Raw genomic sequence first — 144,179 nt, 5'->3', positions numbered from 1 at the left:
TATATATATATATACACACACAAAAAAATCTGTTCAAACATTTATTGTTTACTATTAATATTCTTTGGCTCTATGTCCCCACACAAATCTCATCTCGATTTGTAATCCCCACATATCAAGGGAGGGACCTTGTGGGAGGTGACTGTATCGTGGGGGGTGAATTTCCCCATGCTGTTTTTGTGATGGTGAGATAGTTCTCACAAGATCCGGTGGTTTAAAAGTGTTTGGCAGTTTCCCCCTCACTCTCTCTCTCCAGTCACCTTATGAAGAAGGTCCTTGCCTCCCCTTTACCTTCCACCATGATTGTAAGTTTCCTGAGGCCTCCCCAGCCATGTGGAACTGTCAGTCAGATAAACCTTTTTCTTCATAAATTACCCAGTCTCAGGAAGTTCTTTATAGCACTGTGAAAACACACTAATACAACCATTCACCAATACAGTTTTGCTGGCATAATTTGTACTCTCTCTGCCCCCACTCCCAGAAAAATAGTAATACTCCTTCAGTGTTCTAATAATCTTGGACAATGGGCTATATCTGTTCTCCAGCTTTGGTTTCAGCTCACCATTTACTGCTTTGGTCTCATGTCATATTGTCAAATGGACACTAGTGGCGGGGCTCTTTAATCCAATTAGAAATGCGGCTACAACATTCAGATAATTTTGGGATTGTTCAAAGAGAAGACCACACACCTACATCTACGATTATTTTTTTTCATATATTTAGTTAGAGACACAGCATTTAATGGGGCTATCATTAATAGAGTTACCATCATTGGTGTACATGCAAGAAATCTTGGTAATATTTTTTTCTCATCTCTTGTATCCTAATGCAGTGCACCTCAGTTGGTAACATTTTTTAAACTGATAGAGTCTTGTCAGTTTTTTAAAACTAAATCACTTTTAGCTATGCCAATGCCCTTTTGTCCAATGAGTCATGAAGCCACTGTGGGGATTCTTCCAGTGACCAAACATGCCTATCCCAATTACAGATTCAGGCACTGGAGGGGAAAACACAGGATAGACTTCTGGGCCCACTGGGCCCACTATGAGTTTGACCTCAGTCTCCATCTATCACCAGAGCACTTTATGTTCCCTCTCTGATGGACCACAGTGCAATTTTGGGTCCCCACAAATTAGTGTTCATTCAGAGCCAGGGCCTCGTAATCTCCAAAAGTTCTGCTCATTTTATTTTCCCCTGTGTAGTCACTCTTGTAAATGGCCACAGCCCTTTCAGGAAGGCTAGATGGAAGATTTATTGTGTGTACATATGGCAGTGGTCCATTATTGCAGAACAGGTAGTAAAGAGTAAATTTGTAGCTGAGAGGCAATAAATTGATAACTGGCACAAAGTGTGAAGAGAATATAGAGCATTTCAAATGAAGGACTTAGACCATTATAATAAAATGTGGCAAAATTTATATCAAAGACAATTTAGTCCCTAAGGAGAATAAATGTCAAATAAGAGGAATGCTTTTTTGAGGAGCAGATATTTGATGCCATATTGTAAAACATTAGAAGAATATATTCACCCCTATTCAATTGTCTTATAAGGTTAATAATATCAAGGGATGTGTCCTAGGAATATTATCCATCCTGCCAGGGTTGAAAGTATACTTGACACATAATAATTTTGTACTGAATCCACTTCTCTTTTTGATGAGTTTAGAAAGTATATATATATGTCTAATGACAAAACTATTTGAAGGCACTTGTTCTGTAGGGGAATAAAAGTTTCAGCTGTGTACATTTCTTATAAAAATAGTGTTACTGTACTATAAGCACTTTAATATCTGCTTTTCACCTCTCATTTAAACATGTCTGTTAACAACTTTCAATTACCACCATATGCCAAATATTTATCAGTTGTCCCCAAACAGATAAACCTTAGGAAATATATTGTTGTAGACAACATTAATACTTTGTTAATGATAATTCAAATATTAATTAATCTAAAGTAAGTTGGAGTCTTTTTTTATTGATGGAGTGTATTTGAGAATAAAGGAAGAATGAGAAAAAAATAGTTTCATCATTTCTATTTTCAAATATCCTGCAAATTATATATATCTATGAGGTGAATGATAAAAAGTGATTTTATACCACTATGAAGGTGAAACTATCAGAAATATTTTCATTTCTTTATTTGATTGTAACTAAGCTATTTATTAGTTATCATAAGGAAAAAGGGGAATATCTGCATTAATTGATTTGATGTATTTGTCCTTTATTTAGAAAAAAACAAATAAACTGAGAAATTGTAAATCTCTGTGACCCAGTGTTTAACCAAATCTATTGCATTTAATAAGCAGAGATAATACAAATGCTAAGCTCTGTATTTACTCAGTTTGTTGATAAATTGAACATTTTATAGATAGAATACATATAAGAACTGCTCTAGAATATTATGTAGGCAATTTCATAATATAAAAGCAAATCAGTGAGCATATGTTACAACAGAGAGAAAACGCAGAATTAAGCACATGTATAATACATGTGCGCTTAATACCTGAACTAGTGAAAACAGTGACAAATTTCCTCTATGCTAACCATTAAGTACTAAAGAATTTTTAATTAATTGATTACAGACTATACAAAAAGCCTCTGTGTATTTTGGGTTGTCTACACGCTTCATAGTCAAATTGAGTAAGATGCAACGAGTAGGTGACTCTAATTTCCAACAGAGTTTCCAAAAAAAAAAAAAAAAAGGTATTTTAAGGCCATGCTACATAGCATGCTCTTATGCATATACCACGGCCAATTGGATGTGGCTGGGTATTTTAGTTCTATTCAAATTACGCACATGCACAACCTTTGTCATATAGATAAAATAGTTCTGAAATAATGGTGTTTGACAATGAACCTTATTTAGAGAAACCACACAACCAGATAATTAACACAAAATAACAGAATTGTGGTAATTTTTCCAAACCACCTAAACTTATTTATGATGATAGAATCCAAATAAAATCGGCTTGGAAAGTAAGCGTTTAGGGAGAAATTTTTTCCTAGCTTATCTTGTTAAAATAGTCAAATTGGCATCGAATTCCTGGAGATTTGGAATATACTCTACCAAAAATGCCCCACCACCTTTGTGTACATCACCTAATGCTGACTCTTCCTATTTTTACTATTTTGCTTTTCTCTGTCACTGTTTAGAATGGAGACCACTCTTAGCAGAATCTATTAATTAACCAGGTTAGCTTTGAAGTAAAATGAGAAGCAGTGTATTCATGTGAATCTAGCATGTCACTGCACAGAAACAACTCTCTTCCGTTGATAAAAAGAAATACTCCATTTTCCTGTACAGCTTTCTCCAGGAAAGTATTTTGCTGACCAAACTTTGTTTCACGGTTTAAATGGTATTTCTATAAAATCTGTTTAGCAATGCATTATTCAAGAAGTTAAGGTCTTTACTGGCAATATAGCAGGGAGACTAATGATGTTAGGATGGTAATTAATCTTGGAAAAACTTAAGGTTTTATGTATTTTTGTTAAATCTAAAAAAGATTTTATATTCCCCCAAGCATAATTGTGCCACCCATGTTTCTGAAATAAAATCAAGATAGGTCGAGATAAAGTCAGCAAGTTTTGGGGTGGTTTTGGAAAAGGAAACATTCAAGTGGAGAAACAAGGTTCTCACTTTGGGCTGCAGTTTCAGGCTTGAGGGTGGGGTTTTGTTAGGGATCTGCCCTTTCCTGCCTAGAATTTATCTGCTTCCTCTCCCTGTCAATAGCCTGGGAAATATCATTCTGGACATAGGCCCTGGCAAAGATTTCATGAAGAAGACACAAAAAGCAGTTGCAACAAAAACAAAAATTGACAAATAGGGCCTAATTAAACTGAAAAGCTTCTGCACAGTAAAAGAAACTAGCAGAGTAAACAGATAACCTACCAAACTGGAGAATATATTTGCAACCGTGTATCCAACAAAAGTCTAATATCCAGAATCTATAAGGAACATAAATACATTTACCTGAAAAAACAATCTCATTAAAAAGTGAGCAAAAACATGAAGACACTTCTCAAAAGAAGACATAAACATGCCCAGCAAACTCATAGAAACATGCCCAGCAAACTCATAGAAAAATGCTCAACATCACTAATTATTAGAGAAAAAAAAAAATCAAAACCACAATGAGATACCATCTCACACCAGTCAGAGTGGCTATTATTAAGAAGTGTCCAGGCGTGGTGGCTCACGCCTGTAATCCCAGCACTTTGGGAGGCCAAGGTGGGCTGATCACAAGGTCGGGAGATCGAGACCATCCTAACACAGTGAAACCCCATCTCTACTAAAATAGAAAAATTAGCTGGGCGTGGTGGTGGGTGCCTGTAATCCCAGCTACTCAGGAGGCTGAGGCAGGAGAATGGCGTGAACCCGGGAGGCGGAGCTTGCAGTGAGCTGATATTGTGCCACTGCACTCCAGCCTGGGTGACACAGCCAGACTCCATCTAATAAAAAAAAAAAAAAAAAAAAAAAAAAAGTCAAAACATAACATGGTGATGAGCCTATGGAGAAAATTGAATGATTATACACAGTTGGTGGGAATGTAAAATAGTTCAGTCTCTGGGAAAACAAGTTGGAGATTTCTCAAGGAACTTAAAACAGAACTACCATTTGACCCAGCAATCCCATTACTGGGCATATACCCAGTGGAAATAAAACATTTTACCAAAGAGATACATGCCTTCATATATTCATTGCAGTACTATTGACAGTAACAAAGACATGGAATCATGGAATCAACCTAGAAGACCATCACTGGTGGACTGGAGAAAGAAAATCTGGTGCACACACACCATGAAATACTATGCAGTCATACAAAAAAGAATGAGATATGTCCTTTGCACCAACTTGGAGCTGTTGGTCATTATCTGAAGCAAACTGATGCAGGAAAAGAAAACCAAATACTGTATGTTCTCACTTATAAGTGGGAGATAAACATTGAGTACACATGGACACAAAGAAGGGAACAACAGACACTGAGCTAACAACAGATCTAATTCACGGTGTAGGGTGGGAGGAGAGTAAAGATCGAAAACCACCTGTCAGATACTACGCTTACTACCTGTGTCATAAGCATAGTGCCTGTAACCTATTGGGTACACCAAACCCCGTGACATGAAATTTACCTATATAACAAACCGGCACTTGTACCCTTGAATCTAAAATAAAATTTAAAAAATTAAAAAAGAGAAGGCTATAAAAACTAGGAAAACAATTTAGGAAATGCAAAATCTGACAGCCATTCCAGAAAGAATGAAAAAAAAAGATCAAGAAAGTAACAGGAATGTTTTCTGGATCTAACATTTATGAATCTCCAAATTGAAAATACTAATTACTTTGCACAACAAATTTAAAAAGCCTAATGTCAAAGCACATAATTATCAGATTTTTAAATGTTCCAGATAAGAAGATTCTAACAGCTCACAGAAACAAAACAAGTCATATTACAAGAACTGAAAAATCAAATAAAGTTCTCAACGAAGAAACAAATAGAGTCACTGAATCTGGAAGACAATTGTGATAGTAATTTCATTTGTTACTTAACTGGATCATGCTATGCTTAGATATCTGGTTAAATATGATTTCTCCATGTGTCTGTGAGGATCTTTCTGGAAGAGATTATCATTTGAATCACTAGTCAGAGTAAAATGAATTGCTCTCCCAAATGTGGGTAGGTCTCATCTAACCAGTTCAAGGTGTGAATAGAACAGAAAGGTGGAGGAAGATTGTATTCACTGGTTCTCTGCGTGAATGGTTGATCAGGGACATTGGTCTTGCATATTCAGTGCTCCTGGTTCTCAGGCATTCAGAGTCAGAATAGAATCTATGTCATTAGCTTTCCAGATTCCCAGGCCTTCTAACTACACCAATGGCTTCCCTGGTTCTCCAGTTTGAAGATGGCAGATTGTGCCGTCTTCAAAACGAGATGGCAGATTCTTGTTTTCCATAACCTCATGAACCAATCCCTCATATGAGCCAATATCTCATGAGTCAATACCAGACACACACACACACACACACACTCTCTCTGTTTGATTGTTTCTTTGGAGAATCCTCACTGATACAATGATGAATTGTTTTTATCATTCTGAGTAGAAATGCTTTTTTTCAAATATGACTTAAATTGCTGGCCACATTATCAATCAAATGTGATAATATAATAAATGTTGTCATGTATAATGTCATACTTACCATCCATACAGCTTCAGAAAATTCTGCAATAATATGTTCTTCCAAATATGTGTAACTAAACTAGAGAGAGAAAGAGAAGAAGGGAGATAAAAAAAAAAAAAATCCCTAGAATACTGACAAATAAAAGTTTTTGAACAGCAGAACAGCAAGTTCTAGAGAGCAAAGCATTTGAAATGGAGCAAGACATTAGAGGGCTTAAGAGATGAAATAAAATTATGTTTCTGCTTTAAAGCTTATAGGATGTTAAATCACAGAATCTTATAGATTTGGAAATGAATTAGCAAAGATAACACAAAAATAACATAAACAAAAGGAAAATATAAAGACTGACTCCAGTAAAAATAAAAGTTATTCTAGGAGGAGAATATAACTATAGAACTGTTGGAATTTGATATCATTATAATAACCAAAATACTGAGTATGAATTTAACCAGAACCGAAGAAGTAATTTTATGTGGAGGATGGATGAAGAAAAAATGTGTGTTTGAAAGTGAGATAAAAATTTTTATCTCCCATTAAAAAAATCACTTAAGTGTTTAAAAGTAACGAATAAGGATATGTAAGAATTCTTTTTGCTTTGTCAATATATAGAGATAAATTTCAACACACACACACATAAATGCACACTTCTAAGTTATTTTCTTCTCTGAAAAGGAAAGTGTTGAGGAAGAGATGAGAGAGGAACTTTACTAATTGTTACTGTTATTGATGTCGTATTGCCTTCTGTGTTTTAAAAGTAAAGAGCTCACATTTCATAATGTGACAAAAATTTAAATTAAAATTAATGAAAATTAATGAATGATTTAGTGTTTTCAAAAATACTAAAATCAATAACTTAAATACTTTTAATACTTAATCTGTGTGCTATCTGGAAATTACAGCAGTAAGTTTAACTTTTTTCACTAATTTGTGAGATACCCTCAACTCTCGATTTTTCATTAATTATCCTCAGCAAATTATTATCCCAGTTTGACATACCTTAGGTACTATCCTCCTTAAGGCCTCTTCTCTCCAATACTAGTTGGTAAATTCCCATGGAATGTAAATTGATTTTAATATTAATATTACAAAAAAATAATTAGGAAGTTGACCCTGGAGCACTATCATCAAACTTTTGCATAAAAACCCAAAATTCATGGGTGTCTTCTACTCCAAAATAAGGATTTTTAAAAAGATGTATTTTTACTCATTTCATCTCTACTGGCATTGTATTTAATGATTTATTGGGTTTTTAATGACATTATTAATATTACATGATACTCATCTCTGGTAAAGGCCCCAAAAATTTTGTATTAAAATGCTTAAAAATATTGCAGTGGAAAAAAATTAAACACAAAGAACTAATACAAGTCATAAAATATAATTTAAAAAGCAATGAGTTATTTACCTTTGAACACATCTGTAGGAAAATAATATACAGTCCCAAAATACTTTTTTTTAAGTAGTCATGAAATCACTGGTAAATATGAATAATGAGCAAAAGTTTCTACCATCAAATTCACAGAATACAAAAATTATTATTACTATTTTTTTTTTTTTTTTGAGACGGAGTCTTGCTCTGTCGCCCAGGCTGGAGTGCAGTGGTGCGATCTCCGCTCACTGCAAGCTCCGCCTCCCGGGTTCACGCCATTCTCCTGCCTCAGCCTCCCAAGTAGCTGGGACCATAGGCGCCCACCACCGCGTCTGGCTAATTTTTTGTATTTTTAGTAGAGACGGGGTTTCACCGTGTTAGCCAGGATGGTCTTGATCTCTTGACCTTGTGATCCGCCTGCCTCAGGCTCCCAAAGTGCTGGGATTACAGGCGTGAGCCACCGCGCCCAGCCAGAATACAGAAATTATTACAATCATGCTATAATGTTCATGTGAGTGGATTAGAAGCACTCACAACCATAATAAACCATGTTTTGTTCAATAAAAACATAAGTTACCAAGAAAATGACACAATGGATATTAAGTTGATCAATACATACCTGAAAAAATTATTTTCTTCCTTCTTCCTTTCCTTTCTTTGACAAACAAAAGGATTAGTATTTAATAAGCACTCAGCTTGATGTTTAGGAATACACAGATGAATGGGCATGCTTCCTACACCCACCTCACACCTTATTTTAGGAACCACTTAAGAAAATAATTGTTTTATATAAAAATTGTATAGGTGCTACAAAAGAGGACCATAATCTCTGTGAGATTAGACACTTTGTCTTGTTTCTGGATATATCTAAGTATATAAAATAGGCATTGCAAATATTTTCATAAAGTGTCAGACAGTAAATATCTTAGGCTTTCTGGCCTAAGTCTGGCCAGCAACAGTCTCTGTGGCACAGTCTCTGGTCTTACAGTGTTGCTTGCAACTGTGAATGCATCGATATACAAAAACACACTCACCCACCGTGTTGCGGCCAGTAGTTGATTGATCTTTGATCCTGAAAAATTCCCGACTCATTTTGGTGCTGAGGATAAGTATGTGAGTGACACACATATTTATTCAGTACCATACCATCCTGGCACAACTTCTTACTATCTTTTATATGCACGTATATGTGTGACATTGAATTACACATAAAGACAACTGTCAAATAAAGACAAAGTCATACTTAGATAAGAAGAGAGGTTGTTCAAAAAGAGTATTCCAATAGGCAGAATATTCTTATCTCATAAATCTGCAAGCATATGAAAATAAAAAAAGAAAAAAGGTTTATTTTGTAAGGAGAGGTAAGCAATGCTTAGCAGAAATTTTTAAGGAGAAGTTGAGTAACTAAAAGGGAGTACAATCCTGGTTCGACAGAAAATTTGTCTTCTATCATTAGCAAGAACACAAGATACGCCGACAAGGGGAGCAAGCTAAAGTTCAAGGGCCTGTGTGAAAGAGAGATGCCTGACTAATGTTTGGTCAAGGTAAAGCAGAGGGTTAGAGGTTTGGTAAGAGACAGTAAGTATTATGTTAGCACTTCTGGATTCTGGAACTCCACACTCATCTGAATTTCATAATACATTGTTAGCTACTCCCTCTCCATCTTTCCTTCCTGTCCTCCCTCCCTGCTGAGAGAGGATCTCACTCTGTCACCAAGGCTGGCGTGTAGTGGCATGATTGCAGCTCACCGCAGACTTGAACTCCTAGGCTCATGAGATCCTTCTGCTTCAGCCTCCCAAGTAGCTGGGTCTACAGGTGCATGCCACCACACCCAGCTAATTAAAAAAAAAAAATTGTAGAGACAGGGGCTTCACTATATCACCCAAGTTGGTCTTGAACTCCCAGACTTAAGCAATCCTCCTGCCTTGGCCTCCCAAAGTGCTGGGATTATAAGCATGAGCCATGGTGCCCAGCTCCATCTCTTTTCTGATTCACATTGTCTTAGTGACTCAATATCCTAGGAAATCTCTGAATCACAGAATGTATTCTTCTCTAATTTTAGATAGAGGCCAAGACACTTAAGTAAGGTCTACCTTTCCTGTTTTAAAGTAATGGTTGCATCTACTTTCATAAGAACTTATTGTGTAATTTTTCTTTCAGTAACCTGGGAATAAAGAGTGGAGTTTATTCTGCACTACAGATCATGTGTGAGCTGCTCTTTAATAAATATTTATTTGTGAATTTGAGTTTGGTCTGGAACTAGTTTTTACAGTAATATACCACTTGGTTGCTGAAATTGTAAAGGGAGGAATATATAACACATACCTGACTGTAACCATAGCAGCTGAACACAATTTACCAGAAATAAGTTATTTCATAACAGATTTAGAATTTCCTAACTTTAAACATTTTATTCTTATATAAATGTACAATTTAGCTCTAGAAAAATAAAAAAAAAAATAGTTTTAAAAGAAATCAAATTAATTCAAAGAAATAAATACACTTTTGCTTTCATCCATGATAAAAAATATATATATAGGGGATTCAATTTACTCTTTGACATTAAACAAAACAGCTAGAATATTTTTTAAAGATAGTGTTTAGATATGAAAAGTGGCCAGTGTCACAATGTTAGTGAAAGGAGAAGGGAAATAAGGCAAGCCCTACAATTATGCCAGTTTTCTGCCTAGAGCTAGTTTCCAGATAGCAGTGTGGATGAAGGAGGAATTTGAGAAGATCCAGATGTTTTTTTGAGTTTAGGAAACAGAGTTAAAAGTTCTGGAAAGTCAAGGCAGAATTCATGGAACAATTTAATGAGGGAGAGAGAGGGAGGGGAGGAGGTGGGAAGAAAAAGAGAGAGAGAGAGAGAGAGAGAGAGAGAGAGAACCAGAGAGAGAGAAAATCCAAGTGCATATACAGTCTGGAGACAGATGATTCTACTGTGGTTTTCACTGGAGTACTCACTAACACATGTATGAAAAACATTCTAATAGCAGAAAAAGCTTCTCCAGAAACATGCCTAAAATCCCTAGGGATAGGAAATTTTGTAATTCCAAACAGCCAGAGCGGGGAAAACTTCATAATACGTGAGAAACTGAGTAGAATACTCACAATGGTATTGCCTTCATATCACTTTAGCCCTAAAGTCAGTTCTGGACCTCTCTAGCAATGATAATTGAGAGCCTCAAAGGATCAAACTGTTTTTAGTAATTTAATTACATTCCACAACAAACTCCGTAATAAAAAAATAATCATTTAAAAAATAAAGAAAACATGTATAATACTTGCCACCTGGTTTGAAGCTGGAACCTAGTGAGAGGTGATTAGGTCCTGTGGGTGGAGTGAATTGATTTATGCCATTAGTGTAGGAGTAGGTTAATTATCGCAGAAGTGAGTTTTTTATAAAATGTAGCACTCAGCCCCCTTTTCCTTTGTGTTTGTGTGTTCACTTGCCCACGTGATGCTTCCCACCATGTTGTGAACATGGCAAGAAGGCCCTTACCAGATACAGGCCCTTGACCTCAGACTTCCCAGCTTCCAGAAATGTAAGTTAAATAAATTTCTGTTTACCATAAATTACCAGACTCTGGTATTATGTTATAGCAGCATAAAACAGAATGCTATTTTATAAAGAAGAAAGAAAAAAATAATTGGGGATGCAGAGTAGCAGGAAAACCAGAAATGAGACAAATGTTAGAAACAGTAGACAAGTATATTCTTATAAATAAGCTTAATTTGTTCAAAAATAGAAAAACATGTACCTGATGAAAAATAGAGGATACATATATGAGTCATATTGGGAATTAATATTGATAAAAAATATTGTCTGAGATGAAATATACCCACCAAACGAGACACTGCAGGATTAAAGTTAGGGAACATGAAGGCCTACAAATAGAAACAATTTGAAGTGAAACACAAAGAAAAAAAATACTAATCGAAATGGACAATTAGTGAGTGGTCTGAAATACCAAGTGGTCAATATAAAATGGTCTAAAATAAGTATAATTGGCATCTCCTGCAAAATAACTAATGGCTAAGACTGTTTCAAAATTTAATGAAAACCATAAAGAAACAGATGAAATAATTTTAATGAACATCAAGAGGAAGACACTTGAAGAAGACTACAGAGCTACAAATAATTAATTTTCTGAAAATCAGTGAAGAAAATGTCTTTAAAGTAACCAGAGGAAAAAATACACATTATGTACAGAGATACAGAATTAAAATAACAGCCAACTTATCATTAGAAACAATTCAAAGCAGAATGGTAGAACTATATTTCAAAAGTTCACAAAATGAAAAGTATTTGAATTATTTACTCACCAAAATTCATCCAAATACATTTAACCAATTAATTTATTGGAATATATATTTAAAATGTTTCCACTCTTCACAATTTCATCTTATAAATGAAAGATGAGCATTAAACAAAATAAATTTTTGAGTAAATAAAAAGGTATTGTATGTAAGAGTGTTAAAGACAGAAGGAGAAATATAAGTTTACATTTATCCCATTTGAAAGAGCCAGATTTTTATTTTGTTTATTGTTGCTGTTCAATATGATTAAGTTATTTTCCTCTTAATTTTCAGTCTTCTTTTGTTGTTGTTGTTGTTGTTGTTGTTGAGACAGAGTCTCGCTCTGTCACCCAGACATTCTCAGCTCACTGCAATCTCTGCCTCCCAGGTTCCAGCGATTCTCATGCCTCAGCCTCTGGAGTAGCTGAAACTACAGGTATACACCACTGCCCGGAAAATTTTAGTATTTTTAGTAGAGAAGGGTTTTCACCATGTTGGTCAGGCTGGTCTCAAACTTCTGGTCTCAAGTGATCTGCCCACCTTGGCCTCCCAAAGTGCTGGGATTACAGGCATGAGGCACTGTGCCAGGCTCAGTCCTGCATTTTTGATTGATTGTGGAAAACTTTCTGTCACTGAAATGGATTAGTTTTCTTCTAAGCAAATAACTTAGCCACTTGATATTCTACTGTATTGAGAGATTTATATGACAACATATTTCTTTGGGTAAACAACTGACTGACATAAAGAAAGTTAAGTGGAATATTGGTGTTGAGCAAGACATTTAATTTTCTCTCTATGTGTAAACATTTTAGTGTTGGCTTGGTCTGCACAGTAAACATGAAGGATAAAATAAATATATTCTTCTTTTGATTTTCAGCCAAAAATGTCAAAGAGTGACATTTCTCTTACATTTATTTGTCTGTTTAGTTCTAAGGGCTATAGTTTAAATAAAAATTGTAATATAGGTGAAAAGGCAATTCAAACATTTTGTACCTTCAGAACAAACAGTAGTACAAGCTCAGGTAAAATAATACAAGAGAAGGGATTAAATATGGAATGTATTGATTGTTATTATGTAAACATTCCCTAACTTGGTCTTTTAAAATTTACACATAAAGAATGTGTCATAAAGCAGTATTAGATTCTCATAAGAAAATATGATAATTTGGATGAGCGCTTGAGTCTGATGAAATTAAAAACCTAAAACTCTCCATGTTACATTCATTCAATAATTCTATATAATTTCTGTAGACTTGGTTTTTATTAAGATCTTGAATATGAAATGACTGAATAAATATTTTTAATTCCCATCTTTTTCAAAGATTAAGAACTCTGATTTCTTATTCAGTCAGTCAGATAGGTGAAATTGTGCTTTTAAAAAAATCGTAAAGTAGTTTATAATTGAAAGAAATCCTGATAATCACCAATGTGATTTTTTAAAACTCTTATAGTTGGCCTAAAGGGCCAAAACACTTGACCTGATTCAAAAAGTGCCGTGTAAATATACCATTCATTTCCTACCAGTCTCAATTTCTTGAATATATTATCATTAGAATACTGAAATCTCCAAATCTCTCAATGTTTCTCAATAGGGTAAAGCACCAATGTTCACAAGAAAGAGACAACATAAATAAAAAGAAAGGTAATATAGCATGAAGCTGTACACTTCAGGATATGCTTGAGTTCTCACAGAAAACAAAAAAATGCTTTGAAGTCAATTCATGTTAAATGAATAAGGCCTGTCTTTTGTGTTCTCCCATTTGATGATTTTGAGTTGCCTGAGTAGGAAACTTATGTGATCTGTGTTTGCTTTCAATTTTTTATCCAATTAGTTATACACCCTTTCAATATTATTTTTAAATATCATTCAAATTTGCTTACTTCTCTCCATTCATAACCCCTGTCCAGAGCCCCATCACCTCCCACTAGAATTCTTCAACAGTTTCTTTAGTTCATCTCCTTGCGTACAATATTGCCCACAACATCCAATTTAATACACTGTAACCTGAACGGGGGTTTATCACACTTTTTGACCTCATTAAGACTCCTTTAGATGATTAAAATTTATTAAAAATCTTCCAACATATTTGGTCAGCTATATGGATTAATATTTATGATGTTAGACACTGAAACTTTAAAAAGCATTTATTAACCAATTAAAAATAACAATAAACCCATTAGATGTTGTTGGGGATTTGAAAACAATACCCCAAAATGAAGGCCTCAGAAGTAGCCTCAGAGGCAAAAGTTTTTCTCTGACTTTTTCCTGCCCTCCTTTCTCTCAGTCCCATTCCTCACTCCTCCGTTCTCCCCACACCTGCCAGGTTAGCCATAGAAACTAGAATCCCTCTTCCCCAAGGTGGGTCATAGAAACTAGAACCTCATTTCCCCAAAGCTAGTCCTAAAAGCTAAAAATGTTACTCTAATTTTTTCTCCACCTTTCTGTGTAAAAACTGGCCTAATAGAATTATCTTACCTATCTTGTTTGACTGTGGGTCACAAGGCTTCCATTCCAGAGAGGGTCCTATCCCACACCCAAAGGAAGGAATGCAAGCTCAGATGGCCACGAGGAATCTAGACAGACAGGGCTTCCTGGGTTTCCCTACTCAGTCTATTATCATTAGATCATAATCTTTTGGCCTAATCAGATTTCTACACAGCTGTCCACACTTTGTGGAACCTAATCATTAAAAGAAACTGTCTCCTGTGATCTTTGAGTCTTCATTCTGAAGACTCCCATATATACACATTTAATAAACTTGTTTGACTTTTCTCCTATTAATATGTCTCATATTAGTAATTCTTGAACCTCCAGAGGGACAAGGGCCTTAGACCCTACAATGAAGACATTATATATTTTTAAAAAACTTACTTTCCAATTCAAAAACAGTATAAAGAATGGCAATGATTTTACATTTTTACTATCTCCTTAGTGGTTTGCTTAATAGATAATAGCTACATTCTCATATATAATTTTACATTTATGCTGTTACAATACAGTGCTTGGGTTAAAGTAAATGAAGTCCATTCATCTGTCCATAGATATGTTCTTGGTGTTTCAGTCAATATTCTTTGGAGAAAGAGAACAAAAAATATATATATTTTTATATATATATTATATATACACATGCACACACACATATGTATGTGTATATATAGGTATATCTTATACATAGATATTAAAATACATGTAATATTCCTATATTATATATAATTATACATTATACAAAATTTATATATAAAATAAGTTTATATTTATAAAATATACCTATATATACCTATATACAGATATACATGTATATATCTATATTATGAGAACCTATTTTTTATTTCACATATTATATGAATTATATTAATATAAAAATATTTATATTTTTATTGTTGAACCCCAAATATCTGAAGAACCCCAAATATCTGAGACAGTTCTCAGTCAATTTAGGAAGTTTATAGTGCCAAAGTTAAACACACATGCCCATGCCACAAACTTAGGAAGTCCTGACAACATGTGTCCAAGGTGGTCTGAGCACAACTTAGTTTTATACATTTTAGGGAGACATGTGACATCAATAAATATATGTAAAGAAAAGATGGGACAACTCAAAGTGGGGAGGGGGTCCCAGGTCATAGGTAAATAAGAGGTAAATAGTTTCATTCTTCTGTGTTTCTGATTAGCATTTCCCCATTCTTCTGTGTTTCTGATTAGCATTTCCAAGGGAGGCAATCAGAAATGCATTTATCTCAATGACCACAGGGATGACTTTGAATAGAATAGGAGGCAGGTTTGCCCTAAGCAGTTCCCAGCTTGACTCTTTCCTTTAGTTTAGTGATTTTGAGGCTCTAAGATTTATTTCCTTTTCACATTTCCCCCCTTTAGGAGAATGCATTTTACAAGAAAATGAGTCTCTGGTATCAGATTTTGCCTGATCACTCATGGTTAGGATGATTTAATCCTACATGGCTAGATCCCACATCATTAGGAAAGCTCATTTTTAGCAGGTTGTGAACTATCATGTCCTACGAAGAGAAAATGAGGACAGGGAAGGGAGAAAAACAATAAACAAAAAAATAATTACAGAAAATTGATATGGATTATATTACTCTTAACTCTATACATCCATAGGCAGGTATGAAAGTGGCTTATGTGTGTAAAAAGGTTGCTGTTACTTTCTTCTGACACTTAAGTTGTCTAACTTCAGTTTGCAGGGCTTTAAGAAAGCACAGCTTAGTTTTAAGTGACTTCAAATTAGGAAAAAATGGTGGAAAAAAGAAAAGAAAGAAGGAAAAAAATTGAAAACATTATTTTTGAGACCTGTATCCAGGAAAAATTACAATTCAGTTCAAATTGGAAAAACTAATAAGAATTGGAAATCATTAGGCAAGACTAGAATCTGACAACAGGTGTACTATAGTTTTTACAACATAATTTTTCTCTCTCCAGTTTTTCATTTTTATTAAAGACAAATTATGATAGGACCAATTTGCTTTATTATACCTGGCCAGATTTTTTTTGTATAAAGTGCAGAAAGAATAATTAGTTTCCACGTATGCTTTTTAAATTGACTTCGATGGAACATTGTTCCATAGAAGGAATGTCAGATAAGACTTTCTTAAAGCTGAACTCAGCCATGGATTTGTACCATCAAATACCTACAAGTTGAGTAAATTCCTCTCCTCCTGAGGTCCCAAGATAACCAGGGGCTCCACAGCCAATCAGAAAGTTACATTCTTTACTAACCATAGGTCAGGAAGCCTGTACAAGGAATGTGTAGACAAGATATGAAGCCAGTTTTCATAAGAGACTTTTATTGACTCTATAAGTCAAGTTTGATTCTTTAAAGGAAAGCACACCATTCCAGTAAAAGTCTTAGTAAAAAAAAACAGTTTCTCCAATGATGCCCCATTGCAAAAGAAAATTTTTTCATTGCACTTATACAGATAACTATATTGTGATAAGTTAAGAATACTCACAAAAAGTTTCCAAATTCTGGAGAAATAAGGTAGAGAGGAAAAAATATACTCCAAATTTTGTTCACAGGAGTATATTTTACTCATTTGCTACAAGCTGTGAATAGGTCAAAAGAAAAATTTTTTTGATTGTGAAAAAAAAAAACAATGTTTTAAGCAAAAAAGTCAAAAGATGACTTCAGTCCCCTGTTAGTTCAATCCATGCAGTTAACTCCTGTTTTGCATGATATTCATCAACATTCCAGCTCTCCACTGAAATTTTCTTCTGTATTCTAATGTCACAATCTCCAAAGTTATCAGAACCTTGCATTTAAGAACATCTGTTAGATTTTATAGCTAATTGTAAAACCATCTTCTAAAGAAGAACAAAACAACACAACAATTGTTTGTGGATGAGCAAAATGTTTTAGGGAAGCTCAAGTCAAAGACATACTTTACAAGAAAATTTGTTTCCTCTGTGGCACACAATAATTTAACACAGAAATTGTAATTAATACTGAAAACATACAATAAGCCATATCAGAATTATAGGAGTTTCAGATAATTTGGGAACACATACCAATAATATTTATACAAACAGATCCCAAAGAAATCCAAACACCATTTCATATTTGACAATGATTGCTGTTATGATTTAGATAGCAAATAAGCCAAATATGTTATTTTTGGACTTTAGGAAAACTAATAGCTTCAAGGATTAATTAAGTCAGAAAAAGACATAACTTATAATTTGATTTCAGAAAGTTTGTTAAATATCAAAGGTTTCAAACACTTGATATCACAAAATAGGATTAGAGGTCATTGTAAAATTTGTCATTCATTTAATCAATGTGATAACTCAAGGATTTCAACAACAAAAAGGTGACCACCTTCATTTTTTGACAGAAGAGACTTAATTTTCCTAACAATAAGCCCTAATAAAAACAGCATAAAGTCAATTAAGTTTGTTTTCCAAAATTGTATAAATATTAATGTATAAAATTTTAATCACATTTACCATAAGGTATAATTTCCATAAAACTTTTATAACTTTATTATAACGTTTATTAAGGAGTCAGTTAATGCTCCAAGAAAACCTTGCTAATCTGACAGACGGGCCCATATGCTGGTCCTGCATCTGTGTGCCTTTCACATTAATATCAAATAATTTATAGAGAAACTGACTTGTTTGATCTCTCAAAATCGACCCTTTACAATCTCAAGCACCCACCTCTTCCATGCTAGTCCCTGAGGAGTTGAATTGCTTTAATTTCTGGCCCTGTGTCTCATGAAAACAGTTTACTTTGATTGATATCTAGGACGGGGTCTGAAGATGAGGCTTTAACTGCCATCAGTGTAAGATTTATCAGGACTTTGGGTCCCTTAAGACCAGGATTCAAAGCCCTGTAACTTAATGACACAAGGACTGTAAAAGCACGTACAGGCAGGGGCACAGTGACTCACACTTGTAATACCAGTACTTTGGGAAGCTTAGGTGGGCAGATCACTTGAAGTCAGGAGTTTGAGACCTGGCCAACTTGTTGAAACCCCATAACTACTAAAAATACAAAAATTAGCCAGTCATGTTGTTGGTCAGCTGTAATTCCAGCTACTTAGGAGGCTGAGGCAGGAGAATCACTTGAACCCGAAAAGGAAGAGGTTACAGTGAGCTAAGATCAAGTCACTGCACTCCAGCCTGGGTGATGGAGAGAGACTCTGCTTTAAAATAATAATAATAATAATAATAACAACAACAACAACAAATAAAAAACACATAAAGTTACATGGATGTAGGAACCTTAATTTTAAAAATGGTTTTCATCTCAGTTTTTTCTAACCGAATCAAACTCTGTATTAATGATATAGAAATTATTTTGATAAAGTGCAAGATCAGTTTATTAGGCCAGATTATCCAACACAAGAGAAAAGACCTTTTGCAGTGTGACTGCTGTTCCTTGTGGTGAATATTATATTGCAAGGAAACATTTCTTTCAGACCTTTAAGAGACAACTTTTTGTTTTTCTAGCATCAGGTCAGAACAGTTAGAACCCGAAGGGAAAACAAACTTACAGCCACTGAAAATGGTTTATTATTTCAGGTCCTTTAAAGGAGAGAAAAAGCTGAAAACAGTGAGATGCAATAAAAGTTGAACTTTGAGTAAAAAAAATATATATATATATATTTATATATATTTTATATATATATATATATAAAACATCTGTAATTTATTAAGAGTAAAATAATACCTTAAGAAAATTCCACAGGTTCAAACCAATTATTTAGTATATAAGTGCTTTCTTTTTTAATGAAAATGCAATTTCTAGAAAGACCATTATAATTTCCCTTTAATTATAGCCATCTTGATCATATAAATTTTTTAAAAAATATCATCTTATTATAAATTTCACAGACTATTTATGACATGCTTGGACTTCCTTGTTTGTCCTGAACATCCCTCTTTGTTAAACAACCAGTCATTTTATTCTAGGACAAATTCACCATACAAGATTCTTTCTCATATAGAATTATTTCACTGTAAGCTTTCTTACCAAAACATTACCTCCTTTATTTCTGTAAATTTCTTTCTGTCTCTCTTATTTCCTGGTTCCTTTTACCTTGTTTTACATACAATCTTTAAATAAGCTTTAAATTAAACAAAAATAATTCACCTTTATTAAAAAAAAACACTTTTTTCTAGAAAGAATGTTTTCCTACAATATATTATTATTGGAAAATACCCAGATAATGAAATATCTATTACTTACTATAACTGTAGATTTTAAATTATGGCAAGTTTGCCTACAAGTATTTATCCTATTGCATTCACCTGATTATTTTATTATAATTATTTAACTAGTTTATAAAAACTGTGACAGTCATCATTTAAAGTTATGAAACTGCCATTGCAAAATTATAACTGAGACAGTGAAAAATATCTTACCTAACTGACTCCATCTTACTTCTAACCTCCAACCTGTCTTTGTTTTTTCCTGGGCATAAGTCAAACTAACTTTTGGAGGAACTTAGTTTATAGTTTAGCTTTGAAACAAATAAGATAACAGTCCTTTCCTGAAACGCACCCCTTTCCTGACTGGAGACTAGGTTGCCTAAAGCCACAAGATTAGAAGTTATGATTATTTTACTAAATAGTTTAAGATTTAGTTATTTTAATTAAGCCAGTGTCAATGTCTTATTTATTAAAAATTACACAAGCAATTATCATTCTTTGATCTTTGCTTGGGGCTGGGTTTATAGTTTTATAACCCCTATTTTGACACCGTATAGTATTTGGCAGGGGTAGGTATAAAATTGCTTGATCAATAAATGCAAGCACAAATGTATGCTGTCAATTCTTAAGACATTTCTAATATTGTTTTACCAATAATTTTAAAGCTAGATTATTATTAAAGATTATACCTAAGTCATGTAAACTTTAAAGAGCATTTGACTAGTCATTTTTTCTGATAAAGTATTTGATTTAAGCGCTTTTATTTTTCTTAAACCAATTAATTAGAGCTCTTTTACATATTTTTAGTGAAACATTGTATACATAAAACACATACACATAAACGTATTAGGCATGCTGATAGAGGTACATCTTACAGATTTATAAGACCTCCTTTTTTGTTTTAGACTTTCAAATTCTTGATAACCTGTTTTATCAGGCTTTGCACTTGTCAGCTACATAAACCTAAATTTGCATATTGAAGGAAACAACTCTTAGGTATAAAATCAGAGAGCAAAATTTACATCTTATGGTACAGAGGAAAGTCTGGTGTGCTAGAGGGAAATTAAAACCTATCTAATTGCCAGTTAAACATAAAATTATACAAATCTATTATAAGGGTCTTTTAAATACATATATATGTATACACATATAGACACACTAACACACACATTTCTTATAACTTTTACTTCAGAACTCTAGCTATGAGATATTAATACAAATTTACCAGCTTGCAAAAAACAAAAACAAAAACAAAAACAAAACAAACAAACAAAAAACTAAGCAACAAACAAAAAATGTTTGGATCCAAACAGTGGCTTTTATCTCAGTAGAAAAGTATCAGTAGATTTAAAGCAGGCAGAAAAGAAGATAGAGAAAAAGAGAACTTAGGGACTCTATAGTTTGCAGGTCTACTCTCTCTTTCTTTCTTTCTCTCTCTCTCTCTCTCAAGGAGGAACTGAGCTATGGCCTAGGGTTTTTTGTGGAGTGGCTCAAAGTGTGCTAGTTGTGGGTGGGACTCCAAAGAGTGTCACCATTGAGTCATTGCCATCCTCTAAATGTCTCAGTTGTTCTCTCCGGAGGTCTAAGCCCTTCCAGGAGGGCTCAAACTGGGACCAGCTCCTATACGCACTTACTGGACAAGAATTTTTTTTTTTTTTTTTTGACAGAGTCTTGCTTTGTCACTAGGCTGGAGTGCAGTGGTGCAATCTTGGCTCACTACAACCTCCGCCTCCCAGATTCAAGCGATTTTTCGTGCCTCACCCTCCAGAGTAGCTGGGATTACAGGCACATGCCACCACACCTGGCTAATTTTTTTGTATTTTAGTAGAGACTGGGTTTCATCATGTTGGCCAGGGTGGTCTCGATCTTCTGACCTCATGATTCACCCACCTCGGCCTCCCAAAGTGCTGGGATTACAGGCGTGAGCCACCATGCCCGACTGAAAAGCCTTTTTTAAACTAATTTTGTTAGGGGTTCCCTGTAGGGATGCTGCATGTCATGAGGGGATCAACCCCCCCAGACATCCCATAAGGCCCGTGGTCACCCAGGGGTACCTTAAGGCTGGGAGGAGCAACATGCTCTTTCTCATTGGGGCTGAGAAAACTCAGTCTCTCATTAACCTATGAAAACAACAATTCAGCTCCTCACCCAAATGTTCACAGGCAAGCCAAATTGAGATTTATTCTGTGAGAAAAGCAATGGAGAAGACTGTTTAGAATACATCTCTGAACCAGAAAAGTAGGATTCTTAAACAACAACTTCCTAGGAGATAAAACAACAGCCAAGACCATTTCCTGTACTGTCCTCAGCCACTGCTAACTTTGTAGCTCTCATCCACCCTTACACATTCCAAGATCAATACTAGTTCATCTCTGGTACCCCCAAAGCCAAAGAAGTCAGGTCATGTAATACAGGAAAATAGAGCTTTAGACCAAAGAAGAATCGTCCCATGATTCTTGAAACTTCACAAAGAAAATAGAACAACCCAAAAGGGGTGAGTGTTGTGTTGTTTCTGTTCTGAATTCCTTAAGAGGTTCAAGTCATTGGAACTCTTCTCTACATTTTTTTTTTTCCTGGTACTGAAGATGGCAAAGGGGGAAGAAGGTATAGGGTTGAAGAAAAGTAACTGAAATAACTGTTTTTTAAAGGCAGTACTTCCAAGCTTCAGCAAACCGTTTTTTTGGTTTGAGCCATCAAGATAGCTCAAGCTGGTACCAAGCACCAATAGGAGGTTTGTTAAAGGTCAAGGGGCACCTCAACTCAGAATCACTTAACAGTTACCAAAATGTGAATCCAGAATATCTGAGACAGATCTCAGTCAATTTAGGAAGTTTACTTTGCCAGAGTTAAGGACACTTGCCCATGACACAGCCTCAGTGGGTCCTGACGACATGTGCCAAAGTGATACGAACTCAGCTTGGTTTTACACATTTTAGGGAGGCATGAGACATCAATCAATATATGTAAAGCAAAGACAGGACAACTCCTCCTTTTGGGGAGGGGGCTTCCAGGTCACAGGTAGACAAGAGACAAATGGTTGTGTTCTTCTGAGTTTCTGATTTAGCCTTTCCAAAGGAAGTAATCAGATACAAATTTTCTCAGCGGGCAAAGGAATGACTTTGAATAGAATGGGAGGCAGGTTGGCCCTAAGCAGGTCCCAGCTTGACATTTCCCTTTAGCTTAATGATTTTGAGGCCCCAGGATTTATTTTTTCATTTATAATACATTATATATATATAGAATAGGTTCACATGATTATGGAGGCTAAGAAGTCCCCAAATCTGCAGTCAATGAGCTGGAGATCCTGAGATACAGGTTGGTCCAAAGCAGGAGAAGAACATGTCCCAGGATGAAGGCAGTAAATCAGAGAGAGTGAATTCTCTCTTACTTCATCTTTCGTTCTATTAAGGCTTTCCATAGATTGGATCAGGCTCACCCACATTGGGGAGGGCAGTCTGCTTTACTCAGTCTACCTATTCAGATGTTAACTTAGTCTAAAAACACCTTCACAAACACACCCAGAATAATATTTAACCAAATATCTGAACATACGTAGTACCCATTAAAAATTAAGTAAAAGAGAGCATCTAATGAGGAAAACTGAGTTAGAAGAAATAGTGATGAAAGAGTAATAAAAGTATCTTTGTAAACATTTTTATACAAGTAGAGGTAGATAATTAAGACTCCATAAATAGTACTCAAAATAACAATTCAGTGAATAATTAAACAGAATTCTAATAAATTATCAAACACTATATAAAACATGTTTCCAGTTTGAGGTAAAATGAAATGATTTACTGAATACTGCAGTGAAATTAAAAAAAAAAAAAAAAACTCTTATATAACATTCATATATACTTCAATGTTTCTTTATGTTTATGTCCGAATCATTTTCAAATGATCCACTTATGTAGTGAGATAACAGAATAAGTGCAATTTCTAAAAAGATATAACAACAAAAGCAGTAGAAACACATAAAAAGCGATAACAAAAAAGTAATAAAAAATCCAAATAAGCAATTCATAGGTTGAGGCTGACTGAAGGATTTACTCTGAGAGCTGCCAATTAATGCTGATTATCTTTAAAATTCACCATCAAGAGGACTGATCGTCATGTTTTACAACTCCATGCCTAGACAGAAAAGAGAGCTTTTCAGAACAATAGTTGAATAAAGACAGTTACCTAAGACTTATAATGGGTTGCAGTGATGTTTCTGAGAGGATTATTTATTTACTGATGGCAACAAGCAATGAAAAACAATTAAAATATTCAACAATGTCGTTGGCATGGGAACCATCTATGGTACTCTTGAATTCTATGTTATTACTTTTTAAATTAATATCTTATTTTAGAGCAGTTTTGTGTTTACATAGAATTAAGCAGATAATGCGATATTCTCTCTCTTACTGTTCCTCCTTTTGTTAACACTTTGCATATATTTACTACAATTGCTAAAACAATATTGATATATTGTTATTAACTAAAGTTCATAGTTTGTCATGTATCCACCATTATGGTATCATACAGAACAGTTTCACTGTCCTAAAAATCTCCTGTTCACTATTAATCCCTCTCTCTTGCCTAACTCCTGGCATCCATGGATCCTTTTACTGTCCCATAGTTTTACCTATTAAAAAGTGTCATATAGTTGAAGTCATGCAGTATGAGGCCTTTTAGATTGGCTTCTGTCATTAAACAATATGCATTTACGGTCCCTTCATGTCTTCATGTGGCATGTTAGCTTATTTTGTTTTATATCTGAATAGTATTTCTGGGATATGGACATACCACATCTCTGTTGCTTTAGTTTTTGACAGTTATTAGGGCTACAAACATTAGTGTGCAAGTTTTTGTGGACATAAGTTTTTAACTAATTTGAGTAAATACTAAGCAACACAGTAGTTGGATTATATGATAAGACAATATTTATGTTAGTCAAAAAGCTGCCCAACTGTCTTCCAGTGGCTGTGCCATTTTTCATTTCAACGAATAATGAATGAAAATTCTCATTGCTGTACATTCTCACCAACATTTGATGCTGTCTGGTTTTTTTTTCTTTCTTTTCTTTTCTTTTTTTTGTAATTAGCTATATGCTCGTAGCAGTATTTCATTGTTTTAATTTTCAATGCCCTACTGACATATGCTGTTGAGTATTTTTTCATTTCCATATTTGACACTGTATATCTTATTTGGAGAGGTGTCGGTTCAGATCTTTTGCCCACTTTTTAAGTGGGTTATTGACTTGAGTTTTAAATGCAACTAGTTTAAAACTCAGACACTAGTTCTTTACAGATACATATTTTACAAATATTTTCTCCCAGTTTGTGGCTTGCCTTTTATTTTTTTAATGAGTATTTGTGATGGTATAAAATGTAATGCAGTTAGTAGTGAAGATCTTTGCAATTTTTACAGTACTCTCTCAATGTTTAATGGAAGTAGTTTGTGGGGAAGTTAGCAATTTACCTAGATTAATATATGTGCACCTGTGATGTTAACTAATATAAGCAATATCTTTCTACCTTGGTAATATTCTACTCATTTTGCAACAATTTGGTGTAAGTTGCCATTCCAAGAATTGTGTAGGTGTTATAAGTTGTCTACACCTATATGCAGACCCATTTTCAGGGTGGTTCAGGTTCACTTAGGTATGTCACAGTTTCATTTCACATTTAGATCTCACTTAATCTAAATCCTATTTTCTCTTCCATTATGCAATGCTCTTCTCAGATACATATTATAAAAATATATAAACATTTCAGTTACTTTTATTTGTAAACATAACCTTGTATACCATAAATGATTTGACTAAGATACATAGGTAACCCCTATAGAATTATCACAGTAAAAAGGTTAACATTTTTATAGGAAAACAACTCAATATCAAATAAAAATAACTTGAATTAAATATATACCTTCTATGAAGTTTGATAAGGTAGCAAAAGTGTAGGAAAAATCTGTATTTTCATAGATTTGCTTGTGGGATTATTTTCTTAATTATTTGCATAAGGGAACAATATTATTAATAATGTATTTCCTAATCCATTAGTGTTTCAGGTTGCTGATAAAAAAGTGCACATTTCAGATTGATATATAATACCAATTAAATGTAAAGTTTCAGAATTACATGCTTCTGTTTAATCATGTTTCTTCATTTAATAATACTAAAATTTTTTATGTTAAGAAATATAACTTGATTGATCAGGGTTATATAAATAAGCCATTTATAATTTAATCTTATAACCTTATTTTGGAAGAAACTTCTACATATCTCTATAGCAATTCTGTCCTTCCTCTGTTATACTAGAAACAGAAAAATTCTTAGAATGTAAGTTCTAAGAGTTTCTTGGACATTCTTCCTAATTTCCCCTTTGCCTAGTTTACTCCCAGTAATATTTCAAGTGTCACCTGAAAGATATTGTTTGTCTCTCAATACATGATCAGCTACTGCTTCTATGCGTTTCAGCAGTATCAAAGGAATACGATATTTCTTTTCCTGTTTGTTTGCTTGTGTATTTCTATAGAGGGTGCAATAAAGCTACTTGTTTCCAAAAGGGGCCTAAAGGATTCTGCTGAGATGCAAGAAGAAAATATAAGAACTTGTATTTCTACCTATTTTTTAATCTTACAAAGGTCAACTTATATTGAATACACTTAGTTTGTATGCTATTAATAGTAGTGTATACATATGTGTCATATATGCTACTAGTATTTACAACATATCCACTTCTTCCTATTCTAAGCACTTGAAAAAGTCTACTAGGCTTTCACAATTAGGAAGGACCATGTGAGTACTTCTGACTAATAATATGAAACTAGAAGTGATAGGTTTCATATTAGAAATGGCAGATCTATATTGATCTCCATTTGATGATGAGCAGTTGCCTTAAAGTTTCAATATTCAATGATATATATTTTTTCATAAAAAGAACTTAACCCATGAATAAAAACAGCAAATGACATCTCCTAAAGAAACTTACAAGTACAGAATGGTCAATTGCCTTACCCTAGCTAGTTTCTTCAGATTTAATGTATTTTAGTGTACTATAACTTATATATACCTGATAAATGGATTTATAGATTATATTATCTTAATGGATAGATATTTGTGAAACTTTGTAATGAGATGGGAAATAATCATAATTACCTATTTTCTTTTTACTCTACACAGCTTTAATATTTATCTCATAGCAAATCACTTAAAAGAGTTATTGGACAACTGATTTCAATTAAAGATGTGGCACATTAGAAAGAGTATTACTACCACTGTTACAACAATGAACTCAACAAACTTCAAGTTTGTAAATTGACATGAATTCAACAGAGAATTAAGTTTACAAGGAAAACAACTAGACTCAAATTTAAGGACAGAGAGGCTAGAATGAGAGAAAAAGAATGCTCAAAGTGTTGTGTCAAGACCACTGATGGAGTATCACAAAAGTTTAGTCTAAACTTGGTCTCATAGTCTTCACAAATGCTCACTGAAGAAAATTCTCAGGATGATTCAGGGGTCTCTTAAAACTTCTGCTCCAAGACGTTGATAAAGAACCTTAGTAAGCTGACTAACAACCCTAGTACAGAATTCCCTTCCCCTCTACCAGAAGGTTCACCCCAACAGTATACAGGAGCAACAATCCTCAGGGAAGTCAGATGACTTGCTTTACAGCGGGAGGGGAGTAACAATCTGGCTGTCTGTGTAGAAAGACAGAATGGCAAGATTAAGATACATGTTACTTGGCAGAGTTCCTAGGCTTGAAAGGGAACTAACAAATATTGGGCATAAGGGAGTTCAGAATGAACCAAGAAGTGGATGATTCAGATGGCACAGCAGTGTCTTCATGTATAACAGTTGGGATCCTTCTGAGAATGCTAGAATAGGGAATTATGACATTGAGTCACTACAGCCATGAGCCTTATTCTTGTACTTTTTGTTTTTTTCTTGCTGGTAATTTTATGTAGTAGGTTGAAAAAGTGACTCTATGCTAGGATAGAATATATACAAATAACTTTGATTATGAGTTCTAGGATGTATTTTCCTTCTTGTATCTTCCTTGCTACCATGGTACTAGTAATTTATAAGGGATCTGTGCATTTTGAATGTATTTGAATAACTTCAGTATTCTTTAGTTCTACTGTTTGATTAGACCCAAAGAAGTCAAAAGGACATATATATTCCTATGTGTTTTAAAAGCCCAAAGTCAGTGAGATGAAATCCAATATCAAGAATTTGAAGCAAAGTCACTTGTGGGTAAAGAAAGCTTTGAGTGTTTTGGCTAGAGCATAAAAATTAGATTTTTCTGGCTCTCAAAAATGTGGATTGCAATTAGAGGAGACTGCTATTTTTACATTTTTTTGTATAAATAAAGGTGTATATAGAGAAATAATAATGCTGTCATATTAAAAAAAAAGAAGAAGAATGCTTGCTTATTACAACAGATGTAGCCAGACACAGGTAAAAAGAATTCAGCTAAAATCATGAATTGGTAGCAGCCAAATGTGTGCTAAGAATGGAGTATGGGAGGTTAGGGCATAGATATAGGGTGAATTAACATCATTTTACAAGCTTTTTTTTTTTTTTTTTTTTTTTATGAATCTCCCTGATACTCAATTTAAAGTATCAGGGCAAAGCATCCATCATTATGTAGGCTTGAGAATGGGAAATGGTAGCTGCTGACAGAGAGGCAGAAATCTCTACATATACCCTTTACACTATCTTTTCCATGGAACAAAGCTTCAATCTGCAGGACAAACGGCAAAAAACACAATTGTCCATCAGCCACTTTTGACAACCTATTGCCGTTATGGGAAAGAAACATTTGAAAAACAAACAACAAAACACTGTAACTCTGAGAGAGAAGCAGGAATACGTTATACAGGGCCCAGAACTATACCAGTAAGAAGCATAGGATCACTGAGTTATGTAAATTACAGTAAAGGGGAAGAAAAAAATGCTTTCAAGATGTTTATTTATGAGCACACTAATTACAACTTCAGGTAAGAAACGTATTTGTGTATTCAAGACAGCTAAATAGAAATAAATGGACAAAAAGAAAAAGACTAAATGCATGTTTCTTTATTCTTCTCATTAACTACAACTAAAAACCCTGTATATTTTATATGATATAAATTCAAGAACAATCTGAAAAGAAGAGAGAAAAGCTATAACATAATCATAAAATGGTGAATTATCGTGGAAAATATAGCAGTATTAAATTTGTATGTACCTAACAACAGAACTTCATAACACATGGAGAAAAATTTATCAATCTGAAAGAAAAAATAGACAAACTCACAAATTGAGTTAGAAATTTCAAGACACTCATCTCAGTACAAGATAGAAAATGTAGATAAAATCAGTGAGGATAAAGAATACCTGAAAAACCCTCTATAGCAAACCCCACTTAACAACAGTTGATTGTATCATTTTCAATATGTTAAATGAGTTTAATGTGTTTAGTAAAAATATTATCAATTAAGATAATATTCTGCACTCTCCTCACCCCACCAAATTTTAACACATCAACTAGAATAGAAATCATACAAAATACTTCCTCCCCCCAAAATTGAATAAACATCCTCAAATATTTGGAAATTAAGTAGCAGTTGTAAATAACCCCAAATAAAAAAAGAAATTGTTGCATATGCTCTACCAAAAATGTACAACATAATTACACCATACAGGACAAGGAAGAAAATAACTAACCTAAGTAACTGAAAAATAGTGGTTAGAAATAATACTGAGGACTACAGAAAGAAAAACTAGAAACAAATATTATATTGTAGTAAGATAATGTGCAAGATAATTTGAAACTACTTTTCTATGTATGCTAGGGTTAAAAAAATAACATCAAATAACATTGTAAATAACAAAAAGCAGATTTCTTACTCATGGAGAAACATGTTACAAATAGGAAAAGGAAGAAAGAATGAAAGTTGTGGTATTAGATTGAAATCAGAAGTATCAATATGAACCCATGAGTTTTAAAGACATAGTAGATAGATAACGATGGTAAAGAGAAAAAGAAAATGTGTATGCATTGGTTAGTGTACCTATTGATATATTTAAGTATTTAGGAGCAATGACACCCTAGCAGCAATGAGCACTACTGCTGAGATGTGATGTCTAATTACCATTCTTCAGTAAAAGAAAGCAAGGCTCCTTAAAAAACCAATAGGTTCCAGTACTGTGGACAAGAAAATTCAAAGTAAGGCTAGAGTAGCTTGTAGCAGGAAGAGTTTGAAAAAGTTTGGAGGCATCATTGGCGGGGCAATGGAGCTAACCAGAAGAGCTCCTGACAAAACTGAAACAATTTTATTCACAAAATAAATTATCATCATATTGTAAAAAGCTTATAATTATCAAGTATAAAATATCAGAGTCCATATTGACATAAATAACTAAATAAGTACACTCAGAGAGAAGGGACAGCTGGTTCTTACAGAATATTCCAATTAATAAAAGTAAACTGGAATAAAGGAAAGAGAAAATCACCCTTGGAATACCATCATAATTTTTACAGTGATGATGCACCCAATGTAGCTATCATTGGTTAAAGTGTAGCATTCATGTTAGCTTTACATTATTGTGCAAATATTTGAGAGAAAAGACAATACTTGCGGTATCAAAGTCTGTACCTCAAGATGTTTATTAATCATAAATTTTAAAATAATGGCTATTGTTCAGAAACCAGCAGACACTACCTAACAAAATGGTCAAATTAACATCAACTATTAGAAGACATTTATATTACATAATCCTTATCATATCCCTTTTGTGCTACTCTTGCCAGAAGTTGAGGTCCACAATCAAAATGTGAAATAATATCAGATAATCCAATTGAGGAACATTCTAGAATATAACTGCTGGTACTGTTTAAAAGTACCAATGCCATAAAAGACAAAGAAAGGCTGAAAATGTCAGAGAAAGGATGCTGAGGAGATGGGCAACTAAATTCAATATGAGATCCTAGACCGATCCTGGAATAGAAAAAAGATATAGTGGAAAAACTGATGAAATTTAAATAAAGTCCTCCATTAATTAATAGCTTTTACTGGTGATAATTTTTTAGTTTAATAATTGTGCTATGGTGTATAGGATGTCAACATTAAGGGAGATTAAGTTAAGGGCATTAGGGAACTCTGTGCTATTTTGGCAATTGTTTTATAAGTTTAAAATTGCTTATACATTTAAAATTGTTATTGAACCGTATGATAAATCATTCATGTGTTTTTCTGAATTGGAAAGGTATTCTCAATTGTCTACCTTTTCTGTGATGACAAATAACTGTCAGTAGTATGTTACACAAACAGTCTAAAATGTATCCTTTTAAGATAAATATAGTGTTGAAAGTGAAAAGTAATTGCTTTGGGAAAAAAGTACAGAAAAAGAAATAACTTATAAATGTCTTATTTATGTGACTTCGTTGCCAAAAATGATAGGAGGGCGCCATCTGTAACAAACTGCAATATTGGCACAGTTTTCAACTAAACTAGGAAAGGTAACTTATTAACCTTTATAAAAATTATTTTTAAAAAATTCATTGGGTTTTCTATGACATTTTGAACATTTATCTATATAATATTCTCTAGATGCTTTGACAGAAAACTAAAAAACAAACAAAGGAGGAAATGTACTGGCTAACAATGATAAATTTCTAAGTGATCAATGTGAGGAACTGATAAAGAAAAGTCATATTTACTTCTTGAAATCAACCACATACTTTTTCCATTAGAGTGTGTTTATTATCTTTTAGTAAAATTTTCTATTTTGAAAGCCATAAAAATTAAAATTTCAAATATAAGATTAAAACTCTAGAATTATTATATCACAAGATTCAATTCTATATTTTATAAGATCATGAAATATTCAATATTTGTATTTTAAAATGTTATCATAGTAATGCTTAAAAAAGAAAATATATATTAAATATGTCGAACATATAAATGTTAAGTAGTATTACTATTAATATAATCTTGTTAGTAATGTTAATATGACCACAGGCCTAAAAGTGGATGAGTATTTATATTTTAAAATTTTATCAATAGTAATGTATAAATAACAAAATGTTTATATAACAGATGAAATTTCTTTAAACTATTATTTACTTAACATTTATTTTAATTGTTCAATGTATATTTTAGGTTTTATGAGTTAAGTAGAATTACTATTACTATATTCTTATTAATGTTAATATGACTACAGACATATAAGTGGATGAGTTGTAAATATTAATAAAATATATATGGCATTAACAATTTTCAAAAATTAACATATACTGCCTTAATGGATTATAAACACCTTTAAGGCAATTATCATGGATTGTCCTCAGTTGAGCCCTGCAAAGACTAGTTCATGTTTTGGTATTTAGTAAGCTTGAAATAAAGATTTTTTATAAAAAAGTGATTAATGTTGAATGGATGAATGAAGTGATGCCATTATAATACAGATAACAAAAACATCTATTTATTTTCTCAGATGAGAACCAAAATCTAGGATTTCTGAGTTTCTTAGTGCTAAATCTCCAGGAACTCAGTTTCTCAATTATTTTATGTTTTTCCTTTTAATGTCAAGATAATTTGAGAATTGTGACTGATTAGGCATAAAAGGAAATATCGAAGAGTAGGATAATTCAAAGAAAAAAGATACAGAGATTGATTTCTGTTAATTATTCATACAGAGTGTCAAAAATATGATTAAGAATTTACAGATCGTGAAGAGAAAATAATCTATGTGCTTTCTCTTGATGCATAACAGACTATGAAGAAATTTTTCTTGATGGATCCCAGAAGACTGCTATTATGATAAAATATCCTAAAGCTGTGTTGACAGTAAAAATAGGAATGGTGTGCTATTATCTGAGTTTTAGCAAAAATTCATCAACTATGTCAAGAGCTTCCTATCAAGGTGGAGATAAAATAGTTATATTTTATAGACATATATAAATCACAATAAAAGGTTATACACAAATTGACTTTACTTTTATATCATGCTGTTTCAGAAGTCTAATTCTCATGTTTCTGATATTTGCCAATTATAGTATTTTGCATATATCTTTTTATTATTAAAATATGATTATGAATTAACTCTCCAGTTTCTCTTAAATTGTACATTTAGAAAAAAACAGGAAACCTCTGAAGGTTTCCTTATGCTATTTTCATGAGAAAGAGCATCAGTCCTGTAACCTTGCAAAATACACCCCTTTTTGTGCATTTCTATGAGTGCTCAGTCTCAAAAATATGTAGGAGAAAGAGTAAATTAACTTCAATGCAGAAAGTAAATATTCAGAAATATCTCAAAGCATTTCAAATAATTCATAGAATATTTCTAAAAGCACCATGCTCTAGGCTTGATGTAAAATTACCTGCTATTAATACTGAATCTCTGATGCAGTGGATTTCATTCTTTCTGACTAAATTAATACCTATGTGGTGAAAGAATAATGCTCTTTCACATTTCTAACTCTTTCAAATGGATTGAAGATATGCACGACATTAAGCAAATACAAACCTCTGAGTCATTTTATAAGAAAAAAATGTAATACACCATAGATATACAAGTTTGTTTTGTTACATTAATCCTATGGAAAACAATTTGTCTGAGAACATAGAGTTCACTAGCACACAATGATTTTATTTTTCTTCAGGGGTTCCAGTCAATGCTTAAGAAGAAGCAATTTACTAAGTTGTACCTTGGGGCATTGTAATTCACCACACATGAGTGAACATTTTACTTTGGAAAGGTAGTTACTCATGGCAAGATCAAATCTATCCAGTTCTATTTTGCATTGACAATAGTACCTTGTATAAGAATGGCAATTATTGTGTAAAGTCCACCTTCCTTTTGTAGAAATTCTTCAGTCCCTTAAAATTTTAGTTTGCTTTTTAGCACCTTCCTAATTGATTTTCTCTGTGTAATAGTAGCACCTTAACAATGTGACATAAAGTTAAAAAAAAGAATTACTAAGGGATTTTTGTGTATGTGTGTGTGATTTCTACCTCTTCAGTAAAGCTTTCTTTTGATTCCACAAGACTACACTGATCTTCTTTTCATACTGTGTCTCAAGGCACAAACAGTGTCTATCATTCACAGTACATTATATCAAGTACAGATATATATTATTTTTGTTATTTAAAGAGAGAGTTTTGTATATGGTATATCACTTAATCTTTTCAAGAACATTAAAAGATAAGTAGTGGTATCTTTCTCACATAAGGAAATTAAGGTTAGTAAAGATTAACATTCCCAAGATCACATTGTTTGTAAATAGCGAAGTTTGGGTTCAAAACTTTTCTGTCTATCTGAGATGAAATTCTTATGTCCATTTATCAAGTTAATTAAAACTGAACTAATGTGTCCTAATGTACTTGATATGAACCATACTAGGCATTCAAAAAATGTAATAGAAGGGAATACAACTCAATTTTGAGCTTTTTTTGTAGCTCTAGGGCTAGTCGAGTACATTGCCATAAGAGAAACGTCAATTTTATAACTGGAGACTGACAGAAATTCAAATAATAATTGAATTTGGTAAGTATCTCTAATATGCACCTCTAAATGCACAATTCCGAGTTTCTGGATCCATCAGTGATCAAGATCCACGTGGTGATCTCTCAAACATGAAGAACTTGGAAAGTGATAAAAATTCCTGTCAAATATTCTAGTTGTCTGTAACTGAAGATTTTTGTCTGGATGCTTCCTCCCATAGAATCGTTGTGTACTTATGTTCTGATATGGCATTGTAACTATAAATTACCAGACACCATTTCATTATTGATGGCACCATTGCTTTAAATTCTCTCTACAAGTAGAAGAATGAGGTAAGGCATGTTTACTACTACTAACACTGCCAAATGTTTTGAAAACTGAGTATAACATGGGGAATATAAGGGATGCATTAGTAGTAATTTCCTTTCCCACTTTTTGTTTCTTTTTTGCCGCAGTTTTAAATTTCATATGATGTGTCCTGCTTCATTTGATAAATGGCTCCCAAATCCAATCCCATTAGCTCGGCATACCTTTTATAATCTGCCTCATGATTAGTTCTCCAGCATCACAATTTGGCAATTTCCTCTCACACCTGTGTTCCAGGCACATTGAACAACTTGCTGTAGCTTGGAGTTACTGTATTTTGTCATGCCTCAGTGCCTTCACCAGTTCTACCCAGTGAGTACTTCCACTCATTTCCCTGCATAGCTAATCCTGTTCATCTCTCAAAACCCAGTTCAAACATCTACTAGAAATATTTCCCACTTGACCTAGCTGGATAAGGTAACTATATATAGACACAAATATGGAATTGGATATGAATTTTGGTACAGTTATAGATACAGATATAGACATATATTAGAATTATTTTATATAGTACTTTGTAAAATGTAGTTGGTCCAAATAAGATTTTAATATTCTAATGATGAGAACCATGTGTGTGCAAGTACTTGTTCTGACAACATTGTTGAATGTGGTCAGGTAGGAAAAGATGCTTGGAGACTTAAATAATTACGCATTTTGACATAAGACACTGTCCATTACCTTGAATCAAAGATGAATATAAAATATATGACTTCAATTTATCTTTTCACTGGCAAGGTAAGATGCAATTTGTCTTTATCAACATGATTACTTCTAATACAGCCACTAGAGACTAGTCAGTTTTATTTATTCTGAAGATATAGACACTTAGAAGACTTTTAAGGCTTTTTTGTTCTTCCAAGGGACATTGGATCAGATTTTTCTAATTAGAAATGCATTTTATGCCACTGAATCTTTTAAATCATATTATTTATGATTTCTAAAGATCATAGAACCAATGTTTGTTCTGCAGTTTATATAGACCTGCTTTGATAGAATATATTTTAAAAGTAATGCTGTTTTGTACTATTAGGAGCAAGGGGCTTTTCAAGGTAATAAGGTGCTTGACATACCAATGCCAATAAAAAGAAAGTCCTGTGGAAGATCATGTTAATTCTATATCATTTGATTGTTTAAAAAGAACTCAAATCAACCTATTAATTTGTGAGTTTTCCCATATGGTTTAAATATCAAAATATACTTACAAATGAAACTCTATCTTTTGTTAAACTTTCTGTTTTTCTTTATTGGCTTTTTAACCATAGAATTATATCCTCTTTTTTGGATCATTCTGTAAATACTGTTATATGGTTTGGCTGTGCCCCACCCAAACCTTATCTTCAATTGTAGTTCCCATAATCCCCATGTGTGGTGGGAGGAACCCAGTGGTAGGTAACTGAATCATGGAGACTGTTTCCCCCATGCTAGTCTCATGAAAGTAAGTAATGAGATATGGTGGTTTTGTAAGGGGCTTTCCCTTTCACTCGGCTTTCATTCTTCTCTCTCCTGCTGCCCTGTGAAGAAGGACAGACGTGCTTGCTTCCCTTTCCTCCATGATTGTAAGTTTCCTGAGGCCTCCCAAGTCATGCAGAACTCCGAGTTAATTAAACCTCTTTTCCTTGTAAGTTACTCAGTGGGGCAGTTCTTTATAGCAGCATGAGAATAGACTAATACATACTGCCATTTAGGCTATCTATTTGTGTGTGTGTGTAACAAATTAACTAAAATTGTAGAGGTTTAAAAAAACAATAAAATTATAATATCTTAAGATTTTGTTTTGTGAGAATTTGGGCAGTGTTCATCTTCGTGATTTTTCTGTTCCATATGGCCATTTACAGGTTGAGTATCCCTTACTTGAAATTTTTGAAAGCAGAATGGTTCAGATTTCAATTCTTTTCAGATTTTGGAACATTTTCATATGCATTATGACATATCTTAAATATCAAAATATGCTTAAAAATGAAACTCTATCTTTTCTTTAAACTTTGTTTTTCTTTATTGGCTTTTTAACCATAGAATTATATCATCTTTTTTGGATCATTCTGTAAATACTGTTATATGGTTTGGCTGTGCCCCACCCAAATCTCATTTTCAATTATAGTTCCCATAATCCCCACGTTTGGTGGGAGGAACCTAGTGGGAGGTAACTGAATCATGGGAGCTGTTTGCCCCATGCTAGTCTCATGAAAGTAAGTAATAAGCAGGATCAGAGTCTAAAAGCAAAATGTATTTATGTTCCATACATATCTTATACACATAGCTTGAAAGTAATGGTATGTCATATTTTTAATAATGTTGTGCATAAGACAAAGTTTATCTATATTGAACCATTGGAAGCAAAGTTGTCCCTATCTCAGTCACCCCTGTGAACAATCTGTGGGTATTTGGCATCACTATTATTCCTGACTTTGAGTGTATATGCTACCAATGAGCAATCATTTTTTATGCTTATTCACACATAAGTGCTTAACTGTAAAAGAAATATGACAAACTCTTAATAGATTGAAAAGATAATGCATTCAGGGTAACTATGCAGCACAATAGTATCACCAGAATACCTGTATCAGCAGGTATTAAACAACAGCAATAAAAAGCGAGGTCAGACTTTCGGTCTCTATGATGCTGCATTTTGATTAAAACGTTATATATACTGTATTTTATTTTTTAGATGAGGAGAAACATCAGAAGCAGTGAGAAACCAGGAAGTGGGTTCTCTAGGGATGAGGAGGCATTCTGCTGGATAGTTTTAAAAAATGTTTCCTCAAGTCATCTGCTTCATTAACAATGTTTTTTTGTCTTTGAAGTTTCTCTTTGATTTTATAAACTGATATGATTTATTGTTTTGTTATGAATGCATGCTGTTGCAGTCCTTCAATAAGCCCATCATATATTTTTACCACGCCATCTTTAGGCATTTTTTCTGACTTGTTAACATCATCATCATTATTGCTATTATCTCAATTGCCTTAATTTGAAACCATTTTGGCTATTTCACTATGGGTCAATGAATGAACAATTAGACCTTTATTATCATTGTTAAAAATTTCTTTAACATCCACTTCTTCCAGATTCCTGATGGACTCTGGGGTATATTTGTTGTATATGTAAGAAAGCTAGATAGTATATTTTTCTCACTTGATGTACAGAATTCTTCAAAGTCACCATCTTGTTCATCGTCATCACTCAACATAGTTGCAGGGCAGAGCAGGCCAGAGGTTGCATCATTCATGCACAACTGTGTCTTTAGTCACTGTGTTTCAACCATTGGCAATGGCATAAACAGCATATTCATTCAAAACTCCTTTTGAAAATCTTCCACACCCATGACTCTGTTACCTTCTGCTAGCATGTAATTCAAGAAAGTGTTTTCACGTTTACTATTCATTGATATCAAGATACTTTGGTCACATGGCTGAATTAATGAAGTCACATTTGGGAAAAAGTACATGGCATATACATTATTTTTTATGAGAATTTCAGCAAGATGATGAAAAGAACATTTGACAAAAAAATAATCTTGCAGCATGCAATCCAACTTTCCTGCAGTGAGCACTGGTTGTTGGTACAAAACATTTGTGAATCCAATCAGAAAGATGTCCCTGGCAATCTATGCCTTTCTGTTAGCAAAATAATGCACTGGTAGGACATTCACTCCTCACAAACAGCAAGGATGTACATTTTCACCTATGACAGCAAGTTTACACTTACTTATTTCTGCTGTATTAGCACACCCCAGCACAGCTATTCTCTCCTTGGCATTTTTAATCCCTGTAGTGATTGTTTTGCCAATTACAGTCAGTGTCTCTCTGAGACAATAATGCCAAAACAGTGATGTTTCAGCACCATTATAGACTTGTACTTGTGTCAGATTTTCATTAACTATGACCTTGGCAAACTTGTCAATAAATTTCTCTGCAGCTTCACAATCAGCAGATTCTTTATCATCATAAATCCTTTATACATTTAATGTCCTGTCTTTTATTAAATTCTGCACCTAGACTGTTGAATTTTCAGTTTTATTCAATTTTCAGTTTATCATAATAGATCCTTGCTTGTTTCACTATCAACGTAGCACTAAGTGACATCTAATGGATGTGACACCGATGGATCCATTCTTTCAATACACAGTCAAGATCTTCATTTTTAGCTTTATGCAGAGTTTTCCTACATGTTATTAACTTCAGTTTATCACTTTCAGCATAGAACTTCAACAGTTTACCCTTCTGTCTCTTCAGGTCATGTATTGCGGTCATTCCAACAACATTTCTTTGGCAAGAATTTTCACACTTACACCAGCGTCCAGTTTCTCCAACAACTTGACTTGCTGTGCTACCTATAAACAGAAACACTTCCTTTTTCTTATCATAGAAGAATTTGCAGGACTTTTTGACATTTTCAACAATATTTTAGATCACAGAGCAGAGCATAAGTAAAAAACTCAAAACAAAACAAACAGAAGCAATAATATATATAGGTCTCGGCCCCATGCACGGCATTATGGGGAACTTGTCACTGGTGTGTCTGACATGAGAAGGTGCTATTGTATTATCCTTTTTGTGGGTGTGCTTGAGAGGGAGATTCTGGGTGCACATGAAAAATATATATTGAAGCTGAAGGGGGCTAGGAGGGTCTTCTTTTCCTTGAGGACACTGAATAGACTATGTATTGTACATGTGCTTTTTGACTGCAGCACGTTACGTGAGGTAGGTATGAAATCTTCCACTTCTGGTGTCATGTTGACATTCAAAAATTTTTGGACTTTGAAGTATTTCTGATTTTGTATTTTTGGATTAGTGATGTTCAACCTGTATTTATATCATTTGATGGTCTTCAGCTAGCCAATGCTGTTGTAGAAATTTCAAGATTGTTTTACTCACATGCTTGTAATTTTAGTAGCATGGCTAGAAGGGTAATCTCAGAGGAGACTGTGGAATAAGCATTTACATGGGACCTGTCCAGCAGCAACTTCAGGGTAGTTAGAGTCCTTACATGTTATCTGGTTTCTCCCTAGAATGAGTATTCCATGAGGCCTGAGCAGAAGCTGTCAGGTTTCTTATGACCTAGGTTTGGAAGTCTCAGAAAGTTATTTACACTGCATTCTATTTGACCTAGGTTTGGAAGTCTCAGAATGTTATCTACATTGCATTCTATTTGCCAGCCAATTACTAAGCAAGGAGAGAGGAATTAGATTCAACCTCTCAGTGAAGAAATTAAACTTAACCTCTCAATGAAGGAATTAGACTCAAACTCTCAATGAAGAGAAAGACAGTATTCTGTGGCCATCTTAAATTTAACACATTCCTCTCTTCAACCACACATTATATGTTACAGCCACATTCAAAATACATGGCTTGAGTTGGGCGTGGTCATGCATGCCTGTGATTTCAGTTACTCAGGAAGCTGAGATGGGAGGATCACTTGAGACCAGGCATTCAAAGCCAGCCTGGGCAACATAGCAAGACCCCATCTCGAGACCCCTAGTCCCTCTATGAACTTGTTTGCTTATAAAATAAATAAATTAGCTATATTTTTTAAATACATAATTTCTCTCCCAGGAGTCCTTAGATTTTATTGTATTATGTCATCATCTAGATAAGGTGCAAGTACAGTTGATGATCCTAGAATTCAGTGCTCCTTGTAGTATCCTTTAAAATAAGAAGACTTTTTTTTAATTACTTTTTATTTTTTGAGATGGAGTCTCGCTCTGTTACCCACACTGGAGTGCAGTGAGGCTATTTCGGCTCACTGCAAGCTCTGCCTCCTGGGTTCACGCTATTCTCCCGCCTCAGCCTCTTGAGTAGCTGGGACTACAGGCACCCGCCACCACACCCGGCTAATTTTTTGTATTTTTAGTAGAGACAGGTTTTCACCGTGTTAGCCAGGATGGTCTCAATCTCTTGACCTCATGATCTGCCCGCCTTGGCCTCCCAAAGTGCTGGGATTACAGGCGTGAGCCACTGCGTCCAGTCAAAATATGAAGACATCTTAACCAAACAGTTGAGTTTTATGTTCTCCATAAACCCAATATTCAATGGTGCTACAGAGAATGCACTACAAAAAAAAACTGTTCATTTCCAAAAGGCAGTTTGAGTACAGATCAGTAGAAGGCATGTAGTGTTCACTGATTCATAACAATTATTAAATCTAGTCAGGCACAGTAACCAGTTTCTTGATTAGAGTTCATTTTTTTTCTCCCTAAAGATAATTGTCCATGGCACTTGTCTCCACATTCTAGGACACTGATTCTTCCTGCTAAAGCACTCTACATTTTCCATATGAAAAAGCTTGTATTTGTAGCTAAGCAACATTTTTTATCCTACTTCCATAAAAAAATGGGTGTCCCAAGCTTTTTACATTGTGTACTATCATCTCTCTCTCTCTCTCTTTTTTTTTTTTTTTTTTTTTTTAAGTCTGGCAGTACTTTGCTGATATAATCCCAAAAACTCTGTGAGCATACTATGAACCTTAGTGAGATTTACTCTATTAAGCTGAATCCAAATATTAGGTCTATGTTAGCCTTTGTATGTGTATGTGGTTTCTATGGAAGTATACCTTTAAAATTCGTAAAAGTTGTGTTCTTTCCCAAGGTATAACTACAAGCAGTCCCTTCAAGACGTTTAGTATTCTTTTTGTCTTTCTGAAAAAGATCATGAGACACTAACAAGCTGCTAGTCCTAATGTCATATAACAGAATTTATAACCTAATTTTGAGTTTCACCCTTATCGTAAAAGCATTTTGTCTTTATATTTTCTATATAGTTCTCTTCAATTCTGCTTTTAAAAAGTTTATAATTTAATCCATCTTTTACAACTCAAGTTTTATCATTCACAACTAGTAGTGTCACCCTAATACCAAAACCAGGGAAGGACATAACAAAAAAAAGACATTACAGGCCAATATCCCTGACGATCATAGATGCAATACTAGTGCACCAAATCCAACAGCATGTCAAAAAGATAATCCACCATGAACAAGTAGCATTCACACTAGGGATGCAGGGATGGTTTAATATAAGCTAGTCAATAAATCCGATACATCACATAAACAGAATTAAAAACAAAAATCACATGATCATCTCAATTGATGTAGAAAAAGCATTTGACAAAATCCAGCATTCCTTTATGATTAAAACCCTTAGCAAAATGGGCACAGAAGGAACATACCATAGAAGGGTTATAAAAGCCATCTATGACAACCCCACAGCCAACATTATACTGAACATGGAAAAAGTTGAAAGCATTCCCCCTGAGAACTGGATCAAGGCAAGGATACCCACTTTTAACACTTTTATTCAACATAGTACTGGAAGTCCTACCAAAGCGATCAGACAAGAGAAGGAAATAAAGGATACCCAAATCAGTAAAGAGGAAATCAAACTGCTGCTGTTCACCAATAATATGCTCGTATACCTAGAGAACCCTAAAGACTCACCCAGAAAGTTTCTAGAACTGATAAATTCAGTAAAGTGTCAGGATGCAAAATTAATGTACACAAATTAGTAGCACTTTAATACACCAACAGTGACCAAACTGAGAATCAAATCAAGAACCCAATCCCCTTTGCAATCGCTGCAAATACTTAGGAATATGCCTAACCAAGGAGGTGAACCACCTCTACAAGGAAAACTACAAAATGCTGCCAAAAGAAATCATAGTTGACACAAAAGAAAATACATCCCATGCTCATGGATGGGTAGAATTAATACTGTGAAAATGACCATACTGACAAAAGCAATCTACAAATTCAATGCAATTCCCATCAAAAGATCATAATTCTTCACAGAACTAGAAAAAAAAGATTCCAAAATTCATATGGAAAGAAAAATGAGGCCACATAGCCAAAGCAAGACTAAGCAAAAAGAACAAATCTGGAGGCATCACATTACCTGACTGCAAACTATATTATTATAATCACCAAAACATGATACTGTTATAAAAATAGGCACATAGGCCAATGAAACAGAATAGAGAAACCAGAAATAATCCAAATACTTACAGTCAACTGATCTTTGACAAAGGGATAAAAAATATAAAGTAGGGAAAGGACACCCTATTCAACAAATGGTGCTGGGATAATTGGCAAGTCACATGTAGAAGAATGAAACTGGATCCTCATCTCCCACCTTATATAAAAATCAAGTAAATATGGATCAAAGATTTAAATCTAAGACCTGAAACCATAACAATTCTGGCATATAACATTAGAAAAACCCTTCTAGACATTGGCTTAGGCAAAGACTTTATGACCAAGAGCCCCAAAACAAATGCAACAAAAAGAAAGATAAATGATTGGACTTAATTAAACTTGAAAACTTCTGCACAGAAAAAGAAAATCAGTAAACATACAACCCACAGGGTGAGAGAAAATCTTTGCAAACTATTCATCCAACAAAGGACTAATATCCAGAATCTACAAGGAATTGAAATCAGAAGAAAAAAACAAACAGTCCCATCAAAAAGTGGGCTAAGGACGTGAATAGACAGTTCTCAAAAGAAGATGTACAAATGGCCAACAAACATATGAAAAAGTGCTGAACATCACTAATTATCAGGGAAATGCAAATCAAAAACCACAATGCGATACCACCTTACTCCTGGAAGAATGGTCATAATCAAAACATCAAAACATAACAGATGTTGGTGTGGAGGTGGTGAAAAGGGAATGTAAACTAATATGACCACAGTGGAAAACAATGTGGAGAATCCTTAAAGAACTAAAAGTAGATCTATCATTTGATCCAGCAATCCCACTCCTAAGTATCTACCCAGAGGAAAAGAAGTAATTATATGAAAAAGACACTTGCATGCACATGGTTTTAAGCAGCACAATTCACAATTATAAAAATATGGAATCAGCCCAAATACCTATCAATTGAGTGGATAAAGAAATTGTGGTATATATATACACCATGGAATACTACTCAGCCATAAAAAGGAACAAAATAATGGCATTTACAGCAACCTGAATGGAATTGGAGACCATTATCTAAGTGAAGTAACTCAGGAATGGAAGGGTTTAATCAATCATGCCTATGTAGGGGAGTGTCCATAAACACCCAAAGAACAGGGTTCAGAGAGCTTCTGCACAGCTAAGCATGTTAGGTTTCCTGGAGAATTGTGCACCTAGGGAGGACATGGAAGCTCTGTGCCCTTTCCCGTATCTTGCTGTATAGGTCCCTTCATTTGTATTTTTTGTAATATACTTTAAGATAAACTGGTGAGTATAAGCGTTTCTCTGAGGTCTGTGAGCCACTCTAGCAAATTAATCAAACACAAAAAGGGGGTCATGAGATACTCAATTCATAGCTGGTCAGTCAGGAGCACATGTAAAATAACCTGGGGCTTGTGATTGGTGTCTGAAACGGGGGCAGTCTTGAGAACTGAGCCCTCAGCCTATGGGATCTGATGCTATCTCTTGGTAGATAATGTAGTAATAGAACTGAGTGAGAGGACACACAGCTGGCATTCTCTGCAGAAGAGTTTACTTGCTTGATGATGAGGAGAAATCCCCACACATTTAGTCCCAGAAGTCCTCTGTACCGATTGATGTTGAGTAAAAAAGAAAAAAAAAAAAAAAACAGAAAAAACACTTTTATTTTGTGTATGAGTTTCCTTCTACTCCCAGAGGTAATTCATAAGTAGTCCAAATTCTATACCTAATCATGTATATAGCTTTAAAAAGGAATGCCATTTTCAGAACTTCAATTTCCTCATCCTTAAAATGGATGGGTTACCATAGGCAATACTTGATGTCTCTTTTATATTACATTTAAATTTTAGTAAAATCATGGCAAATCAAAATAAATCTGATCTTTGGATTTTTCCCTCCATCTTTCATTCTTCATTCTTAGCTATAGCTTCACTTATATTGTTAAGCCAGTTTAACAAGCCCAAAGATTAACATGAGATAATGAAATATCTTCTCTTTCTCATTATTATTATTATTCCTAGAAATCATAAACTAATTAAATATTTTCTCATCACAGCTGAAGAAAATTACAAAAAGTAAAATAAAAGTAAAAAACTACAAAACTACAAAAAGTAAACTGCAAAGTAACTAATCCTTAATGTTAAAAATGTGGTCACACATATAAAAAGTATTTCATAGTCCATAATTGGAAAATGCTTTTGTGCTGATCTAAGTTTTACGCATATTATTCATTCAATTTATCAATTTATTTCTTCATCAAATAACTGAATGTCTCATATTATCACAATATTTAATGGGAACTTTTGAGAGGATGTATAAAGTTATTGTAGCATAAATTAAAATAGGGCAAATAACACTACATGATAAACAAAAATCTTTAATAAAATTAAAATATTTTCAAACTGATAATCAGGTCATTTTAAAATGAAGAGGATGATCTTGGATTGTCTGAGTGGCCCCCATTGAAGACATGATTTCTTAAAGTGGAAGAAAAAGGGGCAATAGGACAAGGTCAGGTATAGTTGTGATGTGAAAAAGATTCAACTCTCCATTGCTGGCTTTGAAGATGTAGAAGGTACCACAAGCCAAGGAATGTGGGTGGCCTCTAGAAGCTGAAAAATACAAGGAAATGGATTCTCCCCAGTGCTACCAGCAAGTCACACAAGCCCCAGCTGATATTTTGATCTTACTCCAGTGAGACTCTGTGTCAAACTTTGTGTTGCGTTTACAAGCAATAGATAACAAATACAGTATTTATGCATTTAAATCTACATATCTTTGGATAGAGTCAGCAAAGAGGAAAGAAAGCTACATTTTTTTCTGAGTTAACACAAGGTTTTAATAATGCTTTATTAGCACAATGTTAATACATAAGTTTGAGAAGAAATAGCAGAAAAAAAATGCAGCAAGTTAGATGTAGACCTAGATTTACTACTGACCATCATTATTGTTTTTCAGATTCTATATGGGTTTGTTTCCACTTCTATTGTTTCTTTGGTTTATAATCACATCAACTTGTCTGCTTATATGTCTAATTGGTTTTAAATATTGGAAGTCAAATGCTAAAAGTGATACAGATGACCTGAAGTTGACATTACTTTCTTCCAGAAATTATTTACTTTTGCTTTTGGCAAGCAGCTGATGTAGGGGAAATAGCAACCCTATCTCACATTAATCTAATCAATAATTTGTATGATTTAAAGCTGGGCTTTCATTTCTAAAAGGGCTGGCTTATGTTTCACTCTTCATGGATATAGATGATTCTGGACGGTTTCCCAATACTTGAGATGCTTGGTGAGTGTTTTATTGCAATTTTGATTTGTCTAGCCTTGAGGTACGGTTGCAATATCTGTTCATTTTCTTAGCCATGTCTGTGGGCATCACTTAGCATCTCTTGGGAGAAGGTATCTCAAAATGATAGATTTAGCTCACTGGATTTCCTTCTTCTACATCTTAGCCTTATATTCCTATACTATCTTCCTGCTCTTACATTTTCAATTAGTTTTTGATTTTTTAAATGTTTGTCCTGCTTTCTCAATTTTCTTTCAGCGAGATTATCTATTCAAACCATTCATCTGCATTAATATTTTATAATTATGCTAAAGGTTTAATAATAGAGGAAAATATTGCATCTCTGCTTTCTTATGTAAAATAATAAATTACTTTAAAAATTTAAATAGACATATAGAGAAAATAAAAACTTTTTTACAGTACATCCTGCCCTCACTTTTTAAAAAGATTTTTTAAAAGCCTGAATACAATGATTCCTATTTTCATCTGGATAAAAACTTCCTTCATTTTTGAAATGAACAAAGATTTCTCAAAGAATAGAAAACATCCTTTTTACTGCAGCTTTAGGTTTACGATAAAATTTTAATATGATTTAAGAAAAATGGAGATTAATTTGTACAGAGGACATAGATTCAAACATACAGCTTGAAGTATGTCCTTCAAAATAGAATGACAATGAAATTGCACTCTTTTTTAGGAAAACATCACTTTTAATTGAAAAGTAAAGCAATATATCTCAAATAAAACTCTGTGTTTAACAACATAAACTGGCCGGGCGCGGTGGCTCAAGCCTGTAATCCCAGCACTTTGGGAGGCCGAGACGGGCGGATCACGAGGTCAGGAGATCGAGACCATCCTGGCTAATATGGTGAAACCCCGTCTCTACTAAAAATACAAAAAACTAGCCGGGCGAGGTGGTGGGCGCCTGTAGTCCCAGCTACTCCGGAGGCTGAGGCAGGAGAATGGCGTAAACCCGGGAGGCGGAGCTTGCAGTGAGCTGAGATCCGGCCACTGCACTCCAGCCTGGGCGACAAAGCGAGACTCCGTCTCAAAAAAAAAAACAAAAAAAAACATAAACTGTAATTTGTTGAGAGAAATAGCTCTTTTAAGTGATACTGTGATTTTGAGATATCAGAGTATCAATACAGTTCCGCTTCTTTCATCCTAACTCAGCTCTAAGCAATATTAAAAGTAAGAACTATTTTCCATAAACTTAATTGCCATAAATTAAATCTGTTAAAGCCTCTTCTTATTCCCAATTCACTGACAAAAGGAGGGAAGATTTTAAATAATTATTTCCATAATGAGAAATTCTCAGATAAAAGCAAATAAAGTCACTATTTTCCTTACGAAAAAGCTGTATGTGAGACACACAGGAACACTGATGATATTTAATTCATCCACAAAACTTCAAAACACAAACATTCTTTCTCTCCAGCATTATAACAAGGTTACGTTGTATTTACAGGAAGGGCAAGCAGAGGCAATAACTTGGTAAAAATAAATGGCGGGAAACTTTCTAAAATAAAACAAATGAGGAGACAAAGTCAAAGGCAGATGCAAGCCTGATGAAAGTGATGGTTTATTATCTTTCTTTTTCCCACTGAAAATAGGTCTACATTTACACAGATGGCTTTTTCTTTTAGTAAGAGCTTAGTTGTCATTCACATTGCATTTGATACATTTTGGAATGAATCAAATATGATATTCCTCCATATGTCTAGCAGATCGAGCACATTTATAAACATTGACCACACCCACTTCAATCTGGTTTCACCAAGTGTAACTCCCCGGATATAAATGAATCTTCCATAAGTGCATCAGATGACAGTAATGATATACTTTAGTCATAATTTCCCCTGGAAAATAGTATGATATTCACTGTCATTGGTTCTTATGAACTAAAGGAAAAAAAGCATCAGCAACTTGAAGTATTTCATTTTATTCACTGGTATTAGTTAAGAAACAACTGTTCTATTAGTTGAAACACACGTGGATGCCAATAAATATTTGTATTTCTTATCAGCATTTGGAAAAAAGGAAAGGAAAAAAATAGATGAGTTTTTTATCTTTAGAAAGCATTTTAATCTAAAAGTATGAAAAACAATTAGAGGTCACTATTTCAAATTCATAGAGTATGCAATTGTGTGCACGCCAATCCAGGCAAGTTGTTTGAATATGCTTGAATACCTCCAAAGTCTGAGAAGTTGCTTCCTTATTTAGAGCCACTGGAGAATTACCCTTATCCATACTTATTTGATCCGTTGCAAACTTTGTTTTATGAATGTGGCAGAAACAAAAAGATGTTTACTAGAGTTCAAAAGTATGATATATCATTAATGTTCAAAAAAAGTATTATCCTTTAGGTGTCCAAAATATATGGTCCTACTGTAACATGCAAAAATATAAAATGGTTTTCAGATTTTGGGATTGCTTGATTTTTAGTTTCTGATATATTACTGAAGAAATTAAGTGTTCTTAACATTTAACATTGTGCCACTCACCAGAAATATTAGTTCAATGTTTTATTTTGTCATTTGTTTAACTCTAATCGCAACTAAAAGATCTGCTCTATAGGGGTTTTTATTTGCCTCTATTTTTTATTCATCTTTAGGTTTATTGAAAATCTTAGTCACTTGTCCCTTGAGGCTTTCATCCTCCTGGCACTGCTTCTTATAAATTCATATCAATCTAATCCATGTGCCCTCCTTTTAAATACAAATCGTTTTTTTAAATTAAAGCTGATTGAAGATTTCCCTATGCAATCACACATAATTTAATGGGCATGTACCATATTTTACCTAACTCATAAGAAGCATTTGTGTTTCTGAAGTCATAATCATTATTTGAGAGCTCTTTGAATTCTTGAACAATCCTTTATCATAGAATGGTATTCATAATTGATTTCGATAACTATGAGTAGGGCAATAACTGCCACCCACTGTCTTCTCACACTCTTCATTTTCCATTGTTCCTATTCTCATGCAGTGAAAGAGATCCTTTTAAAACCTCTTGTTTTTCTCAATTTTTAAGTTTTATTAATATGCATGAGCACACAGCATGGCAACAGTGATAAAAAGCTTGTGGGGTGGGGCGAAATGATGTCTTTGTAATACAGTTTGATCTATTCCTCCAAAATAGGCACAAAGTCCATTTACTTCCATACCATCCATTCTTGAGGAGACTGGACCTCTGATGCACAAACAAAAATATGGCATTAAACTAATGAGGTGTTACTCGGAGCAGAAACTACAAAACACATTATAATTTGTTGTTCTCTCAGACCAATTGGGACATAATATAAGCACAACTGAGAGCTAGTATAAAATAGAGGTTAAGAAAATCGATTTCAGAGTGCATTCATGAGTAATTTTTTAAGGAAAGAATGTAAGAGTTGCATACTTTCTGATTTCTAGAATGTCTAAACTGCCTTTCTTTTGCCTGAGTATTTGAATGTCTTAGCTGAATGCACAGTCCCTGGATCCCAGTTCTGTTACTTTCAAAAGTTTGAAAGCATTATAATGCCATCTTCTAGACTATAGTCGTATAGATTAGAAATCTCATAGCTGTCTCTCTCACTTGCTCTCTCTCTTTTCATTATTTCTCACTGACACTCATTTGCTGAGTATGCTTTCAGCCTAAAAGCTAAGCCATACGTTAAAGCTCACTTAGTCTGTGTCTCTCTGACTTGACTTCTGCTGCCAGAGGCACAGATACTGTAGAGAGGAGGTTTTACCCTGAGTATATGAGCACTCCTTTGACCTATGATGTTAAAAGCCTAAAATTGGATGATCTTACCCCATCTCTGATTTTTGCTGACAAGGCTCCTAAGCTGGCAGAACAGCAGTCTTGTTCTGAAGAGAGAACTCTTGATATTCACATCTAGAGAAATAGTGTTTCTCCATGCACATAGGCTTGCTTTCTGCAGATAAAGGTCTCCAAATAAACAGAGGTGTAGTCTCCCTTTCCAAGGAAGGGAATATGTCTTTCATCCTTGAAGGAGTGTTTGTTCATGTGCTTAGACCAGCTTTTCTCTCTACCCATGGCTGCCTCTTTCTTGAGGAAAGATTGTTATATCTCCTTGGTTAGAATGTGACATTTTCCACGGCTGTGTAACTCTTGACCTATCTTTTCCAAAGGTGCTATATAGGGGTCACTAATGTTTCTTCCATCTGGTTGGGTTAATTTGTCTTCTTTAAAATTCTGCTTTCTCCTATAATATGCACAGAAGTCTAAACTCATTGATAGTTCATAAGAAGAAGTCTATTTTGGATACAAAGACCAATCATCGATTTCTATTGACTACAATTGCAATGAAAATAACATTTTCATATTCATGTGTCTACATGTATTTCACATTTGGTTGGAAAATAGTATATAAATGAGAGATATGATTATCAGAGTTCGAAAGTATGACATGTTCATTAGAGTTCAAAAATATAATATTCTTTAAGTATCCAAAATATATGGTCTTACTGTAACAAGCAAAAATATAAAATAGCTTTAAGATTTCTGGTTTTCTGAATTATTTGTTTCTGATGGACAAAATGTTTTATGTAGACTTCCTAACAAATGAGACTCCAAATGGCAGAAAGGATCAAGGTGGAGCAAGACAAAACAAGGGAATTGATTCTGTCTTGTAATTATGCATAGGTACTATTCCTGTCTGAATAACATCATGCAAATTATTTATGTATAATTTACATATATTAAAATGCATCATTTTATGTATACTGTTGAACAACATTCAACAAGTGTTTTCATTTATACAGTCACTGTGAAGCAGGTTCCCTGTGCACTGGTTACCAACTTTGCTTAGCTCAATGAGAGATAATACACTCATATATGCCAATAACATGGAGTTAATTTATTAGATGCAGCAAGGACAAAAGCAGCCGTGGATCTACCATGAGCTAATTCCTCAAGAAATCTTCCCTAGGCCAACTGACTAGGGAATTGGCCTGTGGGTGCCTCACTTGGACCCCACTGGAGGGACTCTGAAAGGCAGCCTGCCCTGGGTTACTCACCTCAGGAGCAATGTGAGCCACTGGGCTAAAGCTTTGAAGGATATCCTGTTTCCATGGGAGAAAGGAACATAACTTAGAAGGGAAAGGAACAAGACTTAAGCTATTTCAGGAAGTGCCTCTCTACCTGAAGATACTGCATGCCCAGCATATTCTGCAGTTACTATTGAGAATGATAAGCAAGACACAGAAGAGAACTGTGTCAGTCCAAGGTAACTCAAAGAACTGTTTGTAACTACCGCCATAGTCTATATAAATAATAATTTGTTTCCTTGTACCCTCTTTAAAGTCAATTCTTGTGCCTGAGAAACCACTGATGTGATTTCTGACACTGTATGTTAGACCTGATTTTTCTAGAATGCTGTATTGATAGAATTATGACATATGAATCCTTTGTATTTGGCTTCCATTGACCAACACAATGTTTTTGACGTTCATCCATGATTTTGTGCATATAAGTAATTTGTTCCTTTATATTGCTGAGTAGTATTCTATGATATCGACGTACCACACTTGTTTCATCATTTTCTTTTTTCTGTTATAGACACTACTTGAAATATCAGCTCCAATTAGCATAATGAATAGAAATAGTGTATAACTCAAAAAGCAATTAGAGGATAAATTTTCCTTTGTGGTTGATTCACAATTTATATTATAAACCAAATTAACAAGTTATAGACTTGTATGTTTCCATAATTTCCAAGCATAGACATAGAGTTTATCACATGTAAGCCAGAAGGAACAAAAATGATCTCTTGTTAAAATATCCCATTCCTTATAGTGCCAAAATTGTTTTGAAATGGCCATGCCTGAAACCATAATACTGAAATAATAGAACCTTAATGAATGTAAGTTACTATTTAAAATGTAAGCTAATGAGTGGAATTAGTACTACAAATGTTTAAAGATGGATATACTGCCATGTAGTAACACCAGTCACATTTCTAAAGCATTTTATGCATATGTTTGTCTCAAATATATTTCCATCATTTAGTTCTGAGATATGTGTCATTTAGACCGCAATAATCCCAAAATAACCAATACAAGTGAGAAAAATTCTAAAACTTCCTAGTGTTTTTCCCTTATGCCTTTATTTTTTTCCTTTCAAGTGTGCCTCATCTCAGTACCATCCTTAAACACAGGCAAGAGGGAACTAAGCACAGATGCATTTAAGTGCATATTGAAATTAAAGGAGGCCTTCTCTTGACATCCTGTGGATGAATACCTTTCCATGGGTCAAGGAGTTAAAAGGTCAAGAGGAGCTTCCCACAACTGCCTTAATCATTCTTAACCATGCTTCTGATACATGGCATTCTTCTTAAAAACCCCTTACCCTGCTTCTGATTCCTGTGCTAGCCTCTTCCCTAGTACCTTCTTTCCAAAAACAGACCATACTGCTCATTTGTGCATACTGGGCCCCATTCTCAAAGAGTAGTTATTTGAAAGGGGCGGGGCATGGGCAGAGTAGATGCTTAATTTGGGTTGTTCTCATTTACATATGGGATTGCAAAAAAAGAGGGATGGCCCATGGGCTAGAGGCCAGAAGGCAGTAGCCAGTTCTCCATTTGCTGCCATGTTGTGTCATGGATATATAAGGAATAGGGAACTCAAAACTTGAGCTTAGCTTTGCAAATAAACATAAAGATAACTTGTCAAGGCATAAAATTAAGCTATATTTTACTTACAGGTTTGATGACTTCATTTAAAATTTAAGTTAATTATACCTATTATATGTGAGTTCCCATTTCTATTCTTGCCCTAGCCTTAAAAATCTCAGGGGCAAACTGAATTTATTTTTGTTTCTATTTTTAGTTGAGTATTAAAAGCTAAGTATCAAGTACCCTCTTAAGTAAGTCTGTGTTTAAATGAGCCTCTTCTAGGATATCATTCAACCAGATTCACTCCATATCAAGGAGGTGAGAGTAAAGTGACCGGTGTCTTTCCTCCTCCTCCTGCTTTCTATCAATGAGAGGAAGGAAGGGAGGGTCTAGGCTGTTTTATTTTGTTGTAGTAAAACCAGACTTCCTCCTATTCCATTAACATAACCATTATCTTTCTCTTCGTTTCAAGAAGACAATCACATCTCTCATCTAGATGAAGCTGTTCTCGTTACATAAGCTTTTTTGTTTGTTATATTTGTTTGAAAATATAGATCATCCAAAGACTAGATCATCATCCAAAGACTAGAAAAACAAACAAAAGAGTTAACCTCCTTCATTAATTTAAATGTGGATGTTAAATATGAAGTGTTTTAGAAAAGATGAAGGATTTGGGAAAATTTATAGTTTAGAAGTTAAAGTTTTACACAAAGAGCTTTATAAGGGTATAAAGTATCTAAAACCATAGATTTGCAGTAAAATTTGAAACTATGTTTGCCAAAAATACCACAAGCAATAATACAACAAAATAAGATAAATGTGTAACAAATGATTTAAATTTGTTAATATATCAATTATAAAGCACAATTAGAAGGAATAAAAATATAATCATCTTTAGAGAGTAACTGAGAAATGGGCAAGAAAAAATTATTATGTGGAAAATAAAATAGCTTAAAAAAATTCAATATATTACTTCCTACTAAACAAAAATGACAAAATGAAAAGAATAAGAACCAATTTTTTAATTTTCAATTTATGTAAGATGTTATGGTGAAAATAGTGCTCAATGTTTGAAACTGTGCAGTCAGATTTGGAAAAAAATACAGTCTCATTTCGTTTGTTAATTCATCAAAAGCAATTTAGTAACATATATTAAAAAACATTTAAAATATAAATAAGGAAATAATCTCACGTATAGAGACGTATGAATAATTTTTCTTATCTCAGCATTATTAATACAAAAATATATATAAGGACATTTATAAATTATACCACAGAAATCTGCAACCATTAAAATAATGCATTTAAAATGTATTGATGCTATTGAATAATTTTAAAAATTGCTGTGTTCAAATTGTATTGAGAATTATCACATTTTTACAAATACAAATCACCAAAAAGATAACTTTTTTTTTTTTTTTTTTTTGAGACAGAGTCTCCCTCTGTTGCCCAGGCTGGAGTGCAGTAGCACAATCTTGGCTCACTGTAACCTCCACCTCCTGGGTTTAGGTGATACTTCTCTTCTGCCTCAGCCTCTCAAGTAGCTAGGATTACAGGCACCTGCCACCATGCCCAGCTAATTTTTATACTTTTAGTGTAGACGGAGTTTCACCATGTTGGTCAGGCTGGTCTCGAACTCCTGACCTCTGGTGATCCACCCACCTTGGACTCCCAAAGTGTTGGGACTACAGCCATGAGCCACTGCATCTGGCCCAAAAAGATAACATTTATTCTCTCTGGGTGTTTATTTATTTTTTATATTTTATTCAACATATAATTTTTAAAAAATAATTTGAATTGTCATTTTAGATTCAGGAGGTACATGTGCAGGTTTGTTACCTGGGTGTATAGCATGATGCTGATATTTAGGGCATCTCATCACCCGGGTAATGGGCATAATACCCAATAGGCAGTTATTCAGCACTTCCTCCCATCCTTTTCTCCCCTCTCCAGTATTCCCCAGTGTCTGTTGTTCCCATCTTTATCTCCATCTGTTCCCAGTGCTCAGCCCACACTTACAAGTGAGGACATATGATATTTGGTTTACTGTTTCTGCCTTAATTTTCTTAGAATAAGGGCCTTCAGCTACATCCCCATGTTGCTGCAGAGAACATGATTTCATTCTTCTTTATGGAAGCACTCTCTGGCTGTTTAGATGACAGGTTAATGTTTTGTTTTCTTATGCTCCTTTATATTTTGCAAACTATTTGCATTACTTTTTAAACATGGAAAAATATCTTATTTTGAAGCACCATGAATTTAGCTTCTTGCTTTATAGAGTTTGAGGCACAGGATGAGGAACTTGATCAGTTACTTAAAGAGAATTAATTGATCAAATAGGTCCAAAACCCAGTATTCCAAACTAGGATAGGGTTCTCCCTAGGATAGCTTTTTTCTTCCAAAATCTGATGTCACAAGTCAGATTGATGTGGTATTGCCAAGTTTGATCTTTAGCTGAAGGTATCCAGGTTAGCAATCCAACCTGCACTAAGTGCTTGTTTTGAACTAAATCCAGTAGTCTTGCAGCAGATAGACGCTGAGTTTAATACAGAATTCAATTTGAAATGTTGATATATTAAATAACTTTGCAGTAAAACTTTAAATCAACATGCTGAGGAGGTACATGAAGAGTAATTGATGCAAGAAATTATGGGAGAAAGAAGGATGATTCCATGAAAAATGAGAATTTCTGACTTGTAGAGTACAAAGATCAAAATAAAATTTATAGTGAAAGTCTATGTGAAAGAGTGAGCTTGAATCATAGAGCAACCAGATAGCACAAATTGCATAATGAAAAGTAATCATTTGACATCATTGAAAGCTAAGGAAAAAAGATATTCTTTTCTAGGAAAAAAATAAATATATTCTTATTTTCTAAAGTTTATGCTTTTTCCCATTTTAGTTAGGAAAACACATCATAAAATAAAAATGAAGATTTGTATTTTTTTAATTTCACTTTTTAAAAATATTAAAGTTGAAGTTGACTCATATGTTTCAGTAATAAAAAATGTCAATTAATTTGCACCTAATTCTCCTCTTTTTCTTGTCCAGAATTCATTTAATAGATAAAATAATGAAAGTAACCTGCTAGAATACACTAGAAATAATATATGGATCTTTTAAAGCTGTGCAATTTATAACCCATTAACAGCCTCGTTACGTAGATCATTTGGTTCAGTATACCACATAGAGATGCATTGATCATACACCAGAGTCAAATAAAACCTTTTAGTGGTTTTATATTTATTTTTAGTAGTACCTACTACTCTTTGCATTTCTTCAAATCTATGAGTATTCTATTGATAAAACATCTCATTTAAAAAATTGGATAGAAGAATACCTCAAAGATAGATAAATTTTATTTATCAAATAAATTTAGTTTTATAACCATTTTTGTTTAAACACTTCAAAATCCTGTGTTTCAAATATAGGATAATATGAAGTAGTTTTTGACTCATTATTTATTCTTACATTATCTTACCAAAAATTATAGCTATCACAGGAAATATCCAAATAATTTATGGTGAATCCTATCATGAACAAACTTGCAGAGTTCTATTACTCAAGAAGAATCTTTGGTTCAATAATATTTATAACAATTTCATATTTGGTTATATAGAGATAAAATTATCCTCACGTCCCATGTTTGTATCATTCGATTTGTAGAAAAAAATGTACATTTTAAAATAAAATTTTCATATGTATCCATTCTACAAATAATTGTGATAGATTCTTATATGTTTTATTTTCATTTATTATTGTGAAATTTCATACAAAATTGAAAAATTCACATTGGATTCAAGTTATGCTATTTGAATTACTTATGAGTATCTGAAATGTTGCATTACCTTATCTGCAACTTAAATTCCTTTGCAAATATATGGTTTTAATATTTGCTAAATAAGTGGTATGATTAGACAAGTGTGTTCAAAAATCTAATACACTGATTATAAACTAATATTTTGTCTGCAAAGCTAAGTGATACTTAGCATTTTTTCTGTCTTTATATCTAAAAACATAAACACAAACATACAAACAAACAAAACCTCTTGGCAAACAGGAACCTATGATGACAAGAGAAGAACCAAAGAAGACAACATTCAGGCTTATCTTTCATGCTAAGAACCACCAGGTGCAACTCAGATTTAAGGCATGCATTATAATTTCTGTTTTATTATTAATGACTAATCATGTTGAATTAAGAATGCTTATAGAATGTTTTTGGAAACATACATAAAAGATAGGACATATGTAATAGGCATATACAAGACAAATTTTATATATACATAAAACACAAATCTAGGTGTCTCCAAAGCTGTAGCTGTCAACACTACAGAAAAATAATTTCAAATATGCCTACCAAAAAGGTGTATTATCTATTTCTCATTTTCAGTAATAATAGAAGTGGGATAACTCAATTCATGTTCACAAATAAAAATTCCTTTAAGGAAACAAACAGGAGGCCTAATATTTCCTTGATCTCATCCTCCCTTCTGATATCTATGCTAATGTCACCATGCATTCAAATTATTTTATCATTGTTTCAGTTAATCAATAAACATTTAACTTTGCAACACACTTATCCATTATGTTGTTTTTCATTACTGTTTGAATCTCTAAATTTCCATTTCCAACCAATTTCTCTTGGCTTGAAGAACTTCTGTTACTATTTTCCTTATTGCAAGTCTGATGGTTATAGACATTCTCCAGCTTTTAAAAAATAAAAATGCCATTATGCTACCTTCACATTTTTAATATGATTTTCACTAAATATAGAAATCTAGGTTTTCAATTTGTTTTGGAATTTTAAAGGTATCTGTATTAGTTTTCTCCGTAACAAGTTACCATAAATTTGGTGTCTTTAAAACAAGAAAAATGTATTGTCTCACAGTTAAGTCAGAAGTTGCACTAGGCTAAAATCAAAATGTCAACTGAGTTGCATTTCTTTCTAGAGGCTCTAGAGCAGAATTTGTTTCCTTTCCTTTTCTAGCTTCTAGGGGCTGCCTATGTTTCCTTGGTCCTTTGGTTCCCCCTTTTTACATTTTACATTTTACATTTACATTTACATTTTTAAGACCAGCAACTGCAGGTCTTGTCCTTCTCATATCCTCGCCTCTTCACATCGCGTTTCTCTGACACTGTTTCCACATTCACATCTGTCTCCCTCTGTCCTCTGCCTCTCTGTTCTACTTTAAAGGATCCTTGTGATTCAGTGAGACCTACCCAAGAACATTTCCCTAATTTGAAGACATTTGACTCGCAATCATAATTCTATTTGTATTTAATTCCCCTTTGCCATGCAATTTAATATATTCATTGTTTTTGGGGAATGAAGTTTAGACATCTTTATAGAGGCCATTGTTTCACCTACCACAGTATCATTCTACTTCTTCTACCATTTTTGTTAAAATAGGTGCCAGCATTATTTTTTTCTTTGAATGGTTTTAAAATTTTTCTCCTGGTTTTGATTCTCAGTAATTGATGTAAAGGTGTTCTTGGTATTTATTTTGCTTGGGATTTCATTGATTATTAAATCTATGAGAAAATATTTTGTGAATTTTAGAAAATTCTCAATTATTTTCTCTTCAAATATTGTTTCTGCTCCATTTTCTTTCTCCTGTTTTTCTGGAATTTAAGTTACAAGTACATTAGAGCTATTCAACACACTCATCTATTTACATGTCTTTTGTATATCTTGCAGCTTTTATCTTTTTGCTTCAGTATGAATAATTGCCTATGATGTATTTTCATTTACTACTTGTCTGTATAGCTGCATCTAATCTCTTATTAAACGTATCAATTGAGTTTTTAATTTTATGTATGCAATTTTTCACTTCCAAAGTTTACTTTTTATAATTTTCTATAAGCTGTTTTTCTTCTTGAAAGTATCAGTTTTGCTTATAATTCCATAATATATGTTAAGACCAAATTAATTACTCTAAGACCCATGTCTGAAAAGCTGTTTGATTGTCTTTCTTGTTAGTCTGTCTGGTTTGTTTCTTGCTTCTCTAAAAGCTTATAATTTTGTGTTTATTTCTGATTAAGTGCTCAATATCCAATATGATACATTGTAAAGATAAACTGAAGCTCTGCTTGATAGTGTTGTCTTCCAGAGAGCACATATGTTTGCTTCTCACAGGAATCTAGACTGACTTCTAATCCAAATTCTCCATAATCCAATCAGAGCTAGAGAAGGGTTACAGCTGAGTTTTAGTTCCTTTGAACTAAAATTTAGTCTTATTCCTAGAGGAAGACAGGAATTTGTGATCCTATTTAAAAATCTGTACTCTTTATTAATGTGTTTTTATCTCTGTTATCTGGAAGGCTTGGAATGACAATTTTTTTTAGGAAGGTAAATTAGTATTAATATTTAAACTCAATAGATCACAAATATTATTTCAACAGGTAACCAATATACAAATTGTTAATGATTAACTAACCTTATTTTTTATTCTAAGGCTTCATATCTGCTGTATATTTAAAACTTACATCACAGTTCAATTTGGACTGGCCACATCTCAAGTGATTGAAAGGCACTTTTGGCTATTGATTACATTAGAAAGCTCTGGTCAAGTGAAAAATAATTCCAGATGCTGGTCTGCTTTTCTTCCTAAAGTCTTGGTCATGTGAGTCCTCACAGAATTGTTAGCTCTACAATGCCACATTTCATAATTTGCTTATTTTTTCCAGTTGTTCTTATTGTTAGAGTTGATCCGAACTCCTTGCTGTATTATTGATAGAATCAGATTCCTTTACAGCTTAGTTGGCCATTCTAATATTTTTTTATATTCTATCATTTTTTTCTCTTTGATTTTCTTACCTTTCATTGATTTGATTACATTTTATTAATTACAGAATATTTAGTGTTTGAGGATTTTTGTTTTGTTCTGTTTTTTGAGACGGAGTCTCGCTCTGTCACCCAGGCTGGAGTGCAGTGGCGCAATCTCAGCTCACTACAAGCTCTGCCTCTCGGGTTCATGCCATTCTCCTGCCTCAGCCTCCCAAGTAGCTGGGAATACAGGCGCCCACCACCACCCCCAGCTAATTTTTTGTATTTTTAGTAGAGAAAGGGTTTCACCATGTTAGCCAGGATGGTCTTGATTTCCTGACCTTGTGATCTGCCTGCCTCGGCCTCCCAAAGTGCTGGGATTACAGGCGTGAGCCAACCTGCCTGGGCAGTGTTTGAATTTATATTACTTTTTTCCTAGAAATTTTACCATTACTTACCTATCAAAGCAAAAATTCAGTTTACGTATTCAATCAACTCCTCCCTGATATTGTATTTGTATTAAAATATGTCATAGGCCAGGTGCCATCGCACATGCCTATAATCTCAGCATTTTGGGAGGCCAAGGCAGGAGGATTGCTTGGGTCCAGGAGTTCAAGATCAACCTGGGAAACACAGATCCTGTCTCTACAAAAAGAAAAGTAGCCAGGCATGGTGGCATCAGGGGCTGAGGCAGGAGGATAACTTGAGCCTAGGATGTCAAGGCTACAGTGAGCCATGATGGCACCACTGCACTCCAGCCTAGATAACAGAACGAGACATTGTCTCAAAATTGTTTTGTACAGTTAAGTACAAAATTAGCTTTATTCACATTCTTTACTTTTTCTCCTTTTCATATCTTGTATCTTAGGCATTATACCTAGAATAACTACTCTTCCGCTTGAAGTTGATCCCTCATAATGTCCTACAATGAAAATTATCTCAGTTTTTCTGGGGTTGGTGAATTCGTGTTTGAAAATACTTTTATTTTGCTTCGTGTTTGGAAGGTAATTTTTGATAGATATGTTAGCTGATTAAATCATTCTATATGATATATCTATGTCAAATATCACAATGTGTGCAATTATGCTTTTTCACTCAAAAACAATATTAATAATACAGTTGCCTAACTCCTTTGAGAGCTAGGGAAGGAGTAAAACTGATCCCTACCATATATTTTTTTCTAAATTTCATAATACGTTAAACATTGCATATATGTTCCTGGTGAGGATTGTAAATATGAGAAGGAAAACAAATGAATTAAAAAGGAAATAAAATATATACATGCAAAGTAAGAGAGAACAAAAAAGAAAACAATACAGGGAAAAGTTCATGGGAATATGTTACTCTTAATTGCTTTTGAAACCAGGTTAGTGGGAAACACATCCTGGGGTTGCGGGCAAGATTAGAAAGTTTGTCTTCAACTTGCTAAAGATAGTTGGTATATTATTACACTTCCCAACATCTCAGTTTCACCAACATTTATAACATACTACATCCTTTTTCTACACAATAACATTGCTAGGAAGAGGAGGTGACACCTATCTTCAGAGGACGAAAGGGTTCAGCAGTTATTATGTATGCACTCTATGTCCATTGCCACGGAGATATTTTATTTGGTTCTAAATTGGTTGATAGATAATTATTTCAACTTGTTGGAAAATATAATTCCTTTTTCTTCAGCTATTATTTTTGTTATCTTCACCATCTTAATTGCTTATTCTTTGTTGGCAAACTCTCTAATAGAAATGATAACTATTAAAATATTGTGGTTGCTTTTTTTATTTGTAGTTTCACAATGATGTGATTAAGCGAGGATTTTCTTTTTAATTATATCAATTTGTTTTTAATGTGATTCTCCAAACTGGATTGAAATTCTAAAAGATTCTCAGTAATTCTTCAGGTATTTCATAACTGCATTTTATCTGCTGTTAAATTCATCTACTAGTTTTTGAATGTTTTACTGTTTATATCTGATTATACTTTTAATTTCTAGTGATTCAGTTTTATTTTTAAATGTCATCTACTTTAGCTTCTGTAAATTCAAATGATGTGAAACCATTATTATTCTAGTTTGATAATTCTAGAATTCTGTGGGTATATTCTGCTGTTTTTCATGTCCCAACTGGTTCATTCATAGTAATTCTTTCGTTAAATGATGTATTGTTTGTTTGTTTACCATAAACTTCTTATTCTCTTTGAAACGTTGTCTGCAGAAATATTTAGAAGTCTAAGACACAGTTGGGTTTGTCCCAGAAATATATATGTTTGTTTTTGTAAAATACTTGCGTATACTATGTTTATAGGTTTTTGCATTAAATTCTTAATATGGTCTTTTCAGGCCACACAGGAAATATGAATTAAAACAAGTGTCTTCTTAAGCTATATTTTTAAAAATTACATTTCTGTTTCTATTATTTATTTTATATCTTTTTCAAAAATGTCATGCATTTAATAGCACTTTAAAGCTGTCACAAGTTTTCTCGATTTTAGAAATTTAAGGACATATATTATTTATCAAACCTATCCAATAATTGAAATTTTAGCAAACCTAATATGCCAATATGTTTCTCCCTTAAGGAGGTGTGAAACCTTGTTGACTTATTTATTTTAAATTTTGGAGTATGTGCTTCCATTTAAGTGAAATTATTCTGAGATACTTTTTTTTTTTTTTTTTTTTTTTGAGACGGAGTCTCGCTCTGTCGCCCAGGCTGGAGTGCAGTGGTGCCATCTGGGCTCACTGCAAGCTCCGCCTCATGGGTTCATGACATTCTCCCACCTCAGCCTCCCAAGTAGCTGGGACTACAGGCACCTGCCACCACACCCAGCTAATTTTTTTTGTATTTTTAGTAGAGACGGGGTTTCACCATGTTAGCCAGGATGGTCTCAATCTCCTGACCTCATGATCTGCCCACCTCGACCTCCCAAAGTGCTGGGATTACAAGTGGGAGCCACCATTCCCCGGCCTCTGAGATACTCTTAAAAGGCACGTTTGGACGTTTATTGAAAAAGAGTTTAATTTTTTCTGCTATACATGGGCCACATTATCGTGTTAACTTAATCTCTGGGCTTTTAGATTATGCTGTTTTTATTTTTCATAGTAAAACAGGTAATAACAGGTGAGTATTGTAAATTCCTAAATAATATTTAGTCTATTCTTCTTGTCAAGATGGATTGTCTATATTTTTGATGATCATAGATTTTTGAAGATATCTATTTTCATATTCCTGACTTGTATGTTATAAAGTTTTGTCTATCCCAATACCCAAAGTAGACTTTAAAGACATACTCTAGACTGGGTAATTTATAAAGAAAAATGGATTTAATGGACTCACAGTTCCACATGGCTGTGGAGGCCTCACAATCATGGTGGAAGGCAAAAGGCACATCTTACATGGTGATAGACAAGCAAGAATGAGAACCAAGCGAAAGGGGAAACCCCTTATCAGACCATCAGATCTTGTATGACTTATTCACTACCACGAGAACAGTATGGGGGAAATCACCCCCATGGTTCAATTATCTCGCATTGGGTCCCTTCCACAACATGTGGGAATTATTGGAGCTACAATTCAAGATCAGATTTGGATGGGGGCATAGCCAAACCATGTCATTCTGCCCCTGGCCCCTCTCAAATTTCATGTCCTCACATTTCAAAACCAATAATACCTTCCCAATAGTCCCCCAAAATCTTAAGTCATTTCACTATTAACTGGAAACTCCACAGTCCAAAGTCTCATCTGAGACATGGCAAGTCTTTTCCACCTATGAGCCTGTAAAATCAAAAGCAAATTAATTACTTCCTAGCTACAATGGAAGTACAGGCATTGGGTAAATATAGTCATTCCAAATGGGAGAAATTGGCCAAAACAAACGGTCTACAGGCTCCATGAAAAAATCCAGCAGGGCAGTCAAATCTTAAAGCTCCAAAATCATCTCCTTTGACTCCACGTCTCACATCCAGGCCACACTGATGCAAGAGGTGAGTTCCCGTGGTCTTGCACAGCTCTGTCCCTGTAGCTTTGCAGGTTACAGCCCCACTCCTTGCTGCTTTCATGGGCTGGAGCTGAGTGTCTGAGGCTTTTCCAGCTGCACAGTGAAAGCTGTTGGTGGATCTACCATTCTGGGGTCTGGAGGAGGGCAACCCTCTTTTCACAACTCCAGTAGGCAGTGCCTCACTGCAAACTCTGTGTGGGGGCTTAAACCCCATGTTTCCCTTCTGCACTGCCCTAGTAGAGGTTTTCCATGAGGACCCCACTCCTGCAGCAAACTTCTGCCTGGATATCCAGGCATTTTTTATACATCCTCTAAAATCTAGGTGGAGGTCACCAAACATCAATTCCTGACTTCTGATCACTGGCAGGCTCAACACCACATGGAAGCTGCCAAGACTTGGGGGCTCCCACCCTCTGAAGCCACAGCCCAAGCTGTACCTTGGCCCTTTTTAGCCATGGCTAGAGTGGCTGGGACTCAGGACACCAGGTTGCTAGGCTGCACACAGTAGGACGGCCCTGAGACTGGCCAACAAAACCATTTTTCCTCCTGTTCTTTGTGCCTGTGATGGGAGGGTCTGCTGCAAAGGTCTCGAACATGCCCTGGAGATACTTTCCACATTGTCTTGGTGATTAACATTTGACTCCTCGTTACTTATGCAAATGTTTGCAGCCAACTTGAATTTCTCCTCAGAAAATGGGTTTTTCTTTTCTACCACATTGTCAGGCTGCAGATTTTCTGAACCTTTATGGTCTGTCTCCCTTTTAAAACTGAATGGCTTTTAACAGCACTGAAATCACCTCTTGAATGCTTTGCTGCTTACAAATTTCTTCTGCCAGATACTCTAAAAAATCTCTCTCAAGTTCAAAATTCCACAAATCTCTAGGGCAGGGGAAAAATGCTGCCAGTCTTTTTGTTAAAACATAACAAGAGTCATCTTTACTGTAGTTCCCAGTAAATTCCTTATCCCCATCTGGGACCACCTCAGCCTAGATTTCATTGTCCACATTTTAGTCAAAGCAATTCAACAAGCCTCTAGGAAGTTCCAAACTTTCCCACATTTTCTTGTCTTCTTCTGACCCCTCCAAACTGTTCCAACCTCTGCCTGTTACCCAGTTCCAAAGTCACTTCTACATTTTCTACTGTCTTTTCAGCAGCACCCCCCTCTACTGGTACCAATTTACTATATTAGTCCATTTTCATGCTGCTGATAAAGACATACCCTAAACTGGGTAATTCCTAAAGAAAAAGAGGTTTAATGGATGCACGGTTCCATGTGGCTGGGGAGTCCTCACAATCATGACAGAAAGCAAAGGCACATCTTACATGGAGGACAAACAAGAAAGAATGAGAGTCAAGTGAAAGAGGAAACCCTTTGTCAAACCATCAGATCTTGTGAGACTTATTCACTACCATCAGAACAGTATGGGGGAAACTGCCCTCATGGTTTAATTATCTCCCACTGGGTCCCTTCCACAACATGTGGGAATTATGGGAGCTAAAATTCAAGATGATATTTGGGCGGGGACACCAGACCTCAAAAAGATTCAAATTTAATTACACATTAAATTGCTTTGTAGAAATCACTGACAGTTTCTAAAAATGACCCATAGCTTAATATCTTGTAAATAAAATATTTTTATTCTATGTGGTGATGCAGGATTTTCTGCTCCTTAGCTCAGCTAAATACAGCATCTTATCTCATGACCAGGAAGAAGTAGGCAAACAGGCTCAATGAGGGGTGAGGAGAGCAAAATTGATTGAGTGAAAGGAAAGCTCTCAGTAAGGAGAGGGTTTCTGTACACAGTTTTCTACCTCACAAAACTGAATACCAGGCCACCACACATGCGTTGAAGAGGACTGGCTCCTCCCCTGCTTAAGGCATAAATTCCTGTTGGCTCCAATTCATTCTTCCAGTGCATATGTGGGACCTTAGTCTGAGACACCCTACATTGATTTATTTCCCCTACTGCATATGTGCTAAGGGACAGCATTTTTCACCGTGGGCATATTTAGGTAAGGCCCCTGTGCACAATGACCTGGGCAGGTTGGAGTTTCTCTGGGAACTCCCATCTGCTAGGCATTTATCTGCCTTCTGTCTCTATCAGTGGTATAATATAGTAGAAGGTTTTGAAACTTTGAGTCTTATTTATGTCACTTATCTGTAATTGGCATGTTAAGAGTATATAGATAAGCATCTAATCTATCTCACCTATGTTAGAAAGAACAAGAAAATTATTTTCTAAAAACCTATTTTAAAGATATTTTGGATAAAGGAAGAACCCTTGATGTCTATAGTACGTCAAGACAGATTCATTTTGGAAAAGAGGTCAAAAATGAACAAAGAAATAAAAAATCATTTGTATGAATTAAAGGAACAGAACACAACTGGCGATATTTTGCTTTATACGGGTTTCATGCTCTAGATGATAGTGAGAGTTTTCTAATTGCTTTCACCTCTGACTCCAACTTTTTAATGTTTATTTATTTTTTTTTGAGACAGAGTCTTACTCTGTCACACAGGCTGGAGTGCAGTGGCACCATCTGGGCTCACTGCAAGCTCCGCCTTCTGGGTTCACATCATTCTCCTGCCTCAGCCTCCCAAGTAGCTGGAAATATAGGCACCTGCCACCACACCCAACTAATTTTTTTTGTATTTTTAGTAGAGACGGGGTTTCACCGTGTTAGCCAGGGTGGTCTCCATCTCCTGACCTCGTGATCTGCCCGCCTCAGCCTCCCAAAGTCCTGGGATTACAGGCTTCAGCCACCGCACCCAGCCTTAATCTCTTAATTATGAGTTCAATCTTTCTGTTTGCAGTAGATGTATGCTTCTTATATACTAGGTGTTTCTTTTTAGTTTTGTAGGGAAAGAAGCAAAGCAGTGTATAAAAAATAAAAAAGAACTAATTCAGAAAATGATATACTTCCAAGTATCAGAGATTGCATATTATGAACTAAGAAGTAGGTTGAGTCATTCAAAACTTCCACTTTAATGCCAGAAAAGGTAAACATGCAATAAGCAGGTACAGAAAACTGGTTGTGTACCCTACTGCTATAGAAACAAATTTCAAAATGAATAATTCATGTTGAGTGTCGGATTATTCAAAAGTGTAGGGGTGGCAAGTTTTTGTGATCTGAACAAGGGATTATTGGTTGCTACTGGATCATTCTAGTCATGTGCTTTAGGATAGCAGTTTAAGTTCAGGACAAATATGATTAAATAACGAGAAACTCTTCCCTAGAAGGCAGTCTCATTGGCAAGATATTCTAGTACAGGAAGCAGCAATAGCAGTTATTATAATTCTGGCTCACAAACTTGGGATTCTTTTTGAGGTCTTAGACACACTGAGACAAGATCAAGACATGGAAAATAAATGAAATGCAAAAACATTACGTCTGAGAAATTGCTCATTTTAAATATTGGCTACCCTACCCAAAATAGGTTATCAATGTTGTATTACGATTGAGAATAATACATACTGGAACATCAGAGGGCCAAGAATGTTCTTAAAGAAAAGAAGGAAACGAGAAGTTTTTAAACATATGGGATAGTCACTGAAAGAAAGAAAGAATGGTCTAAAACACCTGGAGAATTCAACATGTTACCAATACCCATTCTAAATATTTCAAGATGTTGGGAGCGTTTAAAACACCACAGCTAAAGCTGACATGTGCATGAGTTTGTATGCATAAGGTACATGATATTTTTTCAGAGTGTAAAAGGCATAGTGACACATTAAGCTCCCAATGTATGTCATAAAAATCTGTAACAAAATAGATATTTTCAATAAAGGAGGATCCCTTGATGTCTACAGCAGGTTAAGATGGATTCATTTTGGGGGAGAAGCCAGTTACATTTAAATTCACAAAAGTTGCAAAACCCACAAGACTTTCTGGTTTTCTAGTGAAACTAAATCTGAGATTTTATTATTTTCTTTCTTCCATTTTATCTTCTTGTGCCTGTTCTCTAACACAACTGGCAATAACAATGTCAGAACATCACTTTTACTTGGGGTATCAGTTAGTGAATAGTCAGTGGGAGATAAGGGAAAATAAACAAATGGTTGGCACTTTGGATAAGTCAGAGGGTTGTGTTTGATCAGTAAGAAGGATGTGTTGTGCTAGTTGGTATGTGCCCTTAATGCTTCACAAGTTGAAAAATTAAGACATAAAAGACAGATGAAATAGGATTACATTAATCAATATTTAGAGAATTAGAAAAAAAAAATCTGTAAAAGATAGCATTGGCTGAAACTGCTGAAGGAGAATATATTTTCCTAAGACACTGAGTCTGATACTTCCACATGATTGGAAATGAGAAAAATATAAATAAATGCATACATACATACATTAGAGAACAGTTTTGGAATTTAATTCTTCAAGATAGGTATTTAAATAATGGGAAATAGGTAATGGGAATGGGACAAGGTTAGTATTGGTCAAGTTGTTGTCTCCATTCTGCTGTATTTCATTATGTGGGCTATGCTGTCATGAGTTGTTCAATGCTTGAGTTCTAAGAACACTCTTTTGAGCTGCACTTGATGACATGAACACAGCTTGAGATGAGACATTCAACAGCAAGTGGATTTTAGATTACTATAAAATGTATGTGGCTTTACAATTTATTTAATATTGTATTCTCACTAATTTCAAAGTTTTCAAAGGTAATGTCAAAATGGACTGGGCTTCCTTAATGTTCTTTTAATCTCCTCCCTAGAATGGGCAGCCATATTTTTGGAAAATAATGTTATTGATTTTTTAAGTGGTATACATATGAGACATTAAAAAATGAGTGACTATTTCAAAGGAAGAGGGTTAAACATCAACTTCAACCCCTTTTACTTGCTTCTCTCTGAAGGAAAATATGATTATCCAGATTGCATAACATTACTTGTTGGGCAATTGCGAGTAAGAAATGGAACAACTGTCTTATCTAAAAAGAACAAGACAATTGAGAGATTGTCTTAATTGCCAAATAAGATAATTTTCTGCTCTTTCTCTCTCCCCACCACCCACTCACCCACCTACCTTTCACACATACACATCTTCCCCCTTCATGTAATAAGATATTTAGAAATTACTGTCATTACTAGTGAGACTTTTTCTTGGTATTATTTAGATTTAGAAAAAAAAATGTTTTGCTTGTGCAGTATTCATAAAACATAAACTCCAGGACCATTTTCAAAAGGTTCTGACTAGGGTTTGGGAGCTACTCTTCAAATTTAAAAAGCAATTTTTGACTTCTCACAGGTCTAATATATACAGCATTTGAAATCCTCTGGAAAAAAAAAAAGAATATTGGTCAGCTAGGAATAAGCATTTCTCATCCTGCAGCTTTAAAAACATCCTAATACTGTCATAAATCCGTAGTTTGTATATAGACATGCATAAGAAACCACAAAAATTAACTAGAATTATATATACAAAGTAGAGTATGTGTGCATATATACATATGTATGCTTAATCATGTGGTTATACTTTTATACAGATAGATGGATAGACACATAGAATATGTGAAATTTTTCTAGTGTTCTTCCAGCAAAAAAATTATTAATTTTCCATTTTAATATTTACCTTGACTGTAAAAGCACATGGTATATCTTTGTCAGTGCAGACACTTGAAGCATGTTCACAATTTATAGAGTGCTGCTTAGAATGCTGTGCCTGCATGTTTCCTAGTTACTGAAAGTTCCACTATCATAAGCTAAAAGTACTATGAATAGGTTACTTTTGACTAAAAGGTTCACATTCATTCCCATTCAGAATTTTCAAATTTATGTTGATGATAAAAAATTATCTGCAATGTAATGAGAAAGGGCAAATATTAATAAAACATAAATTTGTAAATGAATAGCAGCATTCCTGATTTAATAAAATATGGTGTGCTATTACTACAAAACTAAATAAATTACTATTTATTTTTATATCTACACTCAAATTATTTTTATAATGTTCTATTAATTTTTCAATAGTTAAACACTTCGCCTTGGATTACTTTTTTATTTGATTTGTTTTACCTCTTTTTCACCCATAGAGTATTTGTTCAAAACTGTTACTTTTCATGAATCTACTGGTCTCCATTATTTTGATAAATCTATACTTACTAATCAGATTTGTATATCTATTTTAAAAATGAAAACATTTTGTTTCATTCATATGAAAACAATCATATGAAAAACAGCTCAACAGCACTGATCACTAGAGAAATACAAATCAAAACTACAATGAGATACCATCTCACACCAGTCAGACTGGCTATTTTTAAAAAGTCCCAAAATAACAGGTGTTGGCAAGGTTGCAGAGAAAAGGGAATGCTTGCAAGTGGTTGGTGGGAGTGTAAATTAGTTCAACCACTGTGGAAAGCAGTGTGGCGATTCCTAAAGAGCTGAAAAACAGAATTACCACTCAAACCAGCAATCCTATTACTAGGTATATACCCAAAGGAATATACATCATTCTACCGCAAAGACTCATGCATGCTGTTCTTTATGTACGTTCATTGCAGCAATATTTACAATAGCATAGTCATGGACTAAACCTAAATGCCCATCAATGGTAGGATAGATAAAGAAAATGTGGTACATATACACCATGTAATATTATGCAGTCATAAAAAAGAATGAAATCATGTCCTTTGTAGGAATATGGGTGAAGCAGGTGGCCATTATCCTTAGCAAACTAATGCAGGAACAAAAAATCAAATACTGTATGTTCTCACTTATAAGTGGAAGCTAAATGATGAAAACACTAAACACAAAGAGGGAAGCAGCACACACTGGGGCCTTTTAGAGGGTGGAGGATGCAAGGTGGGAGAGGACCAGTAAAAAAAATTAGTAATTAATTTAAAAAATGGATGCTAGATTTAATACCTGGGTGATGAATAATCTGTACAACAAAGCCCCATGACACAAGTTTACCTATTTAACAAACCTGCACATGGACCCATGAACCTAAAATAAAAGTTGAGAAAAGAAAAAGACATCAGTGCTGATATTGAATTAAAACTCTAGCACTTTGAATTAATTGCTTCATTTATTTAATGATCTTAAACACTTCATCTACATGGCCCCTTTTATTCCTGTTCAATGTGGAATTGGAATTAAAAATAGAAGGAAAACGCATACTTAACATTGTATAAAATGCAATTTATGAAAAAAAGTAGCCGTCTTTTGGCTCTATTTTGTATTATCTACAAAAATACTACAGTGACTTATTAATATGTAAATTTTAATAGTTTCACTCTCCATTTGCTTTCTGGCAAGACAAAATAGAAAACACTAATATCAAACCATGGTCACAAGAGGAAAAGAGAGAAAAAGAATAAGAAATAAAGATACTAATAAAAAGGATGAAAAAATCCTAATTGTATAGTGCAGTATGCCTGAGAATTAGTCTTGATCTGCTTGGCTTCTTTTGAGTAGGATTTTTGCCTTATTTAGAAGTTTTCTCCATTATATATGTCTGTAACTTACTTAAATTCTTTCCAATTCAGTATTTAGTGTTCAGGAACAAACAAAAATAGCCCTGTCTCCTTTGCCCCTACGCCCAAATTTTCAAGATACAAATAAAACAGTTACTGAAAAAAGGGTTTCAAGAACTTGATTAAGGCCTAAAAATATTTTCGTTCACTTTGTTTGGAAATAAATATTTTTGTGGAACATTTCTTTTCTTCCTTGAGAATCAAATACAAATCCATTTTGAAAGGTTGAAGATAATACTTTTGAAGCTAATTGTTTGAAGCAATTATTATTATTTTTCATATTGTTTTGGAACAGCCAAGAAGACCATGAAAATCTTCAAATTATCTAGATACCAAAGAATATGTGACCCTAAAACTCAAGATCACGTAGTACATGGTGCTCCATTTTTCAACAAGACTGCATTGGGTATTTAGAATCAAAAAATTAAACACTTTTAAATGCATGCCACTATACATTTTTACATTTCCCTTTAAAGACCGATGAAACAGTATTTAAATTCATCTGGCAAAAATTACATAGACTTATACTAAACTTTAATAAACTTCAAGATTGTTAATCCTCAGGATTGTCTAAAATATTAATTTTTAAAAATGCTTAAACAGTGTTATTGAGCAAGTGTTTATTAAAAGTATTATTGAATTTATTAAAGTGTTCTAAAGGAGAACTCTATGCATTGATACATAGATTGACAAAGATATAGAGAGGGAAATACACAGGAAGAAAGAGAGAAAATATTCATTTCTACAATCATTTTAAAATCTGAGTGAAATTTTTGAAAATACAGATTAACATATAAATGAAAAATAATACATACTGAATGAAGTGAAAATAAGTCTCAAGAAATGTCTAATTGTAAGAAATGTTACAATTGTTACAAATGTTAAAATGTTTAGATTATGAGATGCATCAGAAGACACTCATAATTAAAATAATGAAATAGAAGGTTAAGAAATCATAAACAGAGAACATCTTCAATGTAGTTTAAAAAACACATGACGAATGTCGAAGACAATAAGTTATTCTTGTGTTTGTAGCAGCAATCTAAGGTGACATGTCAGCCTGACACAGCCTATGAATAGCTTCTCATTTCATATCATTTTACAGCCTATAATAGTAACATTGTTACTTGTAACTGGTGGGTTTTTTTTTTTTTTATTAAATCAATAGACTTTATTTCTTCGAGTACTTTTAGGTTTACAGAAAAAATGTTTTGAAGAAAGTACAGACAGCCCCCATAGATTAACCTTCCCTCCCCAGGCCACTGTCCCCTATTATTAAAATCTTGCATGGTGTGGTACATTTCTTATAATTGATGAACTAATTGATGCATTATTTGTAACTGAAATCCATTGTTTACACAAAAGTTCATCATTTATGTTGTAGCATTCCATGGATTTTGACAAATGCAAAATATCCTCTATTATTACACTATTGTATACAATGCCATTAAATCCTGTAATCCACTAGTGTTTTTCTACATTTTGAATACCAGATCTTTATTAGATATGTCTTTTGCAGCATTTTTTTTCACCTTCTGGTTTGTCTTTTCATTAGCTTAACAGGGTGTCTCAGAGGGCCAAAATCTTTTAATTTTACTGCTATTCAACATAACAATTTTCTCATCCATAAGTGGTGCTTTTGGTGTTGTATCTAAAGAGTCATTGTCAATCCAAGGTATTCCAGATTTCCTCCTGTGTTATTTTCTAGACATTTTATAGTTTTGCATTTTACATTTGTCAATTGTCTATTTTGAGTTAATTTTGGGGAAAGGTGTGATTTTGTCTCTAATTTTTTTTTTTTTTTGCATGTGGATGTCCAGTTGTTCCAGCAACATTAATTGAAATAACTATTACTTCTCCCAAACAATTGCCTTAGCTCCTTTGTCAAAAGTCAGTTGACTATTTGTATGAGCCTCCATCTGGTCTCTCGATTATATTGCATTGAAATTTTTGCTTTTTATATTGCCAGTACCATACCATGTTGACTTCTGTAGCTTCACAGTAATTCTTAAAGTAGGATAATGTCAATTCTTCTGTTTTGTTCATCTTCAATATTTTCTTGACTATTCTAGTTTTTGCCTTTCAATATAAACTTTAGAAAAAAATTTAAATATCTACAAGGTAACTTTCTGGGATTTTGATAGGGATTGCATTGATTTGATCTATGGTATTGAATCAAGCTGGGAAGAAATGACATCTTGTCAATATCAAGTCTTTCTATCCATGAACATTTGTTTAGATATCTATCCATTTGTTTAGATATTCTTTGATTTCTTTCATCAGCTTGGCAGTTTTTTAATGTAGATCTTGTGGATATATTGATAAAATTATACCTAAGCATTTGTCTCTTTTTGATGTTAATGTAAGTGGTGTTATGTTTTAATTTTAAGTTCCAATCGCTCATTGCTGGTATATAGAAAAGAAACAGATTTTGTCTATTAACCTTGAATCCTGCAACTTGCTATACTTACTTATTTTTAAAGGAAATTTTGTGATTTATATTTTATTTGCATGTAATCCTTTGGAGGTTTCTACATAAATAATCATGCCAAAGACAGTTTTTTTAAAAAAAACCTTCTTTCCCAATCTCTATACCTGCTCCCCTCCTCTCATCTGCCTTTTATTGTCTTATTGTATTAGTAGGATTTCCATGTGGAGTAGAAGTGGGAAGAGAGACGTATTTTCCTTGTTCCCAATATTAGGGGGAAAGCATTTAGTTTTTCCACTTAAGCATGATATTAGCTATAGATCTTTTACAGGTGTGTTTTTGTTGTTGTTTTTGTTGTTTATTTGTTTGTTTTAATCAACGTGAAGAAGTTCGCTACTCCTAGTAAGCTGATAGGTTTTCTGTTTGAAGATTTTTTTTTTTTTAATTTTTTAATCTTTTTCGAGACAGAGTCTTGCTCTGTTGCCCAGGCTGGAGTGCAGTGGCGTGATCTCAGCTCACTGCAACCTCCATCTGCCGGATTCAGCAATTCTCCTGCCTCACCCTCTGGAGTAGCTGGGATTACAGGCGCGCCACCATGCCCGGCTCATTTTTTGTATTTTTAGTAGAGACAGGGTTTCACCATGTTGATCAGGCTAGTCTCAAACTCCTGAGCTTGTGATCCGTCCGCCTCAGCCTCTCAAAATGCTGGAATTACAGATGTGAACCACCACGCCTGATTTTGTTTTTAATCATGCATGGGTTTGATTTTGTCAAATGCTTTTTGCTGCACCTACCTATCTGATTATAAAATTTTTCTTCTGGCCGGGCGCGGTGGGTCAAGCCTGTAATCCCAGCACTTTGGGAGGCCGAGACGGGCGGATCACGAGGTCAGGAGATCGAAACCATCCTGGCTAACCCGGTGAAACCCCGTCTCTACTAAAAAAAAAAAAAAAAAAAAAAAAAAACTAGCCGGGCGCGGTGGCGGGCGCCTGTAGTCCCAGCTACTCCGGAGACTGAGGCAGGAGAATGGCGTGAACCCGGGAGGCGGAGCTTGCAGTGAGCTGAGATCCGGCCACTGCACTCCAGCCTGGGCGGCAGAGCGAGACTCCGTCTCAAAAAAAAATAAAAATAAAAAAAAATAAAATAAAATAAAATAAAATAAAATAAAATTTTTCTTCTTCAGCCTGTGTATGTGTATTAGTGAAATTTTTAATACCTCTATGCACATGGCAACAATTGAAGTGAAAAAAATGCAAATAAAGATGACATTATGACATCTTATCCATAATTAAGAAATTCAATCCATAATGTTACTGTATACTTTGTATGCACAAGGCATATACAAATTTAAGAGTCACAGTAATTGTCTCTAGAAATATGCTATATTAATACAAATATGGCAAAGTAAAAATAAAGTGATGTTTCACCTTTTATTAATTGTATATTTTGTGGTGTAAACCAACTTGCTTGGTGCGTAGATACTAATGTATCATGGGTTAACATGTGGATCATGAAACCAATTACTCCTAATGGAAGCATTACCTGTGTACTATGTAGCATTATGCCTAACCAGTTAGGCAAAAAGCAGATACATGGAAACATAAAATGTAGTCAACACCTCTGTGTACACTGCATTCCATTCAGAGAAATAATATGTAAATGAATATACTAGTGTTAATAATGGATTTTAATACCAGTATAATAGAAAAAAATATGAATATTCCAAGGTAAAAAACTGTGAAATCGTAGAGGCAATAATTACCTCAAGTTTCAAGAAAAGAAAGATTATGAATATTGAATTACATGTGACCTATACCAACTACTTTCCTAATAACAGATATTGCTATTTAATTCCTGCTGAATATTTGTAGTTCTCTCACCATCCCCAGTAAATTACACATTCTGGAACACGCACTGAAGATTCTCCACAATGTGACTTTAAGGCAACCTTGAATCAATATCTTCCAGTATTCCACTTCCTGCCTTTTCTACAGACTACTGAACAATGGGACTGGTGATTTTTACCTGAAAATATTAAGCAGCTTCACATACCAGTAGCTACGGTGAGGGTGACATAAGCCAAAACTGCCAACAATGACTTTAAAAATGTTGCTTGAGAACAAGGTCAACCCGCATTCCCACAACACTGTAGAATAAACTAAATTTAAAAGTGAGCTCAAAGAAGGGAGAGTAGGCTTTCTGAAAACATTAAACACTTGGACTTAACAGTGCCCATATCCATCATTTCATCCCTTTAGATTTTTATTTTCTTGAGAAAAATGAAATATTTTGGAGAATATTTTGGAATTTAATTCTTCATATGCCATCTCTTGGACTTGAAGGAATTATGATTAATTCAGAGGTATACAAGTTCAATGTTAACATTCAGACACCTTTTAAAATGAGAAGCCTATTTTTTTGACAACCTTCTTGCCTTACATACTCTGAATTACTCTACATCAATCGCATTCATCTCTGAATTACTATTGCTCACTCACATTAGAGAAAGTATTGTAGTAGCCCTCTGTAACCACAATTTCCACATCTGGGAGTTCAATTAAATATGGATTGAAAATATTTAAAATGAATTACAACACATCAATAAAAAGTAATATAAATTAAAAGCAATACAACATAACAACTATTTACATAGCATTTATATTGTATTAGGTGTTATAAGTAATCTAGATATAATGCAAAGTATATGGGAGGATGTGAATAGTTTATGCAAATGCCATAACATTTTATATCAAGGATTGAGAATCTGCAGCTTTTGGTATCCTCAGGGGTTCTGGAACCAGTCCCCTGTGGATAGTAAGGAATAGCTGTACTTCTAAGCACTTGAATGATTAAGAGACATTAGAACGTTAATCTTTTCAAATTATACTTTTTTCAATTGTAATTCACTTTTAAAACTATTTCACTTGCACCCCAGTTTTTCACATCTACTGTTTCTCTGTTAGATAGGAAGAATAGGAATGACAATATTTTGGTTCTTGATGAGAAGGCTCAAGGTGTTTATCTTCACAAAATTTATATAGCAGTTATAAAAAAGTCTGAAAGATGCTAAATGCAAACACCATATTTTCTGTGAGAACAAAATTAAACAATGAAACAAATATCCAACACAAAATCAAAAAAAGGAAATAAAAAGAAAACCAAAAACATTTGCTCTCAGACAGAATTTTCCATTTTTTAAATTTGCCACCCATGATTTAGATGTCCATGCTGATGTTTTAAATAATTTCAATGTTACCACCAAGTGTGAATGAGGAAACAAATCAAGCAAGAATTTTTCAAAGGTAGTGATAGCGTCTACTGACCAAACTAGTCAATCTGGGGGTGAACGTTTCTAATTTTCTTTCACTTTAACATAGTTAATTGCCCATTAGGAAAACTTTTAAATTTTCAGTTTTGTGATATGTAATATTACGTTTTCCTTTTTTTTATTAACCTATTTTCTCTTAAAAGAGTATGCCACATGGTTAGATTTTTGGTTTATATTTTTTTTATATTCAAATTTTAGTTTATATATTTTAGATCAATACATTTTTCTCCATGGGCATGTCATTCCTCAGTTTGTATCGTTTTGCTATCCTAGTCTAGTGGACATCCCACCCAGAAACAAAGATTTCTAGTTGAAATTTCAAACTTAATACATATTGAGGTGAAATCTGGGCAAGTCAGTATACGATGTCTATACAAGTCAGTTGTGATTGATGGAACTTAAGAAATCTGCTGAAGAAAGTAGTGACAAGAAATACTTTTATGATATGCCAGTCATTGTTCCAATCATTTTGCATATATTAACATGTGTTTCTCACAACCACTCTATGAATTAAGAGTTAATAAAACTCTTGTAATTCAAACCCAAGACTGCCGTCTCCAAGGTAAATCTTATCAACCACAGCGCAATAGAACCCTTTGATAAAAAGTGAGAGAAAACAAAAAGAAAAAGTTCTTTTTATCTCTGCCACTTCCCTCTGACACAAACTGAATTACTATAAAAGCATGTGTAACTTGGAGCTGACGCAGCCATCTCAAAACCATGAACAGAGACATCATCAATATATTCAAGATGACAGTGGACACACAGCAAGGTTTGGGTTTCCTAGGATACATTGTTGTACTACTGAACCAACCCTGGGACATACTGCTGCAGACATTTTATTTATTGAGATAATAAATGGTATTTTATTATTGTGGCCAAAATTACTTTGATACAATTCCCATTACAATCTGACCCTGTTGTTCCAACATTTCACTTTATTTCACATTATAATCTAACAACAATCTTCTTGCCATTCAAATCACCCTATGTAACAACAAACTTTTCACAATCGAATTAGTTCAAATGCTACTTATTTTTTGAAGCATTCCCAAATGAAGGAGTTAAATACTTTCTCCTCTTTGTTTTCATACATCTTTATAAATGTTACAGCCATTCTCAAAATAAATAAATATTTTATGGTAAATTAAGGACAGTATAACAGCTAGATATCTGGGTTATTATTCTATTTCTCAGCATCAAGACTGAAACTTAGAATGCAGTAAATATTCAGTAACTGCATGTTGATTAAATTTAAATAGAGTAATTTTAAAGCCTACATTTCCTCGCAATTTATATTCTAATACGGACAGGAAAACACCCATCAAAATAGTCTATTCATGAAAATTTCAACACTTTTTAATAACAGTTTTGCCTTTCAGGAAATTTCAACAGAACTATGCTTACATTTACCTTTGAAAATTATTTTAAATAAATATTAGAAATATTTTTATAAGTTTTCCATTTTCTGACAAAATCTCATTGAATTGGTTAGTTTTACATTGCTATCATGATAAATTAAGAATAATATATTTAAAAATATAAAGGATATTTAGATGAAACATCCTTCTGCTAATTAAGATAACTTATATAAATAACAATAACAGGGGAAACTGAAAAATGAAAAAAGACTAATTTAGCGCAGTGGATAAAATTTTTTAAAGCCCATGAGTTTCCTAAAACATTTTATTTTGTTATTATTTTTTGATACAGAGTTTATTTCTGTCACACAGGCTGAAGGGTAATTATGTGATCACAGCTCACTGTAACCTTGACCTCCCAGGCTAAAGCAGTCTTTTTTCAGCCTCCTGAATAGCTGGGACTACAGGCATGCATCACCATGCCTGGCTAATTGATTTTTTTTTTTTTTTAATTTTCTGTAGAGACAGTGTCTCACTATGTTAACCAGGTTGGTCCCACACTCCTGGCCTCAAACAATTGTCTTTCCTTGACCTCTCAAAGTATAGGATTACAGTTGTAAGTTACCATGCCTAGGCTCCCCAAAACATTTTAAAATATAGCCTACTTATTTTTAATATTTTGAAGAATCTCCATTCTGATTTCCAAACCTGATGCTGATTCAACATTTTACATTCCAACCAACAGTAAACAAGCAGTTCAATTTTTCCACAATCTTGTTAAAACTTGTTTTATTTGTATCTATACATATATATGTGTGCCAGTAACCATTTTAATGTAGTTTTTATTTGCATTTTTCTGATAATTAATGATGTTTCACAACTTTTCATAATTTTGTTGGCAATTTTTATGTCTTCTTTAGAGAAATTTCTGTTCAAATTGTTTGCCAAATTTTAAGTCGGGCTATTTGTTTTTGTTGTTTGCTATTGAGCTACAGGAGTTCCTTATATATTTTGATAATTAACCCCTTATCAGACATACAATTTGCAAAATTTTCTCCCATTGTGTAGGTTGCCTTTTCATTCTGTTGATTGTTCCCTTTTGCTGTGTGGAAGCTTTTTAGTTTGATGTAGTCCCCATATGAACCAGCAATTCCACTTCTGGGTATATATCCCAAAGAATTGAAATCAGGATCTCCAACAGATGTTTGCACTCCCATGTTCATTGCAGCACTATTCACAATAGCCAAGATTGGAAACAACCCAAGTGTCCATTGGCAGATGAATAAATAAGGAAAATGTGGTATACATATAAAATAGAATATATTTTAGTCTTTAAAAGAAGGAAATCTTGTCATTTGCAACAACATGGGTGAAACTGGGGGATATTATGCTAAAGTGAAATAAGCCAGTCACAGAAGGACAAACACTGTATGATTTCACTTAAATGAAGTATCTCAAATAGTAAAACTCATAAAAACCGAGAGTAGAATGATGATTTTCAGGGGAAAGAGAGTGTGGTAAGTGGGGAGTTGGTTTTCAAGTGGTGTAGTTTTAGTCAGCAAGATGAACAAATTAGAGAGATCAGCTATAAAAATATTATGCCTATAGTCAGGCATGGTGGCTCACTCCTATAATCCCAGCATCTTGGGAGGCCGAAGAAGGCAGATCACTTGAGGTCAGGAATTCAAGACCAGCCTGGCCAACACGGTGAAACTCCGTCTCTACTAAAAATACAAAAATTAGCTGGGCATGGTAGTGGGCACCTGTAATCCCAGCTACTTGGGGAGGCTGAGGAAGAAGAATCGCTTGAACACGGGAGGCAGAGGTTGCAGTGAGTCGAGGTTATGCCACTGTACTCCAGCCTGGGCAAAGAGTTAGACTCTGTCTCAACAACAACAAAAAAAAAGCGTAAAGTTAATAGAGTAATGTGCACTTCAAAATGTGTTAAGGAGACAGATACAGATCTCAATTAAGTGTTCCTATAACAAACAAAACAAGACAAAGGGCACAAGAAAATAATAACTCTGGGAAGTGTTGGAGATGTTTATCATGTTGATTTTGCTGATATCACAGGTATTTGCATATGTCTAAATTTATCAAATTATACACATTAAATATATACAGTTATTTATATGTCAATTGTGCCTCAATAAAGCTATTGTAGGCACCAAGGAGGTAAGCTCTCCTTTGCCGTCTGAAGGTGCACTGAAAAATCAACTCACAAAAGACAAATTAATTGGAGAAAAGGCATGCAAAATTTATTTAAGGTGTATACATGGGAGCCTTCGCAATGAAGAACTAAACACACAGGGAATATTGTCTATTTTTATGCTTAGGTTCAACGAAGTATGGGGAGTTGTGCAGAAATATCATTGGACAAAACGGATATACTCTAATGACAACATATAGAATGGGGAAACCCAGTAAGACCTGTCTCTCTAGATTCCTCTTGGCCTCCCTGAGCACACTTTCTTTCCTTCTGAGTGCAGAACAGGACACTCTCTGGGAACAGGCGCATAATGACCTACAGTCAAACAAGGTAGGTCAGGTAAGTTTTTAATGGCCACTTTTACATAGGTTTTATGGCTAGCTTTTGAGAAAAAGGGGTTCTGGTTTCTACAACCCACCTTAGGAAAGAGGAAATCTAGTTTCTACGACTAACGTCATGGGAGAATGGGACTGAGACAGGAGGACAGGAGAAGGTCAGAGAAAAACATTTGCATCAGAGGGCACGTCTGAGGCCTTCATTTTGGGGTATTGTTTTCTGAGCCCCAACACTGCTAGAAGAAAATACTGCGTGTCTTGCTAACATGAAAAAGCCTGTCAGCTGCTATAAAAAAAAAAAAAAAAAGCCAGATATTTGGTAGCTTAGTGGAAACTTTTTAAATAAGCAGATGTAAAGAAGTGGAGAAGCTGACCTAGAAAGATCCTATGCAGTGAGAAAATTATTCAAATAGAGAGGCTTTAGTATGAATATGTAATGAATACCTTGCCTATGATAATTGATAATACTTGAGTAAACCAACAAGAAAAGTGATCTCAAATCAAAAATGAGTTAATTGGGAGATAGAATGGGAGGTCACATAGGGAAGCTTGTGACTTAGGTAAGTTAGTTGCAAAAATTAAGTCTCAGATTTATTTTTGCCCACCTCATATTCACTAATCATTACTTTCCATTTATATTTTATTCAGCATTTCTCGCTTTTTTCACACTATGTTTTCTTTTTCTTACTATGACTTACAGAAAGCATTCTGCTTTATCACAATCCTAATTGCTGGCCTGCTTTTACATCTGTTAGATAGAATACCTATGACATAGTAAAATAAACACAGAGGAAATATGGTTATATATTTTTCAAAATAAAATTACATTGAATCCAGTGAGAATATTACAAGCAAAAACATGTAAGATTCAGATGAATTTAAAAGTGTATTTCCTCTGAGAGCCTCGCTGCATTAGCAGAGAGGATAGTTTCCTGTTAATTTTTGTTTAATAAAACTAATATTTTTTTCACATCATTAAAATATTTGATTTTCCCCTTTCAGAGAAAGTGTGGAAGGTTAAAATTAGACAAGAACATTTAGCATCCTATAGTTTTGTATGCACACTTCTGATTTTAGTGAGCATGCTTAACGCTCTGGGAAGATTTCTGGTTCGAGTACTTTTTCTCACAATTAGGCTGAATGTTAAATTCAGAAATCCATTGAGAATAAGCTACATCCTTTCTCCAAGACTCAGAGAGACAATTTGATTCATAGTTTTAATGAGTGTGGCTTTAATTAAAGCTTAAATAAAATCAGTTGCTCTAGTTGTTGTTTTTTACTCTTCAGGGATTCTACTCAGCTTCAAGATTGAACCTTGGGTGCTGACGCAAGTCTTTGGTTAACAAAAAATGTTTCATTATTTGGAACAGGGAATTTCAAGCATCATTTTTGCCAGTTCTATTTTCATTGAATTTATTTGTGATGTGTGTGTGTGTGTGTGTGTGTGATTTTCAAATGCAGCTTTACAACATTTTACATTATTTTATTTTAATTACCTTTCCTGAGCTTGTATGAGTTGAAGATTAATTTCTACCCTTTCTTGCCTAAAGCTAATGCTTTATCTCAAATTAATAATTCATTCTTATCAGGCTGGAAACAACTTTGCTGAGCATCGTGGCATTTGGGACGCAGTTCAACTCAGCTAACAGGGGACTAACCTCTCTTTCAGGCGTTAGGATAGACAAGGAACATCTCTGGAGAGTGTGTGATTGGTCTGCTCTCAGAACCTCATTTTTCCCACTTTTAAGAACATTCTACTTTCTTGTGACATAAGACATCAAAAATCAGAGCAAAACTCTGTCATATATAAGGCCTAGCATATTTAGACTCTTATTCTCCACAGGCCAACAAAATCCATTGTCCACAGAAAAGGGGATGCTTGGTGTTTACAAAAGTGATTTTAATCCAAAATTTGTCTTCGAATACTTGATCATCAATTTGAGTAGAATACTAATGATATAACAAGAGGGTATCAATAATAATCCTCTTCTGAAAGACCTGCTAAACCTACTATAACAGAATTACAAGGACAGAAAATGTTGACTGATGTACTACGTATTTCTATACATAGCACAGAGCCTGGCAACAAGTTCACACTCAATATTTGTTGGTAAGTAAATAAACGGAAAGAACAAATAAGTGAAAGAAGAAAAAGAGAAAAATTACAGAGAGAGAGAGAGAGAAACAGAGGATGTGCTCTCCTTTAAAAGCATCAAACATTTCCATTAAAGTTAATAAAATGCAGTCTTCTTACTAGTCTTCAAGGCATTTCATGGTCTAGCCTTTGCTACCCCTCTCAAGGCACCTCTCTCTACTTCATTACTTATTATGCCTGTCACACTGCTCTTACTCAGACCTCCTAAGTCTCCAAGCTATCTTTCTCCTCTTAAGAACTTTATATGCCTTACCGCTTCCCTTGGATTTTTTTTTTTTTTTTTTTTGGCATACCTCAGCCTCTTCATACATTTGTCTGAATAGCCTCACCTTCTATAATCATAAGCATCATATTCTCAAAATGGCCTTCCTTGACTACTCAAACTTAATTTGCTCCCCATCTCCACCCTGCTTATTCCCACAGAACCCTTTTCTTTTTGGTAAGCTTGCTTATCACAGTGCTATAACACAAACATAGGAATTTTAATTTTATCAAGTGGAAAATACAGAGGCCATCATTGGGGTTGCACAATATGCAGCAAATTCCATAACTCTCTTATAATTTATAACTGGACACAGAATTCAGGTACACATACGCGTTCAGATAAAGTAGATTAATAGGTCTGACCAGGAGAGATTGCCCATTTAAGCCAAATGATATCTCAGGCTTAAGGCTTAGATTAAGTATAAAAAATAATGAACAAAGTTGCTTGAAACAGACAACAGCCAAGACAAGGAATTACATTACAAAGAAAACGACATAAAGGCAGGGGACTGAAGACCTTAAGTAATAAATTAGTCTTCTGGTCCTGAACATAAGAATCACATAACTTTGAGGTTATATAAAGAATGTATTGGAATTGCGATTTAACTCTCAAAGTTATGAAATACAAGATCACCTTAAACACTTTATATGACTCACACAAAGGAAGAATAGCAAATATAGTTTATCATAGATGACAAAGACAAAAGGAGACAGTGATGATATAAAATAAAAGCCACAGAAAGGTTAGCTATGATTTATATGCTAAAACAAAAGATAACAAGGAAGGAAAATGGTTAATAATTGCTTTAATTTTTCTAATTTTTCTTTTTCAAATATCTATGAGATATCATTTTCATTTATTCATTCCAAAAATAATTATTAAGAACTCACTGTTGCTTTTCTTTTTATTGTAATACGTAATTTGCTAAATAATATATGAAATCACAATACTATAAAAATATTTTAAAATATTTAAGCATACAAATTCAAAATGATAATCACACTTTTGCCCTTCACTTCCCTAACTACATCCCCAAACCTGAATGTTTTATTATTGCTATGAATCATTTACTTAAAATTTCTTTATATGTTACATTATTTATATTATCAGCTTTTTGGGAATCCAGAACAGACATTTTAAACATTCAACATTATGAATTAATTTACATTTTACCACTGGAAACTTTATCTGACCTGTTAGAGCTTTTAAAGTACAAAAGTATTAGACATAATGCTAACTCTTTTTGGGACATAGATACTTTCTAGGTAGTTAGGTAGATTCATAGCTCTACATGCTATAAATATTGACAATAATCTAAAATTTATAGCTTTCAAAGGGAGAATGGATTAAGATAAATCCAATGAGTAGAGATCTATTATCTAACATAATAGGTGCTTAGAAAATGATCCTAAGCATAAAGATTTTCAGTAAGTATTGATTTACATTAAATGAGTAAGTGCTCCTGGTTTTTATAACACAGTTAACAGTTCTCTATATATGTTTGCTAATCTATAGATGTGGTTCAACCTAATGTGGGATGCTTACAGATATCAGAGAGAAAAAAGTAGAAGTTATTTCCCCTTTTCAAAATCTGAGAAGAAAGCAGTTCTGGAGAGAATCAGTTGAGCTAGGATCCAAAAGCAAAGATCAAAAGGCAGAGCAAGACTCTACAGGGGAGAAAAAGTGATGTTTTCCTTACCCATGGCATGGTTCATGACTGACACTCCAATAACAACAGACGGTAACATGAAAATAACAAATTTATTTAATCAATGTTTTTGCATGACACAGGAGCCTCAGTAATGAAGAACCAAAGAAATAGGGGAAACTATCTTTATGCTTAAGTTTAATCAAGAGTGAGTAGTCATATAGAAGTCTGAATGGCTGAAAGGGAGTATAATGTAATAGGAACAAACCCAGAATGGGGGTACTTTAAAAAATCTGTGTATTCACATTCTTCTTAGCATCTCTATTTCTTCATTCCTTTCCTCCAGGTATAGGGAAGGACACATGCCACATGAGTAGGTTTTATGGCTTGCTTTCAGGGGAGGTGGGTCAGAGAATTATTTAGTGATCAAGCTTAGTGGAGAAAAGCAGCGGAGAGTCACAGAATCACTTACTTTCCTCTGTAGGTGTTTTATTTTATTTATTCATTTATTTATTTATTTTTTTAATTTTCAAAATGCCCTACTTGGGGGGAAATGTGTCCTAAACCCTGACAGCTCATACCCAAATGAATAAGATCTGGAATAGAGCCAAGAAATAAGCTTGCCATTTAAGATAAATTCAAGAATATGTGACAGTAAAAATCATTGAGAGTTACAACAGACACATATATTAGAGGTTATATTCAGGAAGTATTTCAAAATCTGGCAAGCCAATAGGAATAAAGGCAGCAGAATATTCACGACTGCAGGAGATAGCATGGATGTGAGTTGGGCTGTGACAGTTCAATGGAGAAGCCCCAGAAAGAGTACAGCATGTCACACTGTTAGGTCAACAAACAAAGATACAATAAATTAGGAATATGTGGCACCAAAATAAACATTACAGTGCTAACCAAAGACTGGTGCCGAAGCTTACAAATTCAAGGCAAGAGAAACACATACATCTTTATAATAAAATTACTTCCTATTATACACAGTAAATCAATGTATCTATCTATCTAAAACATATATATATATATATGATACTTATTATACCAGGAGATAATCTCAAAGGTATCACTCATGTGGGCTTCTGTTAAAGCAGGTAAATGAGTACATTTAACTGGGGAAAGCAATTGAAGAAATAGAATTATTAACATATAAATTCTTATAATATCTCAAATATAAAAATTAGAAAGGTCTTCTTTATCAGAGGAAAATCAATTCACTGTTTTTAATTTCTGTGATCTATAACTCATGAAATATTATCTTCGAGGCCAACATGTTGACGGATTAACATGTTACCTTTCTTCTAAAATTTTACCCATCAACCAATGGTTTTGATTAAAAAACCAATGGAATTCCTGGGTGACTTTCCCATGAGAAAGTAAATATTCTTTGAACCTTCAACATTCCAGTTGTCATTGCAAAGCCTTCTGTCATGGACAACATCTATTTTCTTTCTCTATTTATTAAATAAGTATTGTTTTTTTTTTATTTATTTTTTTATTTTTTATTTTTCTCTAGGAAAACTGATTTTATCACAAAACATCCTTTAAACAAAACATTCTGAGTTTTGTTATAGGTAAATTGGTATTTATAAGATCTAACTATGTGTGCTTGTGAATTATTACATTAATATTTACACTGAAACTTTTTAATACAAGAGAAAACTTCACATCACACCTCTTTTTAGATCTTTTAAAATATAGAAAACAATTGTCAAGTAGTCAAAATGTATGCAGGCTTCTAAACATACTTTATCATGTACTATAAAAGAGGTTTATTTTAATGAAAGCAAACTTTGATGTAGTTAGGAGAATGTGCAAACCTTTGTATGATCAAATTGTTTTAACTTCTCTACGCCTTTCTACAAATTTCTGTTTGGAAACGTTTAGTGGTAGAATGGTAGATTTATTTCCCATTAAATTTTCAGGAACATCATATCTGAAAGCATGCTTATAATTTACCTATGAAACAGTCTGATGACACTATGAAAATGGTGACTTACTCTAATTGCTTTTCTCTTAGTAGCCTAATAGCATCAATTCTCAAGTGATTTTTCTTGGTTTTCATATTTGTATCACTGAGTGCTCTGTGCTATGGTGAATTTGTGTTTCTGAGCTTCACCGTAGAGCCTAGCGCATGTTAGACATGTAATATATACTTCAGTTGCTAAATAAAACAGAGATCATCTAGGAAATACGGAAAATAGCAGGAAAACTAGAAAGTGACAAAAAGTGTGCTTGATGAAAGGTCTGTATAAACAAACTTAATGCTGGAAAATTGAGTGTATGCAGCTGCCCACTTGTGACACCAACATTTAATTAAATACGGTTGTCTCATAACATACTCAATGGTTGAGCTTCCTCACAGCTGAACTAAGATTGTTTAAATAAAATAAGACTCATTAACTTTTCTAATTGTTGTTTGTGTGAAGACTTGAACTTTGCTTTTAAAAAGAAACTGCTCCATCTGCAGCTAGTAAAAAATATCAGCTGGCGGCCGGGCGCGGTGGCTCAAGCCTGTAATCCCAGCACTTTGGGAGGCCGAGGCGGGCGGCCGAGGCGGGCGGATCACAAGGTCAGGAGATCGACACCACAGTGAAACCCCGTCTCTACTAAAAATACAAAAAATTAGCCGGGCGCGGTGGCGGGCGCCTGTAGTCCCAGCTACTCAGGAGGCTGAGGCAGGAGAATGGCGGGAACCCGGGAGGCGGAGCTTGCAGTGAGCCGAGATCGCGCCACTGCACTCCAGCCTGGGCAACAGCATGAGACTCCGTCTCAAAAAAAAAAAAAAAAAAAAAAAAAAAAAAAAAAAAAAAATCAGCTGGCAATGTTTAACCCTCATGAATCATCCACTTATTTTTCTTTCCCAAACCAGTGAGCATGGGGGAAAGGAGATTCTGTAAGAAAAATTCAAAGAATATTTCAGGAACTTTATTTTACGCCTCTCTTCGGAGCTTATGCATACTAAAAGGAATAGTTTGTTTGGTTTCTATAAAGGTAAAGTACATGCATCATGGGAATGTAACAGCTGCACAACTTTAGCCTTTCTTAGTTGTCAATGGAGAGGAAACAGATCATCAAAACTTGAATGCTTCGTTTTATAATGCTGCTTCATATTGTACAGCTTTAAAACGGCAAGTATCTCTTAACAAAGAAAATATCCCATTGCGGCTAGCTGATAACAAATATGTGCTTTCCTTAAAAGAAGTGAAATATGTGAAGCTTCAACTTCATTTTTAGCATTTTAAGGTTAATATAAACGATAATAAAGAAACAGAAGAAATCTTCTATTTGTTGAAATTCAAGAGAAAACAGTCCATCATGCTCCAATCGTTTTTTTTCATGTACTGGTACTTTTTATAGATTAAGACAATTTCACAAATAAAGTTATTTCAAAACACAGGGGTCTGCCGATCTTTTCTTATTTGGTAATGACTTTTGTTTTTCTTAATTTAGAAAACAAATTTGTTTAATGTTTTTGTCCGATTATAGTCACACCTAAAGACTGTTTTGTTTTCTTTTTTAATAAATGCATATACTATTACAATTAAAAACTATTGATGTAAAAGTCAGGAATTTTGTTTGGGGAAAGACAGGGATTTAAAACATTGCCATATATTGATTCTCACAGACAAAAGAAGTCTGGATATCAGCTGGTAGGCAGGTGTGTCAACTCTAGTTTCTTGGACCCCCATGTTCCAACTATTAATTTTTTTTCTCTATGATCCTTGGTGAGAAGCTTGCAGCCTAAAGCTGCTTCATGATTCAATGTTTCCTGAAGGGAGTGTCCAGTCATTGAGTCCAAAGTTCAGGGAGAAGGAATTTTTAAAAGTAGGAAAAATGAGCTAACTCCTGACTAAGAGGGAGCCTACTTGGGAATTCTGCACCACATTTCTGCTAACCATTCATAAATAATTACGGAGAACTGTGTTCTCATACCCACTCCTGCATTCAAAGAAACCTCAGAAACATATATTTTTAAGACTCATAGGTCAAGATTTAGCTATGACTGAAGAAGCAATGAAAAAACTTGAGAGACAGTGAGGTCATGGGCACACAGAACAAAATCATATTTTTACACTACAGCAACAGAAACAATTACAGATTTAATATAAAACTTAAATTTAAAATACACACAAACCATTTAGGAATAAATCAAATGAAAATGTGAAATCCCCTTAGTTTTTTCTAAAGATAGAAATTGATAAATATTTATTGACAGGCACTGAAATATAGAGAAATGTATTAATGGGAAGATGCTATACTTTAAAGATAATCAACTTTTGGTCGGATGCTGTGGCTCACGCTTGTGATCCCAGCACTTTGGGAGACCGAGGTGGGCGGATCACGAGGTCAAGAGTACAAGACCAGCCTGACCAACATGGCGAAACCCCGTCTCTACTAAAAATAAAAAATTAACTGGGCATGGTGGCAGGCACCTATAATCCCAGCTACTCAGGAGGCTGAAGCAAGAGAATCGCTTGAACCCGGGAGGCGGAGGTTGCAGTGAGCTGAGATCATGCCATTGCACTCCACGCTCCAGCCTGGGCAACAGACCAAGACTTCGTCTCAAAAAAAATAAACTAAAATAAATAATAATTTTCAATCAATTCCTCTTAGCTGAATATAATTTCCTCAAAATCTAAACACTTTTTTATTTGGGGGTTGGTGAACAATCTCACAAATTAACTCAGATTTTATATGAAAACAACAAGTCCAAGAACACTTAAGACATTATTTTGAAAGACAGGCATATGTCTACAGCTTATATTAAGAGTGATTATAAAGTTAGAGTGATAAACACAGTGTGCTATTGGTGCAAGCATAAACATATTAGCAAATACAATGCAATAGAAATTCCAAATAAACATGTGCCTAAAATATTACAACTTTTTAAAAAATATTCATACAAAAGTGCTCAAATTGGGGATCAGTGTGCATAAAAACGACTATCCAACATGTGATGCTGGACAACTGCTTATTAATATGGAAAAAATAAGATGAAATTTCTACTCCAAAACAATGTACAAAAATTAAAGATATATTACCAACTTAAATTTGAAAAGAAAAAAATTTAAAAATTTGTAGAAAGCCATATAAGAGACTCTTTTTATGACTTACGGGAAGGAAAGAACTTCTTAAGACTCAAATCAATAGTAGTAATATGTATATTGGTAAGTTGACTAGAAACTTATGAACCGTGCCTTATAGAGACTGAAAGCACAAGCTGCATTCTTGAAAATGGTATCCTGAGCATATAGAGTCATAAAATATTAGTATTTGCATTATATAAAGAGTACTTTGAAGTCCACATGAAAAAGACAATAAAGATAGGCAAAAGATATGAATGGGAATTTTAAGGAAACAATTTTCCATAAATATAAAAAATACGTTCAGCCTCATTATTTTTAGAGAAAATTAAAATCACCCTGAAATAATCTTCCACTCTCATCAGAATGGCAAAAATTAAATGACAATACCAAGTGTTAGAGGCAATGAAATGAAACAGGGGTTTTCACATTCTGCAGATGGGGAGGATAAATTGATATGATCAATCTGGAAAACAATTTGAATCCTCTTAACTGCATTAAAGATATGTATGCTGTATGTTCCAGCAATTCAATCCATAAATATGTGTAAGATATTCTTGTACATATATGCCAGAAAACATGTTCAAGAATATTCATAGCAGCACTGGTTTTAACATCAAGAAACTATAATGAGTCCAAAATCTTTATGAACAATCTGATAGATTACTAAGTATTATATTTAGAAAGCAGAATGCAAAAAGCTGGTAAAATAGTAACCTATGATTACATGACTAATCTCAAAAGCATAAAGTCTAATGACAAAAGCAAGCTCATGTAGTTTCATGTTATAATTTCATTAATATAAAAAGCATAAACAGGCAAAATTTAACAGCATATACTATATATATGTATCAAAATTATAAAGAAATGCAGGAAAATTATCAACCAAAAATTAAAGATAGTGTTAATCTCAAGAGTAGGATGTAAATTTGAGGGGTTGATAAGTAAAAGGCACAGAGGGAGATTCAAAGTGTTGCTGAATTATATTTCTTAGATTGTGGGATAGGTATGTGGGTGTTGATTATATTTTGAAATAATACACATTATTTTTCTCTGTATAAGTGATATATTTTATAATAAAAATAATTTGTTATGTGTTCAATTTATTTGATGTTTTCAGGAGAATAATATATACAGATGTAAAATGCTATTTATGCAATATATTCATACTGAGGCCAGAATAAACTTTCTTATGGCACCAGGTATTATGTAACACTGATATCTGCTCTGCATATTCCAATTTCAAAATTCTTGACTACCATCATTCTATCTAATTCACCGCTTTCTAACATATACTTTAACAATAACTCGAGAACTTCTTTCAAAAGAGAGTATGTATTATAGGAGTCTTTCATTACAAGTGACACAAATCCAGTTGAACATAAGCAAAATGGAAAATGTACAGGCTAAAATAATTATTCCACTAAACAAACAGGAATATAAAAAGCCCCAGCCATTTACATGTTTGTACCTCCACATCTTTACTTCCTTCTTGCAAACTGGCTTTTGAACCTAAGAGGCTGGGCAGTTATTGGTGGCAGTTTGGGGTTCACATTTTTCCAGCTTTGATGCAAAACTACACATTCAATTAACATCTTTACTAGACATAATCAATGTATCTCTTTCATATATCTCTTTTCCAAACCCTTTGGCATTTTAGTTATTTAATTCTTTTAAGAAACAATGCATTCTGAATTCCAAATATATATGAGGCATTTGGAAAAGAGAGGTAAACTCTTTGAGAATATTTTTTACTAAAAGGAGACATAAAATGTGCACATCAATACCATAAAATAGAGGAAGTTGTTTGCATATGAATAGTACTGTATTGTATAAAATTGACAACTATTGACTTTCATAGAGAAAATTACAAATACTCAATTCTAGAATATTTAACTTTAAAGTCTGACGGGTATTTGGAGGTTAAAGAAGAGACTGAGTAAGGAAACGATCCACATATTTAATTTGTACATAGTAGCGGCCCATACCAAATTATAAAATAGGCATTTAAAAACTGTAGGGTGAGTACAGTACTTCACGCCTATAATCCCAGCACTTTGGGAGGTCAAAGCAGGAGGATGGCTTGAGCCCACGAGTTCATGACCATCCTGAGCAACATGGCAAGATCTATCTTTATATTTAAAACAAATAGATAAATAAAATAGGTAAATAGGTCTAATAGTATAATTAAGGCATCTGTAATCTATTTTTAAAAGGTATACATATGAACATACGTATACTTTATTCAATAGCTGTATAGATTGTGAATAAATGACACATGAGAGAAAAGAGTATGTTTAGTTTTCTTTTACATGTGGCATTTAATATTAGATTAGGTTTAAGATTAAATTTTATGTGTGCTATTCTTTCTATTTCATAATGTATTTTTAAAGTACACTTCAAAAAAGTATGAACTGATATTCCTAACTCTGTATCTCAATGGTCTGTTTTTACGCTGTCATTTTGTGCTTTCTGCATAAAGTCTAGAATAAAAAAGCTCTAACAGCCATATCAATATCTGTTAACCTACTTCCTGTTGGTCTCCCTGAGAAGACTGTAACTCAAACACTTCATTATATTAACTACTGTCTTGTTAGCACTCTTTACTCCCTGTCTGTGTGTCCTTTAACACCTTTATTTATACTGGGTAATAATTTTAAGTGTCCATCCAAAAGACTTTCATACAAAATATCCAACTTTTATCCTTACCCCTGTATTCTCGTTTCTGAGATAGAGTTCTCTTTACTTCGCCCAAAGCTATGAACTCTGCCTTTGATATACACCTTCCATTCTGTCATTCCCTTTCAGTACTCATGCAAGACTGTCCAACCTGTATCCATCCCGTTCTGCTCCGTGCCCTCAATCGTTGGCCCTTCTATCCATCCTGCACACTCTTTAGGTTATCTGCCTTGTAAACGTTTTACGTTTTTGAATATGCTAGTCAAATGTCACAGAGTATGTGTTTTATGACATTAAAAATCTCACTCAGAAATTGCTCAATTTATTAAATCAAAGATTGTTTAAGCAAGCTAAAATATTATTTCGGTTATATTCAGGCTAACATCTATTTCTCCATCTCTGACAAAATAAATCCTTGATTCCAGTCAGGATGAGGACTTTATTCCTCACAGGGCATTACTAGCATCCAGTTTGACCTCTCAGGGACTACTGATACACAACCCAAGAGTATAACACAGTAAAAATACATTACAAACGTAATGTTCCCTGTATGTTGACAGGATTTACATTTTATAATCTCTGGACATCCTTATCGCTTTGAAAGTAATTTTGCTTCACATCTTCTCTGTTTCATATTAGGCTTTTGGGCAAGTTCATAAAAGAGAAAGAGACAGAAGGGAGTACAATTCTCCAAGCATGGCTGAGTTGATTTGTTAGTTTGGGCCTTTGTGTCAGAGACAGGGGCACAGTTTCAAAAAGCAAATTTTACTTTTGCCTTATACTCCTTCTTATAAATGATGACCAGTTCCTTGAACATTTCTATAGAGTATGCTCTGCCTAAAATCCACAAGGTTGTTTCCTAAATTGAGCACTCACATATTAAAATCCTAATTTTCTTATTTACTTAAGACCAATCACAATCCACATACAAATTTTTAGATATCTTTGAATTATTTATGTTTTCCTTGTTCATTATTCATGGATAAGATGGGAAATTTGCTTTGGTAGAAAAGCAGCAGCCAAGTGAAGTCCTCCTTGCCAAATTGTTAGAGTGGGATATGAGGAAGTTTACAATGGACTGGATTGAAGCTCTTTTACTCTATACTAAAAGAATTAAAGCTATTTGTAAAAAGAAGATAATTCCTAAGTACAACCTTACCTTTCACAGAACTAGGATATTACTTATCCTCAAGGAGTCTGCAAAGAACACTTTAAAATCATCCTTGCAATAGAAAATAATTCACCTTTCACATACATTGAATACCATACACAAACTTAGCACATATTAAAGTGAAGATACAGTTTCATACAATATTAGCAACTGAAGTGATTATCTCTGAGCTGGGAGAAGAAATCAGGCACTATGTCAGAGAAAAATATGTGGTTGAAAGAATAATTTCTTCATATTAAATTTTTAACCATGTAGTGATAGCAACTTTAAACAATTTTTATTTAAATGACTCATGATGGCTATATTTCAAGTATTCATGTTTAAGTATTATTCAGTATTACTATAAAAAGTTTAGAGAAATAGAGTATTTACTTATATGAATGAGATTATATTTCCTTGATTCGTTATTTTTGTAATGTGAAAATAACAGTAATGTGAAGGTATATTTCTACTTCCTATTAAAACAGAGTTGACTCCATGGCCTGTTTCAGAGTGAATGATATTCTCTTTTCTTTCTTTTCTTTACCTTTTCCATACACTTCTTCTTTGCCTTTAATTTAGCAGGCTAAGAAGACAAACAAAACCACGGGAAAAAAAAAAAAGTGAAATGGTACTGGAGACATAATATATAACTAGAGGGAAAAGACAGGAGAAATATTTTTAAAGTATCATAATAAGTACTTAAAAGCAAGTTGGTAAAAAGATAGGACAGATTCCCCGCCCACCCCTGCAAGACTGAGTCTGGCTCTGTCGCCCAGGCTGGAGTGCAGTGGCGTGAACTCAGCTCACTGCAACTACCATGTCCCAAGTTTGAGTGATTCTCCTGCCTCAGACTCCTGAGTAGCTCAGACCACAGGCAAGCACCACCATTCAGGCTAATTTTTGTATTTTTTAGTAGAGATGGGGTTTCACCCTGTTGGTCAGGGTCTCCAACTCTTCCCAAAGTGCTAGTATTACAGATGTGAGCCACTGTGACCAGCTAGATTTTTTTAAAATTACATAATGAATTAAAATACTTAGCCAAGTTTTAAATACAAATATTTTCTCTGTCAAAATAGAAATTATTCCTACTGATCATAAACTAAATACAAACTACACGTTAGCATATTAATTGTAAAACTGTTACTTCACAGTCAACAGAACACGAGACCTCGAAGAAGAGATCTGAAATATATTTGGGACATTTACTGTATGAAGGAGTTAAGGGATAGTACCTCTATTAGAGGAAATGTTTGATGTTGCAGAGATCATCAGCATAAGACTAGAAAATAATAAAATAATTATGTTGGGATAAGGGTGAATGAAGATGTAGTTTAACTGAATTAAATTCTCACTTTTGCAAGTAGTATATGATATGAAGAAAAATTGAAAATAAAAGTGTGAATATGTTATTTGAAGTTGTTGATCTATATTATACATAAATCAAATATTGTGGTTCTTGTTTGTGGAGAAGACAAGTGCCAGGCATCTCTTTTGAGTCATCCTAAAGCTCCTTACAAAATCAATTGTTAAAAAGCGTGTGAGGGCAGAATTTGAGTAGGGTAAAAATGGCAGAAAAAAAAATTCCATATTATAAATCTATTTTGTTGTTTTGACTCTACGCATGGTTTTGTTATGACAAAACATATAATTAGTTAACAAGTTAACACAAAATATCAACATTTGTTTTCTATAAGGCTTGTTAGATGTATCTAAAGATACTATTTATTAACATTCTATTAAATAATTGATTTGGAAGACAAGGCATTACATGTTTGTTGTACGTGGACATGTTCAAGCTAGCAAAGATTGTTGGGATATGTAAAATATTATGTAGTCAGATTGAAAGGGAATCTACTGGCTGCACAAAAAGAAAGAACAGTTTCTATAAATATATGTAAATCAGTAAGTTAATAGCAGGTACCACTGAAATCCATTGACCACATTGATGTGATGCAATAGGGTCACCATTTTTTAAAAAATTGATAAATAAACAAAAGAAAGACTAAACATGTATTCTGCCTTTAGTACTTTAACATAGGCTAGCCAAAATTTTCATTAGTGAAAGTTCTTACTTGTAGACAAAATCTAGCTAACAAATGAAGGCATTTATAAAATTATATTATAATCTTATAACTTTTAATTAAATGGTAAATCTAGGCAAACTATAAAAATTAAGTGAAAAGCAAGTGGATAATTTGTAATGAATGGATATGAATGACAGCACCAGAAGACATTTGATATGGTTTGACTGTGTTCCCACCTGAGTCTCATCTTGAATTGTAACTCCCACAATTCTCACATGTTGTGGGAGAATACTGGTGGGAGGTAATTGAATTATGGGGGTGGGTCTTTCTTGTGCTGTTCTCATGATAGTGAATAATTATCACAAGATATGATGGTTTTAAAAACGGAGTGTCCCTGCAGAAGCTCTCTTGCCTGCCAAGATGTGAGATGTGCCTTTCACTTTCTGCCAGGATTGTGAGGCCTCCCCAGCCACATGGAACTGAGTCCAATAAACCTTTCTTGTGTAAATTGCACAGGCTCAAGTATGTCTTTATCAGTAGTGTGAAAATGGACTAATATAACATTTTTAATATGGCAAAAGCAAATTATGTCTTCTGATTTGATGCTATCTATAAGAATTACCCAATACTATCCAAGGTGTACTTGTTAAAAATAGAACTCAAATGCTCATCAAGGCTCTAAAAATAAATGTTTGCAGGATATACACAAGTTTGATAACGTTGAGAATGAAATTACAAATTCCAACATATGGGAAACTCTACAGGATGTTCGACTTTGTTATTAAAAAAATAATTTCCAAGAAAACAACTTAGGGAGAATGACATAGAATAAAAGAGACTTAAAAGACCTATGTATAGAAATTGTTTGGTTTCTGATTTTAATAATCCACATAAAAATATTTCATTTGATCACTAAAACTGAAAACTGAAATGATTTTTTATGTTATTTAAAAAGTTATCAACCTTATTGTAGATATTTTATATATTAAAATAACCTTCCACTTATTTTTTTAGGAAAAGAACATAACTAAATTGTTACAAAAGGATTGACCAAACAATCCTTTGAATGGTTTGAGTCAGCAGTTGTGGCAGGAATGGGGTTGGGGGAAATGGGGAGAAGTGAGTGAAGATAAAAGGAATTGGACATGTGTTGATGTTGGTGAAATGAATGATGAGTACCTAGAGGTAATCCACTATTGTATGCATTTGGAATTTATCATAAAAATATTTTTGAAAGAACATATTCACTACTGAAAATTCAAACAAGGGGAATAAATTAAAGACCACTTATCATCCTATAATTCCAAACATTAAAAAGATGTATTATTTTATGAGAAAATTATAGCATTATAATATAAATATGGTATATTAATTTTTAAATAGCATTATACCTGAGCATTTTGCTAAGTTATTACAATGTATCAAATATATATTTTACTTATTTTTATAAAAGTGAGACATAAAGTAAGCCTAAAAGAGATATACTAGAATAATAAGTACTAGAAATATAAAATAATTCTATATAAAATGATTAAGTATAAATATGAAAATAATTATAATTTAATTGCACCAGGAAAAATCATACTTGATTTAAAAAAACTTGTAAAGTAAAATAGAATTCAAAAAGCTTTAATTGTATTTGTATTTGACCCTGTTATACTTAGTTTTTTAGCATGATATAATTATGAAAAATATTTAAAGGAATGTTATTACCTGTGGAAGACATCCGAGTTCTGGAGACATTGGCGGCGAATCTGTATAGGTTTGCAGCACCCTCCATTCTTGCCTCCTCAGAAGGAATTCCACTAAGGGGCATAAGGCAGAAAGTGAGACAGAGGCAATTCTCAGAGCAGGGGTGAAGGTTTATTAAAAAGTTTTAAAACAGAAAGGAAAAGAAGGGAAGTACAACCTGGAAGAGGGCCAAGTGGGAGACTTGAGAAGCCAAGTGCCCAGCTTTACTTCTTGACTTGGGGTTTTATACATTGGCATACTTCCGGGATCTTGCCTTACTTCTCCTCACTCCTGAGATCTCATTGGGAAGTTGCTAGTCAGTTTCAGGTGTTTTCTATTAGAAGACTGCCTTTCCTTGCCACCAGGTATGACCAATTACTACTTTAGAGAAACCATTAACAACCACTTGACCATCACCTGAGGGTCTCCCAACACATTTGGTGTGTGGAAGAGGGGCGCCCTCTCCTGCCCTGCTCATACTTGACTAGCTTTCTACTGCAACAATATTTCTTGAATATTCTTTTTGTACTAAGTAATGAGAATTCTGATATTTCATGAGTGATTGTTACACAAAATTATATAAATAAAAAAGAAATTAAGCATCTAATATTAATATGTGTTTGAAATACATCTGGTAAAAAATATATCTTAAAAAATGAAGAAAAGTATAATTGACATTTAATGTTTAGTGTCTGAAATTTCATTATGAGTAGAGAATGCTGTCATTCTTATGACATGAATCCAGTGATACAGGCCTTCAAAATAGAGGAAATAAATTATTTTTAAGAGTAATTGTAGGTAAATGATAAATGCATATTGCTACTACAAATTGTAATGGCATGAGTGGTGTCGAAGGTGTGCTTTTCTATTGAACTTTTTTGAATATAAAAGCAATTTAAAGTTGAATAGATGAACTCATAAAGGTTATCTGCTTCAACTTCTGAACTTTATCTGAAAAGCCATACTTTACTCACTGTCAGTCGTAACAATGCACTATGATCAATGTCAGTGCTGTGATATTTTCTTTCATATTTTGGTCTTCCAAGGAGACATGTTTTTTTTTTATGAATTTAAAAACCTGGACTACCCATTGTGTCAACTGTACAGAGTTAGCTCAAGAAGGAACTTACGATCAATTAGGAAAGAATCATTCTTTCCCTAAAGAATGGTAGTACTGTGAAAATTAGCTTGCAAAAAAAGTTACTGAGCTCCATAGAAACACAATTATTCCAGTAAGATTCAACTGGGTAATAAGAATAATGATTCATTTTTATTTAGTAGGTGGCTCTAACAGGTGACACTGAAAGCTTCTCTATAATTTTTAAAAATATCTTAATTCTCACAACATTCTTCCTTTACAAAGACATAGATTTGAAAATTGGTTTCTATTCCTCCCCTTGAACAGGAGGAAAGGCACTCACAAGTATAGGATTCCGTGAGTCAGAGAGACCTGGGTGCAAATTCTGACTGTACCTCTTTATGGTGTTGCAGCAAATCTCACAGTACCTTGTGGCCTACCTAAATTGGAAGGTATTTCTGTTTTTCTCCTTGCTTATGTTTGTACTGTTTCATCTATTCCCGTGTGTGTGTGTGTGTGTGTGTGTGTGTGTGTGTGTGTGTTCCCCCGACTTAGAGTAGCTTCCTCACATACACATGCTGAGTACTCTGCAGCATACTCTAGGCTCACTCTGCCTGTCTCCAGAGTTCTCTCTGCCTTCCAGTACCCTGTATTGTGAATTCTAGCTTCCCTACTTTCCCTGTACCCTAAGCTCCATCCATCTCCTCAATTCAGAGTCTCCGCTGGGCTCTACCTGGGTTCTTGTTTCCTGAGCTGCAGCCTGGAAACTCTGCAGGCAGTAAACTAGAGCATCCCAGGGCTCACCTAATTCATTTCCTGTCACTCAAGGATCACTCTTCTCCACTGCCTGATTTCCACTGGCTTAACACTGTTGCAACATATATTTTGTTCCATTTTGTTTGTTTCAGGCAAGAGGGAGTATCTGTTCTTCGCTATTCCATCTTGGCTGCTTTCTGAATCATTTGAGTGAGGCAGAGGAAGATGGTTTCCTGGAAATGTTACCGCCCACCCAGTCCTCGGTGGGGGCCCATATTTCACAGATTTGTTTTATTTGAACAAGAAGATAGGGCCCAACCACCACTATTTCATTCAATAGACTAGAACACTGAGACTGGCTAGAGTCTCCAATTCTGCCCAAATTGGAGTGAAGGAAGTGAATGAGATTAAGGTCTGTCAAATTCTCCCTTCAGCCTGCTCAGTGCCATGAGAAAATATGTGGATCTTTGTCAATCTGGGATTTACACCCTGTCTACAGTCTTTCCCAGCAAATCTACTATGCCCCTGAGTCTCACTTTTTCTTTTCTGTTTGTAGATCACACTGTGATTTATAGAGCACCTTATTTGGAAGATTGTTGTCATTCTCAAATCATCATCTCCATTGAGTTTCTGAAATAGAACTCCATTGGCCACATCACATTGTTGCCAGGGCACAGAGGAGTGTTGTTTGTTTAAAATGCAGATTCCTGGGCCCATCAAGCTTACTAATATCAAATTAGAGGCTTGAGGGTTATCTACATTTTAATAAATTGGTAAAATATACATAAGATATAGTTTACCATCTTGACCATTTTAAGTCCATAGTCCATTCATGTTAAATACAATTGCTTTAATATGCAATCAATCTCCATAATCCTTTTCATCTTACAGAACTGAAATTCTATACACATTAAATAATAACACTTCATTCCTGGCTCCTCCCAGCCTTAATCAACCACCATTCTACTTTAATCTCTAGGTACTGACTACTCTAGGTAGCTCATAAAAGTGAAATCATATAGTACTTGTCTTTTGGTCACTGGTTTATTTCACTTTAGCATAATGTCCTCAAGGTTTATCCACTTTGTTTATGTCAGAATGTCTTTCTTTTTAAGACTGAATCTTATTGCATTGTATGTATATACTACATTTTGTTTATCCATTCATCCATTCATAAACATCCGGGTTATTTCCACATTTTAACTAGTGTGACTAATGCTGCTATGAATCTGGGTGTACAAATACTTCTTCAAGACATTACTTTTTATTATTTTAGGTGTATACCTAGAGAAGGAATTGCTAGACAATTCTATCTTGAATTTTTAACCAACTGCCATGCTGTTTCTCATAGAGGTGGTATGTTTTTACATTACCACCAATGGTACACAAGGGTTCCAATTTCTCTGCATCTTTGTCAACACTTGTTACTTGATTTTCATAGTAGCTATCCTAATAGGTATGAGTTGGTATCTCAATGTGGTTTTCATTTGTATTTTCCTAATAATTGTAATATTTACCATCTTTTCACGTGCTTCTTAGCCATGTGTGTATCTACCTTAGAGAAATGCCTATTTTCTTGTCCTTTTACCATTTTTTTTCCTTTTTCTCTTCTTTCTTTTTTTTTTTTTTTTAAGACAGGGTCTCACTCTGTCACCCAGGCTGGAGTGCAGTGATGTGATCTGAGCTCACTGCAACTTTCACCTCCCGGGCTTAAGCAATCCTCCCACCTCAGCCTCTTGAGTAGTTGGGACTACAGGCACACATTACCACGCCCAGCTAATTTTTGTACTTTCAATAGGATTGTTTGCTTTTTGTTATTGAGTTGTAGATCTTTATATATCCTCGATGTTAACTTCTGACCAGATGTATAATTTACAAATATGTTCTTCTTTTTCATGTGTTGGCTTTTTACTCTGAGTCTACTCTTGTTAACTAAGAATACAAACTGATTCTGCTAAAGTGAGAGAATTAAAACTTGACCTGATTAAACTCAGTGTAACTTACAGAAAAGGTAACTGCAGCATCTAGGGCAAAGGTAGGAGAGTGAGATTTTGAAGTTTCTGTATGCTTTCACTTCTCACATTTAATTCACTTTACTTATTACTTTCTCATTTCCTTTGATTGAGGCACTTCATGAAGGGGATAAATAGTCTCTTATTTCATGCTCAAGGGTGTTCATTGTTGACATTCTCCATGCAATAGAGTTTTAAAATGAATCAATTAAGTGACATATCCATAAATATTAACCTGAAAATAAACCTATCATCACCACGACTTTACTGAGAGGGGAAGTTCAATGGGGAAGTCCCTATGGAAACAGTGCAATGCAAAAATTGTCCCCAATTCATGAAGTATAATAGGGAATAAAGCACTTCACTTTCAAAGATGACACTTTCCTTTTTTGCTCACCCTTACACATACATCCACATCTAGCAGAGATCGGGTAGAGGTTGGAGGTTTTGGATTCACATGTATCATTTTCATTTAGTAATAGGCAAGCATCATCTGCAAACAATTAAAAGGGTTAGAATCTATTTAAAGAGAGTTTATTCAAGGGCAAAGTTTGAGAACAACAGCCCTGGAAGCATAGATTCAAAAGAATGGAAGTCAGTGTTCCAAAGTATTAAAGTTTGGGATCATTTGTACAGGCAAAGTTAGAGAGGCTTAACAATTTCAACAGCTTTGTATATAAGACAATGCACAGTCCTAACAATCTAATTAGTCAAGGTGGCCTTTTTCTTTGGGGAAGGATATATTTAACATTCCACAAAACATATTTAATCTTCCACTGAAGACTCATGGGGTCTTTTGTACCATCTAGTTTGAGTTAGGTACAGAACAATGAAGGAGGCAGTTAATCTATAACAAAAATCTGATTTGAAGGAGAGAAGATCTGCTCTCTGGTCTCTCCTAATCATATACAGAACAAGAACAATGAGGAAGAGAGTTAATCTATAATCTAAGAAGCACAATTGCATCCGCCTTGTCCCTGTTGGCATAATACACTTTAGAGAGTCTTCAAGTTTTGTTTTCTTTTACATAAGTAACCCACAGATTAAGAAGAAACAAACTAGGATAAATTTTCCTCTTTAGGACCAGTAGCTATAGATTACCCAAAATAAAACCTCATTAGGCAAAGTTTAGCTATAAAAAGACCTAAAAGAGTAATCACTATATGTAAAATATTCACTGACTGTTACCATTATTTCAGTAAAATATAGATGTGCACACACACCTTGCATGTAAATGTAAAGTTGCATATAAGCTAATTTAATTTCTACAATATTTTTATTCCAGTTTTTTAGATAGATAATTATATGCTTTCTCAGAAAAATGTAAAAATGTACACAAGACGGAGGCATTTCCAGAACAGCAAAATAAGGACCTCCACAATCTATCCTTTTTAAGAACAAAAAGATTACTGATACAATAATTATCAAAATCAAGTTTTTTAGAACTCTGAAAATTAACCAAAGGACCATAAAAATATGAGAATTTTCTTTAAATGGCTGACTCCTAGTAAGAACAGCAAGGCTTATGGTGCTTTAATTTGTCCTGTTTTCACCTCTTTCACCTTTGCTCTCCAGAAGCCTTGAAAACCAGCTGTCTAGAAACCATGGAAACTCTGGAAGCATAGGGCACCAACTCACGACTACCTCTAGTTGGGCCAATTCACTTCAGCCTGTAATTGGCTGTGGGCCCAAATCCTTCATCAACATAGTGGGTAACCAATGGGAAACCTCTAAAGGGTATTTAAACCCCAGAAAACTTCACAACTGAGGCTCTTGAATGACTTGCTCAGGCCTGCTCCCACTCTGAAAAGTGTACTCTCACTTCAATAAATCTCTGCTTTGGCTGTTTCATTCTCTTGTTGCTTTGTTCATGCATTTTGTTCAATTTTTTGTACAACATGCCAAGAACCTGTACAACTCTCACTCAAGACCTTCCTTCTGGTAACATATTTTCGCATGCCAGTCAGGAGGTAAGCCTAAATCTGGGGATGTATTTTCCTTTTTTGTTTCTTTCTTTTTCTTTTCCTTTTTATCAAGCCTTCATTTGTGGGTATGGGATGGACTCATCCCTATGCAGGCTCCCTCCGCTCCATACAAGGGAACCCCTTTCTCTCTCCCTTTCTCTCTCCCTTTTCCTTTCCTAACTTGGGACCCTTGGTAGACAGCATCTAAGCATGGAGACAACTGCAGGTCTCTGGCTGGGGTCACTCTCTGGTGGTCTGGTGGGACTGAAAGGCATCCGTGTGGAAGCACCTGACCACCACTGCCCTGCCCATTTCCACCAAGGAACCTGAGTCTTTTCTTTCTTTCTTTTTTTTTTTTTTTTGTTTCAGTCTCCTTTCTGGTTTTTGTTTGTTTGTTTGTTTGTTTGTTTTGTCCTTCAGTGGCCATTTCCTAGTAACTCCTTGGTGATTGAGGGCAAATGGTTGTGGCCACTCTCTGATTTTGCCTGAAGGCCAAGGAATGAACAAGGATAGCTGCCCTGCCCAATAAAGAGGACTCTTTCCTGTCCTTTCTGGTTATGGTCCCTTATCACTATGTGTGACATAATTGGGAGGAGCAGCTCATCCAAGGTAAATTCACACACATTTCAGGTGATTTCAACTCTCTCTTTCTTATGCTTAAATTCTCCTGTGGAGTCTAAGTCTGCCCACAAGGCCAGAAGATAACGTCTCTTAGGTGTTTTGACCTCCCTTCTCCTACTCAATCTATCTGACTGGCTGAGGACCTCTGGGGCCCACAAGCTTTAGAATACATCTTACCTCTTGGAACTCCACTGAAAGAGGCCTGTTTCATTTGTAGTAACCATATTATTTCTATAGAATGGCCTGCCTATACACAGGACCCACTGTCATAGTGGTGGATTTTTAATCATTCCCTCTCTTGCCCGGAGCTTGAGCGGAATAGCCAACCCTATTATTTCATTTTTCATGCCCCAAATCTATCCTACCTCTCTTGAGCAATGATGCTTGATCCCCATTACAAAAGAAGCCTGCCCAGTGTTCAGTTTCTGTCATTAAAATTTATGACTATCACCCTAATACAATGGGAATCATGGGAAAGCATAGCATTATCACATTTCAAGGATGCCAAGAGCTGGGGCCTTCATCCAGGGACAAAAGGGAAACTCATACTGGGCCATCAATTGTGGAGGGAACCATTCCGAAATGGTGCTGGCCACCATCTAAGGTAAGAGATACCTGACAAACTAAAAAAGGGCCCTAAAGGACGACACCCCTGGGGACTCCAGACATGACCCAGTTTTTCCAGTGGGATGCCCCAGGTAAAATTTGGGTCACCAAATAAGTCCTCGACTTTTCAAAGTCCTCTTCCCTTTTCCAGATCACTATAAGCAACTCTCCATTCATTCCACCTGATTCCCCACTTTGCTGTATCCTCAACCATTGGAATCAATTTGACCCTGTCAATCTAAGGAGAAAGCATCTTAATTTTTTTTTTTTTTTTTTTTTTTTTTTAAGATGGAGTCTCGCTCTGTCACCATGCTGGAGTGCAGTGGCACTATCTCCTCTCACTGCAACCTCTGCCTCCCGGGTTCAAGCAATTCTCCTGCCTTAGCCTCCTGAGTAGCTGAGACTACAGGCACGCACCACCGTGCCCAGTTAATTTTTGTGTTTGTAGTAGAGATGGGGTTTCACCATGTTGGCCAGGCTGGTCTCGATTTCTTGTTCTTAGGATCTACCCTCCTTGGCCTCCCAAAGTATTGGGATCATAGGCATGAGCCACCACACCCGGCCACGTCTGAATTTTTTACTGTAATACTCTATGGCCCCAACATCATCTGGACAGCCAGGAACAATGGGCCATCAATGGTAGTCTTCATTACAAACCATATTGCAACTAGACTTATTTTGCAAAGGTTGGGTAAATGGTCAGAAATCTCATATGTACAGGCCTTCACGGCCCTATATCAAAACTCAAAAATCTGCAAAACTCCAAGAAGCTGCCTCAAAAAGAAAATCCTGAGGCAGAACCAGATATTGTTGATGACCCCCTTTTACAAGGGCCATCTGTCTTTCAGGGGAAACTGCAACCACTCCCTGCAAAGTACTCCTGAGGCTACAGCCCAAGATTAAGAACCGGTCTGAGTGTGAGCAAAGTCCCCTCACACTCGGAGGGGAACACCCTATTCGACTTCCCCTCCAGCCCTGCTTCCCCTTAGGGGAGTAGCAGGAGCCAAGGGCCCCATCTGTGCAGAAGTCCCCTTTTCCATAACCGACATACAATAATGTAAAGAATAGCCAGGAAGCTATTCCAAAAATCCCACGTGCAGACTGGTTCCAAACTTTGACCTTACCCTTTGATCTCTCATGGAGAGATGTTCAATTAATTCTAGCAACCTGTTGTACTTCCTTGGAAAAATAACAAATCTTTAAGGTTGCCCCCCAGGAAGTAAACAATTTATTTGCCTGAAACCCTCAGGGCAATAACCCAGTACCAGACACAGTCCCCACTACTGACCCTAATTGGAACTGTAACACCCCTACAGGGAGGAACAACCAGGCCAAATTCTTTGAGGTTCTCTTTGGAGGAATGAAAAAGAATAACTAAGGCAGTAAATTATGATAAATTAAGGGAGGTTAGGGGATAAATTAGGGGAAGCCTTTAAAAAAATACACCAATCTGGACCCTTCCTCTCCAAAGGCAAAGTATGAATGGCACAGCATTTCATTAGGCAACCCATCCCAGAAATTAGGCATAAGCCGCAGAAGGTACAGATGGGGCCACACACTAATCAAAATCAGTTTCTTGATACAGCTTTTATGGTGTACAACAAATGTGACCCAGAGAAAGGAGAAAGGGAACAGTGCAAGGAAAAATGGCAAGCCAAAATTATGGCAGCTGTCACAACAATGCCCTTAATGTTCAATGAGTATCCAAGGGAAACTTGAAGGGTTATAAGGATGATGCCAGCAAAGGCTCTTGCTTCAAGCACAAGAAAAATGGACATTGGGCAAAGGACTGCACTAAGCCCCTGCCAGACCTCTGCTCTCAGTGCAAAGGCACTCATTACAAGCCCTGGTACTGGAGAATTGACTGCCGCCACTTCCACTGAGGGGTTCAGTTAGTCAAAACCCTAGCAGTGCAAAAGGAGGAATTAGGAGACTGAAGGTGCCTGGGGCCTTCCTCACCACCCCCAGGAACCTCATCATTACTACTAATGAGTCCCAGGTAGCTGTGGATATCACGGATATGCAAATCCAATTCCTTTTTGATATAGGGGGAAATTACTCTGTCCTTACGGCTTATGCAGGAAAGATCTCCTCCTAGTACACAAATGTTATGGGAATAAAGGGAAACCTACAAACAAGATTCCTGCTCATCCTCTAACCTGCCAATTCATAAAACGAATTTGCCATCAGGAAGTTCTAATAATACCAAGTTGTCCAGTCCCCTTATTGGGAAGAGATATCATATGGGCAATTCAAGCACCACCCAGCACAATTGTTAATGGTCAATAATGCAGACGATGTTCCAGACCATGTCAACAAGGAGGCCAACCCACTAACATGCTATACTGGGAGGCCTAGAAGGGCTGAAATGGTAGTCCCATTTAAAATATACAGTTTAAGACTCCAGTTATTTTCCCAACTGAAAACAATACCCAATTAAGCTGGAAGAAGGAAAGGGTTTAGCACCCATAGTTAAGAAATAACTTGTCCGCGGACTTCTGAAACCCTGCATTTCTCCCTGTAGTACCCCCATTTTACCCATTTTAAAGGCTTCAGGAGGATACCAGAAAGTACAGGATCTCAGAATGATTAATGAGGCTATTATTTCTGTCCACCAATTTGTGGTGGATCCATATACTCTCCTGACTCAGGTGCCAGGGGTTGCAGAATGGTTCTCAGTCCTAGACCTAAAAGATGCTTTCTTCTCCATTGCTCTGGCCCCAGAGTCTCAAAACACTTTTTTTTCCCTTTGAATGGGGAAATCCTAATACCAGAAAACAACAATAATACACTTGGGAAGTGCTCCTTCAGGGGTTTCAGGATAGCCTTTTCTTTTTCTTTTTCTTTTTCTTTTTATTTTGCACAAGCCTTAGAGAGGGATCTAAGGGAATCTACAGTTGGAAAACAAGAGTGTACTCCAGTACGTGGATGACCTTCTCCTGTGTAGCCAACCCAGGAGGTATCCGAATATAATACTATAAAAACCTTGAGTTTCCTGACAGATGGGAGACACAAAGTGTCCAAAATAGGCTCAGGTTACCCTCCAATTGGTCCAATATTTATGGTATGTCTTAGCAGCCAGAGCCCAGCAAATATCCCCAGAATGAAGTTTGGGCTCCCCCTCACAACCAACCAACAATTTCATTCATTTCTGGGAATGGCCAAGTTTTGCAGAATATAGGTATCATGTTTGGGGCGTATAGAAAAGCCCCTTTATGAAGCAACAAGGGGGTCAGAAAATGAGTCAAGGGAATGGACCCTGGACATGAGAAAAGCCTTCCTTAAGTTAAAACAGGCTCTCAGCCAGACTCCTGCTCTTGGCATCCCAGACCTCACTAAGCTCTACTCCTTCTCTGTAGCAGAAAAAAGGGCATAGCTGTGGGAGTGCCAACCCAGAGACTGGGATCAGAACACAGAACAACTGCCTACTTTTCAAAGAAATTACAAGGAGTAGCCTCAGAGTGGCCATTACAAGGTGTGGCCTCAGAGTGGCCAAGCTGCTTGTGGGCAATAGCAGCCACTGCTATTTTAGTAGAAGAAGCCGCCCTGAGTCAACCACTGGATGGGCTAACCCTGTATCAGGCAGTCAATCCTAGAAGTAAAAGGACACATCTAGATGATGGGGAAAAGGTTAACCAAATACCAGGCCATGCTCACAGACAATCCAGGTGTAACCCTTAAAACCTGTGACAACGTGAATCCAGGTCCATTGCTTCCTACAGGGCCAATAACTGATCATTCCTATGAGCAGGTCATTGACACACATCTGTTAGGGAGCCTGAATTTTAAAAGATCAGCCTCTCCCAGATTCTGGAGATGACAGATTCACAGACGGCAGCAGTTTTGTGTCAAACAGGGCGAGCCGAGCTGGATATGTAATAGTAAATCACAATACCATTATTAAAGCCCAGGCACTGGCCCCAGGCACGTCAGCACAAAAGGATGAAATCATTGCTCTTTCCCAACCATTAATGTTGGGACAAAGGAAAAAGTTTAACATCTATACAGATTCCAAATATGCATTTATGCTTATGCTACAATTTGGAAAGAAAGAGGACTACTAACTAGTAAACATTTCCCCAGAAAGCATTGTCTGAAATTCTTCAACTATTGGAAGCAATACACTTGCCAAAGGTGGCAGTGGTAATTCATTGTAGGAGTCATCAAAGAGATTTAACCCCTTTAGCACAAGGGAATAGAAAAGCCGATAAAGAAACCAAAGCTACAGCCCTCAGGTTGCAATCCCAACAGCTCCTAGCAATGCTTTCTGTGATTCCCCAATGGAACCTGAAAACACAATATAGGAAGAATAGTTAATAAATGAGCAAGAAGGAAAAACAACAACAACAACAATAAGAACAAAAAACAAAGATCCTGGTAGTACATGGGATCAAAAGTATATCTTCCTCAAACAAACAACCCAATGGAGAATTATAAAAACCCTTCATGACTCTTTCCATATGGGGAAATATGACACCCTGGCCATGATAAATAGGCTCTTCACTGGGGCCTAACTTAGCTTCGGTGATTAAGCAGGTCTGTCAAACCTGCTCACTGGGGCATTTAACAACCCAGGGAACAAAACACCACCTCTATAGAAAAGTCCAGAGAAGGGGAACTTACTCAGGGGAAGACCGGCAATTGGACTTGACCCATATGCCAGCTTGTAGAGGATACAAGTTTTTGTTAGTACTGATATATACTTCTACTGGCTGGGTTGACGCGTACCCTACCAGAACAGAGAAGGCCAACGAAGTTGTGAAGCGTCTCTTAAAAGAAATAATACCCCCTGTTTCAGTTACTCCAGAGCCTCCAAAGCAACGGCACATCCTTTATCTCCCAAATTACTCAAGGGTTTGCTAAGACACTCAGAATCAAATATTATTTACATTCAGCATGGAGGTGTCAATCTTCCAAGAAAGTGGAAAGGCTAATCAAACTCCAGAATGAGCATTAGCTAAGCTGCTCAGGAAACATCAGAAACTTGGGGCAGCTTATTGCCTGTAGCCTTCTTGAGAATCCATAATCCCCCAAGAGTAAAAATTAATGCAGGCCCATATTAAATGTTATACGAGAGGGCATTTTTAACTAATGATCTAATCACTGATCTCGAAACAGAAAGCTTAGTAAAATACCTAGTTAACCTTGGACAATTTCAGCAGGCTTTACAAAAGTTTGGAATTCAAAGGCTCCCTGCATCAGAAACTAACCAGCAACCCAAAATCAAGCCAGGAGATAAGGTACTTGTTAAAACATGAAAGGAGGGATCACCTGCTGAACAATTGTAACCCAAATGGAAGGGACCGTTTTCAGTGGTGCTGGTCATGCCTTCCATGGTCAAAGTACTAGGATTAGATAGTTGGATATATGTTTTCAGGGTCAAGCCTGCAATATCTGAAGCCCCGGACCTGGAACCTGAAGCTCCCCCCAGCCACTATACCTGAGAAGCTGTGGAAAACCTGAAGTACCTGTTTAAAAGACAGCTAAAAGATAAGTAAATGCGTACCAACTTTCCTTGGTGTTTTTGTTTCATAGTTACTGTAGGCTGGATAATAGTCGTCATTTTTATATTTATGCAGTTTAGTTGCTTTCTTTCAAATGGATGGAATCACTTCCTTTGTAATAATTAAGCAAATTGTTTTCCTCTGTTTAAAAATAGCCACAGAAGACTCCACATGAAGCCAATCTAGAAAATAGGTAACCGCTTCATTTTCTTGGCATTTGGTACTGCCCTACCTTAATGGCTGTCAAGGACATTGGCCTTTCAGAAAGGGAAATACTTAACAATATTTTTAGTTTGTTAAACTCAACCTGTTGGCTTTGCATGACTACCAAAAGCTGGGGATATACCAGGCCTGTAATGTTAGGGGACTGGCCTAGTGTCCCAGCCTACTTCCAGGGACAAACTCATTGTCCCATGGGTTGGAGATATGTAGCCCAACAGTCAGTAAAAAATAATTTTGTTGGATCGAGTCCCAGGTTCTTTAAGTTATTTATTTTAACCACCAACCACAGTCCAAAAACTACAAAAGGAAAGATGCTTTACTACCTCAGCTTGTGGGCAGAGCAATTCCCTTTCTGCCTTTGCAATAACCATGCCAGTTCCATTACTTTCATTGGAGAACTCCAAGAGAGTCAGTGTAACTGGACCTTTGTTGGTGGGTTACATTTCCTAGTTAATACCTCTGCAAAAATTCAATTACTAAAAAAAAATTTTGAACAGGAAGACAATTTTCTGCTTTATTAGGTGCCTGGACCAACACAGCCTGTTTCCTGTCAACAAAACTAAAACTTCTATTTTCTACTCTGGCTGCCCTCATGCAGGTTACCTGTATTCACCCTATCTCAGTGTATTATTTGGAAATTGCCAATATGTCTTGTCTTGTCCCCTTCTGAGGGGATCCTAAAAGAGTACTCCAATTCAAAGAACTCAAAAATACCAGCCAAATTTACCATCCCCTACTAGACCCCGTAACCACTGCACAAACCTGGCTGCAAAAAATTTATCGCTTATAGCCAAGATAACCTGAAACAAAATCCCCCAACTTTTACAACTTTACTACAAAACAGTTTTGTAGCTCAAATTTCACCTTCACAAGCAAATTTTTGGATTTGTGGTTCTTCAGCATATTTACAATTTCCATCACAAAGGAAGGGAAAATATTCCATCGCCAACATTTCCCCTTATTTAACTTTTGCGTGAGCCAACACATCTCTCTCTTTCCCCATGTACCAACATCACAAAATCTATCACTGAGCAGACCTCTATCCCTCTAGGCTTAATATTATCTGCCATGGTGGGCATAGCAGGGTCGGCTACAGGAGGAGGAGCCTTGGGAATCCAGCATAAGCTGCCTAAAGAAACTGTGATATACCTCCAAAAAAGAGCAGAGGGCCTCACTAGACTTCAACAACAGCTGGACTCCCTGACCATGGCAGTCCTACAAAATCAAAGAGCCTTAGACCTCCTCACAGCCAGACAAGGAGGAACTTGTCTATATTTAAAAGAAGATTGTTGCTTTTATGTCAGTCTGGCTTAGTACAAGAATATATTAGGAATATCACTACCCAGGCAAATAAATCTGAGTCTTTGAGAACTCTCACAGGACCTTGGCAATACTGGTTACTATCTACATTACTTCCTTTGGTAGTACCAATTATTGCCAATACTGTTAGCCTTAACTTTTGGTCCAATCTTGTTTAAAATGTTAATCATTTTTTTACTTTCCCCCTTAAAGCAATTCCATGTTTGTATGATGCTTGTGTAGGATTTCCAGCCAGTTGTGGGTGATAATGCCTTCCTCCACCATCAAGAAGCTACCCTGTTTCCACTAGACAGAGCAGGGAAAGAGTTCTATGGTCCCCAGTAGGTAAGAACTATGCCCTAATCAGCATGAAACAGTTGCAGAAGAAAGATCATTGGTCCCTCTGCCTCCCATAAATATTTATGGGGATCATGTCTCTCAGTGGGAAATGAGTCAGGATAACATGGTCTGGAGACAGGAAACCTAAAGCCAGTTTGTGCCAACTCCCTGGACCTTGACCAGAGGGAAAACCATGCGTCTCCATGCCCAACTAACAAGGGACCAAAAGACATTTCCCCTATAAAACAACCCCCTCCACTGTGTCACCAATGGAAAGCACCTCTGGTTGGTCATGGGCCACTCCTTCATTTGCATAGGGTGCCAGCTCAGCCTATGGTTGACCACAGGTTAATCTACTTTGAACTCTACTTGGCCACAGGCCAAATCCTTTATTCACATAGCTGGTAACCAATAGGAAACCTCTAAAGGGTAATTAAACCCCAGAAAAGTTTGCAACCAAGTCTTCTGAGCCACTTGCTCAGCCTTCTCCCACCCGGTGGAGTGTAATCTCACTTCAATAAATCACTGCTTTTGCTGTTTCATTACTTTGTTGCTTTGTTTGTGTGTTTTGTTCAATTCTTTATTCAATATGCCAAGAACCTGTAAAACTCATATTCAAGACCTTCTTTCTGGTAACAATACCACAGTCAAACTATTGCAAGTTAATGGCAGAGAGAGTATTGAAATTATCAAGAGGAAAATAATCACATACAAGTAATCCTTGATAAAAGTAACAGTTGACTTCTCATCAGAAACCATAAAAGCCTGAAGGCAGATGGATCACATATTTAAATACTAAAAGAAAAAGAACTGTCATCAAAAATTCTTTATCCAGTGAAACTATTCTCCAAAAATAAAAAAGAAATTAAGATGTTTTCAGGGAAAGAAAAAACTGAGAGAATTGCTTCTGGACTGGCCAGGGAAGGAATACTAAAGGGACTAATTTAAACTGAAATGAAAGAAAAATGGACATCAATTAGAATTCGCACACAAAAAAAGTAACACTAGTAAAGATAATTACATAACTGGATACAAAATCCCGTATAAATGCTTACTAGTTTGCAAATCATTGTTTCTCCCATCTGACTAAAATGACAAATGCATAAAGCAATGATTATAAAACTGGGTTGATGACCTTATAATTTATCAGCATTTAATTTGAATAATAATAAAAGCATTAAGGCAAAGGTGAGAGGGAACAAAGCTATATAGAAACAAAGACTTTATACTATTTAAACTACATTGGTGCTAATTCAAAGTGGATTTTTTGAAATTAAGATTAATTGTAATGCCTAGATCAATTAATAAGAAAACAACTCAAAAATAAATCAAACAACAGGAGAATTGAAGGATACACTAAAAATACCTATTTTCAGAGAGAAAAGCAGTAATGGAGGAAAACGGGAACAAAAATATGACACACAAGTAGTAAAATGGCAGATGAAATTCTCATTTTTTCAGGAATTATATGAAATATTAATGGATTAAATACACCAATCAAAGGTAAAACATGATAGTAACAATCTTTTTATTATTAACTTATGTATTTATTTTTTAGTTTTTAGTTTTGAGACAGAGTCTCACTCTGTCACCTAGACTGGAGTGCAGTGGTGTGATCTTGGCTCACTGCAACCTCTGCCTCACGGGTTCAAGTGATTCTCCTGCCTGAGCCTCCAGAGCCACTGGGATTACAGGTGCCTACCACCACGCTCGGCTACTTTTTGTAGTTTTACTAGAGATGGAGTGTCACCATGTTGGCTAGGCTGGTCTCAAACTCCTGACCTCAGGTGATCCTCCCACTTTGGCCTCCCAAAGTGCTGGGATTGCAGCTGTGAGCCACCACACCTGACCAGTAATAATTTCTAAAATGATGGCTCAGTAATGCAAATAGGTTGAAAGTGGAAGGATAGTAAAGATATATCATGCAAATAGTAAACAAAGGAGCACTTGAGTGAGTAATATACTGCAGAAGACAAAATAGACATTAAGAAAAATGTTACTATAGGCAAAGATGAAGGTTTCATGATCAAAATGTCAATCTGTCTGGAAGATATAAAAATTATAAACAAATATGCACCTAACAAGACAGTTCTAAAATATTTGATGCCAAAATAAATATAAATGAAGAGAGAAATTGAGAATTGAATTGAAGATTCTAAACCTAACTTTCAATGATAAAAATGACATAATGATATAATATCAGTAAGAAAATAGGAGCTTTTAACAACATTATAAACCAAACTATAGCTAAGAATTACCTGTTGAACACCCAGCAACAGCAGAATATACATTATTCTCAAATACCCCTAGAACATTCACCAAGATACATTATATGTTAGGCCATAGAAAGAAGACCTTGGAAAGTTTAAAAGGACTGATATTATAAAAGGTATATTTTCCCTACCACAATAAATATAAATTAGAAATCAATAAAAAAAAATAAATCAATAACAGAAATTTGAGAAATTTCAAATATATGGAAATTAAACAGCACATGCCTAAGTAACCAAACTTCTTCTTGTAAAGAAGGAATTACAAGGAAAATTAAAACACACCTTGAGATTAATGAAAATGAAACACAGTAAATCAAAACTTAGAGAATAAAATAAAAGCAGTACATAGGGGGAAGCATACTGCTGACAACTACTAATAAAAACAAAAAGATCTAAAGTCTAAAAACGTATTTTCTACCTCACGATTAGAAAAAGATCAAACTGGCTGAGCACGGTGGCTCACACCTGTAATCCCAGGTCTTTGGGAGGCCAAGGTGGGCAGATCACAAGGTCAGGAGATCGAGACCATCCTGACCAACATGGTGAAACCCTGTCTTTACTAAAAATACAAAAATTAGCTGGCCGTTGTGGCACGTGCCTGTAATCCCAACTACTCAGGAGGTTGAGGCAGGAGAATAGCTTGAAACTCCAGCCTGGCGACAGAGCGAGACTCCCTCTCACAAAAAATAAATAAATAAATAAATAAATAAATAAATAAATAAATAAAAAGAAAAAAGAAAAGAAAAAGATCAAACTAAAGCCAAGGCAGCAAAAGGAAATAAATTATACAGACTGGAAATATGTGAAACAGAAATGGCAAAACAATAGAGAAATCTACTAAACCAAATGTTGGTACTTTGAAAAGATTAGCTTAAGTGCAGAAAAAGCACCTAACAAAATTAAAAAACATTTCATGATACTAATACTCAACCGGTAGGGATGGAGAACTTCCTTAACATGGTAAATGACATCTATGACAAATCCACAATTAACATCATGCTTAATGGTGAAAGACCAAATGCTTTTTCCCTAAGATAAGGAACAAGACAAAGATGTAGGTTCTCACCACTTCTCTTGCACATTTTGCTGTAAATTCTATCCTGGAATATTACCCAAGATAAAGAAATAAAAGGCATCTAGATTGAAAAGGAAGAAATGAAAACCATTTCAATTTGCAGATAACATAAACTTGCATTTAGAAAGTCCTAAGAATTGCAGATAACATAAACTTGTATTTAGAAAGTACTAAGAAATTTGTATAAAACAGACAAATTTCTGGAGACAGAAAGTAGATTAGTATTTTCCGGGGGCCCAGAGGAGGATGGAATGGGGAATATCTGCTAATGGCTACAGAGTTTCTTTTGAGATGGATGGAAACATTCTGAAATTAGATATTGTTGATCATTGCACAACTCTACAAATATATTAAAACCCACCGAATTGTACACTGTGAAAGGGTGAATTTTATAATATATCAATTATAACTCAATAAAGCTGCTATTAAAAATACATAAGATCCGAATTAGTAAGAAAAATAGCTACAATTTAAACCTACATCTGCTTGGAGCTAAAACTATGATCTTTTTTATGAGAGAAAATTGGTTATGAGGAAGGTGTTATACTTATTAATGACAGACATTGAGCTTGTGATTCAGAATTGTTCATAAACAGAAGAGCTGGAAGTGAGGTTAAAAGGAGATCTGCTTGCCCTTAAAAAAGCTATTTACCTAAGTGTCTATGCAGAATAAACTAGTTAAGAAACCAGAATCTGAATTTATGTTGGGTAATATTTTACATACAGAATTCTCAGTTTCTGAATTTATCCACTTAACATTTACATATAGAGCACTTACTATATGCCAGGAATTATTCTTGGCTCTGGGTAGAAATATTTTACCTTTATTTCCTTTTTAAAAAATGTTTATAGAAGTGAGATATTACTTAGACCCCTGTAAGATTTTCTGCTAATTGATGGCAGTAGAGTTTTCTTTCTATTGGTAGAAATATTTATACATTCTCAGTGTTTTGTTTATCCATGAACACACTATGGAATAATACTGCAAAAAAAAAAAAAAAAAGAAGCACAAAAGAGAGATTTCATCATTAATTTTTGAAAAGGTCGTAACTATAAATGAGTAAAGTTAATATATATGTACATACATGTGTGTACACATACCCCTGTGTGTATAACTAAACAAAAATCAATCCAAAACATTAATTTCATCCCATGGACTTTTCAAATCTGGCACAGTTCTTTGCTGATTAATTATTCAGGATGGAAGCCATACTCTCCCGGTTTTTTCATTACTCAATCTTGATTCAGCTTCATTTCCTTTTAAGGTTCATGGCGATTAATGATGCACTCCATTTAGCGCAACAAAAGAATTCTAATTCTCTGTAAATCTAGAGTTTGTTCTTTTTTGAATTAGCACTCTTTTGGTAACTAGACAACTTAGAAATTCACTAGTTTTGTTTGATGACACAAAGGCCGAAAGGAAAGGTCATAGTAGTATTACTTTTAATGAGTTATTAGACAAATACGTTTTCTAGATAGTTTAATCTCATCATTAGACTTCAAAATGCCCTAAGAAAAGTCTTTAAATATGTATGTCACTTCTCAATTATCTACGTTAATGAAGAGGAGCAGCAGTGTGTATAAAGCAAAATGGGTAAAAATATACACATATTTGACTTAGAGGACACTGATGTCATATGCTTCAAGAATAAGTAAAATTCAAGTCAAACACTGAAGTCAAGTTAGATCCTCATCAGTAAGCGACTGTTTGCTACTGCATAATCCATGATTCTGCTAAACTTCTTCCCATATTCTTTATTGTATCTTAATGCTGAATATTATCATCTTACAGATTGAAATAAAGATGCTAATGAAGGTAAAGAAGCACATAGCCTCCTTCGAGTTTCCTATCTAAATGGCTTATGTTTTCTCCTTGAGTAGGAGAGAGTTATACTTTGCTGTAAAGGCTTTTCATTATATTTGCTGTGCAGATTATGATAAAGACCCTCAGAAAATCAGGATAAAAGCATACGAATTAAATATTATATTGAAGACCTACTAAAGGCCACTTCTTTACCCTAACTAGTACTAGCAACTAATTAATTTCAAGGCATTGATTCAGACTCCCACTATATATAAGATAATGTGCAGGAGATGGAGAGGTTCTATGATGAATTTATGTGTGGTGGGAAATATCAATATCAAAATAGTAAACATGAGTGTGTTAAAAAGGCGAGGGCTGAGAGTTACGGAAACATATGAAAAGAGCACTTTCCTAGTACCAGTAGGAAAGATCAGAGAACACCTTTGATTGAGTATTTCACTTGCGACCGGAATTATCTGAAAAGACAAAAAATAAAATTGTAGGATGATGTGGGAGGTCACATAGAAGACCAATGTGTGTGACAACTGACAGTCAAGATTTTAGGACATTGTTTAGTAACTCAAAGAATTAATTTTAAGCAGAGATAATTTTACTGAAAAGCTGATAAAAGTTCTGGCTCAGGGCTTTTCACTTCCAGGGACACTGTGAGAGCACTCTGGTGATGGAATGGCATTTGAAGCTAGGAGGGAAAGCCAGGTTGCAGTCCAGAGGCATTTCAAAGACAGCCTTTCTTGTGTTCATCAAAAAGGTCCTTAGGTGACACGAAAGGAAAAAAGGCTGTAATTTCACAGCTCTTGTACTTTGATGTTATTTCTTTTTCCCTACTAATATATATTCATTTTATCACTTAACTTTGTATTTACTTATGTCTTTTTTTAACTAAAGAGGACTTCTGAAATTATATGAGCTTCAGGTTCCACAGGCGATATATATGTCTGTGCTTGCTTTAAGTAAGCAGTTAATAAGCTGAACAAAAGTAATACAGAAATGAAGAATCAGTGTGGCTGCTTCAATGAATCTTGTTTTGGTCTTTCCAATTTTTGAGACCACTAAAGGCCATCACATTAAACTTTTCTCTGGAGTGTGAATTGTTGTAGTCCTTATTTACACCTTTAAGATGAATAGATGGCGCCAACAATAATCACAATTTTAAAGAGAATATGGCTTCATTTACTTAGACCATCAGGATTTTAAAATGGGTTATTCTCTTTGGAGAGACGTAATTTATTATGCAAAGTTCTGAATAGTCTCCAGAATCCTGGGAATTGAAGAGTACAGAGAGATTATTTAGAAATGATCACTGTGCTGTAAACAGCGGCAATAATAATATATATTTTAAAAAATTATATAAAAGAAACAGGAAACTTGATTCTATCTAATTTAAGATCTTGTTTGGTTTCTCTTTGGAAAAACAAAAACAAAAAAGATCAAACATAATAGTTACTGATGCAAGCAAAGCATCAAGTATTCTTTTCTCCCTCAAAAACTCTTAAATGTTTTTTTTCTTTTTGTCTACTTTGTATGGTTTTGAAAATTAAATCTATCGCTAAGAAAAATAAGAATCAAGTAGAAAAATAGAAATGCAATGTAGTGCCTGAGAGCTTAGATGCCAGAGCTAGGGTGGTGGGTTCAACTGCATAATTCAACTGTATAACCTTAAACAATTTACTTACCCCAGTTTCCCAGTAACTAAAATTGGGATTATAATAGCATCTATCTTATAGAGTTATGAGAGAATTGAAATAATTTTTATAACTTTTATAGCTCTTAGCAAGTAGCATTTACCCCATGAAAATAAATTAAAGCTAAATATTTAAAACCATAGCTTAATTATTAGTGATTGATGAAATTTAAGTTAAAATACTGGAAAAGTGTTTTTTCCCCATGACATTGACAAATAAATAATAAAAATTGTTTTAGCCAGTGCTGTTGATATCAAGGTTTGTAGTATCTTAAAGGGGTATATTTTCAAAGGACAATTTTATAGCGATTGTTAAAATTTAAATTTAAATTATTTTACCCCAGTAACAATACTTTTAAAAAATGTGTAACTTAAATTTATTCATTCACTTAACAAATTAGGAATTACTATATACCAGGTTCTATTATTACACAAAGCAATACAGTTAAACCTTTCCTTATGGAGCTTGCCTTCTTGCAGGAGGAAAGGAGATGAAATCAGACAAAACACATTAATTAAACATTTAGTAAGTGAAGAGAGACGGGTATACGTGACACTTTGCAGTTCCCTTGAAAACACAACCTGACACAAGAATTTGGTAAAGTAGAATTGGGGGAAGGTGATGTTAGTAATGAGGAGTAATAAAAGTAAAGAAAGTCTGAAATAGGAGAAAAAGCCAATAAAGGATCGGTTATTGAGGGTACTCATATAGGCAAAAGAAGCTTGGCTATACAGACACTTCCAAAACATCATACAAAGAATAGAACCTGGGCCATATAACCACTGTCTCCATTCCCCGTTGTTTGGGAAGCATCCACGGGGCATATGGGACAGGCTTAAGACAAAAGTGTTGTAATAGAGGGATTAAGTGAAAGTACTAGCAGAGCGTGAAGGCATTAGCCTCTGTGTCTGAGGTTCATTTTCTTCCCCAGCTTAGCAGAGAGCCAGAGCTTAGTAGATAGCTGCTGCAACCTAGGATTGCTCAGTGAAGAACATGACTGAAGATTACTCCGTTATTTACCCCATTGCGGCCATTACTAACCTGATAAGAGCAGGCAGAAAGCTAGGAGTGGAATCATGATTGGAGTGGCTTAAGTAGGAAATGCAAGGACAGGGAAAAGAGACAAAAGGCACTAGCAAATCTACTGAGGAATTTTTCTGTAGTTTTGCTGTAATGGGGCATTCAAAAGAGGAGTTTTAATTTTGTTATGTGTTTTAAAAAACTCAGCAATAATGTCACACTTTCTTGTCGATGGGAATATCCAAAATGGAGGCGGGGGGAAACTTGGCAATATTGTGATCAAAGAGGCAGTTTATAAAGTGATGCTCCGGTGAAGGTAATATGCTACTTAAGCTAATGATATCCGTTTGTTGCTAAGCCAGAATTATAAAGTGTAATGATTTACCATGTAGACATCACAATGTGGCAGACACACTTTTTAAAAAAATGTTTCATGGTGCCTGCTGAAGAGTATGGGGTGAAAATTTCCTTTAAACTATACTCTGGTGCCTCCACTGAGTAGAAACTTAGCTCTGAAGACATTTATTTTCCTTAAAACTCTTGACAGATTAATTTTCAAATTCTATTAGTCAATGAAAACTAAAGATAAACCAAACTAAATTACTTCTTTTCTGGATATACACAAACTTAAACGTTTTCTGTTTTGTGGTACTGTAAGGTGTTGAACAAAATACACATATCCAATTAATATTGAAGAGAGTTACTATAGCAATCCATGAATAATGTGTCTGTGCTTCCTCAGTAGCAGGGTAATTAACATATTTTTACAAATACTTTATTGTTAAATGAAATGAAAGGGAACTGTAATAAAAAGATACTTTAGAGGAATTCTTTTTTGCTTTTTTCTAGTTATCTTTATTTTAGTTCTTCTTTCACTTTTTGTATCATTATAGTCATAGACAAATGAAAGCAGATGTTTTAAAAGTCGCATTTATTTTAAACTACAATAGATATCTATGGAAATGTTCATAGCACTATCTAACTCAAAGTAGACCAGCAGACCATTATTGAAACGCTATGTTTGTGGAATAAATAAATGGAGTAAATAAGCATCTGACATATATATTTATTTATTCCACAAACATTATTATTTTTAGAGATCTCCATGTGGCAGATGCCACAGGTAGTCTGAAAGTTCCAAGCCACATTCTCATTTCTTAATAAACTTAAGATCTGTGTGCAGAAGAGTTTATATAAATGTGTAGAAGGACTTAGACATTTGGAAATGTTTAAGCTGAGGTTGAAAAATCTAGAAAAAGGAAGTAGAAAGTAATGTTACAGTCAACAACCTCTGATCTCTTAGTTTATTCATATTATAAATGGAGTTTTGATATCCATTTTATGTTTTCACCTGTTAATTTACCATGAGGTAAATATTAAGCAATGACAATAACACAGAAATAAAAACCGGGGAATGTTTGTATATATCATATATTCTTCATAAATCATGAAACCTGAAGAATTAATATCATGATTGTTACAGACCTTGGTATTCTATTTTTCTTTTTAAAAAAACATTTATTACTGTGAAACTATCTAACAATACATTTTTTAGGTGTCAATAGAGATGAATGTATAACTTACACTGACAAAATCCCGCAAGTAACTAGATATAGGATGATAACATTTATTTCTGCTTATAAGAAGTTGTATGGAATCACATCAAAATTTATTTACATAGCCCAGTATAAGTAATTTTTCTCCTATATGTCACTTCAAAAAATTATAGAATATGTTTGAGATACACTTTTAATAAAAAACAGCATATTTTGCTCTTGATTTTAATTAACTATGGCATTTTTTTCTAAACATGTTTTAAAATTACATTAATTTGGATATTACTTTAGTTTTCCTAATCATTCTATCAATTAACTGCTCAAGTTAACTTGATTCCACTGTAATAAGTTCAAGAATAAATGTTTATCTTTTCTGGTACACACAATTGACTAAAAAACAATTAATATAACCAGGGCTTATTAAGGAAAATAAGCATAATAGGTAAATAGTATATGACAAGGTCTAAGTGAACACAACTGGGGAAACAATATTATACCTAAGAGATTGTGGATAAAAACATTGTTTCAGGAGATGTGTCAATTTAACCAACAATACATTAAAATGTGGAGGAGAGGAAGAAGGGCATTAAACTGGGCATGTGTTTCCTCTAAAATTTAAAAGAAACAGAAAAGTATATGAAGAGCACTACCTTTCTGAGGTTTTAAATGTATAATAATGGTACCCAAGATGTTTAGATATCCTGAATGACCTTCCTTCTTCTTTTCTTTTGTATTGCAATTTTGGCTACGAAAGAACACCATTAGACCAGAAGTGGTCATCTCTGGTACCGTAATCCCTAGTAGGCTTCTAGTTGTGAAGAGTTTACAAATATATAGTTCTCTTGATCTTCAAAAGGCTCTATGTGGTGCACACATTTACAAAATTACTCAAATCTGTAAGCAGATACCTTTCAGGGAACCCCTCAGCCCTGGACTTTTAGATGGCATTAAAAGAGCTTTCACCTTGGTATGTACCTGGTGATTAAAACCCAGTTCCAGTGCTTAGTTTATATCTGAACCATTCAGTCTTGGCCACTACCCTGGGTTTAAAATGAGATCGAGTACTATTTCTAATATCCAAATTACTATATCTCTCCCTGGGACATTTAGGCTAACGTTTCCCTTAGGTTTCCTAAATCAAAAGTAAAATCATACACCTAAATGAGAAATGATAGAAATGTCTGACAGAGTAATGCCCATATGCACGTATGGGGCACAACAAGGCATGATCAATCATCTGGAGCTTTTTGTTCTGGCTTTCCACAGAGTCTTCTCTCTCTCTCCATGAAGAAAACTAAAATATTATGTACCATTTTTCTTGGGAAGAAAGTTGGCAAGAAGAGATCTCACATGCTATTGCTTTTATTAGTCAATCATAAACAAACTTAACAGATTTCATTATTCAATCATAAACAAATTTAGACAGCTGGCAAGAAGGCTGGGTGCCGTGGCTGGGTGCTGTAATCCCAGCACTTTGGGAGGCGGAGGCGGGCGGATCACAAGCTCAGCAGATCAAGACCATCCTGGTTAACATGGTGAAACTCCGTCTCTACTAAAAATACAAAAAATTAGCTGGGTGTGGTGGTGGGCTCCTGTAGTCCCAGCTACTCAGGAGGCTGAGTCAGGGGAATGGTGTGAACCCGGGAGGCGGAGCTTGCAGTGAGTGGAGATCACACCACTGCACTCCAGCCTGGAAGACAGAGCAAGACTCTGTTTCAAACAAAAAATAAAAATAAAAAAGAAAGAAAGAAAGTTAGCAAGAAGTGACTTCACATACTACTACTTTCATTAGTAAATCATAAACAAATTTAGAGTGCCAAACAGGCCAGGACCCAATTAGTAGTAACTGAGTTTATTATGTTGCTATTACAACAGGCATTGGAACTCTAGGTTTTTCTTGCAGAATATTGGTGGATTCTTTTGAAACTCCATGTGGCCTTTTTTACCACATTGTTTTCTGAAACAGGCGATACATAAGCTGACCTTCTTGGAAATTCAGTGAGCTTTGGTTTCTAGAAGCTAACAACCCCTTGAAAAGCCCCCATTAAGAAAGCATAAGGCAGGCTTCTTTTCATGTCAGTCACTGGACATTCATACTTCCTAGTCATGCAAAGAACTATGAGTACAGGCTTCTCTAACCACTGCTTTTGCCCTTCTGCAAGCCCCTGTAGACTGCTTCAGTAGGATTTTGCCTTCACAATTCTCCCAACAGGAAGTAGATATCAATCTCTTTCTTCACATTTTTTGTTTGGTTTTGTTTTTGTTGTTTGAGACAGAGTCTCGCTCATTCACCCAGGCTGGAGTGCAGTGGCATGACCTCGGCTCACTGCAACCTCTGCCTCCTGGGCTCCAGCCATTCTCCTGCCTCAGCGTCCTGAGTAACTGGGATTACAGATGCCCACCACTACTCCAGGGTAATTTTTGTATTTTTAGTACAGACAGGGTTTCACCATGTTGACCAGGCTGGTGTTGAACTCCTGACCTCAGGTGATCCATCCGCCTCAGCCTCCCAAAGTGCTGGGATTATAGGTGTGAGCCACCGCACCTGGCCTCTACATGTATGTTGAAAGTCCTTGTGACAGATGCTAAGATCACACTTTTGTTTTACCCTCTCATTACTACTCTGTTTTATTGTATCAGAAGAGAACTGTAAATTCTTGAAGCTCAATTCCTCCTTCTTTTAGTCACATTAACTTCTATATATGTGTTTTTTGCCTTGGCTTTCTCATTCTGTTGTGGTAGAGATATCAGAGGAAGCCCTCTAAGCTAGTAACACATAACATGAAAAGTCCCTATTTCATTCAATTCCCTTGAGGCCTTTATTTCAGTGTTTATATGTAGACTGGTTAGGGAGTAAGGTAAATATTTCTCTTAGTTTACTTCATATAGTTTGAGAGTCCATTTGCTATTGTCCTCAGCTGTGAAGCCCTGGCGCATTTCGGAGACAGTAAACATATCAAAATTAAAATCCTTTTATGAATACAATCTCAATTTAGGGTAAAGGTCATAGATCATGGTGTCAGTAAGGGCAAGATAGAGTGTTAGTCAATTGGAAAGTTGCTTAATTTACATAATAAATAATAAAATTAATTATGGCTAGCAGAGACTGATATGAGATGCTGCTCTCCCTCACACATTGTCCAGATGCAAGTAAGTTCAGAGACTTAGACCTTGATACTGAGATTATTTTTCTCTTGATAAAGGAATGGATCCTATAATTCTGCTACAAATAGAAATGGTAAATAATTCTTTGATTGTTTTTACAAAAGAATCTGTAATAATTTCATAGAACAATTATTCAATAAGGAAGGGAGAATAGCCACATTGTTTATTTCTTTTAGATAGGAGTTCTGAATTGACACTAATAGCAATCCTAAGGGTCAGGGTAATCTTTGAGTTACAGTAGAAGCTTATGGAGACCTAGTGATAGAAACTACTTCAAAGCTATTACATTGTGTTTCTGAACCCAGTGTGTGAGTATTTTCTCAGTTTATAAACATATAATTTATAAATATATATATATATACAGGCCAGGCGCAGTGGCTCAGCACTTTGGGAGGCCAAAGTGGGTGGATTACGAGGTCAAGAGATTGAGACCATTCTGTCCAACATAGTGAAACCCCATCTCTACTAAAAATACAAAAATTATCTAGCCATGGTGGTGCACACCTGTAGTCCCAGCTATTCTGACTACTGTGGCAGGAGAATCGCTTGAACCTGGGAGGCAGAGGTTGCAGTGAGCTGAGATTGTGCCACACCACTACAGCTTGGTGACAGAGTGAGACTCCATCTTAAAAAAAAAAAAGAAATACACACACACACACACACACATATACACACACACACACACACATATACACATATACATACATACATAAATACATATTCACAGGTTGGGGGGTGTGTGTGTGTGTGTGTGTGTGTATTCACAGGTTGTCGTAATCCTCACCTGTGGAGTAAGGATTAATTCTCTGATCTGAGAAGTGATAATCATTGTAGCAAAAGGGATCAAATAGACACCCCAACATCTTTCCCTCACTCAAGCCAAGATAGTAAATCCAAAATTAATATTGCACAAAAAATTGCACATACTGACTTCATCAACAAAAACTTGAAAGATCTAATTGTGGTAGGCTCAATCATATCAACTCACTTCTTTCATTTATAAAAACCAGATGGATTACGACAGGTAGCTGTTGAGTTTTGTAAACCTAATCTGATTATAGCTCTGCCACAGCTAATGCAATCATATGTTGCCACTGATAAAACTCTTGGTACTTAATAGACATTTCTTGATTTGGCAAATGTTTTTCCTTGATTCTAATAGGAAGGGAGAGTCAAAAGCACTTAAATTTTAATTTGAAAGAAGAGCAGCACTTCTTTAGCCTCTTGCTTCAGGGCTCTCTTAACTTTCATTTCTGTGTCATAGTAGAGTCATAGAGATCTCCATCATCATAAATTTCACTATAATATTACATTGGTTCATTATATTAATGATATATGGTAATTGAATCCCATGAGCAGAAAGTGTAAAATATACTAGATGTTATATCAGGATATATATGTGTCAGAAGGTAGATGGTAATTAAAGATTTAGGGACTGAGTACATTGGTGAATGTTTTAAGAGTTTAGTGGCTGTAGCTGGCAGGACCTTCCCTTTGAAATGAAGGCCAAGTTTCTATGCTTCACACCTTCACCAACTAAGAAAAATAATAAGGCATAGTGAAGTTGTTTTGAGTTCGTAGGCAGAATATATAATATTTGGGAATGCTACTCTGACTTAATTAACAGGTGAAGCTGCCTGTTCAAATAGGATGGAGGTAAGAAGAGAGTTCTGTAGCAGGTTCAGCCTACAAATTGTTCTTCAGCATATTTGAAGGTGCTGGAAGTCTTTGGAGTAGACAAAAATATTCCATGAAGTCTCTGGTAAACAGCAACAAGTGAGTCACAGTGCATACCTCCAAGGTTCTGGAGCAGTCCTATTTTCTGTTGCAAAAAAATATTCTTATTCAATTACTGACACCCAACAGATAACAATTACAAATGATAGGGACCAGTAGAGATTCTCACTATGTTTTATGAAGAGGTGACCATAGCAAAAATTCATCGTGTATTGGAAAAAGTATATTCAAGATCAGCCTTAAGTAGATCCAGAGGGAATGAATAAACACATTTAGAGAAGCACAGATTCCTATGTCATCTCTATATGTTGTATTGATAATTCTTCAATTTAACCTTGGGGTTCAAGGTAATGTTCCTTTTGAATTATTGATGGAGAGGAAAAGAACTGGAGACTAGTTCACAGGTAAGCCATTAACCTATATTGACAATAGCAAGAAATAGCCTCTTACCCTCTAACATCCCCTTACGTAACCCTAATACTAACCCTTTAAATATGAACATAAAACACTGAAATACTTCTCAATACCCTGAAAATCAGTGTTGAAGGAAAATCTTCTTTAGGCAGTGCTGCAAGCAGTAACTATGTTCATCCAAAAGTCTAAGAGGGAGAAATGGTTTGATATATGGATATACACTGACTTCCAGGAAGTAGAAAATTATTGACCATATGTTCATGAATCAGGAAAAAACAGCACTGGAAGACCAGGAACAAGGAAATTTGGGGAACAGAAATGCAGATGGGCATAAGGGAGTAAGCCTAAGAAGGTGGGCCACTGAAGGACATTCTCAACAATTAGGTGGATAGTGTGATTCATGCTACATACCCATGACAGCAAACTTGTCTTCTTGGGTAATCCAGTGTTATAAATGGATTATATAAAATGGGTCCATAAGAAAATTTGCCATGGCTCAAGAGTAGCAAGAATGAATACTATTTTCAGTCTGATTCGACAGGAAAGCTTTACCACAAAATCTGCACTTGAGTTAGTGTTGGTTGAGATAGAAGTTGGCATGAAAACTTTCTGGGCAAGGTAAGATGTCTCCTTAGGAAGGACCATTTTCTGGAGAAGGGAACAGCTGTGAATTGTCATCAAATGTATCTAGTTAAAAAAAAAATTCTGGCTGGGGTAAGAACAACATTCAACATAGACATAAAATATAAAGCTTATGTCATATTAGTACCATAACTTCTCCCCTTAATACATGTCGATCACAATCCAAAAGAGGATGAAAATTTAGACAATTTATACTGGTCAAAGAAAACCCCACAAACATAAAGGGCATAAGAAACTTTGGAAATTCTCTGCCACAAAGAATCATTTTCAATTGTCCTTTTGTTTTTGTTATTATTTTGTTTGTTTATCATATGATTTGAACATTGTTTTGTTAGGACAGTTATTTATTCTGGTATACTGTCTTTACAAAGATTTCGTTTTGAAATTCACTGTGGCTTTCTGAAAGGATTTTTATACCGAAAATTTATTTTATATTAAATAGAACCAAACAATAATAATATGAGTTTATAGTTATTTCATGAACATAAAAGTAATTTCCTTTTTTTTTTTTTTTTTTTTTTTTGAGACGGAGTCTCGCTCTGTCGCCCAGGCTGGAGTGCAGTGGCCGGATCTCAGCTCACTGCAAGCTCCGCCTCCCGGGTTCACGCCATTCTCCGGCCTCAGCCTCCCGAGTAGCTGGGACTACAGGCGTCCGCCACCTCGCCCGGCTAGTTTTTTGTATTTCTTAATAGAGACGGGGTTTCACCGTGTTAGCCAGGATGGTTTCGATCTCCTGACCTCGTGATCCGCCCGTCTCGGCCTCCCAAAGTGCTGGGATTACAGGCTTGAGCCACCGCGCCCGGCCCATAAAAGTAATTTCTAAAAATATTTTTCTTCACCTACAATGAACTACTTGTCTACTCTTGCCATGCTACTAGTTTGATTTCTCCAGAACGCTTTTTGGTAATTTGTCTTGTTTGTTGAAGACCACATATTCCTCCCTTATTTTGTCCCCTGTAAGTCAATTTAAATGTTGAACTTCTGAATGGTGCATCATTTTCAGGTATCTTCTTGCTGAAAATTGCTTAATATGAGCACAATAGCCAAAAGGCATTCTGGAAACTACCTAAGATAATAACTTTTGAACTTATAGAAACTTGCCTTCTGACTCTCACGTAATAATACATGTGCACTGCATAACAACGTTTTGGTCACCAACAAATCACATATACCATCAGCCCCATTAGAGTGTAATGGGGCTGAAAACTTCCTATCACCTTGTGACATCTTAGCTGTGGTAACACTGTAGGGATAACAGGTGTGCACCATCATACCTGGCTTAGGTTGGCGCCAAAGTAATTGCAGCTTCTGATCATGAATTTTAAATCATTATAACTAGGCTCAAACACATCTTTGTTAATCAAAACAGGAAATCTTAACAATCAACATATTTTTTGCCAACAAGAAATAAGTTTGTTTATTCCCGTAGCATAAAAATCTGTGCTTCGGGATTTGACAAACTCTTGGAAAGCATTTTCTGCATCCTGCTGGTTGTGGAGGCATTTTTCCTACAAAATGTTGCCAAATTGCTTGAAGAAATGGCAGTCAGTTAACAACAAGTCAGGTGAATGTGGTGGATGAGGCCAAAATTTGTAGCCCAATTCATTCAACTTTTGAAGCATTGATTCTGCAATGTGCAGTTAGTCATTGTAGTGGAGAAGAATTAGGCCCTTTCTGTTGACCAATGCCAACTTCAAGTATTACAGTTTTCAGTGCATCTCATCAATTTGCTGAGCATACTTCTTAGATGTAATGGTTTTGCCGGGATTCAGAAAGCTGTAGTGAATCAGACCGATTGAGGACCAGCAAATAGAGACCATGACCCTTTTTTGGTGAGAATTTGGCTTTGGGAAGTGCTTTGGAGCTGCTTCTCAGTCCAACCACTGAGCTGGTCATTGCCAGTTGTCATATAAAATCCACTATGAGTTGCATGTCACAATCCAATTGAGAAATGGTTCAGTGTTGCGTAGAATAGGAGAAGATGACACTTCAAAACGATGTTTTATCTTTATTTTAGCTCAGATCATGAGGCACTGACTTATTGAGATTTTTACCTTTCTAATTTCCTTCAAGTGCTGAATGACTGAAGAATGGTTGATATGAAGTTTTTCAGCAACTTCTCCTACAGTTGTAAGAGGATCAGCTTTAATGATTGCTCTTAATTAGTCATTGTAAACTTCCCATGGCTAGCCACCAAACTCCTCACCTTCAAGGCTCTTATCTTCTTTGTAAAACTTCTTGAACCACCACTGCAATGTACGTTCATTAGCAGTTCCTGGGCCAAATGCATTGCTGATGTTGCGAGTTGTCTCTACTGCTTTACAACCCATTTTGAACTTGAATAAGAAATATCTCTGCTGGGCGCAGTGTCTCACACCTGTAATCCCAACAATTTTGGAGGCCGAGATGGGTGGATCACCTGAGATCAGGAGTTCGAGATCAGCCTGACCAATATGGCGCAACCCCATCTCTACTAAAAATACAAAAAAAAAAAAAAAAAAAAAAAAAATTGCCGGGCGCAGTGGCAGTCTCCTGGTCTCCTGTAATCCCAGCTACTCAGGAGTCTGAGGCAGGAGAATTGCTTGAACCTGGGAGGCAGAGGCCTCAGTGAGAAGAGATGACACCACTGCACTCTAGCCTGGGCAACAGAGTGAGACTGTGTCTCAAAAAAAGGCATTTGATAAAATTCAACACTCCTTCATGCTAAAAAATCTCTCAATATATAGGTATTGATGGAACGTATCTGAAAATAATAAGAGCTATTTATGACAAACCCACAGCCAATGTCATACTGAATGGGCAAAAGCAAGAAGCTTTCAGATCATGAGGCACTGACTTATTGAGTTTTTTAACTTTCTAATTTCCTTCAAGTGCTGAATGGCTGAAGAATGGTGGATATAAAGTTTTTCAGCAACTTCTCCTACAGTTGTAACTGACAGAAAACTGACACAAGACAAGGATGTCCTCTCTCACTACTCCTATTTAATATTGTATTGGAAGTTCTGGCCAGGGCAATCAGGCAAGAGAAAGAAATAAAGGCATTCAAATAGAAAGAGAGGAAGACAAATTGTCTCTGTTTGCAGATGACATGATTGTATATTTAGAATACCCCATTGTTTCAGCCCCAAATCTCCTCAAGCTGATAAATAACTTCAACAGAGTCTCAGGGTACAAAAATTGATATACAAAAATCACAAGCAGATGGCATGATTGTATATTTAGAATACCCCATTGTCTCAGCCCAAAATTTCCTTAAGCTGATAAGCAACTTCAACAAAGTCTCAGGATACAAAGTCAATGTGCAAAAATCACAGGCATTCCTATACACTAATAGTAGACAAACAGAGAGCCAAATCATGAGTGAACTCCCATTCATAATTGCTACAAAGATAATAAAATACCTAGGAATACAACTTAGAAGGGATGTGAAGGACCTCCTCAAAGAGAACTACAAGCCACTGCTCAAGGAAATAAGAGAGGACAAAAACAAATGAAAAAAAACATTCCATGCTCATGGATAGAAAGAATCAATATCATGAAAATGGCCATACTGCCCAAAGTAAGTTACAGAATCAATACTATCCCCATCAAGCTACCACTGACTTTCATCACAGAATTAGAAAAAATTACTCTAAATTTCATATGGGACCAAAAAGAGCCCCTATAGCCAAGAAAATCCTGAGCAAAAAGAACAAAACTGGAGGCATCACGCTACCCGACTTCAAACTATACTTCAAAACTGGTAACCAAAACAGCATGGTACTGGTACCAAAACAGAGATATAGACCAATAGAACAGAACAGAGGCCTCAGAAAGAATGCCACACATCTACAACCATCTGATGTTTGACAAACCTGACAGAAACAAGCAATGGGGAAAGGATTCCCTATTTAATAAATGGTGCTGGAAAAACTGGCAAGCCATATGTCAGAAAACTGAAACTAGAACCCTTCCTTACACCTTACACGAAAATTAACTCAAGATGGATTAAAGACTTAAACATATGACCTAAAACCATAAAAACCCTAGAAGAAAACCCAGGCAATACCATTCAGGATATAGGCATGGGCAAAGACTTCATGACTAAAACACCAAAAGCAATGGTAACAGAAGCCAAAATTGACAAATGGAAACTAATTAAACTAAAGAGCTTCTGCACAGCAAAAGGAACTATCATCAGAGTGAACAGGCAACCTACAGAATGGGAGAAAATTTTTGCAACCTAGCCATCTGACAAAGGGCTAATATACAGAATCTACAAAGAACATGAACAACTTTACAAGAAAAAAACAACCACATCAAAAAGTGGGCAAAGGATACCAACAGATACATTTCAAAAGAAGACATTTATGCAGCAAACGAACATATGAAAAAAGTTCATCATCACTGGGTGTTAGAAAAATGCAAATCAAAACCACAATGAGATACCATCTCACATCAGTTAGAATGGCAATCATTAAAAAGTTAGGAAACAACAGATGCTGGAGAGGATATGGAGAAATAAGAACACTTTTACACTGTTGGTGGGAGGGTAAATTAGTTCAACCACTGTGGAAGACAGTGTGGTGATTCTTCAAGGATTTACAACCAGAAATACCATTTGACCCAGCAATCCCATTACTGGGTATATACCCAAAAGATTATAAATCATTCTATTATAATGACACATGCATACGTATGTTTACTGCAGCATTGTTCACAATAGCAAAGACTTGGAACCAACCCAAATGCCCATCAATGATAGATTGGATAAGGCAAATGTGGACATATACACCATGGACTACTATGAAGCATTAAAAAAGATGAGTTCATGTCCTTTGCAGGGTCATGGGTAAAGCTGGAAACCATCATTCTCAGAAAACTAACACAGGAACAGAAAACTAAACACCATATGTTCTCATTCATAAGTGGGAGTTTAACAATGAGAACACATGGACACAGGGAGGGAAACATCACACACTGGGGCCTGTCAGGGCAATAGGAGAAGGATAGAATTAGGAGAAATACCTAATGTATAACATAACCACATTTATTTAAGAATGATTTCTGATATCAAATGTTTTGATTTCTGATATCAAATTCCAACAATGCACAAACCACAATTACATTTGCACCAACCTAGTTTTAGTAGAGAGGGTTTTTCCATGTTGGCCAGGCTGGTCTTGGACGCCTGGCCTCAAGTGATCCGCAAGCCTTGGCCCATCAAAGGGCTGGGATTACAGGTGTGAGCCACTGTAACTGGACACACATCAAAATTATCTATACTGGGCTCCAATCCTATTCTTCAGACTTATCATGGGGCAATGTTATCCTTTAGTTAGCTGAGTTTTAATTGGGTGAAATCTATGGTGGATATGGTGGCTCTTTCCTCAGATAAGCATCAACTGTACCACGTCAAGACATGCAAACATATCAAGTCTCCAAAGTCCTCAACTCCTCATGAAAATTCTTTTCTACAACAATGTTTACCTTTGTAGCATTTCAGGTGAGTGGAGTCCATGATTCTTTAGACTTTGTGGATATTCATCTATAGGTGGGAACTTAGGCACAGTTACCACTCCAGGCTCTTGACGTTGCTCATGCTTAGAACTACAGATTTATTTGAGCTGCATAGACTTTATACCCAATAAGCAATGCAGTATTCTCAGATCTGCTATTTGGGAAGGGGCTCTAATTATACTCCCATTGATTTGAGATAATTTAAATAGATTTTTCATATACACATTATAGATCACTATTCTTTTGAAAAGGGAAAATAGTGATAATCACATATTAATAAGTTTGAGGTCCTCGGAATAAATGATCTATATGAATTGAAGGTATTGTTGTAAACATTAGATATACAATAAAAATACATAAATTGAAGCAGTGAAGCCCTAGAAAATCTCTGTATTTAGCTTAGATTAAGCAACAATCAATAATTATATGCAAAGTAGTCTTTTATTCAATATATCCAACCTGCATAACATTTGCAGTATAAATCAGTAAGTACTGTGGAATTAAAAACCCTTAGGATAGCTAGTGGCCAGAACGTTTCTTGCATGCATGATGTCTCAAGAAAGTACATTTAGCCTGGTTGCACCAACAATTGCTATTTTGTATAAACTGCCAAAAAAAATTCATCCAATCACACTCCACTTAATTTCACTTAATTTTAATCACAGTATACTTGCATGGACAGGTTTCTTTTAAACACTGATTTATTCTCTAAATGCAGAGGCATGGTTGTTATTTAAGATCTAATGTTCCCCGCTGGTCACATTTGGGAGGCTTTCCAACAGCAGGGCACGATTGTTATTTAAGATCTAACGTGCCTCGCTGGTCACATTTGGGAACTGTTTCTGGCTGTACTGATGCTCTTGCCTGCCTGGAAAATAATGTGCCAGCACCAGAAAAATTGCATAAATTATTTAATGTCTCTGTGGACCCTTCCAGAATTAAGCTAAGCCTTTTTTTTTTTCTTCCTTTTCTAATTAAAATGCTGAGTGAAGTAAGCCATATATATACATGGTGAACAAGCCTTCGTAGCTCTTTATATGGGGTATACTTTAAAACTTAATAGAATATTGAACAGCAAAATCAAGCAAGTTATAAGATATGCATTAACTGAGTAAAGTGGTACTTGAGCTCTAGGTTTGTCTTCTGAATCAAAGAATCACAAGCAGAATCTCCAAAGTAATCATGTGACATTCCAAACTCGTGAAGTGGATGATGTTCATCTGGGCAAGTCCATAGCACCAAATCTATTGTACTTTATCTGTTTAGTAAAGTCATCCCTTGCAGTTAAGGATCCAGGGAAATAATTACTTTTACCTGACTTCTAGAGTTGTTAAGTCATGCTCTGGGCTCTAGTGTAGCATTAAAATAAAAAAATGGAAGAAGTTTACTCTGCTATTTGATATTTAACTGAGTCACACTTTTTATATAATAAAATGCCCAGGTCTTAAGTTTTTAACTTGATGAGCTTTGAAGTTGTAAAAACCCACATAACCACCACCCACCCAATAAAAGATGTATAACATTTTCATCATCTAAAAGATCTCTTGTACTCCTCTCGAGTCAATATGACCTACCTGTAACCAAAGAGGCAACCACGTTGTGATTTTTAACACATGGATTAATTTCTGTTGTTTTTATAATTCGAGAATGGAATTGGATAGGATGCATTATTCTCTGTCTGACCTTTTTTTACCTCAGCATAATAATTTTGAGATTAAGCCACATTACTGCTATGTATCAGCAATTCATTCTTTCATATTATTATTAAATGAATATATCAAAGTATGTATTTAACCAATTTCTTCTTGATGACTTTTCTTCTTTTTCTTTTTGGACTATATAAAGCTGCTACAAACATTATTGTTGACATATGTTTTAATTCTCTTGACAAAACATTTCTAATGTAATTGCTGAATCATTGGCCAGATATATGTTTCACTTTTTAATAAATCACCCTAATTTCCCCCAGGAAGGTGTTATTATTTCATGTTCCAATAAGCAATATGTAAGATTTCTGGATGCGTCAAATTCTTGCTAATATTAAGTAATGTAAGGCTGCTTAATTTTCATCATTCTAGAGCAGCTCATTGCCAGCAACAGATCAAAGCTGGATGGAGAATGACTTTGACGAGTTGAGAGAAGAAGGCTTCTGTCCATCAAACTTCTCAGAGCTAAAGGAGGAACTACGTACCCAGTGCAAAGAAACTAAAAATGTTGGGAAAAAAATGGAAGAATGGATAACTAGAATAATCAATGCAGAGAAGGCCATAAATGAACTGACAGAGATAAAAACCATGACACGAGAAATACGTGACAAATGCACAAGCTTCAGTAACCAACTCGATCAACTGGAAGAAAGAGTATCAGTGATTGAAGATCAAATGAAGGAAATGAAGTGAGAAGTCTAGAGAAAAAAGAGGAAAAAGAAATGAACAAAGCCTCCAAGAAGTATGGGATTATGTGAAAAGACCAAATTTATGTCTGATCGGGGTGCCTGAAAGTGAAGGGGAAAATGGAACCAAGTTGGAAAACATTCATCAGGGTATCATCCAGGAGAACTTCCCCAACCTAGTAAGGCAGGCCAACATTCAAATCCAGGAAATACAGAGAATGCCACAAAGCTACTCCTCCAGAAGAGCAACTCCAAGACACATAATTGTCAGATTCACCAAAGTTGAAATGAAAGAAAAAATGTTAAGGGCAGCCAGAGAGAAAATTCGGGTTACCCACAAAGGGAAGCCCATCAGACTAACAGCAGATCTCTTGGCAGAAACTCTACAAGCCAGAAGAGAGTGGGGGTCAATACTCAATGTTCTTAAAGAAAAGAATTTTCAATCCAGAATTTCATATACAGCCAAACTAAGTTTCATATGTGAAGGAGAAATAATATCCTTTATAGACAAGCAAATGCTTAGAGATTTTGTCACCACCAGGCCTGCCCTACAAGAGACCCTGAAGGAAGCACTAAACATGGAAAGGAAAAACCGGTACCAGCCATTGCAAAAACATGCCAAAATGTAAAGACCATCGATGCTAGGAAGAAACTGCATCAACTAACGAGCAAAATAACCAGCTAATACCACAATGACAGGATCAAGTTCACACATAACAATATTAAACTTAAATGTAAATAGACTAAATGGTCCAATTAAGAGACATAGACTGGCAAATTGGATAAAAGTCAAGACTCATCAGTTTGCTGTATTCAGGAGACACATCTCACATGCAGAGACACACATAGGCTCAAAATAAAGGGATGGAGGAAGATCCACCAAGCAAATGATGAACAAAAAAAAGCAGGGGTTACAATCCTAGTCTCTGATAAAACAGACTTTAAATCATCAGAAATCAAAAGAGACAAAGAAGGCCATTACATAATGGTAAAAGGATCAATTCAACAGGAAGAGCTAACTATCCTAAATATATATGCACCCAATACAGGAGCACTCATATTCATAAAGCAAGTCCTTAGAGACTTACAAAGAGACTTAGACTCCCATAAAATAATAATGGGAGACTTCAACACCCCACTGTCAACATTAGACAGATCAACGAGACAGAAAGTTAACAAGGATATCCAGGAATTGAACTCAACTCTGCACCAAATGGACCTAATAGACATCTACAAAACTCTTCACCCCAAATCAACAGAATATACATTCTTCTCAGCACCACATATCACTTTTTCCAAAATTCACCACATAGTTGGAAGTAAAGCACTCCTCAGCCAATATAAAAGAACAGAAATTATAACAAACTGTCTCTCAGACCACAGTGCAATCAAACTAGAACTCAGGATTAAGAAACTCAATCAAAATTGCTCAAGTACATGGAAACTGAACAACCTGCTCCTGAAAGACTACTGGATACATAACAAAATGAAGGCAGAAATAAAGATGTTCTTTGAAACCAATGAGAACAAAGATACAACATACCAGAATCTCTGGGACACATTTAAAGCAGTGTGTAGAGGAAAATTTGTAGCACTAAATGTCCACGAGAGAAAGCTGGAAAGATCCAAAATTGACATCCTAACAACACAATTAAAAGAACTAGAGAAACAAGAGCAAACACATTCAAAAGCTAGCAGAAGTCAAGAAATAACTAATATCAGAGAGGAACTGAAGGAGATAGAGACACAAAAAATCCTCCAAAAAAATCCAATGAATCCAGGAGCTGTTTTTTTTGAAAATATCAACAAAATTGACAGACTGCTAGCAAGACTCATAAAGAAAAAAGAGAGAAGAATCAAATAGATCAATCAAAATGATAAAGGGGATATCACCACTGACCCCACAGAAATACAAACTACCATCAGAGAATACTATAAACACCTCTACACAAATAAACTAGAAAATCTAGAAGAAATGGTAATTTCCTGGACACTTACACTCTCCCAAGACTAAACGAGGAAGAAGTTGAATCCCTGAATAGATCAATAGCAGGCTCTGAAATTGAGGCAATAATTAATAGCCTACCAGCCAAAAAAATGTCCAGGACCAGACGGATTCACAGCCGAATTCTACCAGAGGTACAAGGAGGAGTTGGTACCATTCCTTCTGAAACTATTCCAATCAATAGAAAAAGAGGAAATCCTCCCTAACTCACTTTATGAGGCCAACATCATCCTGATACCAAAGCCTGGCAGAGACACAACAAAAAAAGAGAATTTTAGACCAATATCCCTGATGAACATCGATACAAAAATCCTCAATAAAATACTGGCAAACCGAATCCAGCAGCACATCAAAAAGCTTATCCACCATGATCAAGTGGGCTTCATCCCGGGGATGCAAGGCTGGTTCAATATATGCAAATTAATAAACGTAATCCAGCATATAAACAGAACCAAAGACAAGAACCACATGATTATCTCAATAGATGCAGAAAAGGCCTTTGACAAAATTCAACAGCCCTTCATGTTAAAAACTCTCAATAAATTTGGTATTGATGGAACGTATCTCAAAATAATAAGAGCTATTTATGACAAACCCATGGCCAATACGATACTGAATGGGCAAAAACGGGAAGCATTCCCTTTGAAAACTGGCACAAGACAGGGATGCCCTCTCTTAACACTCCTATTCAACACAGTGTTGGAAGTTCTGGCCAGGGTAATCAGGCAAAAGAAAGAAATAAAGGGTATTAAGTTAGGAAAAGAAGAAGTCAAATTGTCCCTGTTTGCAGATGACTTGATTGCATATTTAGAAAACCCCATCATCCCAGTCCAAAATCTCCTTAAGCTGATAAGCAACTTCAGCAAAGTCTCAGGATACAAAATCAATGTGCAAAAATCACAAGCATTCCTATACACCAGTAACAGATAAACAGAGAATCAAATCATGAATGAACTTCCATTCACAATAGCTTCAAAGAGAATAAAATACCTAGGAATCCAACTTACAAGGGATGTAAAGGACCTCTTCAAGGAGAACTACAAACCACTGCTCCGTGAAATAAAAGAGGACACAAACAAATGGAAGAACATACCATGCTCATGGATAGGAAGAATCAAAATCATGAACATGGCCATACTGCCCAAGTAATTTATAGATTCAATGCATCCCCATCAAGCTACTAATGACTTTCTTCACAGAATTGGAAAAAAACTGCTTTAAAGTTCATATGGAACCAAAAAAGACCCCTCATTGCCAAGACAATCTTAAGTCAAAAGAACAAAGCTGGAGGCATCATGCTACCTGACTTCAAACTCTCTACAAGGCTACAGTAACCAAAACAGCATGGTACTGGTACCAAAACAGAGATATAGACCAATGGAACAGAACAGAGTCCTCAGAAATAATACTACACATCTACAGCCATCTGATCTTTGACAAACCTGAGAAAAACAAGAAATGGGGAAAGGATTCCCTATTTAATAAATGGTGCTGGGAAAATTGGCTAGCCATAAGTAGAAAGCTGAAACTGGATCCTTTCTTTACTCCTTATACGAAAATTAATTCAAGATGGATTAGAGACTTAAATGTTAGACCTAATACCATAATAACCCTAGAAGAAAACCTAGATAATGCCATTCAGGACATAGGCATGGTCAAGGACTTCATGTCTAAAACACCAAAAGCAACGGAAACAAAACCAAAATTGACAAATGGGATCTAATTAAACTAAAGAGGTTCTGCACAGCAAAAGAAACTACCATCAGAGTGAACAGGCAACCTACAGAATGGGAGAAAATTTTTGCAATCTACTCATCTGACAAAGGGCTAATATCCAGAACCTACAAAGAACTCAAACAAATTTACAAGAAAAAAACAAACCCATCAAAAAGTGGGCAAAGGATATGAACAGACATTTCTCAAAAGAAGACATGCATGCAGCCAATAGACACATAAAAAAATGCTCGTCATCACTGGCCATCAGAGAAATGCAAATCAAAACCACAATGAGATACCATCTCACACCAGTTAGAATGGCAATCATTAAAAAGTCAGGAAACAACAGGTGCTGGAGAGGATGTGGAGAAATAGGAACACTTTTTCACTGTTGGTGGGACTGTAAACTAGTTCAACCATTATGGAAAACAGTATGGCGATTCCTCAAGGATCTAGAACTAGAAATACCATATGACCCAGCCATCCCATTACTGGGTATATACCCAAAGGATTATAAATCATGCTGCTATAAAGACACATGCACACGTATGTTTATTGTGGCACTATTCACAGTAGCAAAGACTTGGAATCAACCCAAATGTCCATCAGTGACAGACTGGATTAAGAAAATGTGGCACATATACACCATGGAATACTATGCAGCCATAAAAAAGGATGAGTTTGTGTCCTTTGTAGGGACATGGATGCAGCTGGAAACCATCATTCTCAGCAAACTATCGCAAGAACAGAAAACCAAACACCACATGTTCTCACTCATAAGTGGGAACTGAACAATGAGATCACTTGGACACAGGAAGGGGAACATCACACACTGGGGCCTATTATGGGGATGGGGGCGGGGGGAGGGATGGCATTGGGAGTCATACTTGATATAAATGACGAGTTGATGGGTGCTGACGAGTTGATGGGTGCAGCACACCAACATGGCACAAGTATACATATGTAACAAACCTGCACGTTGTGCACATGCACCCTAGAACTTAAAGTATAATAATAATAATAAAAAGAGAGCAAAACCTTCAATCAAATATGCATACACCCACACATATTTTAAAAGAATAAATGAACACAAAATTTGATGCTGTTTAAGATTTTTAAATACCTAGATTAGCCCCCATTTAAAAGGTAGCATTTTATAACCTGTTTAGAATCACAAGGTGAAAGAATCCTGAAATTTATTTTATCAAAACGCCAGTACGAATTATTAACTTGAAATATTTTTATTTAGTTCTTTTTTAAAATTTTTTTATCTTTTGCTTTTTTGGTATATGATTCAGAAGTCCTATTTGAATCTTTCTAATGTACCAGGATATGTGAGAATAACTTACATTATCCAAATGATGCATTGTGAGGATAGAATACAAAGCAACTTAAAAATAGAGAGAAATTAGGTCACTTCAATTGTACATAACTGATGAATGCAAATCAATCAGAAGATGGTCTTGGGGACACAACTAACCAGGCATAGTAAAGCTGCTTTTGGGAAATGCAAGAGTCTAAGCCTGGATGCTTCAAATCTAGATAAAGGATGGTTCTAAAATTTTAAGTGCTAAAAGTTTTTACATAGTTTTAATACAGTGTAATTAATACCCTGATAAATACATTCAGAAGCCAATAAAGATCACAAATTTAAGAACAATTGTATTAGGAAGTTCTGGGTCAAGTCATATGAAGGAAAACCTACATTGGATAGTGCAGGTTTTGCATTGACAGTGACCATGTGCTTATAATAAAGTGTGGAAGGTCTTCTACTTCTGCTTCAACCACATGCTGCTTTTAGATGTTATGGCAAAGTTCTTTCATCAGTATCTGGTCTCTATCCATAAGGAACACTATAGGTTCTATTACTGCTAAGCATTAGTTATAAAATTTGTTGGAATATCACCATGAGAGCGAGTGTTGGAAAACTTTCCCATGGCATAAGTGTTTACAGGACATTAGTCTGGAGATCTAATAAGTCTGAACCTTCTCATTTTCAAGAGCAGCATATAGGAATACCCACCCTCTAGTCTCCTGTAGATATACCCAATTGCAAGGTTACATTTATCTAAGATGGTAACATACCTTCAATCTGTGGACTTCTAACTCCACTCATTTTATAGAGTAAAAGTTTTAGACTAGTTTTCCAGTTTTGTAGAGGAGCAGACACAATGTAGCTATTAGGTTGAAAATAGGGTTTTTTGTTGTTGTTGTTGTTGTTTTGTTGTTGTTGTTTTTCAGAATTCAAAGGAGTTAAACAATTCTGAAGTATGGAACTACCTCCAGCAAGTGGACTGTCAACCCAGTCCAGAGCCCCAAAACTCCTTGATCCTTCACAATCTGTAGAAAGCAGTCTACTGCTCCTGATACATGAGCCTCTAACTCCACCTTAGAGGAGAAGATAGGGGCGGGCTCCGAGTTTACATCATTCTCTTCACGCTGCGTCAAAGAGAAAAGAGGAGGTCTGGGTCTTCCCACCAGTCAGACAGTCATTAAGAACGTTCTAAAGTTTAGAGAAGTAATCTCAGGATCCATTCTTGATTTTCTCCAGGTAAGCTAGAAGAGAACCAGTGAAGACTGGGAGAGCATCTAAAACAGAGAATGATGACCCCTGGCAATGTTTCAGGAATGCTTCTTCTTAATAAATAGTTCAAAACACATGGAAGATCCCTTGGCAGGATGGTTCCAGCAAGTTCTGCCCAATCAACCTGATTTTGATGGTGACTATGTGGTGGGTAACAATGGAAGCTACCATGCTGGGAAGACAACTAGGCATGATGGCATGTCATTGGGAAATGTGCCACAGATCATCCATGTATGGCAAATAAACTTGTGAGGTGCTACAGAGAAAACAGTGCAGGCAGGACGTACCACTCTTCCAGAAGTCTCAGGGCCTATGGCCAGCCATACCCAGAGCCCCATGGCTCATTGCCTTGTTTGCCCTCAGAAAAAAATCTAGGGACATAGCGAGGTCGAGACTGAGTGCCTCAGTCATCCTGGCACAGAGTAATCACTGGACACCACTCACCTGGATGTCCTGCTCCCTTGTAGCCATTGCCCACTGTTGGCCACCCCTGTCTATATTGGACCAAGCCAGGGAGAACTGTGACACTAGCCTGAGTTCCCAGACCTCCAACAGAGGGACAGATCAGGCTGGATCTGATCACTCTTATACCAATTTATAACTTCCGTTGCTTTTTTGTTGTTGACATGAAGAATGTCTTTGTGTATTTACGATCTGAGTATTTAGTCAAATATGCAATGTAAATATTTTATCTCACTCATCGGCTAGCCTATTCATTTGCTAATATGACATCAGCAGATATTTCAGTTTTGATGCTTTCCAGCTGATCAAGTTTTCTTATTTAATTGTTAGTCCTTTTGTGAGACTAAGAAAACTATGTCTACCCAAAGTACACAAACATATTTGGCAGTTTTCTTATAGAAACTCTATAGTTTTCAATTCATGCAAGTCTTTGCATGACTTCTAAATTTTTGCCTTTGAAGGAAATTAGAGGATAAGGTTCTCTAACTTTTATATACAGATATCCAGGTGTTCCAAAACTATTTCTTGAAATGATGCCCCTTTTACTGTTGAATTGCCTTAGTAAATTTTATAAAAATCATATATATGTTTGAGTCTATTTCTGTATACTGTATTCTGTTCTATTGTTCTGTTTTCCTTCCTTGTCCTAATAAAAATTGTCTTTATTACTCTAGCTTTATAGAAAATCTTGAAATCATGCAGTCTGAGTCCTTTAACTTTATTTTAAGACAATTTTGGCTGTTCTACATCATTTGCATTTCAAACAATTTTTTAAAATCAACATATCAGTTTCTACAAAGAAGCTTGCTGGGTTTCTTAATTTCTGATTTCTTTATTTTGGAGACAATCTCTTGCTGTGTTGCTCAGGATGGAGTGCAATGGCATGATCATCGTTCACTGCTGACCCAAACTTCTGGACTGAAGCCATCCTCCTGCTTCAGCCTTCTGAGTAGTTAGAACTACAGGTATGCACCACCTTGCCTGGCTAATTTTTTTTATTTTTTATAGAGACAGGGGTCTTGCTATGTTGCCCAGGCTGGTTTCAAACTCCTGGACTCAAACAATCCTACTACCTCAAACTCCCAAACTGCTAGGATTATAGGAATGAGCCACTGAGCCCATCTACTTGCTGGGTTTTGAATTAAGTTATGTTCAATCATTTTGGAAGTAAAGAGACAACACTATTGAATGTCCCAATCCATAATTATTGTGTTTATTTAAGTTCTTTATTGATTTCTTTTAGCATTTTTTTGCCCTGTTGCACTTGCTGATGCAATACTAGTATAATATCATGAGTGGGAACTTGCTTGCCTTTTTTCTAGTTCTTACAAGAAAAGTATTTAATGCTATACTATAAAGTAGAAAGATATATAAGCAATGACATAGAGTCCATCTTGGCCCAAAAGGAGGAAGTGTAGAACAAGTTTATCATCATCCATAACAATCTTTCTCCATGTCCCCCTCCATGTCAAAATTTAACCAAGTTTGTTGCAGCCTACCGCAAATAAACAAACAAACAAAAAAAACAAAACAACCAAACAACAAAAAAAGCAGTGCATCATTTTATTTTGCTGAGAGAAACTTAGAAACGTTTTATAGGTAATCCTCAATTGTAACATTAGCAGCATCAGTAATAGTATCATATTTACAATGAAATCCGGCCTGGATAGAGCCCTCTACTAGACATTGAGGGCAGATACCAATCAAAAAGAGCACATGCAATCTCCATTCTTAGTATTTCCAGTATACATATGTAGGGGTGCATCACGTACCTAAATGGTTCAGCAAAGAATATCCAGAAACTTAAGTTTATTTTCAAAACTGAATTGTGTCTTCATCATTTAGACAATATCAGAGAAAGAAGCACATGTTCCTTAAAAGTTAAAGAGCCTTTATCTAGGTCTCTGCCCAAATTAAAGGTCCAACATTGTGAAAATTACACTTGCCTATCTTTTTATCACAGTTTTCCTCCCTTGTTTCTTTAGTATCATTATAGTCACTATAAACAGTTTTCTATGGTTGCCATTTGAAAGCACCACAAACTGCGTTGAAGTTTGTTGACAGACACTTCAATTTTTGACTTCTAGACTCCAGAACTAGGAAAGAATTATTCTTTGTCTCTTCTAGCTGCTGGTATTCGACGGTAATCCTTGGCTTGTAGATGCGTTACTCCAATTTCTGCCTCTGTTGTAACATGGTCATTTCTCTCCTTGTGTATTCCTGGGTCTGTCTCTCTTCTTCTCATAAAGACATCACTCATATAAGATTAAGAGCCAATCCTACTCCAATGCAACCCTAGGCTTTTAACATATCTTTCATATTTTTTTGGCAGACTCAGTTAAACCCATAGCAATATCTTTAAAAAAATGGACAGAAATAAAACACAGGATGTTATCACAGAGAACTACAAGAATAGATGACGTGACATAGAGCAGGCTGTGGGATCAAGCTGCCTTCATTCACAAGTTAGTCTTGTTGCTTAACTGCTGTATTACCTTGGGTAAGTCACCTGTTTGCCTCATTGCCTTACCTTTAAATGTGAAGATAACATTATCCATTATCAAATAACTGATAAATAACAATCCTGGAGGACCATTGTGGATAAAATAAAATAGCAAATTTATGTAAAATTGCACAGAGCAGTGTGTGGCATATAATAAATGTTACAGTGTTGTTTATTATGTAAGGGCTTAAACTTAGAGAAACCCTTTATCCTTTATTTCTGCCCTCTGAAAAGTTACTTTTGTATACTTGTAAACAACGGAAGTTAAAATCATATAAGCTGTTTATAAAACATATATATTAATATATTAAATCAAAAATATAGATTTTCATTTGTCATCCTAAACCCTTTGCTCAATGAATTCAATACATT

The sequence above is a fragment of the Macaca nemestrina genome, chromosome 8, assembly GCF_043159975.1.
Source record: "Macaca nemestrina isolate mMacNem1 chromosome 8, mMacNem.hap1, whole genome shotgun sequence".
NCBI classification, from domain to species: Eukaryota; Metazoa; Chordata; class Mammalia; order Primates; family Cercopithecidae; genus Macaca; species Macaca nemestrina.
Note: the sequence above shows the minus strand (reverse complement) of the source record.